Raw genomic sequence first — 139900 nt, 5'->3', positions numbered from 1 at the left:
TAGAAGAGCAGCGCAGGCCAGCTGGAGGGCTCGGCTGGTCCTGCCCGAGAAGTCCCACCCACCCAGGGCCGGCTCCAGACCCCAGCGCGCCAAGCGCGCGCTTGGGGCGGCATTTTGCCGGCAGGGACCAGGGACCAGCGCACCCTCCGCAGGCACGTCTGCAAGAGGTCCCCCGGAGCCGCGGGACCGGCGACCGGCAGCGCGCCCCCCGCGGCGTGCCGGCGTGCTTGGGGCGGCAAAATTCCTAGAGCCGCCCCTGCACCCACCTGCACCTCAGCACCAGGGCTAGGTGCCGTAGCCAGGAGACACGCTGCCCCCCAGCACAGGGAGACAGGGAATGGGGCCCGGGAATGGCTTGCTGCTGCGAGGGGCGAGCACTGAGGAGTCCGTCTAACACACTCCGGGGGGAGAGGAGCAGGGGGGTTCTGGCCTCCCAGACCTTGTTGGGTGACTTTAAACGAGGAGACAGTAACTCTGCCACGCAGCCGTTGCACAGGCAGCAAAGCTGAAGCTGCCCGGAGCCGGCATAGTAGTCACATAATCAATGGTCTGCATGCCAGGGGGATGGGGATGGCGACTCTTCTCATCTAGACTGGGCAAGCAGGAGAGGGAGCCTCTGACAGGCTGCCACCATGTGCCTCTGCTCTGAGCATTCAGCCAAGGCAGCGTAATGGTCCCGGGCAGGGGAAGGTGACCACAGGCAGGGTGGGGTGCAGGCGAGGAGCTAAGGCTCCTCTCCTCCCCCAAGCTGCCCCAGTTTGGTCCCTGAGAGGCACAGCAGGGCTGACGTGGGCTCCTGCCTGTCAGAGCTGAGGGACGCTCTCCAGGGGCCTGGCTGCAGGAGGGATTTTTTTCCTCTTGGTCAGGAATGCCAAGCGCTCCCCAGCTGTCCCCAGCAATCTGCTCTGCCCTGACGCTGCGTCAGGGTGTCATCCAGGTAATAGACACATGCCTCAGACGTGAGCCGGGCTGTCACTGGCCTCACAATCTTTGTGCTGGCCACGGCACCAAAGGCAAAGTGTGTGGAACCAGAGCAGCTGACCCAGGTGAATGGGCAGCACAGAACAGGTCTGGCAGAATGAGCAGCTGGGACATTCAAGGGAAGCAGGACCAGGGCACTGTCCCCTCTGGCACCCAGCACCCCAGAAATCCACCTGCTCCCCAATTTGGCCACATGCTGTAAGAGTGGCTGCTCTGCCCTGGCTTTCCACAGGCTACCTCCAGTTCCCCCTGCCGCTCTCCGCAAATCCTTTGTCTGTCCTTTACAGCCACCTGGGGATTAGCTCGCTACCCACAGGCACTGGATCTATGTTGCTCAGATGCTCGGCTCTGTCCAGTGAACCCAGAGATTATGGGGCTGGGCACCATAAGGAAACAGGAATAAATGTTACAGAAAAGAAGACAAGGAGGATGTGAGGTCAGTTGGTCCAGTAAAAGAGCTGACCTCACTCACCTTGTCTCTCTGATGTCTCTAGTATCCTGGGGCCAACATGGCTACACGAACACTGCAGCCAGGAACCAAGACAATACTTTGCTACGAGCTGCCTTTCCATCCACTGCAAATGCTGCATAAAGCTTCCGCTCGAGCGAATGTGAATTGTGGGTGGGTTTCAATAGCTGCAGAGGCCAAGATGTTCCAATCCAGGTGCCTCAGGTTAGGCTCCTAAGTCCCTATTCATCACCAGCTGTCAGGCACCTAGATATGTGCCATGCAGCCTCATTTTAGTCCCCACTGCTGGAAACCATGGTCCCGTTTCTCTCTGAAGAGTGAAGCTTTGAATTGTGCTGCACTGTTCGGAGTACATATGGGGAGGGAGGCTGTGCACGTATGTGTCTGCACTGTGTGGGGGTGGGTGCATGCACGGAGCCCCCATCAGTCCCTTTCAACCTCAGTGTACTGATTATTTTGAAGACCAGTAGTTTGCAAGCCCCTGTCTCTGGTGGCCCTGTGGCAGAAGGGGAAGGATCCCAGCCCAGCTTCTGACTTCTCCCTGGCTGGCAGGGGCTGGGGTAGCAGCCTCTGTCTGTGGGGGGAAGGACCCCCCAGGTCATTCTCTATTATCCCCTTTGCCTGGCCTTCAGGGCAGCTTTTACTCCAGCCTGTGAATGGCTGCTACAGCAAGAGCAGGAATGTGCCAGGATCAGAAATCCCAACTGCCCCTGCAACCCCATAATCGCCACAGCCAGCTGGAGCTTCCAGACAAATGTGGTGCCATTTAAAGCTCGGTTTCTGGGGCTCCTGTGCTGAGAATAACCCTGCAGTTCCATCCCTGCAGCAGCCGGAGTCGTGGGGGCTCTGCTCCGGGCAGGCTGTTGTATAGCGAGACGCCAGTGGTGGCAATATCCCTACGGAACCAGCCCTTTGGTGCAGCTGCTCTGGGCACTCCGGTGGCGTGGGTGTTAATGAGAGAGGGAGATCGCATTATTTCAGTGTGATCCTCAGGGCTCCTGCTGCTGCGTGACAAGTTCCAGCCTGAGCCCCTGGTCTTTGTAACTCACTAGGGATCAGAAGGGAGCTGCCAGGCCTGGCAGCAACGCAGGTACCTGCCAGAGCTGAGACAGGCTGATGCGTCTGTCCATCCCCATTGCTCCTTGCACTACGCTCCCTGTCTGCTCCAGTTCACTCTCCATCCCCTTCTTAAAACTGGCTCCTCTGCTCACCTGCCCACCCCAATGCTTCTTTCTTTGCAGAGCTCCGGAGGAGACCGCTTCCTCCTTTCGCACAGCAATATCCTGGATCATTTTCCTCACCATCTGACCGTAAACGGGTGGTGTGGCATGAAGCTTCCCTATTTACAACCCGCTCCTCCTGCCTGCTTGCTCTGAACACAGTAACCCGTCAGCCCTGAGTCCGCACTGTGCATGGACCCAGCTCAGGCTTCTTTCACTATCACCCCATCTTCCGTCGCCCTGTACTCCTTCCCCCAACGCATCTCACCTCAGAACGCAGCTTCCTGCTACTTCTGAGGCCCTGGCAGCCAGCCACACCTGCCGTGTGTGTAGCAATGACCTGGGACAGGTGGGGACCCACCACCACAATGCAGTTTATGGATGCTGGTAATCAGGGCTGAGCTGTGACCAGCACTGAGGAGAGAGAGGTGATCCAAAGGGACCTGGCGAGGTGAGAAATGGGGGCAGATCGTCGGGCAACTGCATGCCAGTAAATCAGTCAGGAAAGCAACGTCTCTCTCACCCACCGCTCTCTGTGTGCCTGAGCAGAGGGGACAGCGAATGAGCCAGAAGGCTGCAGCATGATAGCCCCCGGCCATGCAGTTTTGTGATGATTGCCCTGAATACAGCGTTCGGTTCCAGGCTCCTCTGTACCAGGAGCGTGCTAACGCCTGGTGAGGAAATCAGGGACCAGCAACTAACATGATGCTGGGGCTGGAACCAGTCCTGGATTTCCGTCTCTGTGCTGCACCCAAAGGTGTGCCACGTGCCTCCCAACGCACTGAACAAGAGGAGGCCCTGCCCCACAACACGTAGGAACTGGCCGTTAGCCCAAGCAGGGGAGAGCAATCCCCGGGTGGGCTAAGCCGGATGGGCTGCACATCAGCCAGTGCAGTGACTGGAGTGTCTCATGTGCTGCTCAGTGGATAATTTAATTCTAATTCCTTCCCCTGCGGCCCTCGTGGCAGACGTGACTTTTTAGGAGGCATTGGAAGGCGGTAAGGGGTGAAGCCTGGTATGCTGGTTTGGGAGGGCACTCCTTGCATAGGCCATGGGCAGGTAAATGCCGGTAGCTGAGCTAACTGAAGGGACGGAGATGGGGTTACTCCGTAGCAGAGGGGCAGGGACCTTGGGAAGGGTGAGGCACGGTTGGTACAAGGGGTCGTAATGAAATGTCCCTGGCATGTAGGGCCGTGTGGTGCTGTGGAGGGGGCTGTGTGGGGAGCTCAGCCTAGTGACCTGGGCTGGAGGGAGGCAAGGGGTGTGAAGGAGAGAATGAGAAGCTGGGCTCTGAGATTCAGAGGCTGGGATTCAGGAGGGAGCTAGTGAAGGGTGTGAGAAGTGGGCAGCCAGGCTGAAGAGCAGGAGGGGGATGTCCAAAGGGCATGGTCAGGTTCTGCTAGTGGGTTAGAGAAGAACATCATTATGGCAAAAGGCCTCATACAAATTAAAATAAAATAAGAACATAAGAACGACCTGACTGGGTCAGGCCAAAGGTCCATCTAGCCCAGTATTCTGTCTGCTGACTGTGGCCAATGCCAGGTGCCCCAGAGGGAAAGAACAGAACAGGTGATCACCAAGTGATCCATCCCCTGTTGCCCATTCCCAGGATCTGGCTGTCAGAGTTTTGGGGACACCCAAAGCATGGAATTGCAACCCTGAGCATCTTGGCTAATAGTCATCGATGGACCAGAACTGTGCACAGTATTCAAGGTGTGGATATAACATGGATTTAGCTAGTGGCATGATAATTTCTGTCTTATTATCTATCCCTTTCCTAACAGTTCCTAACATTCTGTTAGATTTTTTTGACTGCCATTGCACACTGAGCGGATGTTTTCAGAGAACTGTCCATGACTCCAAGATCTTTCTTGAGTGGTAACAGCTCATTTAGATCCCATCATTGTGTAGGTATGCTTGGGATTATGTTTTCCAATGTGCTTTACTTTGCATTTATCAACATTGAATTTCATCTGCCATTTTCTTGCCCAGTCATGCAGTTTGGGGATGTCGCTTTGTAACTCTTTGCAGCCAGGGTATAAACTGTTCAGGAAGGACAGGTATGGGAGGAAAGATGGAGGAGTTGCATTGTATGTAAGGGAGCAGTATGATTGCTCAGAGCTCCAGTATGAAACTGGAGAACAGCCTGTTGAGAGTCTTTGGGTTAAGTTTAGAGGCGAGAGCAACAAGGGTGATGTTGTGGTGGACGTCTGCTATAGACCACTAGGCCAGGAGGATGAGGTAGACGAGGTTTTCTTCCGGCAACTAGCAGAAGTTTCCAGATCACAGGCCCTGGTTCTAATGGGGGACTTCAATCACCCTGACATCTGCTGGGAGAGCAATACAGCAGTGCATAGACAATCCAGGAAGTTTTTGGAGAGTGTTGGGGACAACTTCCTGGTACAAGTGCTGGAGGAACCAAACAGGGGTCATGCTCCTCTTGACCTGCTGCTTACAAACAGGGAAGAATTGGTAGTGGAAGTAGAAGTGAGTGGCAATCTGGGCAGCCGTGACCATGAGATGGTTGAGTTCAGGATCCTGACAAAAGGAAGAAAGAGTAGCAAAATACAGACCCTGGACTTCAGAAAAGTAGACTTAGATTCCCTTAGGGAACTGATGGGCAGGATCCCCTGGGAGGCTAATATGAGGGGGAAAGGAGTTCAGTAGAGCTGGCTGTATTTTAAAGAAGCCTCATTGATGGCGCAGGAACAAACCATCCATCCCGATGCGCAGAAAAAGTAGCAAATATGGCAGGCGACAAGCGTGGCTTAACAGTGAAATCTTCGGTGAGCTTAAACTCAAAAAGGAAGCTTACAAGAAGTGGAAATTTGTACAGATGACTAAGGAGGAGTATAAAACTATTGCTAGAGCATGCAGGGGTGTAATCAGGAAGGCCAAGGCACAATTGGAGTTGCAGCTAGCAAGGGATGTGAAGGGTTTCTACAGGTATGTTAGCAACAAGAAGAAGGTCAGAGAAAGTGTGGGGACCCTTACTGAATGAGGGAGGCAACCTAGTGACAGGTGATTTGGAAAAAGCTGAAGTACTCGATGCTTTTTTTGCCTCAGTCTTCACAGAAAAAGTTAGTTTCCAGACTGCTGCCCTGGGCAACACAGGTTGGGGAGGAGGTGAGCAGCCCTTAGTGGTGAAAGAGCAGGTCAAGGACTATTCAGAAAAGCTGGACATGCACAAGTCCCCACGGGTCCAGCTCTAATGCATCCAAGGGTGCTGAGGGAGTTGGCTGATGTGATTGCAGAGCCATTGGCCATTATCTTTGAAAATTTGTGAGGATGGAGGGAGGTCCCGGATGATTGGAAAAAGGCAAATATAGTGCCCATATTTAAAAAGGGGAAGAAACAGAACCCGGGGAACTACAGACTGGTCAGCCTCACTTCAGTCTCCAGCAAAATCATGGAGCAGGTCCTCAAGGAATCCATTTTGAAGCACTTGGAGGAGAGGAAGGTGATCAGGAATAGTCAACATGGATTCACCAAGGGCAAGTCATGCCTGACCAACCTGATTGCCTTCTATGATGAGATAACTGGCTCTGTGGATATGGGGAAAGCGGTGGACGTGATGTATCTTGACTTTAGCAAAGCTTTTGATACGGTCTCTCACAGTATTCTTGCCAGCAAGTTAAAGAAATATGGGCTGGATGAATGGACTATAAAGTGGATAGAAAGCTGGCTAGACTGTCAAGCTCAACAGGTGGTGATCAAAGGCTCGATGTGCAGCTGGTATCAAGCGGAGTGCCCCAGGGGTCGGTCCTGGGGCCGGTTTTGTTCAACATCTTCATTAATGATCTGGATGACGGGATGAATTGCACCCTCAGCAAGTTCTCAGATGACACTGAGCTGAGGGGAGAGGTAGATACACTGGAGGGTAGGGATAGGGTCCAGAGTGACCTAGAAAATTGGAGGATTGGACCAAAAGAAATCTGATGAGGTTCATCAAGGACAAGTGCAGAGTTCTGCACTAGGACGGAAGAATCCCATGCACTGCTACAGGCTGGGGACCGACTGGCTAAGCGGCAGTTCTGCAGAAAAGGACCTGGGGATTACAGTGGATAAGAAGCTGGATATGAGTCAGCAGTGTGCCCTTGTTGCCAAAAAGGCCAATGGCATATTGGGCTGCATTAGTAGGCGCATTGCCAGCAGATTGAGGGAAGTTATTATTCCCCTCTATTCAGCACTGGCAAGGCCACACCTGGAGTTTTGGTGCCCCCATTACAGAGAGGATGTGGACAAATTGGAGAGAGTCCAGCCGAGGGCAACAAAAATGGTCAGGGGGCTGGGGCACATGACTTATGAGGAGAGGCTGAGGGAACTGGGCTTGTTTAGTCAGCAGAAAAGAAGAGTGAGGGGGGATTTGATAGCAGCCTTCAACTACCTGAAGGGGGGGGGGGTTCCACAGAGGATGGAGCTAAGCTGGTCTCAGTGGTGGCAGATGACAGAACAAGGAGCAATGGTCTCAAGTTGCAGTGCAGGAGGTCTAGGTTGGATATTAGTAGGGTGACTAGACAGCAAGTGTGAAAAATCAGGATGGGGGTGGGGGTAATAGGAGCCTATATAAGAAAAAGACCCCAAAATCGGGACTGTCCGTATAAAATTGGGACATCTGGTCACCCTAGATATTAGCTAACAATATTTCACTAGGAGGGTGGTGAAGCACTGGAATGGGTTCCCTAGGGAGGGGGTGGAATGGGATGGTGGTGGAATGGGTGGCTTGGATGTTTTAGTTGGTGTTGGTCCTGCTTTGAGCAGGGGGTTGGACTAGATGACCTCCTGAGGTCTCTTCCAACCCTGATATTCTATGATTCTGTGATTTAGCCTTGACTTAACTATCTTGGGTAGTTTTTGTGTCATCTGTAAACTTTGTCACCTCACTGTTTACCCTTTTTTTCAAGACCATTTATGAATATGTTGAATAGGACTGGTCCCAATACAGACCCCTGGGGGACACCACTATTTACCTCTCTCCATTCTGAAACCTGACCATTTACCCTTTGTTTCCTGTCTTAACCAGTTACTGATCCATGAGAGAACCTTCCCTCTTATCCCATGACAGCTTACTTTGCTTAAGAGCCTTTGGTGAGGGACCTTGTCAAAGGCTTTCTGAAGATCTTAAGTACATTATCCACTGGATCCCCCTTGTCCACATGCTTGTTGACCCCCTGAAAGAATTCAAATAGTTTGGCGAGGCATGATTTCCCTTTTCAAAAGCTGTGTTGACACTTCCCCAACAAATCATGCTGATCTCTGTGTCTTAACTATTCTGTTCTTTACTATAGTTTCAAACAATTTGCCCGGTACTGAGGTTAGGGTTACTGGCCTGTAATTACCAGGATCCTCTCTGGAACCTTTTTTAAAAATTGGCATCACATTAGCTATTTTCCAATCATCTGGTACCGAGGCTGATTTAAATGATAAGGTTACATACCACAGTTCTTAGTTCTGCAATTTCATAGTTTAGTTCCTTCAGACCTCTTCCATGAATCCCATCTGGTCCTGGTGATTTATTACTGTTTAATTTATCAATTTGTTCCAAAACCACCTTTACTGACATCTCAATCTGGAACAGTTCCTCAGATTTATCACCTAAAAGTATGGTTCACATCCTTTGCAATGAAGACTAATGCCAAGAATTCATTTAGCTTCTCCACAACAGCCTTGTCTTCCGTGAGTCTCCTTTGGCATCTCCACTGTTCAGTGGCCCCACTGATTGTTTGGCAGCTTCCTGCTCCTGATGTAATTAAAAACATTCTGGTGTTAGTTTTTGTATCTTTTGCTAGTTGCTCTATTTATTGCCTGCCTAATTATACTTTGACACTTCACTTGCCAGTGTTTATGCTCCTTTCTATTTTCCTCAGCAGGATTTGGCTTCCAATTTTTAAAAGTTGCCTTTTTGCCTTTAACTGCCTCTTCTACTCTGTTGTTTAGCCACAGTGGCATTTTATTTATGTGGGGGTTTAAAAGTTTTCAAGCAGCTTCCAGGCATTTCACTCTTGTGACTTTTCCTTTTGATTTGTGTTTAACTAGTTTCCGGTGTATGTGGGCAATGGAAATCTCTGGAGGTCGCAGCGAGAATCTCTGGGGATGGGGGTCTCTGGTGTTTGGGGGTCCCTCTGGAGAGGGCGATTGCGGGTCTCTGGGGAGATCAGTGTGACTCAGTGGGGTTGGGGCTCTCCCTGGGGGAGCAATGGGGTGGGGCTCTCTGGGGGTGCAGTAGGAGTGGGGTCCCTGGGGTAGGGGCGCAGGGGGGTGTCTCCGGTTCCGGGTCCCTGGGGGCGCAGCCGGGCCGGTCCCTCCCGGGGTGCTGCGGCTGTTCGCCGATCCCGCCCCTCCCTGCGGCTCGGCTCGCGAGCCTGTCCCTAAAAGGTGCTCGGCGGCGGCGGGGGAGGGTCCGGGTCCCGCGGCTCCTCCCGTCCCCTCCCCGGCTTTTAGGCGCGGCGGCGGCGCCCGGGACCCAGAGCCCGCTCCAGCCCCGCTCGGCCCCGCTCCCAGCCCGGTCTCCGCCCCGCGCCGCAGCCATGGACGCCATCAAGAAGAAGATGCAGATGCTGAAGCTGGACAAGGAGAACGCGATCGACCGCGCCGAGCAGGCGGAGGCGGACAAGAAGCAGGCGGAGGATCGCTGCAAGCAGGTGGGGTGGTGGTGTCCGGAAGCCCCCCCGCCCAGCGCCCCCCCAGGCCCCAGGCAGTCCCCCCACCCAGCGCCCCCCCAGGCCCCAGGAAGCCCCCCCGCCCAGCGGCCCCCACAAGTTCCCAGGCAGTCCCCCTTGCAACCCCCCCCAAGTCCCCAGGAAGCCCCCCCACCCAGCGGCCCTCCCAGTCCCCAGGCAGACCCAGGACCCCCCCAGAACCCCCAAGTCCCTGGGCATCAACCCCAGCGGGGCCCCTCCCAGCACCCTGGCCGTACCCCCCCCCAAGTCCCCAGGCTCCCAGCCCACCCTACCCCTGGGCACAGCCTCTCTGAGTCCCTAAGCAGCCACCCCCCAGCTCCCCCCCGAGTCCCAGGGAAGCCCCCCATCACACACCCGGACAGCCCCCCTCCAGTGCCCCCACCAGCAGTGCCCCTCTAGTTTCCAGGCAGCCCGCTGCCCAGCCCCCCCCCCCCCAGCTGGGATTAACCCTGCCCAGTATCCCCATCCAGTGACAGATTAAGCAGGGTGAGGACTGATACCCCCATCCCTCAGGGCACCTCCCCCTTAGACCCCCATTGATAGGGTGAGGACCAAGTGGGGGGGATCACTGCACACTGTTGGGGACCACTCCAGAGACCCCCAGTTCCATCCCCTGACCAGGTACCACATTGGCCCCTCCTGGAGCTAGACTTGTAGGGGGCTCATTGCAAACAGGCATCCTGGTCCCCTCTGCACATCCAGGCACTGGGGTAGAGACTGTCTCTGCTCCACCCCCCTTGGACACTGCCTGTCTCAGCAGCTCAGGCCCTTGGGATGGAGCCAGAATCTCGGGCTGAGTCTGGGGTTCTCCCCTCCACGCAGCGGGTTCACCAGAAATGTGGGGCGAGAACATCACCCCCCGCCAGCTGTGCCCAGGACCAGGGAGAGGCTTCTCTGGGCTCCCCTGGTCCTTGGAAGCCCAAGGAGCCATTCCTGGGAGCCACCGTCTCTGGAGACGCTGGCCTCGAGTTCCAGGAACCAAGCTCTGTGTCTGCGCCAGTCCTGGTCCAGCCGCTCTGGGACACCCCACCAAGTTTGCCTTGCCGCTTTCCTGCTACCTAGCATGCTACCTGGCTCCTGCTGAACCTCTGTCCGGGCCGCTAACCCCCCGCTCTGATCTCCCTTCCCAGCTGGAGGAGGAGCAGCAGGCCCTGCAGAAGAAGCTGAAGGGGACTGAGGATGAGGTGGATAAGTACTCCGAGTCCGTCAAAGAGGCCCAGGAGAAGCTGGAGCAGGCGGAGAAGAAGGCAGCAGATGTATGTACCCACTGCCAGCCCCTCTCCCCTTGAGATGGGAGAAGCATCTCATGTGGGAGGGGTGGGGGCCCTGTCACTGGGGGATTAAGGGGTGGGAGCCTCATTGGGAAACCTCTCCTGGTGGAAGCAGTCGAAATCCCATCACTTGGGACACTTACACTAAGATGCACTAAACACTATAAAATGGACAATAGGGTCCTGACCCCTGGAGTGGGAGGTGCAGCCCAATGGGAGGAATGGGGCAAGGGGGTGTAGTCTGCTGAGGGAGGATGCGAGGGTGGGTGCAGTCTGGCAGGTGATGGAGGACAGGGAGACAGGTTGGGGTGCAGTCTGACGGAGGATGGGGAGACAGGTTGGGGTGCAGTCTGGCGGTGATGGAGGATGGGGAGACAGGTTGGGGTGCAGTCCGGCGGCGATGGAGGATGGGGAGACAGTTTGGGGTGCAGTCTGGCGGTGATGGAGGTTGGGGAGACAGGTTGGGGTGCAGTCCGGTGGCGATGGAGGACGGGGAGACAGTTTGGGGTGCAGTCCGGTGGCGATGGAGGATGGGGAAACAGTTTGGGGTGCAGTCTGATGGAGGACAGGGAGACAGGTTGGGGTGCAGTCCGGTGGCGATGGAGGACGGGGAGACAGTTTGGGGTGCAGTCCGGTGGCGATGGAGGATGGGGAAACAGTTTGGGGTGCAGTCTGATGGAGGACAGGGAGACAGGTTGGGGTGCAGTCTGGCAGCGACGGAGGATGGGGAGACAGGTTGGGGTGCAGTCCGGTGGCGACAGAGGATGGGGAGACAGGTTGAGATGCAGTCCAGTGGCGACGGAGGATGGGGAGACAGGTTGGGGTGCAGTCCGGTGGCGATGGACGATGGGGAGACAGTTTGGGGTGCAGTCCGGTGGCGATGGAGGACGGGGAGACAGTTTGGGGTGCAGTCCGGTGGCGATGGAGGACGGGGAGACAGTTTGGGGTGCAGTCCGGTGGCGATGGAGGACGGGGAGACAGTTTGGGGTGCAGTCTGACGGAGGACAGGGAGACAGGTTGGGGTGCAGTCTGGCGGCGACGGAGGATGGGGAGACAGGTTGGGGTGCAGTCCGGTGGCGACGGAGGATGGGGAGACAGGTTGGGGTGCAGTCCGGTGGCGACGGAGGATGGGGAGACAGGTTGGGGTGCAGTCCGGTGGCGATGGAGGATGGGGAGACAGGTTGGGGTGCAGTCCGGTGGCGATGGAGGATGGGGAGACAGGTTGAGGTGCAGTCTGGCGGGCGACGGAGGATGGGGAGACAGGTTGGGGTGCAGTCTGGCGGGCGACGGGGAGACAGTTTGGGGTGCAGTCTGGCGGGTGACGGAGGATGGGGAGACAGGTTGGGGTGCAGTCTGGCAGGTGACGGAGGATGGGGAGACAGGTTGGGGTGCAGTCTGACGGAGGACGGGGAGACAGGTTGGGGTGCAGTCCAGCAGCGACGGAGGATGGGGAGACGGGTTGAGGTTCAGTCCGGCGGTGACGGAGGACGGGGAGACAGGTTGGGGTGCAGTCTGATGGAGTATGGGGAGACAGGTTGGGGTGCAGTCCGGCGGTGACGGAGGACGGGGAGACAGGTTGGGGTGCAGTCCGGCGGCGACGGAGGACGGAGAGACAGGTTGGGGTGCAGTCCGGCGGTGACGGAGGACGGGGAGACAGGTTGGGGTGCAGTCCGGCGGCGACGGAGGACGGAGAGACAGGTTGGGGTGCAGTCTGGCAGGTGACGGAGGATGGGGAGACAGGTTGGGGTGCAGTCTGACGGAGGACGGGGAGACAGGTTGGGGTGCAGTCTGGCAGGTGACAGAGGACGGGGAGACAGGTTGGGGTGCAGTCCGGTGGCGACGGAGGATGGGGAGACAGGTTGAGGTTCAGTCCGGTGGCGACGGAGGACGGGGAGACAGGTTGAGGTTCAGTCCGGCGGCGACGGAGGATGGGGAGACAGGTTGGGGTGCAGTCTGACGGAGGACGGGGAGACAGGTTGGGGTGCAGTCTGGTGGCGACGGAGGATGGGGAGACAGGTTGAGGTTCAGTCCGGTGGCGACGGAGGATGGGGAGACAGGTTGGGGTGCAGTCCGGTGGCGACGGAGGATGGGGAGACAGGTTGGGGTGCAGTCCGGTGGCGATGGAGGATGGGGAGACAGGTTGGGGTGCAGTCCGGCGGCGACGGAGGACGGGGAGACAGGTTGAGGTGCAGTCCGGCGGAGGACGGGGAGACAGGTTGAGGTGCAGTCTGGTGGGCAATGGAGGACGGGGAGACAGGTTGAGGTGCAGTCCGGCGGAGGACGGGGAGACAGGTTGAGGTGCAGTCCAGCGGCGACGGAGGACGGGGAGACAGGTTGAGGTGCAGTCTGGTGGGCAATGAAGGACGGAGAGGCAGGATGAGGTGCAGTCCGGCGGAGGACGGGGAGATAGGTTGAGGTGCAGTCTGGTGGGCAATGAAGGACGGAGAGGCAGGATGAGGTGCAGTCCGGCGGAGGACGGGGAGACAGGTTGGGGTGCAGTCTGGCGGAGGACGGGGAGACAGGTTGGGGTGCAGTCTGGCAGGTGACAGAGGACGGGGAGACAGGTTGGGGTGCAGTCCGGTGGCGACGGAGGATGGGGAGACAGGTTGAGGTTCAGTCCGGTGGCGACGGAGGACGGGGAGACAGGTTGAGGTTCAGTCCGGCGGCGACGGAGGATGGGGAGACAGGTTGGGGTGCAGTCTGACGGAGGACGGGGAGACAGGTTGGGGTGCAGTCTGGTGGCGACGGAGGATGGGGAGACAGGTTGAGGTTCAGTCCGGTGGCGACGGAGGATGGGGAGACAGGTTGGGGTGCAGTCCGGTGGCGACGGAGGATGGGGAGACAGGTTGGGGTGCAGTCCGGTGGCGATGGAGGATGGGGAGACAGGTTGGGGTGCAGTCCGGCGGCGACGGAGGACGGGGAGACAGGTTGAGGTGCAGTCCGGCGGAGGACGGGGAGACAGGTTGAGGTGCAGTCTGGTGGGCAATGGAGGACGGGGAGACAGGTTGAGGTGCAGTCCGGCGGAGGACGGGGAGACAGGTTGAGGTGCAGTCTGGTGGGCAATGGAGGACGGGGAGACAGGTTGAGGTGCAGTCTGGTGGGCAATGGAGGACGGAGAGGCAGGATGAGGTGCAGTCCGGCGGAGGACGGGGAGATAGGTTGAGGTGCAGTCTGGTGGGCAATGGAGGACGGAGAGGCAGGATGAGGTGCAGTCCGGCGGAGGACGGGGAGACAGGTTGGGGTGCAGTCTGGCGGAGGACGGGGAGATAGGTTGAGGTGCAGTCTGGTGGGCAATGGAGGACGGAGAGGCAGGATGAGGTGCAGTCCGGCGGAGGACGGGGAGATAGGTTGAGGTGCAGTCTGGCGGGCAATGGAGGACGGAGAGGCAGGATGAGGTGCAGTCTGGCGGGCGATAGGGAGGTAAGGGCACAGTCGGGGGGGGGGGGGGAAGGGGATGCAGTTTGAGCGGAGGCAGTGAGCTCTGACCTGCGGGAGGTGAGAAGCTGTTTGGAGTTTGCTCTTGGACCGAGGGCTTTGCTGACAACACTAGTCACCCTTGGAGCTCTGCAGGCCCCAGAGCAGCTCGGCTGTTTCAGCGGACTGGACCCACCTCTCTAGTGGTGATAAGGCCCTGCCAGGACTGGAGCTGTCACTGCACCAGCCAATACTGAGTATCTTCAAATGGGCCATTGGTATCTGCTGGGCACAGACCAGCTCATCGGCCTCCCATGACGTTCAGACATCAAGAGAAATTCCAGGGTGCTTGTTAGCCTGTTCTGGGAAAGCCAAGGAGAGCAGGGAGCAGGCACAGCAGGTGTCCGTGCGTCTGAAAGAAACCCTGGGCCAGGGAGGCTGGGGGAGGCAGGAGGGTGGCTGGCTGGAAGGAAGGAGGTTGTAGCTGTGCTTGGGGAAATCCTTTCCCTCCATGAGCTCCAGGGGCCGAGGGCTCCATCTCAGGCCCCTCGGAAGGACAGGCCTGGAGCGGTTTTCTCCTGCCTGGGGGAAGATGTTGTGTCCGGGCAGGGCACAGTGAGGAACAGCTGTGTGCAGCCCCCGGCTGCTCCAGGGAGTGGAATGGGGTGTAGTGACCCGCTGTGCCACCCAGGGTATTTGACACCCTATAAATAAATCCTCCTTTTCATAGCCAGCCCTTCTTTGATGAAACCCCACCCCGGGAAGTGGAGGAGAAGCTGAAGGGAGCCATCTGGAGCACAGCCAGTGGGGGAGGGCCAAGCTTTTTAGGATCAAGAGCAAAAATTCAATCCCAGCTGGTCTGTGGAGCTAAATGGGGGAGATGTGTCAAATCTCCGAGGCAGCCACCAAGGACAGGGGAGTCCGGACAAGGACAAGGCTGTGGGGCTGTGATACGTCCCCTCCCCCACTCCCCAGGGCAGCAAAACGCCCTGGTTGAGTTCAGGATCCTCCCATCCCACAAAAGTATTGATAGTCCAGTAGAGCCCCTAGTCAGGATCAGGGCCACTGTGCGGGGCTCTGCATAAACATACAGGGAGACGGACCTTGCCTCGAGGAGCTTACAATCCCAGCACTCAAGTGCCCTGCACCTACTGCGGTTACTCGAACCAGCACCAGCTGGCACAGTCCGTACAGGCCAGGCACTGGTGCTAGTTCTCCAGGAGGGCTGCAGGGGGGTGGCCTAGTGGCCCCGTTCTCAGTGAGCGCTCCAGGTGTAAAGACGGTGAGGAGCGAGTCTGCTTCCTCCTCCCTGTTTGCTGGCTGCTCTGCTCTGCTCTGGGACATGTCTGCTCCATTTGGAGCGTGAGCCAAACCCTGCATCAGAGTCCAGCATAACTGGGGGCGAAATCTGCAGCCAGGCACTTGAGACAAGGAGAAGCTCCTCTTGGCCTCTGCCTCCCTTTACCCTGAGGCAGCTGCCCTGGGGTTCTGGGGTGAGATCCTGGGCCCATTGAATCCATGGGAGTTTTGCCACTGATTTCCTCAGAGCCTAGAGTTCACCCTGGTGACTCTTGGCAGAGGCTCCCCTGGGCTTTGGGCAGCGCAGGCTGCCAGGCTGTGCAGCATTAAAGGACTGGAAAACCTGCCTGCAGGTGCTCGATCTGCTTAGCGTAAAGGGAAAGTTATGGGGTGACCTGATCCCAGCACGTAACGAATATTTGATAATGGGCTTGTCCGGCTCTAGCAGACAAAGGTCTAACCCGACCCAAAGGCTGGTAGCTGAAACTAGACAGGTTCAGACTAGAACTAATACGGAGATTGCACACAGTGACAGTCGCTAACCATTGGAACAGCTGACCTAGGGTCGGGGCGGCTTCTCCATTCCTGGCCGTTTTAAAATCAAGACACGATGTCGCTCTGCTGTAGTTCCAATGGGAACAAATGCAGGGCAGTTCTCCGGCCTGGGTTCCCCAGGGGGGCAGACTAGGTGATCACAGGGGACCCTTCTGGCCTGAAACTCTAGGAATCTATTAATCAGTTGTTCTTCTGGCGGAGAAGGGGGAGGGGGCCTCCGGGACATGGGGCTGCCTGGGGCCTGGAGCTTCTCTGAATGCTGATTTAGTTAAGCCAGTGAAGAAACAAGTGCACAGACACTCTGGTTCCAAACAGGCTTGTTTCAGTTCGCCTGGCGTAGATTAAGAGCAGTTTTAAAAGTAAGTCTCCCCTACATAAAGCCCTACGACAGCGCGTCTCAAACCCAGACCTACAGACTCAGGCTCCGGGGGCTCGCAGCACGTGTAGCCGTTCCCCCTGAGGCTGGAGCCTGGGCTCTGAGCGCTACCCCCCTCGCCTGGTTTCAGAGCCCACGTCTACGCTGCCATTTTGAGTGCCATAGCATGAGCCCTGTGAGCCAGAGGCTGTGCTCCAGGGCTCTGAGATTTCCCGCTGCAGGGTTTGGGGGCAGGTTTCTGTGTAGATGTGGCCTAAGTGTCCACAGAGGGGATAGCACTGCTTTAACTGAAGGGGTGCAAATTTGCATGTAGATTACCCCGTGGTGTGGACTAGCGTGGAGTGCAAATGGCTGGGGGTGCTACTGAGCTGCAGATGGGTGGCACTGGAAAGGGGATGGCCCTGGGGGATGCCAGAGGCCTGGGTGGATGCGGAGTTCGCAGTGTAGTTGGCAGTGTGATGTGCAGTGCACGCTCCCAGGGGGAGGAATCCCTCATTATGTGGCTCTGATTTGTGTCCACCCCTGGCATATTGTGCTCAGTGCTGGCAAACTGGAGGGAGCTCAGAGAAGAGTAACAGAAAGGCTCGAGGGGGCCTGGACAAACCTACCTAGTTTGACAACGGGGGTGAGGGGGAGTCCTGCGACCTCTCTCCACATATCTGAGAGATGTGACCTCCCAGGAGGGAGGGGAATTGCTTGGGGACCCGGGGGAGAGACCAGGAGGAATGGGATCCCATTCAGAAAAGGAAAAATAGAAAGAAATGTTGGGAAAAACTTGCTGGGAGTGAGCTGAAGAGTGGAGGCCCTGCGGTGATGGGTGCTCGAGATGGACCATCTGCTTAGGACTGGCCAGAACCCTGGACAATGAAGTACAGGGACCAAACCTGCCTGAAAGGATCTCTCTCTGTGAGCCCCTGAGGAGCTGTGTTCTGGGGGAGCCCCATTCCAGGGGAGGACCCTGTTCTGTGGCTGCTGGAGCTTGTTTCCAGGATCTCTCATTGCCTAATCGCCAGCGAGTGAATCCCAGGGCAGGACGGTGCTAGGAGCTGGTGGGTCCAATGCAGCAGGAGCTGGAGGGCACCTGGGAAAGGAGGAGAATAAAACCCCAGGCTGAGAATCCAGGAGCCAGAGGAGCCAGCACCTCCAGAGATGGGGAGATGCTCCATTCCTGTGAGTCTAGCAGGGCAAGACAGGAGCACCTGAGCCATACAGGGCTGCTCCCAGCTCCCTGATAGCCAGAGAGGCAGCTGCTCTCTGTAGAAATATCAACAAATACATTAAAATAACTAACCCTCTCTAGTGCTCGTCTGGGGACAACAGGAACGTGCCCCTGGCCCACAGCCTGAGTTGACAAGCCTGTCTGGAGACAGGAGTGCGGCTTGCTTGCGGATGGGCTGCAACATGCTAATGTAACATGGGTCCATGCTAATGGGTGTTAATGTGAGCCCCATCCCGCACACCCTGCCAAGGGGTGTCAGCTTCCAGCATAAAGCCAAGTGTGGCAGGCTCAGGGATTCACAGGTCCTTGCAATCCCAACAGTGGGGTGCGTCAGAGCTCAGTGTAGGGGTGCTTGCCACGACGGGCGTGGGGACTGACTTCTCCAATCCCAAGAGCAGGGCATGTCAGAGCTCAGTGTAGGGGTGCTCGCCATGCGGGGGGGAGGGCTGCCTGGCTTCTCCAGTGCCAGCCTCTCCCAGCAGGAGGCGCTGTGGGTGCAGGGCGGGATCACTGATTCATAGGTTTTGTAGGCTGACCTCCTGCATAGCATGGGCCAGGGAACCTCACCCAGTGACTCTGGCCGTGGAGGGAATTATTCCTGCCTGCTCTGTAATTAACACTGCGAGCCCAGTAACCTGCAGTGGAACTGGCTGTGTGGGAGGCACCCAGCTGCTGCTCACTTCCCAGTCCCTGGGGCAGGAGCTGGTCTGGGTGCCCATAAGTGGGCTGTGCCAGGAGCCGCAGTAGCAGGGCTGGTGTGCGTCTCTGGGGCATGCAGGGAGAGTGCTGGATTCCAGGACTGTGATCCTGAAAGCTCCCTGTGAGGCTGTGACAGGATCCGCCCCAGCCCACCTCCTAGTCCAGACTTTGCTCTTATTTGGTGATTCCCTGAGCCAGTGGGAGGGAGTTGGCTGGCGGCCCAGGGTGTGGCTAGAGCAGAGGCCACTTAGCAGAGCAACTGCTGAAAGAACTGTCTCTCCGGCCCCTGAACCTGCCCCATTCCTGGCAGCCGGGGCCTGACTCCCTGCCCTGTCCTGTGGCTGGTGTGAAAGTGCTGTGTTGCAGCTGGGCTCTGCACAGGCCTTGCCTTCGATCACTGCTGAGGACCGGGGTGACAATGCGTGAGCTAGCCTGCTGTAAAGCCAGAGTGGAGCCAAGGCTCTGTGGCTGTACCCTGAGGTAAATGAGCCGAGCTCAGCCCCAGGCAGGGGTACAGTGCAGCTGGGACAACTCACCTGCCTTAGTTACCCTGCAGGGAAAACAGACTTCTCAGCGGTGAAGACATGGGCCCTGCCGGGGTCCCTCAAGCACTGCCGTGGGTCAGCGGCTGGGCTCAGCTGTTGCCTGTGGAGCCCAGGAATCCCTGTGCTGGCTGTGCTCTTTAGATGCAGGCGTGAAGTGCAGCCCGCGCTGCCTGCTGTCTGTCACTGCTCATTAAGGAGGGACTGAGGGCTCCCCTTGTAACGGATCAGACCGTGTCCCAGAGCATGGGACACCAGGGCATAGCCCCTGACACCAGATAGCGTCAGTGTTGCATTCCAAGACAAGCAGGGATGAAGATAGCAAGTGTGTCTGAGCACTGGGGAGTTGTGTGTGCGATTCCTTATATCCAGTGCAGAGTAGAGACCGAGGCTGTAGACATGAAATCATCAGGTCTGTCCGAGGGGCTTGTAGATCCCAGGCAATGGGATGGATGGTGTCAGGGCCCTGGGGCTTGGAGACCCCTTCCCATGCAGGTGCGCTCCGAGCACGGGCAGAAGCTCAAGTCGTTCATATCTGGCTGCTGACCCTAAAGGCCCAGCTGTGCTCTAGGATTCATGGCATGCAGCAGGCTGTCGCATGGTTCACACCTGCATGCCCTGTGGTTCCTGCCTGTCGCTGGGTTCTGCCGCCGTTGTTCCCCTGTGCAGAGATGCTGAAATAATGGGATTTAAAACTCCCAGACGCCCTTCCCTTCCACTGGTGTTTGGAGCAGCCATGCATCTTGGCTCTGGCTCTTGGACTGGACACACTGCAGCCTGCCAGCTCCATCCAAGGGGGCACAGCTCCCAGAGAAATGGATGTGAGGTGTCTGTGAGAACCCCAATGGGGCTGCAGTCTCAGCAGCCCCTCTCATGGCTAAGGGCAGAGCCCCTGGTCGGATGGGGAGGCTCTGCAATGATTTCATACATAAAGACCCTCCAGGCCAGAGGTCTGACTGGGTTACTCCTGCATTCAGCCCCTCACTTGTGGGCGAGCTAGAGACCTTTCAGAAAGATACTAGCGATAGCCTCCTGCATGAGGGGAAGGGGGTGCCGCTTCTGCCAGGAGCTCCCTTGTTCTGTGCCTGGGCCTTCATTCCAGCCCCCGCCCGGGCTTCGTTCCTCTCTTACACGTCACAAACCCTGACTCATGAACATATGTTTATGGGAAACTTTGTTCTCGCCACTTCTCTGCTCCCCCTTCCTGCACCCCCCAGGGACTCAGTGTTGTGTGCAGGACCCACCGGGGGCAGGAAGGAGCCCTCCCAATTCCCCAGCCCCCTGGCTCCATGGAGCGCAGAAGTAGGGTCCAGAAGCCATGCCCGTGGCTACAGCAGTGGCAAATGCAAAAAGGGGCATCTCTGCTCAGCCCCACCTGAAAGAGACAGAGCAAACCCCTACAGGCGAGCCCCTGCTGGGGCCCTCCTCTCTGGGCTCTGCAGGCCAGGCAGCTCCTGGGACACACAGGCACCAGAGCACCGCTGCAATGCTCCCTGGGCGTGGGGAGGGTGAGGCTGGTTCCCTGGGGGAGGGAGGGGAGCCCGTAGCTGCAGTGGGAAAAGCAGCTTGGATGCCTGGTGCTGCCTCTTTAAGAGGAGGGAAGTGTGCAGCGCTGACACTCAGTTTCCTGAGGAGGAGATGCAGGAGAGGGGGAGGAGGAGCAGGAAAGGGGATGAAGGCGGGGAGGGGAGAGTTCGCATCCTGAGCTCTTCCTGCTGGCTTGGGAGTGGCAGTCCCACAAAGGGCTGAAGCGGAGCTGTCACCGGCAGAGCCAGTGACTGGCGAGCTGGGGCTGGAGCACAGAGCTGGCTAGGGACAGCCAGCAGGACCCAGTGGGTTGGAACCAGGCTGCATTGGAGCTCGCCACAGACCCTGCCCCAGGCAAGTCCTGCTCAGGTCCCCAAGCAGCACCCTCAGGCCTCGTTCCTTGGGCGCGCCCCGGGGTGGAAGATGGCTGGGAGCACCTCCATTGATGCGGTGAAGAAGAAGATCCAGAGCCTGCAGCAGGTGGCGGACGAGGCAGAGGAGCGCGCGGAGCATCTGCAGAGGGAGGTGGATGCTGAGAGACAGGCCAGGGAGCGGGTAAGGCGGTCCAGGGCTTGAAGGTCCCAGCCAGCTCCTCCCAATGCCCTTCCTGCTTCACTCCCCAGGGGCCTGGGTGCCAGCCTGGGTTTGACGTCCCCTCTGCTTCCTGTGGATGTCAGGGCCTGGCAGGCCCAGTCAGCCCCACCCCAAGCTGGGCTCACCTTGCACCCTCCTGGCCTGATGCTGGACTCCCCGTCCAAGGAGCTTCTCCTTGTACTCACACCCCATCTGGCCCCATCCCAGCCTCCCACCACTGGGGGTCTGGGATGCACCCAGTGAGGGGCCAGGGTGTAGGCTGCTGGGGAAGGCGGGGCGCAGACTGGGTCAGGGATGCAGCCGGGGAAAGGTTGGGATTGGGGGGAGGGGTCTGGTGCTGTGGTTCAGGCCTGGGAGTTACACAAAGGTGGGGGGAGGGGGATTTTCCCCATGGTAACGGGCCAGAGCAGGCTGGTCCCAGGTGTGTGGTGTAGTAGGTGGGTATCTGGTGCCTGTCCCTATGGTGATGCCAGGGCAGGACAACAGCCGAGAACGACCCAAGCACCAGACTCGTGGCACTCTGGAAAGCCCAGCCCCATCCATGTGCCCCCTGACCTGGCTGTGGCTGTCTGTGGGTTCAGCAGGCCCTGTGTGGCTCAGTTTCTCTGTCCACCTACCGGCTGCGCCTGCATCTCGGAAGGACAGTGGCCAGACCCAGCTGGGAAAGTGCCCCCCCAGCAGGGATGAAGCCCTTCTTGCACCCTGGGTGCTTCTGGGGTCCCCATCACCGTGGCGTCAGTTTCAGGCCTACCGCTGGTTGCCCCAACTGACCATCTTGGCGGACTGGGTGCCCATTCCGGCAGCTTTGACTCATCGCCTGGGCCTTGCAGCCACGTGTGCACCTCCGTCAGTTGCAGAGCCCCAAGTCCAGAAGTGGCCGTGCTCTGGGTCTGGCTGGAGGTGCAGTGGGTTCTCTGTGGGGAGGGAGCATTTCCTGCTCCAGGCTGAAGCTGCAGCCTCTGCTGTCCTGGCCCGCAGGAAGCAAAGCTGTGTCCCCATCTATCCCTCCCTCCCTCTGGGCTCACTGTGGCTTCCCCTTGCCCTGGGGCAGAGGAGGTGAGGGGAAGAGCCAGAGGCATTGCTGGCGGGAGTGGGAGATGGATGATTGGCAATGATGTAGGGAGGGTGCAGGAGCAGTGGTACAGCTGAAGGGAGCTGCCTTCTCCCATGCTGTGCAGCATCTGTGCCACCCTGATTAACCCAAGCTGACCCGACTGGGTCTCGGTGTCGACTGCCTCCCCCGAGACGGGCTCCCAGGGTTCAGGACAGCCCAAGGGACAGTCCCACTGTGCTCTCTGGTGGAGTCACAGCGAGTCACTCGAGCAGGGATTCGAGAGGCCCTGTGAGCTGGCTCTGTGGGGTGGGGACAGGCAGCGGGCAGTGCTGGGCTGCCTAAGGGGGGAAAGGGGCAGGCAGCTCTGAAAGCCTGTTGGGTCTGGCCTGGGAAGCTGACTCAGGGCTGGGTCAGGTACCTGACCCAGCCCTGAGTCGGGTGGGAGTTGACCAGCTCCAGCAGCACATGATCCCATCCAGGGCCCTGTGCTCGACCCAGATCAGTTAGGCCTCGTCCCTGGGAATGGCGTTAGGCTTGGTTGCCAGCTCTATCCCTTCACAGCAATGGGCAGATCAGCTGCCCCTGTGGGTTCTCCCAGCAGCCTTCGACTCCACCGCCCCCTCGGTGCTGCAGACTCAGCTGTAGGGACGAGCCCTGGGGGAAGGGGTAGCTTGCGACTGGTTCTGCTCAGAAAGACCTCCCCCCCCCCCAAGGATCCAAAAGCAGCTGGCCTAGGCCCAGTGATCCCAGAGGCCCCCTCTCTGCCATGGGCCACCTGTGTTCAGCAGGAAAATTCACGCTGCCTGTCCCCAGGGTGGGACTTGCAGGAGGGGAGTCGTCCTTGCCTCTGGGATTCTCACCACTGTAAATACGTCTGGCCAAGCCTGGTCGCTTCCAGAGCAGGCTGTGAGACACAGGTGTCCAGGCCTCCGCTGGCCGGAGGCCCCGGGAGCGCTCTCCCTAGCCCCGCCCTGTAAGGGTAGTAGCTGAGTGCTGCAGAGCGTGTGCGGAAAAGGTGCTCCATTTGTAATGCACACCTGGATGCCAGAGCGACAGGTGCCTCAAATACTTTCCATGGTATCCCCACTGCTGGGGAGAGGAGGGCTGCCTGCCAGGAGAGGGGTTAGACTCAGACAGTCAGGGATGCGGGGACCCAAAGAGGCTATTATGAGCATCCAGTTTCACCCCCTTCCTAGCACAGGCCAGAGAACGTCAGCCAGCGATTGCCACCTCCAGCCCGTCCCTTCCAGTGAGCGGGTCTGGGAGAGAGCACCCACCGAGCCCTTACTGTTAAAAACCGCAGCTTAGTTCTAGTCTGAATGTGTCTCATTTCAGCTTCCAGCCGCTGGCTCTCCCTCTGCCTTTGTCTGCCAGGTGAAGGAGCCCTGTGCTACCAGACAGCCCTGCCCCGTCTAGGTAGCTGTAGACCATGATCAAGTCACCTCTTGACTTTCTCTTCGATTTGAGCTTCCTCAGTCTCTCGCTGTCGGGCTAGCTTTCCTGACCTCGCATCATCCTTGCAGCTTGTTCTGAACCCTTCCAGTTTGTCAGCAAAGTGTGACCCCCGAAACTGGCCATGGTCTCGCTAAGGCCATCTCCCCACTCCCTTTGCTAGCCCTCGCTTATACATCCAGGGATTGCCGTAGCCTTTTTTGCCACAGCATCACATGGGGAGCTCGTATTCCCAGAGGAAGTCTGGCTAATCAGGAGTCTGGCCTGCTTCAGGCCCTACCGCAGAGGCCTTCTTCGGGAAAGCTGCTCTGCCATAAGTAGCACGAGGAAGAGAGGAGAAAGCCCTATAGGTGGGTATCTCGGGCAGAGAGAGCCCAATAGGTGGGTTATGGGTATCTCGGGCAGGGGGTCCCATCAGGGAACTTCACATGCAGGACTGGGCCTTGCTGATCCAATCTGACTCTAGGAGGAGTTCAGCCTGGGCAGGGGAGGGCATTCCCTGGCTGGGTGCGGCTGGGCTACAGGCTGTTTGCCTGGGGCGGCACTCGCAGGCCCAAGCGGTACCTGAGGCTGGGTGGAGCAGACTGTGCCAGGAGCTTTCTGGGCAGGGCGCCCTGCAGGGAGCTTTCCTATTGTTCCCACAGCCCCAGTCCCGCTCACTCTTTGGTGCTCATTGGCTGCAGGGGAAGCCGGGCCACCCTGCCCAGTAACCTGATCTCCACGAGAGAGCCTGGCTGGTCACTCCAGCGCTGGGCCTGGCTGAGGTCCAGGAACCAGCGGAAACTCTCCATAGAGCAGTTGCGCTGCGTGGCTTCCTGCCCTGACTCCAGGAGGGATGGGACCTGAGACCTCAGTGTGGAAGGGCCAGGTCCTGGCTTGCATGTCCCAAGGGTTGAACCTGGCCAGGTGGTGGGGGGGCCGGGGGTTGTCTCCTCTGATCTCCCTACTAGTGTGTGCTAAGCCCTGCCCCATTCCCGGCTTCCTCTGCTCTAGTGACCAGGCTGCAGGGAAACCCTGGCCTGCTGGGGAGTGAGCATGGCCGGAGGGGAAGGGGGCCCCAGCCGGGAGAAGGGGGCTCTGCCCACCCCCCGTGTCCCTATAACCAACATAGGCCAAGGACATTATTGCAGGCCCTGTGGGGTCAGGTAGCTTTCTGCAGCCTGGCTAACGCCTTCTGCTGGTGCTGGGGGGACCCCACTGGAATCCCATCACTGCTGTGCCTTGTGCCTGGCAGGGACGGTTCCTTGGGAGCTCTCCCAGCCCTTGTGGCATGATGTGGAGCCAGTGAACCCAGCCCGCACCCCGGCATGGCAGCACAGTGCTCCACGGGGAGAGGGTTGGGGGAGGAGAGCAGCCCAATGTGTGCTTCCTGGGGCCTTCTGCCCAAAGGCCCTTTGAAAGCCAAGCACAGCCCCTTTCCCTGCGCCTTGGTGTCTGGCCTGGGAGGAGATGGCACTGCGGAATTACAGCCAGTGAAGGGCAGGTCTGGGTCTGGCTGTAACAGGGGAGGGGGCAAGGGTCCTGGAGGGTTTGTCCGTCCCTGAGGGCCGGGCTGCTGGAACACTTTGCATCGTGTGGGTGCTGAGAGCCATTGGATCAAACTGTAGTCCTGTACAGATGGCAACCACTTCAAGCCGGGGGGGCAGCCCTCCCAGCACCCCTGCCTGGGGGAGGGGGGTTTCCTGCGGGTGTGGGAGGCCAGGGAAGGGGACGTAGGGCAGGGTCATGATGGCATGAGGGGGTGTCCCTAACTCTGCAGGCTCACCCCTGTTCTGTGTGATCTGCTTTCTGGGGCCTGGTGCACAGATCCCAGCCTCCTGGGCAGCAGGGCACTCAGTAGCCAGACAATGCTGGGGTGAGGGTGCCTGGCTGTGCCCTGCCGGGTGCTGAGTAGGCTCTCAGCACTGAGCCACGCTCTGCTCTCCCCCCGCACCCCGCAGAGAGTTCAGCCCTTGGGGGCTGCTGCACCCGCTGGAGGCATTTCCGGGTGAGAGCAGGAGCAATGCGAGAATTACCAATGGAAAGGCAAGCTGGTCAGATGCTGTGGGGAGGGGAGGGGAGGGTGGTGTGGGGCTGGGGGAGCTGACATGGGGCCGGTGGGGGTCTGTCTCCCAGTCCACAGCTCCGGCTCCCGCTGCATGAAAGCGCCAGCACTCCCCACACCCCCTGCCAAGAGCTCTCTCTGGTGTCTCTTCCTCTCCCCCCCGCCCCCGCCTCTGCTCTCATCCCTCTCCCCGCCCCCCCTTTCCCCAGTGTCCTCTGCCCTGGCTCGCCGACCCCCCTTCCCTTCGCCCCAGGGAACCCAGCCCTGTGGGGAAGGGGTGGTGCTTGGAGCCTGGGAACACACTGGTTTCTGGCACTTGGGGCTCCTTGGCTGCGGGCCAGCCCCATGGAGGCGCTTTGCCGGATTCCTCCCTGGGGACTGTAAATCAGGGAGGGCTCAGGCCTGGCCCAGTCTGTCCCCTCGGGCTGAGGAGGGGCCGGGAGAAGATGCCAGCCAGAGCGGCTCTCTTTCCTTGTAACAGAGTCCAGACACTCGCCGGTCAGCGGTGGCAGAGAGTGACTGGGGCCTCAGGGGTATCCACAGGCCCCCCAGCCTGGCCAGTGCTGCCTCGGCCCTGCCTGGCTGGGTAGGGAGCCGGGGCGGGGGAGGGGACCCCGCGTGGACAGCCTCGCTGGCTTCGGTAAACAGGAAATCCACAAGTTGTTCCAATCTCCTTTTTGGGAGCGAATCTGTGCTGGGCATTCCTGCTCCTTTACTCACCGCTCTGCAAACCCAGATGCTGCCCCGCGCCACCCTCGCCGGTAGGGTGACCAGACAGCAAATGTGAAAAATCAGGATGGGGGTGGGGGGTAATAGGAGCCTATATAAGAAAAAGACCCAAAAATCAGGACTGTCCCTATAAAATTGGGACATCTGGTCATCCTACTCGCCGGGGTCAGCCAGGACTGACCGGGCTGGCTCTGGCTCGGAGGGGAGTGTGCGGGGCTCCTGGGCTGTGTCCGCACTGCAGCGGGGAGCCGGCCTCCGAGCCCGGGGCAGCCCGCGCTGGCAGGGCCTGAGGTAGTGCACTAAAAGGAGCAGTGTGGACAGCCCCCGATCTCAGAGCCCGCTCGTGCCCTGCTCGCACAAGTCTGTCTGCCCAGGCCGGCATGCTCGCTCGCCAGAGTGACTGGGCTTTGGCTTGGGAAGGGGGTATGTGTCTATCTGTCCATCCTGCCGTCTGTCTATCTGTTCTTAGAACTGGGCTGGACTCTGGGAGCACAGGCGCTGACTCCGTGGGTGCTCTGGGGCTGGAGCACCCATGGGAAAAAAAATACTGGGTGCTCAGCACCCACCGGCCACAGCTGTTCAGTGCCGCCAGTGCCAGTCAGCAGTTTGGCAGCACCCCCAATGAGCTAATCAGGAGTGCCGCCAACCAGCTGTTTGATGGCTGGGGAAGAGGCTTTGGGGAGGGCGGGGAGCAGCAGGTGGGTGGGGGCCTTGGGGTGGTGCAAGGTGGGAAGAGACGAAGCGAGGGCAGGACCTCGGGAGGCGGGCTTGAGTGGGGCAGGAAGAGGCAGCGTGAGGGTGAGGCCTTGGGGGAAGGGACAGAATGGGGGCAGAGCCTTGGGTCGGAGTGGGGATGGAGACCCCCCCCCCGAGAGACCTCCCCCGGAAAACTAGAAGTCAGCGCCTATGTCTGGGAGAACAGTGCAGGGTCCGCTGGGGGTGGTTCCTTGGGGCTGAGCTAGATTCAGAGGAGAGGTGCAGGATTCACTGGGGTCAGGCGCTGGCTAGACTGTGTGGTCCAAAACCCAGATGAGATGTGAGGAATTCAGAATAGGATGGAGAGTAAGATGGAGAATTTTGAATGGCTTTGTATAAATAGATGGTCCGGCCTCCCCGCACACCCTGTCTCAGAAAGGATATTGCAGAATTAGAGGGGTTCAGAGAAGGGTGCTGAGAATGATCAGGGGTCTGGGAAAGCTCCTGTGAGGAGAGAGTGAACCGATCAAGATTGTTGGCTTAGAGAGACAAATAAGAGGGGGACATGACAAAAGCATCTAAAACAATCAGTCATCTAGAGCAGGAGTTCTCAAACTGGGGGCGTCACCCCTCAGGGGCTCGCAAAGTTATTATGTGGGGGTCACAAGCTGTCAGCATCCACCAAATCCCGCTTTGCTTCCAGCATTTATAATAGTGTTAAATATAAAAAAAGTGATTTTAATTTATAAGGGGGGTCAGACTCAGAGGCCTGCTGTGTGAAAGGGGGCACCAGTCGAAACGTTTGAGAACCGCTGGTCTAAAGAATGTAGATTTGGAACGTCTGCTGTCCTAGAACCCCAGGACAGTGAAAGAAATTTAAAGATGGCAAATTAAAAAGTAACAGAAGGAAATGCTTTGTCACACAGTTCATAATTATCCTGTGGAACTCACTGCCACAAGACATTTGAGCCAAAATTTAGCCCAGTTCAAAGAAGGATTGGATCCTTATATAGATAAGACCATTCAGGGCTATCCTAGTTACTGCTAGCATAAATTCTGGCAAGGATATTCAACCTCATGCTTCAGGGGCTTGAGCCAATCTCGAAGTATTCTAGACCAGGACGAGACTTCGTGTGGGGGCAGATTATTCCACCTCTCTCTACTATGGGCATCTTGCGTGAACTTTCGAAGCATCTGATGCTGGCCACTGTCAGAGGCCGGCTGGTGTGCAGGACGGACCCCTGGCTGATCCAGGCAGCAATTCCTCTGGCCTTTGCACTGGGTCCCAGTGCTGAGTGGCTCATGCACGTTCAGTGGCTCTCAGCCCTTTTCCAGCTGTGGGGTGGGATTGACTCTGGTGCTGCTTCTCCCTCAGGCTGAGTCTGATGTGGCCTCCTTGAACCGCCGTATCCAGCTGGTGGAAGAGGAGTTGGACCGAGCCCAGGAGCGCCTGGCCACTGCGCTGCAGAAGCTGGAGGAGGCCGAGAAAGCGGCTGATGAGAGCGAGAGGTGTGTGCTTGGTGGGAAGGAAGGAGTGCGGAGGGGAATGGAGCCTGGCAGCTGAGGGCGGGTTGGCCTGCATGTGGCCTCTTGCCCCCATGGGGTTGGGCTCCTCTTCCAGGGCCCTGTGGGATTGCTCCAAGCCCCCATCCCATGGAACTGGGGTCCCCCGGTGTCACAGGCAGCAACGGGCAGCTGGGCCCCATGTCAGGGAGAGATGGGGGCAGGAGCGGTGGAAGCCCCCTAAAGGTGGAGGGCCCACAGGCACTTTTCCCCCGGAGGCCCTGCCCTTCCACTGCCCCTTCCCCTGAGGCCACGCTCCCCACTGGCTCCTCTCCACTCCTTTCGACCCCCTCCTGACTCTCACCCTTCGGGGCAGTGCATAGCCATGGCCCCCATGCCGTTTCGGCACCCCTGGATGGGGGCAGTTTGGGGCAGGAGATAAGATCGCAGCCTGCCCGAGGCCAGCTGTGCTCTAGGTTGCCATGAGCGGTGAGTTGGACTGTTGAAGGTGCCAGTTACTGCTGTCAAACAGGGGCACCTCAGGCCCCTTCTCTCTTGCTCAGCTGGGTCACGCGGCCCCTGGAGCAGGTTCAGCTTGTGCCAGCACTGAGATTTCATGGGGCTTTTCAAAAGCTAGAGTCTAGCTCTCCAGACTTCAAGTGTCACACAGACAGCGACTGAGACAGGAGCTCTGGGAGCTGTGAACGGCCCCGCTCCCCGGGGACCATGCCAAGGTGTTGACTCTAAAGCCTAATGGTAACACTTTTGCAATGTCCTAATTAACTAGTCAGTTGCTAATCGTTTGGCCTTCAGGAGTGGGCAGAAGGGAGGTAATGGGGAGACATGCAGGTAGTGAAAGGGAGCGGATGGCAAACATGGCTGGGGAAGGGAGATGCAGAGGACAGAAATAGCTCCCAGAAATGGTCCTGAGGGGGAGCGTGTTCCTGCTGGGTGATGCTGGTTGTGGCTGTAAGGCGCTGAGCAGATAACAAAGAGAGTTTCCCCCGCACTCAATGTGACTTCCTAGTGACCCCTGAGTGGGCTCCGCCATTCGTGGCAGAATGTCGAGAGTTCAGAATATTTACCCAGCCTTTGGGCCATAATTAAAAGGGGACTTAGGCCTTCCCCATGGGGTAAGTGACAGTCCTGCTGCAGGTGATACTCGTTGTCTCAGGCAGGGCTCATCAGCCCTGAAACTCTTTCTTTCCCCACGCTGATCACTGAGGTCTCTGGGCACCTTCCAGCTGTGGCTAACATCTGTCACACGTGCCTGTCCTCTCCCCAGGTGAGGACCCACGTGTGCAGTGGAGTGGTTGATTTTGGTAGGGCTATTAGGTTTTTTGAACACGTCCACACTGCCCCGGGTCTGTGTCAGCAAAGGATAGCTGGAGAAGCATGCTGGCCCTGGGACTGGAAGGTGGGGAGTTTGTGATGGTACTAGGCCTCTGAGGGAGTTTGTTCCAGTCTCAGCTGACCCTGGAAAGCTCTGTCTCGCGCCCAGATGCGCTGTACCCTCCAGGGGGAGAGTCCCGTTGTGCTGAGGAGCGGAACTGGTGACCAGGGCTTCGTCCTGGAGCTTTAGGACCTTTTAGATGTGCTGGGCCCAGGCCATTGAGCATCTTGGAAATAAGGACCAAGCCGTGACTCACTATTCTATGGGAAACCAGCATGGAAAGCAGGGAACGGGTCAGATGTGCGAATGCAGCACTAGTGTAGCGCAGGGCAGTCTCCTGGAAAGCCCAGTAGTCTGCCCTGTCCTCCAGAAGCCACCGGTCAACCCTGAAGACCTCTCCAGCTTCCCGTTCCAGGGTAAAATAATCAGTGCTCCAGCATGCGCCGTGATCATGGATGCACTGGATTCTGGGTTCAGGCTAGTGCACAACACAGAGACCGCTCTAGTGGCACTGAGAGACGGCCTTGGGCCATGGACGCAGGTAAGGTCTCCATGCTCATGCTGCTGCACCGCAGTGAACCGCAGGTACTAACTCACCTACCTGACAGAGCAGCCGATGGCACAGCACTCCAGTGGGTGAGCGTTCCTCTCCAGCAGAACTTGGGGAGTGATGATGGGTAGTGCTGAAGGGTCTCATCTATGGGGTCCCGCAGGGATCCATGCAACACCTGCTTCTCCTCAATGTCTACATGACTCCACTGGGAGACAGAGGGAGACACCAGGGCTCAGTTGCCAACAACACTCAACTATCTATCTCGTTCACTACCGATGCAGCCACCACCACGACTAAGATGTCACTCGCAGTACGTCCCAGAGATCGGCTCTTGGATGGAGGGCAGTTGGCTTGCAGCTGGAGACCCTAGACAAAGTGACGCTGTTGGAAAGACTTTGTCCCCACCTTCCATTTGCCAGAGTAGTTCAAAGCCTTGGGGTCCAGTTTAACTCCTCGTTAAGCTGGGGGACCAGGGAGTATCTGTCTAAAAATGTCTTATTTCACCTCAGGCTCACTAGGAATCTCTGCCCCTTCCTCCTGGCTGAGGGCCTGGGCCCAACGACCCTTGTGTTTGTCACTCGAGGCTGGGTCACTAGCTCCCTTGGCTGCCTGCCCTCTCCATGATCCAGGCAACTGTCTGCATTGCCCACAGCCACGAGCTGCTGAACCTGGTCGACAGACCTGGGCTGGCGGGGCCCGCGCTGCCTGCTAACACTAGCTGGTCGACGTGGCTCGAGCTGGAGCTCAGGCTCTGAAGCCTAGGGCAGGGCTGGGCTTCGAGCCCACGCTACAGCCCGAGCTGCAAAGTGCAGCAGGGGCCCCGTGAGCCCAGGTGTGTCGACCCAGCTCAGAGGCTTGCAGCCAAGGACTGGAAGCCCCTGCTCCTGTCCCTCCACGGGCTCCCTGCCTGTTTGGGTGATTTGATCCTTTGCTGTAGGCTTTTGCGTACTATGTGGGGGCTATTTGGGCAGACGGGGTGTCAGGCCTGTGAGTATCACTGGTGCGGTGTGGGAGAGGAGGGCGTAAGTGTGTCCTGAAGATGGTCAGACTGAATTTCCCTGATCTCCACTGGGAGGTTTTTCCGTAGCTGGCTCCCCTTGATGGAGAATGCTCTTTACCCAGCTCCCCCAGGTGTTTGGCTGGGCTTCATCATCTGCATTGTCCCAGAGGGGCCCATGCCCACTAGCGTCTTCGCTCTTGCTGCTGCCTCTGCAGGAGGCGCTCAGATGCTGTGGTGGTGGATGGCAGGACAGATACCTGACACAAAGGGTGCAGAACTAGCGTTGAGTGTGAGCTAGGATGGGGCTGAAGGGAGCTGCTAGCTCAACGCCAGGAGCATCTGACTCCACGTGGCAGTGATCTGAGAGAGGGTGAGGGATGTGGCAGGGTGGGCACTGGGATAACAGTGTGAGGCTAATTCCTGACACTGGAAGATGATCTAGAACATGGGGATGGTTTAATTCACTGGGAGGGGAAGGGTGCTCAGGGCTGCAAAAGGAGAGGGAGCAGGTGTGGGGCGCTCCGGCATGGGGCAGAGCCAGGGTGCTCTGGCGTGGGGCAGAGCTGGGGAGCTCTAGCTTGCTGCGAGGCAAGTTGGGTGCTCTAGATCATGGCTGCATTTCGGGGCAGTCTAGATCGCAGCCGTAACACTGTGGTTTGGTTTTTCTTCAGAGGCATGAAAGTCATTGAGAACCGGGCCATGAAGGATGAGGAGAAAATGGAGCTCCAGGAGATGCAGCTGAAAGAGGCCAAGCACATAGCAGAGGAGGCCGACCGCAAATATGAGGAGGTGAGAACCAGCCCTTCCCAACGACCATCATCCCCGGGGCTCCTGCTGACACCACCAGGAGCATCCACGGCTCCGACTGGCTCACCAAGGATGGGCTCGTGCACTGGAGCACTGCCATGGAGTGGGGCACATCCCTCAGGGGGCTGGCAGCTCCTAGCAACACCCCCCTTCGTAGGAGAGGTCCCCGGAGAATGGAGCATGAGATAGTGGGTCCTGCTTCTGAGGCCCCTGCCCTTCCCCCACCCTCTGCTCTCTTGCCTCTGGGGGGCAACCCCTCTCCCACCTGCTGCCACTGTCTCTGGAGGGCACCTCCTCCGCCTGACACCCTGGGGGTGCCCCCCCCAGGCTCTCTGCCTCCTGCCACATTGGGCAGCACCCCACATGCCATGTCCTCTGCCTCCCAGCACCACTACACGTGGGGGCCACCATCCACCTCCCTGCTAATCCTCTGCCTGCTGCCCGCCCCCCCAAGGCCTCTATCCACGACCACTGCTGTGGTGGGGGCGCTGCTGCCGAGCTGTGTCCCCGCAGCTGCCACCCTTCGGGGCCTGCGCCAGGCTGACAGTCTCTCCTCTGCCGGGCCTGCCAGGTTGCCCGTAAGCTGGTGATCATTGAGGGGGAGCTGGAGCGCTCGGAGGAAAGGGCGGAGGTTGCAGAAAGGTGAGTGCTGTCTGTACCCCCCGGGCAGCTGGGCAGGGCACTGGGACGGGGTTACTCAGGCCCCTATGTCCTTCCCCCCCCCCCAATGAGCTGAGCTGGGATCCAGCCCTTGGGGAGCTGAGCCACGTAGGGCACTCAGTGGGCAGCCAGAGTCCGTGGCTGGGGCGAGTCCCTTCCCTTGGTTCTCCAGCAGGAGGCGTCACTGACCCTGTCAGAGGCACAGAATCCAGGTGCAGGTTCCCATGGAGCTGACGGAGCAGGTGGCCTGACCCTAGGTGTCCCTGGCTCTCTGTCTCTGATCAGGCTGAATGGCAGCCGGCTCCTGCCCCTTCGCTGTCCCCACCGGGCCCGACCAGGTGGGTGGGGGTGCAAGGAGTGGGAATGGTTGATCTTGTTCTCTGCTCGGTTTCCCATGGCTGAATGGTCCCCCTGGGATGCTCCCTCTCACTCCCCCCAGCCGAGTGAGACAGCTGGAAGAGGAGCTGCGCACCATGGACCAGACCCTCAAATCCCTGATGGCCTCAGAGGAAGAGGTACTGGGGCAGGGGACTGGGGAAACTCGCAGCTTCCTCTCTGTCCCTCTCCGCCTCTCTGCCCCTCTGGACGTGCTGTCTCCTTTCCATCAATCCTCTGAGCCCTCTCCTTCTTCCCTCGCCATCCTGGGCGGCTTTGGGTCTGGTCCTGCTCTGGGGCTGAGACAGATGGGGCTCGATGCACTGAGGGGCTGGGGTTGGAGGCGAGCTGGGTGGCCCTTGGTGCTGGCTGCTGCCTGGTTCGCCCCACACCTCTCCCTGGCTGCCTGCGTCGCAGGGCCGCTCCTTGTGCCACAGAGGCCCCAGAGTAGCCCTGCAGGCGTGAGGCAGGCCCTGGTGGGGAGTGAGACCTCTCCTGCTCTCGGTCTACCTCTGTCTCTCGGTACCGCAAGAGTCTCTGTCCCGGTTACTTTCCGCTGTGCTGCTGGCAGTAGGAGCTCTCGTGGTCCCGCGCGGGGCCCAGCTGGGGCTGAGCTGGCAGAGGCAAGTTGGGCTGGCTGGTCCTGTCACTCTGGCATCTCTGCTCCAGACTTTGGGCCCTTCTTAGATCCAGTTACCTGCCGAGCCTGCTCAGGCTGGTGATTCTCTCTACCCCTTGGCTGCCTGGGCACCGTCTGGGTGTCTGAGCCTGCCTCTCGCATCCCAGCCATTCAGCCGGACGCTCCCAGGAGCTGTGTGACTACCGCCGGGGTAGGGGAGCGGGGATGGTGGCTTGCCTGAGGTCAAGGGCCATGGGCCAGGCTGGCTGTTGCTTCCTCTCCATCTGAATTGCTGTTTCTCTCTCCTGAGCTTTTTCTCTCTCTCCTTCCTTCATTCCTCCCCCCGCTCCCCCCTTCTCTCCTCCGCGCGCCCTGGCCTGCTGGGAATAGTAAATGCGGGGACCTAGAGGAAGAGCTGAAAATTGTCACCAACAACTTGAAGTCCCTGGAGGCCCAGGCCGATAAGGTAGGAACCAGAGGAGAGCAGCACCGGGGGAGCCCCCAGGGGAGCAGGGCCTGAGACGTGAGCGGAGCCGAGTGCTGCTCTCCCGGGAGATGCCCTGCATCTGGCCAATGGTGGGGCAGGTCGGGGTGGGCCCGCCAGCCTGTCGCTGTGAGAGAGGGACCCCGCGGGTGCCGCAGGGACTGTGCAGTGACTCGGGCCTGTCTTTCTTCACAGTACTCCACCAAGGAAGATAAGTACGAGGAGGAGATCAAGCTGCTAACAGACAAACTGAAGGAGGTGAGAGACGCCCAGAATCAGAGACCCTGACAGGAGGGCAGAGACCTTGTATAATCGCCCCGTCCCCCCAGGGCGCACGGGTTTGCTGCCACCCTTCAGAGTGGGCCTGGCTGTGGGCTGTGCTGACTGTGGGGCATAGGCACCAACTCTGTGGGTGCTCTGGGACTAGAGCACCCACAGGGGGGAAATGGTGGGCCCGGAACACCAAGCGGCAGCCCCCCATCAGCTCCCCCCCCCCAGCGCCTCCCTCCCATTGGCGGGCCCCATGGTTCAGCGCCTCCCCCTCCCTCCCCACACCTCCTCCCGCTGTGAACAGCTGTTTCACTGCATGCAGGAGGCTGGGGGCGGGGGGGAGAGAAGCGAGGATGGAGGGAGCTCGGGGAGTGGGCGGAACTGGGCAGGAAGAGGCGGGGGGTGGAGCAGGGGTGGGACAGAGGCGGAGCAGGGACAGAAACACTGAGTCTACTGCCCGCTCCTCTGAATGGCTAAAACCACCCTCCGCCTGGACAGGATCCCCGGCCTGTGCAGATCCCTGGCCAGCTTCCCCTGACACCCTGCCCCAAAACATGAGCCATCCCCACCGCCCTTCCCTGCCCAGCTCTTTGTTTCTGAGGCACGTAAGGGGCCAAACTCAGCCTGTGAGGGCCCCGGGGTGCTTGGTGGGGGCAGACACAGTCATTCCTGGAGCAGAGCTGAAATTAGCAGCACAAAGGCAGATTCTGCTTTGGCCTCACACATGGCTCTGAATGCTGCTGCTCCTCCAGCCATGGCCTGGCCCCATGTTGTGGGGCTGGAGTCACTGCAGAGCAGCTGACAGGTCGGCTGGATCTGCTGCAACTTCAGATACAACCAAGCAGGCAGCCAAGCCCTGCAGAAGTGCTGGGGGAGTGAGTCCAGCAGGAGGTTTGGCTGCTCGCCATGTCCCAGCTCCAGAAAGGGGCCCCTCCATGGGGCCAAGCGGGGTAGCCTCTGGCCCTCCTTTGCCCGTGGAGAGTCCTGGCCTAGGAGATGCTACCTCCTGGCCAGTTCTCCATCAGACGGTCGGTACCATAGCTAACGCTCCATTTCCTGACCCTAGGCTGAGACCCGAGCGGAGTTTGCTGAGCGATCCGTGGCCAAGCTGGAGAAAACCATTGACGACTTAGAAGGTAAAGAGCCCCTGCCTGCCCTTTGCCCCCCTCCACACAGAGCACAGCCAGCCTAGGAGGCCCAGGACGTGCCTCGGGGTCTGCCCAGCCAAAACCTCTGGCCATGGCACTGTGGCTGAGCACTGGGATGCGGAGAGGAGGGAGGGACAGAGAGCCCGGGTGGGTATCACAGAACGAGCTGCCCCCCAGTCTGAAGGGAGGGGAGGCAGGATCACCGTGCGATGGGCGTGGGCCAGGAAGGGTCCCAGAACGGGGGCTGGCCAGGAGCACAATAGGCAGGGAGGGGATGAAGAGTGGCCAGGGAGCTCAGGCCGGGCCAAGAGAGTCCCTTGGTGAGAAGGGGCCAAGCAAGGCCCTGGAGCAACGAGGTAAGGGCAGGGGTGGGAGGAACCAGCCTGGCCTATCAGAGGCCCATGCACTCGTGTGAGCCTTACCCGGCACCCTCCCATGGCAGCAAGGTTTCTCTCTTTCTCTCTCACATTCACTCTCTCTCTTTCTCCCTCCCCCTCACTGCCCTGCTCCGCTCTCTGCCACGGGCCGCCCCCTGCACTCCCTCCTGCCTGCAGACGAAGTGTATGCTCAGAAGATGAAGTATAAGGCAATCAGCGAGGAGCTGGACAATGCACTTAATGACATCACCTCCCTCTGAGCCCCCCGAGCGGTCCCAGCACCATGGCACTCCACTCCCACTGTCTGCTCGCCCCCTCCCACCCTGCCTGCTTGTCATCTCCGTCGCCATGGCTGCCCCTGCCTGCCTGTCCGTCTATCCCTTGGTCTCTGCTCCTCACTGCCTGTGTGTCTGTCCATCCCTTCTTTGTCCCCACAAGCTCCAGTGCTGCTGGGTGGCTGTGGTTTGCTCAGTGAAAGCTGCAGGAGAGGAGAGTCCCTGAGCAGTGACCAGCCCATAACCCAGAGTGGGGAGCATCCCTGGTCCAGGATCAGCCCGTTTGCAATGTGCCATGCATAGGCCTTGCCCAGGGGCTGCGTGTGGCCAGCTTGCCTGATCTGCCGAGCTGCAGCGAAGTGTCCAGTTAGACAGTGGGGTGAGCCTTCAGGGGCTGACCCCTCGCCTGGGGGTGGGGTCTGAGGATGGAAGGTGCATGGTCCCATCTCACCCCACATGCTGGGTCTCTGTCTGCTGGCCTCAGCTGATCCTTGCTCCGTGGGCACGGGCCGGGGGATGGCTGCAGATTTGGATTTCTCTCTTTCCTTAAGAGCAGTTGGTGCAGAAGGTAAAGTAGAGAAAAACTCCTGTTGCAGCCCAGGAGAAGAGGCCAGGGCTCCCCATGCTACTGGCCGTCTGGCTCCCTTCTGCCTCGCCTGCTCCATGGGGCATGCTTTGTGTCAAAGGGCTGCCGAGTTCTAACAAGCCTGAGGACAATGGCAGCTGTGGGTCCAGGACTCCAAGGCCTCGGGGGAGGAGACGGAGGGACATGCCCTGGTGCAAAGGGAAGCTTTACTTATGTTGGGTCCCAAGAGGCAGGTGCATTTAGCCCAGCTGCTGGGAACAAGAAGGGAGCAGCTAGTGCTGGGATTGGGAGGGGCAGCGTGGGCTTCACGTCCGCTGACCAAATCTGCCTGGGCTCTGCTCCCCATTGACACCCCCCTGGAGAGGATTCCCCGCAGCTGGAAGCAGCCCCTCCAAAGCTGAGGGCAGCAGGAGAGGGGAGGGTCACTCTCATGGCGTGGAAGGAAAAGGTGGGAGGCTTGGCAGCCCTTACTGCGTCCCCCTGTCCCTGTGCTGCATTCTTCCTGTCCTTCGCATGTTACTCTTGAGTTCACATTTCATGACTTACTTTCTTTTCTGTCCTTCTGGGTCAATGCGCTGGTCTCAATAAAACATTTTCTCTCCTTGGTTTCTCCTTTGTTTTCTTCATGCTGCTTTGGTTTTTCACCTTCACTCTCATTTTCATGCCTGTACATGGCCCTTTCTGGGGGGGTTTTCCCGCCAGGTGTGCTCCACAGCGCAGACATCCACAGGTGCTTGGACCCTGCAGGGAAGGGCCTGGCATAAGAACCCGGACAGACCCTTGAGCTCAGCCATGCCTGCCAGGGCGACCTTCCCCCTTTGTGCATCGGGGAGGGAGAGGGACACACGCATTTGAGAGGAAAGTTCACCTGGTCCTTGGGCTCCTTTCGGGCTCCGGGTCCCAGCCTGAGCTGAGCTAGATCCAACCCTGTCTCTCTTTCGTTGCCTGGACTTGCCCCAGCGCACACACCATTTCACAGCCCTGGCCTGGCTTCCTGGCTTGTGTTTAGCTGAGTGGGGCAGCACTTTCCTTCCTGGAGCGGTGATTGGCTTTCCCCTTCAAAGAGCATGATGTTTCCGGGTCAGAACTCACCCCAGTTTGTGATACAAATCTCCCCATCTCCTGGGACCATGTCCTCTTTCCTTCTCGAATGCCTCCATGCTGCTCCATCCCGTAGCCAGGCCTGAGCCTGCTCCCTTCTGCCTGTAGCCGTGAGGTCATTTCTCCTTCCTGCACGGGGCCGACAGGCTGCGGGACGTGCGCCCCCCGGGCTCAGCGTACACCGAGAGCCTCTCTGTGCTCACCTGACTTGCTCTTTGCACTAACTCTCTCCTTTCTCTCTCTCTCTCCCTCTGCTGCCGCTGACGTCTGTTTTCTATAGCGCGCTCCCAGCAGGAGGCGGAGAAAAACCGTATTCTCACTAACGAACTGCGGGTCATCCTTAACGAACTTAACAACTGAGCCAGCCTCAGCCCATGCTTATGTCACGTAGCCTGTGTCTCTTGGGGTGTTCCAGCCCCATCGCTCGCCCCCTGTGTTGCCCAGGACATTCCCTGCAGCCCCGAGCCCTGGTAACAGGTCCCACCAGGCCTGGGGAGTCCCTGCCCTCTCCCTGCTGCTGGGTACTTGGCACATGGACCCCCACCCCCTGGCCTTGCAGTTCAGAGTGACCAGCCTGCTCTGAACGGCTGGAGCCTCCTGAGCTGGTTGATTTGCTCAGGGGCAGAGCCTGCTGCCATCACAACCCAGCGATCGGGAGCCTGCTGTAATACCCAGAGCCCCACCTTCCCCATGGGGGCACTGCCGAGCCGGTGCCAGCTGCCCAGGCTGGGGAGGGAGTGCCCATGTGATGGGCTGAGCCACATGAACCCTCCCTAGAGCGTAGAGCTCCCCAAGCCGGGGAAGGGGACAGTCAGCCTCCCACCGGCTCTACCAGGACCTTCCTAAACCACCCAAGTGCTGCAGGCAAAAGGCTGTCTGGATACTGCTCTCACAGGTCCAGCTTCTCCAGCTCCAGGAACTGTAAGGAACAGGGCAGGAGCCCAGCTACTCTGGCCCCAGCCTCTCCCAGCAGGGTGCGCTGGGCAGCAGCCGCAGGTGACCTCATGGAAACGCCTGTCCCAGCAAGGGCTCTGGTAGGCAGCAGGACAGACGCACTAGAAGGGGGAGCTCCCAGCTACTCCACTCCCAGACCCAGTGTCTCCCAGCTGAGGGTGTCGTGGCGAGTCTCATTCCAGCAGAAATGGTGTAGGGGACAGCGCAGAAGCGCTGGCTGTGAGCAGGTTTCCCGTAGCATGTGCTGTACACGAGGGCTAGAACTGGCTCCTGCAGTTTCGTTAGTGCTGGTCTCTCTTCCCTCTGTGCTGTCCTCTCTCCTCCTGAGCTGCTGCCCTGCTCCTGCTCTCCAGGGATCACTGCGCCCAGCTGAGTCTCGAAGCAGCTGGTCAGTACTATGCACCTTTCATCATGAGTGGCTGGGCAGGACTCGCTGGGGATGGACCTGGCTCTGCTGGAAGCACATGGCTGCGGAAATGGGGCTGTGCCATCTGACAGCCCCATGTGCAGTAGCAACCTGCAGGGAGCACAGGTAGAAGCAGTGGGTGTGAAGTTAGGCTGCAAGGATCTGACTGGTCCAGGCGCCCTACCTGCCTCTGAGCTATTGCTGCTCTGTGAGGTCGGGCCGTGTCCCTGGTAGGGCCTCGGCGTGGAGCTGGGGTACGTTATGGTGCTGTGTGGAAATGCTGTTCCCCAGCGACACCGAAATGTCCATGTGTGTCTGGGTGTGTGGGTGTGTGGGGGTGTGTCTTGGCTCGGTCTGTCCCTCCCTGTGCACGGGCGGGTCTGTCTCCGTGCCTGTGTGATCTGTGTCCGTCTGTCTGGCTGGATGTGTGGCTGGATGTCCCTTGTGTTTACAGAGAATCTGGCCAGTGCCAAAGAGGAGAACGTTGGCATTCACCAAGTTCTAGACCAGACCCTGCTGGAGCTGAACAACCTCTGAGCGGCTTGAAGAGCCCCACTCTATCCGCCTGCCCCTGCACCTCAACCCCATTGGCACCCTCTGGAGGTCACCAAGTGAACTGCGTCATGGCCAAAGCCACACATCCATGAGAAGGGACACCCTGCGGCCCATACCCTGGCCCTGGGGCGTCTTGTCTGTGCACAGCCAGGTCGGCTCTGTCCTGTCTTCATGTCCAAATATTAAAGCAAGTTTAACAAGATGGACAGATGTCTGGTCCTTAGCCAAGGGGCATCAGGGTGGGGAGGAGCTGCCCCCAGCTCATTTCAGTGGGGCTCTTGGCCTGACTGGGTTGTCAGATGTTGCCATAGTATAGGAGCCAGCCCCCTCCGGTCTCTTGCTGAGGGGAGGGGGGGACTTGCCCACATCAGGGCGTTCCCGTCTTTGGGGTTTGATCTCTTGCGTCAATTTGTCATTGCTGCCTGTCCGTGCTCTAGGGCAGGCACCTCCATAGCACGGAGCCATCTCGCTCCATCTCCCAAAGGCAGGGAGTTTTCCCTTCTCGCTCTGAAGAGACATCACGTAGGATTCCTGGTCGTTTGAGGAAATAAATGTATCTTGTTCCGTCACATCTGGGACATTGGGCTAGAATCTCTCTGTCCCCTTGGCTGCCCTGCTCGCTTTTTGTGCTTTGTGTCTCCCCAGCCCACCCCCAGTGCCCGGTCGCTGAGTCTGGATTTGCGGAGAGGCTGCCGTAATTCTGCAGGTCTGTGCTTTCACAATCATTCTGTGCAGGGAGCTGGAGCCAGTGTGACACTTTTCAGGGTTAACGAAGGAGGCCAGGGTGACTTGCTACCCGCTGCTTATGGTGTGAGGGCATCTTGTCTGTGCCCACCAGGGGAAGGTCTCCCAAAGCTACCAGCTGCAGGCAATACAGGCGATCCACTCGGGGATACTGCAAGGCCCACTCTTTCCTGCTGCAGGCTAGCAATTTACCCAGCCCACCTTGTTACAGTCGCATGCCCACTTCCTTGTCTTCTGGACACCTGCAACGTCCACCGATCCACTGCCTCTGTGGAAGCAGGGCAGCCCAGGTCACCAGGGCCGGTGCTACCATTAAGGCGAACTAGGCGGTTGCCAAGGGTCCCAAGATTTGGGGGTGCCAAAAAGCAGTGCCCCCAATTTTTTTTTACAGCGTTTCTCCCTGAGCGCGCGGTTGCTGCTCCACTTCTCCTGCCTCCCAGGCTTGCAGCACCAATCAGCTGTTTGGCACCGCAAGCCTGGGAGGAGAATTAGAGCAGGGGCGGCGTGCTCGGGGAGGAAATGGAGAGGTGAGCTGGGGTGGGGAGGTGCCGCACGGCTCCCTGGGGGCGGGGGAGGTGCCGCGGGGGGGGTCAGGGCAGGGGGGAGAGCTACCACGGGGGGGGTGCCTCAGGGTGGAGGGGGGTGGGCGGGGAGGCGCCGCAGGGCTGGGAGAGTGGGGGCAAGGTGGGAGTTTCACCTAGGGCGCAAAACTTCCTTGCACTGGCCCTGCAGGTCACTAGCTTCACCCAGTTCAGCACATGCCTTAGCACAAAGCACTGGGGCACGGCTCTAGTAAAATCAGATTGAAGTTTATTTAATGGAGCTTGAGATAGATTCAAATACAAGTAAAAGGCTTTGGGAACATAAGGTTACTGGTAAAAGAAAAACAATAAACCCCAGTGTGTGGCCTGTACGTATTAACAAGTGCCTGTCCTGTCTGTTAAAGTATTTCTAACCCCCAATCAGTCCACACAGCGCCTGTCCAGGCCAGAGAATTGGGTCTGCTTTCCATGAGACGCATACTGGGTCCGCATTCCATGAGCATGTTACCTCCTAATGCTAACGCCTTGTTCCCTTGCTTCCTCGCTTGGACAGTCCCAGAGGTTTGGGCTCATTTCCTAACCCGGGTGTTTCATTCACTTCACCGCAGCTCTCAGGGTCTTTTCTTGGGGTTCTTTTGGTTTTGTCACTGTTTAGGCCCATGTCTGGGCCAGATGGAAACTGAGGACCGGGCTGGCTCGACAGATGCTGGGTGTTCTCACTCTTGGTGGAGTTAGCTGAGCCCTAACCCGCCTGTCAAGGCTGATTCTGGAGTGCAGAAGGTGGGGGCCCGCAAGGACTCTAACAATTAACACTGTCCACTCCAGGTGTGTATTAAACTCCCAAGGTTACAGCTTCTCTCTCACCTTGGCTGGGTAGATGCTGCCACCCAAGTGCAAAAACGCTCTTTTGAGACCCCAGGAAGGTGCACTTGGGAATTCCTTCCTGGGGGGTACCCTCAAGCCCTTTCATCCCCCCCCCCCACCTCGGGAAAGAGATGAGAAAGAAAAACAAAGGAAATCAGCTGTTGCCACCAGCTAATTAAACATATGCACAAACCTCTTAGGACAGAAAACCCCAATCCTGTTCCTAAAAAAGGTAAATTTGATTAAAAACAAAAAGAAAGAAAATACATCTGGACTGTACGCTATTGCTGGATTTAAAAAGAGCAAACATAATTGAGCATCAAGAATGGTTTTCTTGAGGTCCAGCTTAAAGGTTACAAGCAAAACAAAAGCTTTTGGGGATTAGCACAGAGGAGGCCACAAGCCAATAAGAAATAAAAGAAATAACCCTAATTGCATCTTCCTAGACATTCCCTGATTTACTTACATAGCTGGGGTTTCAGGTAAATAGTCTCTAGGTATGATCTGATGGTTTTTCAGACCTGGCTTAAAGCTTCCTATAGCATAGCTCAGCCCTATTCCTGCTCAGTGTCTCCTCTTTCCAGAGAACACCAGACACACAAAAGGGGAGTCTTGTTTCAATTTTTAAAAGTTCTAGCCTTCCCACTGGCTCTTTTGGCCAGGTGCCCACTCACTTCCTTTTACCTATGCATTGCAGTCAGACCTTTTTAACCCTTTACAGGTAAAGCAAGTAGAGAACAGCTACCAAGAGGGATTTTAGAGCTAACTGGCTGGCTGGGTGTCCATAAAAGGAAGCTCCCCTTCTCCCTCCTTCATTTATCACACCACCTCAGGTCACCTGCTTCAGCTCCAGTTGTTTGGAACCTCAGAGCCTACATTTTACAGAGCTCATAAAATACTTCCCATGCAAATGTCTGGCAATAACCACAATGATCAGCTAGTGCTTAGCTTTCGGCAGAGACCACGTGATCCTCCCCCACACCTTTGGTCAAGTATTGCAAAGCTGGGCAAGCCAAGATGGGTGAGGTAATATCTTTTATTGGACCAACTTCTGTTGGTGAGAGAGACGAGCTTTCACAGTTACACAGTTTCCTCAGGTCTGGGAAACTCAGCTAAATAGAAGGTGGAAGAAATTGTTTAGCATAAGTAGTAACATATTTCAAGGAACCAATCCTGGAGGGAAAGGAAAGGGGGAGATAAGAAGGAAGTTGTGTGTGTGGTGGGGGTGTTGTTAGTGGGTTACAGATTGTTGTCTTTGATCAGTCCATGATTTTTAGGGGTTAGCAAAGTTATGAATTTAAGCTCTCAGGCTCGTCTTTTGAAAGTATTGTGCAGGTTTCCTTTGAGGCTAAGGCCTGAGTGATCACTTTGTGAAACATGTTCAACCATATCATTTTCCTGTGAGAGTTCATTCGAGAGTGCAGTGATTCTCTGGTTTCACCCACATAGTTGTTATTGGGGCATTCAGTGCACTGGATAAGGTACCCCACATGTTGTGATAGGCTTGTGTAGGACCCATAGAGCTTGAAAGGTGTGTTGGGTGGGTGTTCATCATTGTAGCAGTGGTGATATGTCTGCAGGTTTAGCATCTGTTGTACTGGCAGGGTCTGGTGTGTCCTTGTAGTGCAGCAGAGTGGCCTTCCTCTGGACTTGAAAGTGAGAGCCCACTACACTCCCCCTGTTGGGCGGAGCCAAAACTGCCCCACCCCCTGCGCAGGAAGTACTGGGATGGGACAGGAAGTATAAAGGGAGGGACCTGCAGCTCAGTTGAGTGGGAGCCAGATGTCTCCACTCTGCTGCAGAGTTGAACCTGTGCTGTGCAGCACTCTACCCCTGGAGAAATGGTGACCATATGTCCCTATTTTATAGGGACAGTCCTGATATTTGGGGCATTTTTTTTTATAGGCACCTATTACCCTCCACCCCGTCTTGATTTTTCACACTTGCTGTCTGGTAACCCTACCTGGAGATGAGTTGCTGGGCATGCCATCTGCATTGTACCCTGAGGAGACAGAGGACCCTGAGACTATGGAACACCCCCCCAGACCGTGGTAGGAAGTAGCCCAGGGAAACCAGATGTAGAATTCCCACTGACCCAGTGGTGGAACCATTGGCGACTGTTTGTGACCCACTGGAGTAGGGTGGGCCCAGGCCCCTAGGGTGCTGGCCTATTCACCCCTAAGCCAGAAGGCCTGTGTATTATTCGTGTCTTGCCCCAGCTAGGAGACTGTGGGCCCAGCCTGTGTGTTTGCTGGCTGCCATAGCCAGGTTAGGCTAAAGCCTGGTCCCTGCTCTGTCCCGCCCAGTGGACCAGAGCTTCCTGTATAGATTGTTAATTGCTGTCTGCCCTGCCCCGCAGAAGCTGTAGGCTAAAGACTGTTCATGCCAGAGCCCTAGACTCTTGATTGGCAGCAGCCCTAGCCCAGAGACCCTGGCCTAAAGACTCTGCACTGCCTGAGGGAGCTAGAGCTCCAGACTGTTCATGGTCGTTTGCCTCTGCGAGGAGGCTGCGAGCTATAAACTGCTTACGACTTGGCCCCACCAGCAGGACCTGAGCCCAAGTGCAGCTGCCTGCCGCGGCAAGGCAGGGTGGCCTCCATCCCCCACTTGAGCGCAAGAGACCACTATACTTGGTGGCCAATGTGGGCATCATCCTTCCTCTGAGATAAGGGGACGAGCTTAGGACAGCATTAAATCAGATCCCCTCCCACCTGCTCTGGAAAGGATGGAGGTAAAGAAATTGATCAAATGGCTTGCCGAGAAGCAACAGCAGGCAGCACAGCTCCAGCAGCAGCAGCAACTAATGCAACAGCTCATAAATTGGCAACAGCAATTGATCTGAGAGCTGGGGGCCCAACACCACGATAAGCAACAGCATTGCTTCATCAGCTTGATGCACGCATACCGACACCTGGGGGCTCCAACCCCAGGGGAGCAGTGGCCCCAACTGACCTCACTATGCTGGTGTGCTTGGCAAAAATGGGCCCTGAGGGCCAGAGGACAACCCAGTGGCCTTCCTCAATGCCTTTGAGAGGGTCGCCTCGGCAGCTAAGTGGCCTCTTGAGGAGTGGGCTACCCTTTTGGCCTCTTATTTGATGGGCCTGGCCCAGGATGCCTACTGGAGGGGAAGCCCAAGACTACAGTCAGTTGAAGGCTGCAATTCTTGACGCGCTCGAGATCACACCAGAGACACTCCAGCAGCATCTCCAGGAGAAGACCTACCCGCCCAAGACCTGACTGAGGGCTGTAGCCCAACAGCCGAAGGACGTGAGCTAGCAGTGCCTACAGCCTTGCGAGCATACTGGTGCCAAAGACACTGAATAAGTCATCCTTGAGCAGTTCATACATGTCCTCCCAGTACGAGGCAGAACCTGGGTCCTTCGCCACTGGCTGGTGGCCTTGAGTGCAGCTGTGGCCTTCACAGAGGACTTTTTGGCCATGGAGACTGCTGTTGGCCCCGTGGCCCTGATGATGGCCAACGCCAGGGAAAAGAGGACCCAGAGCCAAAGGAACTAACCCAGGCCTGGTCCAAGACACCCAGAAGGACGCGATGCTGTCAATCCTCAATATCCACCCCATGCATCTCAGGGAATACCTGAGGACCCAGACATGGTGAGGAAGCCCCAGACTGCAGGTGAGCCAGTGCCCTCACCCAACTCTACAGATTGGCCCAGGCACCCTGAAATTGGCCCTTGTTTCACCTGCAGTTGATTTGGCACCTTCGATGTGGGTGCCCTATGATGGACTGTGGTTTCAGCTGAGTCTGCTCTGGGGAGTCTCAGCCCTCTGGGTAAGCTGATAGTCCCCCTTGACATGTACGGAGTGTGAGTGTCCGCCCTCATTGACTTTGGATGCAGGCAGACTCTCGACCACCAGGACCTCATCCAGCCCCCAGATCCACCACTGGGAGTCATTCAGCTGCAGTGCATCCACAGGGAGGTGAAGCCTTACCCCAAGGCCCAGGTCACCATGATGGTGAAAGGGGAGGCACGGACCATGACGGTGGGCTGGCACCAAGGCTAGCATACCCTGTTATCTTGGGCTGTGACTAGAGGGGATTTGTGGAGGTCCTGCATGCTGCAAACCTGGGGTCCCATCAGCCTGAAGTAGCCTTTGAGGGAGAGCCCTTTGAGGAAGTGGACGAGGCACCCGAGAATCCCAACCTGAACGGTCAAGGAAACAGAGACCCTGACTGCGACCCTCCGGAAGAGGCCCTGAGTTTGGGGGCAGACTTCAGCCGGGACCAAAGGGAGGATCCAACACTCAGTCGGGCCTACAAACAGTTGGCTTGCATCAGTGGGACTGTGACGGCATTCCAATTGGGTAACAATGTACCACTCACTTCAAACTGACCAGTGACCACCTTTACCGGATCGACTGTGACCCATGAACACACGAAACCTGAGCTCAGCTCATGGTATCCTCGTGGCACCAACATGCAATCTTGCAACTCATCCATGATGTTCCAGCAGTCATCCACTGGGTCATGAGAAAACAATAGTGAGAGTCGTGGCCTGGTTCTTCTGGCCCGGGGTGCACCAGGAGGTGAAAGATTTCTGTGACTCCTGTCCGGAATGCCATCTTGCAGCCCCATGGGGAGTACAGAGGGCACCCCTCATTCTCTTGCTGGTGATTCGCACCCCATTTGAGAGGATCGCCACGGACCTCTTGGGGGCCCATCACAAAGAGTGTCGTGAAATTCAGGTATATCCAGGTGGTTTTAGATTATGCCACCCACTTCTCAGAAGCAGTCCCTCTCCAAAACATCACAGCACATGAACATTTGCTGCAGAATTCTTGATAATATTTGCCCAGATAGGCCTCCCTCAAGAATTCCTGACTGATCAGGGCACCAACTTTACGTCGAAGCTTCTTCGACAGGTCTGTCACCTACTGGAGATAAAAAAGTTGAAAACATCTACGTACCACCCACCGACAGACAGGCTTGTGGAGCGTTTTAATCAGACCCTTAAGGAGGTGCTGCGGAAGTTCCCTCTGAAAGAACTTCACTACTGAGACCAACTTATCCCACCCCTGTTGCTGGCCATCTAAAAGGTACCCCAGCTGTCGACAAAGTTCTCCCCCTTTGAGCTGTTAAAGGGCCAGCAGCCAAGGGGACTGCTAGACCCTATGGGGGAGAACTGGGAACCAACACTGTCCCCATCACAGGGCCTCCTCCAGTATGTCCTGCAGCTTCGGGGGTGCTTGGCCAGTGCTGGAGACTGCGAAGAAGAACCTCCACTGTGCTCAGAAAGCACAGGAGTGAACTTCTAACAAGGGAGCCCGGGGAAGGGGCTTTTGAGCCTGATGAAAGGGTTCTCCTCCTCCTACCCTCCGAGGAATCGAAACTCCTAGCGCGCTGGCAGGGGCCTTATGAGATCATTTGCCAGGTCGGGCCGGTCACTTATGAAGGTCCCAACCCGACTGGAAGGAAAATGACATGGTAAATCTGTCATATCTGTTAAAGGCATGGCAGGAGCATGAGGGGCTGCAGATCGCCCCATATCCCTTGGAGCCAGACTTAGGGCCCCAGCTTTCTGACCTAATGGACTCTGAAGGGCCACAACTGGCGAATACCCTGACTGAGGAGCAACAGAAGCAAGTCAGGAGCCTGCTGAAGGCATTCCCTAAAACCTTCATGGCCCAGCCAGGACAGACTACGCTTGTACAACATAGAATATTGACAAACTCAGGAGAAGTTGTCCGAGAGACCACAAGACCATTGCTGCGCCAAACACTCGAAGTAGTTGACAAGGAGGTCCAGGCCATGGTGGAACTAGGCATAGTCGAGAGATCCCAGAGTGGCACAGTCCCATCATTCTGGTCCCTAAGCCTGATGAGACCTTAGGTTCTGCATCAATTTCCAAAGAGTCAACACCATCTCTAAATTCAATGCTTACCTGATGACGTGGCTCAATGAGCAGCTAGACCGACTCAGTGATGCCCAGTACATGAACACCCTGGATCTCACCAAAGGGTACTGGCAAATTCCACTGGACCCAAGCTCCAGGGAGAAGACTGCGTTCACCACCCTGACCCGGCTGTACCAATTCACCTGGATGCCTTTCGGTCTCCATGGCACCCCAGCCACCTTCCACCGGCTGATAGACTGGATCCTACAACTCCGTTGTGCCTGCACCGCTGCCTATCTCAATGATGTAGTGATTTACAGCAGCCACTGGGAAGACCACCTCAACAAGGTCAGCACTGTCCTTACAGGCTTGTGCACAGCCAGGCTGACTGCCAACAACCCCAAGAAGTGCAAGATAGGGTGGCAGGAGACCACTTATCTGGGATACACCCTGGGGCAAGGCCAAGCATGGCCCCTAGTGGAAAAGGTCCAAGGGCTGCAGGCCTACTCAGCCCCTACCACAAACAGACAGGTGTGGCCATTTCTGGGGCTAGCGGAATATTACCACCACTTTGTCCCCAATTTTGCCTTGATCGTGGCTCCTGAAAAAAGACAGTCCCCGACGTGTGCATTGGATGGATGAGTGTGGATGGGCCTTCCAGACCCTCAAAGACCAACTGTGCCAAGAGCCAGTGCTATTCAGCCCTGACTTCAACTGGGAGTTCCTTTTACAGACCAATGCCTCAGAGGTGAGACTGGGAGTCATCCTCTCCCAGGAGGTTAACGGGGAAGAGCACCCCATATTATATATCAGCTGAAAGTTGCTCTCCCGAGAGCAGAACTACTCAGTGATTGAGAAAGAAGCTCTGGCAGTCAAGTAGACGCCTTGAGATATACCTCCTGGGCCCCTCTTCGTGCTTCTGACTGCTCCCCTAAAGGGGCTGAACATGGTCAAGAAAACGACCGCCTGACTGATGCATTGGTACCTCCCCCTGCAACCCAACGAGTTCACGGTGTGTCATCGAACTGGTAAGGACCACACCAATGCCAATTTCTTCTCTCGGTTGGGAGAAGGGGACTTTGCCATCTCTTTGCTTTTCCCGGGAGATGGACTTGAGGGGGTGGGGTGTGTAGTGCGGCGTGTAGTGCGGCGGAATGGCCTCCCTCTGGACTTGAGAGCAAGGGACCACTACACTCCCCCTGGTGGGCGGAGCCAAACCCACCCCATTCCCTGCACCAGAAGTACCAGGGCCGGTCAGGAAGTATAAAGGAAGGGCCCTGCAGCTCTGTTACCAGGAGCCAGGGAAGGAGACAGTTGTCTCTAGTCCACTGCCGAACTCTGGAGCTGAACCAGCACCATGCAGCACCCTGCCCCCAGGGAAGACTGACCTGGAGAGGAGGCTCCAGACTGTATTTTTGCTGGCTGCCCTAGCCAGGTTAGGCTAAAGCCTGCTTCCTGCTTTGTCCTGCAAAGGGCCAGAATTCTAGAGCAGGGGTGGCCAAACTCTTTTACAGTTAAAGTGCAGCTTGCAAAGTCCCCACACGCCACCCTCCATTCTCCACCAACCGGGGTGGGGGGTGGGGGGGGGAATCAGGTCTTTTGTCCAGTGGGGAGGAGGGTCTCGAGGCTTCAGCCCCATGGGGCACACATGCCGGGGCTTGGGGCTTGAGTAGGGCTGAAGCCAATGGGATATGCCAACAACAAGGATGTGTCCCCACCCCATCCCTCTCAGGGAGTTTGGTGCCTTGGCCTGGGCTGCAGGGACACACAGCCAGGATCCATTTCCTGGAGTCAGGCCGCTTTGTGACCATGAGCTAGGCAGGGCCTCACGCTACACAACAGCTGGAGGCGGAGGTGATGCTCTCATAGTTTTTAGCCCAATGGTTAGATGTGGGAGCCCAGGCTCTGGCAGAGAGAAGGAAACTGACCCCTAGGTTTCCCACAGCCCAGACAGGTTCTATCACTGGGCTAGAAGGTATAATGGAATGGCTCCACCTTCTCCTCCTGACGAATTGTGAAAGTGCTGCAATCTAGTCAGCAGACTCAGCACCCCTACAGGATCAGGCCCTGCAGGTGAGCTAGAAATGCATTCACCCGTCTCCCCGGTTTGTGAATTGCTCCAGGGCTGAGTGCACATGCTGACAGGCAGGCAACAGTGCAGAGAGAAATTCTACCCAGACCATTTAAGCACATACCAGGTTTGGCAGGAGTTTTGTGAATTGCAATGGAGCCAAACCTGGGACTTGGTGCCTAAATACCTTGGTGAATCTTTCCCAAGGGACAGTCCAGCCCATTCTGCACAAGTGATGTTTGGGGCCCAACTTGAACTGGTTCCATTGATTGGGATAAAACCCCAATAGACACCTCACACGAACGCACCTTGTATGTGAGAGATGCAGCGCTGACAGCTGCTGGGAAGAACTGGGCTCATTCCCCAGCCACTCAACAAATGGAGCTGACTCAGTTCTGGGGCCACCTCTTCTAAAGCAGCAACCCCACTCCCACTCAAAGGGGGTCAGACACTAAACCCAAATAGAAACATGCTCCACTCCTCTACACTATGTCATTGCTCCTGTGCTCAGTAACGCTGAGTCCCTCACCAGCAAACACACAGCAGCCAGCCCAGCGCCCGTAGACAGGTCACTGGGAAGCACATATCAAACCCAGCGACGGGCCAACTGCCTGTGACACAGGCATGTCCCAGCAGGCGCAACACACCCGTGCGTGACCAGCGTCTCACTCAGCTACCACAGCATGTGCTCTGAGGAGAAAGTCCGGGACATGTGCCTTAACACTTGTGAAACCGCCTTCACCAAACCAGGACACTCTACCAGAGCAGCAGATCTCATCGTGGACCAAGCCACCCAAATACTCCGAGAGAACCTGCTTCCACACAGCAATAAAACCCTCTTTTACTGCACACCCCAGCTGTCACCTACCACTCCACGCTGGAACCCATATGGCATGTCATCAGACTACAACCCATACTCGATGGGGACCTGAAAGAAATTTTTTCCTGAACCTCCTCTTCTGGCCTTCAAACTACCCCCAATCCCTGCCGACCTCATCATCTGAATCACGCTCTCCATAGACCAGGACTGTAGTGGTCTCTCACTCTCAAGGGGGGAGGGAGGCCACCCCACCTCGCCGCGTGAGGCAGCAGCACTCGGGCTCTGGTCCTGCTGGTGGGGCCGTTTATAGCTTTTATAGCAGTTTATAGCTCGCAGCCTCCTCACAGAAGCAAATGGCCATGAACAGTCTGGAGCTCTAGCCCCTTGGGCGTGGCAGAGCAGTAAACAGGCTTCAGCCCAGAGTCTCCAGGCCAGGGCAGACAGCAATTAACAGTCTGTAAGGGAAGCCGTGGCCCTCTGGGAGGGGCAGAGCAGGAAGCAGGTTTAGCTTCTGGGCTTAGGCAGACAGTAAACACAGGCTATGTCTACACTACACACCTTTAGCGACACAGCTGTGCCACTACAAGGTGCACAGTGTAGCTGCTGTTTGTTGGCGGGAGAGAGCTCTCCCACCGACAAAGCGCTGTTCACACTGGTGCTTTTCGTCTGTGAAACTTTTGGCATTTGGGGCTGTGGTTTTTTTAGGCTGATGGGGTGGGGTAACTTGAGGGAATGGAGGAGTCAGGGCGATCTCAGGGAAGCTCTCTGCCAGGCATGTGTATCCAGCTGGAAATCATCTCCCCGTAAAAGGGGGAAGGGCAGCCGCGTTGGTTTAAATCATAGAATCTCAGGGTTGGAAGGGACCTCAGGAGGTATCTAGTCCAACCCCCTGCTCAAAGCAGGACCAATCCCCAGATTTTTACCCCAGTTCCCCAAACAGCCCCCTCAAGGATTGAACTCACAATCTGAGCTATCCCTCCCCCTGCTTCCCTCCCTTCTCGGCTGGCCCCCTTGCTGCATTACATCAGATTCGGGTTGTGAGGTCCATGGCAGGGTCGGCCATGAGGTGTTAGAGCAGCGGGGCCTGGCCCAAGGGGCTGATCAGACCCACCCACCTCAGGAAACAGGTGCATCCTCTGTGCTGGGCACATGGTTCAGCCTGGCTGAACTCTGTGCCCTGTGCTTGGAGTCCCGGCTTCCTGGCAGCCCGAGTTCATTCCTGGACCTCCCACCCTGCCCTTCCCCTGAGCTCAGGGTGGGGGCTTCAGCACTCTGCTCCGGGGGGAAGGATCCAAAAGGCCTGACCCAACTCCCTTGCCCCCCTCCCGGCCTCTGTCCCCACGACTGACCCCAGCCTCCCCGGCCTTCAGCCCCATGACTGACCCCGGCCTCCCGCCCCTGGCCTCTGTCCCCAGACCCCTCCCCGGCCTCTGTCCCCACGACTGACCCCAGCCTCCCCCCCCCGGCCCCACGACTGACCCCCCCCACCTGGCCTTCAGCCCCCATGACTGACCCCAGCCTCTGTCCCCAGACTGACCCCAGCCTCCCCCCCTGGCCTTCGGCCCCATGACTGACCCCAGCCTCCCCCCCGCAGCCTCTGTCCCCAGACTGACCCCCCCGGCCTTCGGCCCCATGACTGACCCCAGCCTCCCCGGCCTTCGGCCCCATGACTGACCCCAGCCTCCCCCCTCCCCGGCCTTCGGCCCCATGACTGACCCCAGCCTCCCGCCCCTGGCCTCTCCCCAGACCCCTCCCCGGCCTTCGGCCCCATGACTGACCCCAGCCTCCCCGGCCTTCAGCCCCACGACTGACCCCAGCCTCCCCGGCCCCACGACTGACCCCCCCCCACCTGGCCTTCAGCCCCCATGACTGACCCCAGCCTCTGTCCCCAGACTGACCCCAGCCTCCCCCCCCGGCCTTCGGCCACATGACTGACCCCAGCCTCCCCCCGCAGCCTCTGTCCCCAGCCTCCCCCCCCACGACTGACCCCCCCCCGGCTTTCATCCCCCCCACTGGCCCCAGCCTCCCCCGAGGCTCAGCGCCCTGCTCCGTTACTCAGCACCCAGCAGCGCGCTGGGCAGAGCAGAGGAAGCCCCGGTGCCTCCCCAGGGAGCTAAACCCGCCCTGGCAGGAGTGAGGGGCGGGGGTCCGGTCCCACGGGGGCGGGGGCGGCTCCATCACCCCCAGGGTGCGCGGTTCGGCCCAATGACTCTCAGCGCCGCGCCGCGCAGGCTGGCCCGGGGGCTCCGGGGCTGGGCTCGGGGACCCGGCGGGGCAGGACCGAGGCCGCACCACCCGTCCCGTCCCGGCGCAGCCCATCGGGGGGGCCCCACTCCCAGCCCCGGCGTTGCCCTTTTAAGGCGGCCGGCGGCGGGATGTGATGTCACCGGGCTCCCGGAAGGGCCGGAGCCGGGACCGGGACCGGCGGGGCGGGACAGGCAGCCGGACGGACAGACAGGCCGAGCCCCGCCCGCCCGCCGGACCGGGAGCCCCCGGAGCCCCGCGCCCCGCCCGGCCGCCATGACACTCGCCGTCTTCTTCGGCTGCACCTTCATCGCCTTCGGGCCGGCGCTCGGGCTCTGCCTCTTCACCGTGGTGCGGGACCCGCTGCGCATCATCATCCTCATCGCCGGGTGAGTGCGGGGGCCGGGGCCGGGGGGCGGGTTCCGCTGCCTCGGGGCCGTGCGGGGGGGGGAGCAGCCCGGGGGCGCCTCATCTGCCCGGCCCCGGTCCCAGCCCGGGGGGAGCGGCGCCGCCCGGGTCCCCCCTCGCCCCCAGCCCGCCCCCCCGGGGGCGCCTCATCTGCCCCAGCCCGCCCCCCGGGGGGAGCGGCGCCGCCCGGGTCCCCCTGGCCCCAGCCCGTCCCCCGGGGGGAGCGGCGCCGCCCGGGTCCCCCTGGCCCCAGCCCGTCCCCCGGGGGGAGCGGCGCCGCCCGGGTCCCCCCGCCCCAGGGAGGCGACAGCGCGAGGCCGGAAGGGCTCGTTGTGGAGACCCAGCCTGAGCTCCTGTAGGGCCGGGCCACGGGACTCGTCAGACCGGCCAAAGGCCCATCCAGCCCAGCGTCCTGCCTGCCGACGGGCCGGGGCCGGGTGCCCCCGAGGGCGTGAACAGAGCAGAACAGGGAACCATCGAGTGATCCCCTCCCCTGTCGCCCGCTCCCAGCTCCTGGCAAACAGAGGCCAGGGACCCCATCCCTGCCCAGCCTGGCCAGTCGCCGACCTGGCCTTCTCTGACTGTAACCCTGTTATCCTGGCTTTCACAACCTCCTCTGCAAAGAGTTCCACAGGCTGACTGTGCGCTGTGTGGAAAAACACTTCCTTTTGGTTGTTTTTAAACCTTCTGTCTAGTCGTTTCATTAGGTGACTCCTAGTTCTTGTGCTATGAGAAGGACTGAATAACACTTCCTCATTTACTTTCTCCACACCAGTCATGGTTGTATAGACCTCTATCATAACCCCCCCCCCCCCCAGTCAGTCCCAGTCTTATTACTCTGCCCTCATATGGAAGCTGTTCCATGCCCTCAGTCATTTGTTGCCCTTTTCTGTGCCTTTTCAAATCCCAATACGTCTTTTTTGAGGTGGGGTGACCAGATCTGCATGCAGTATTCAAGATGTGGGTGTACTATGGTTTTATACAGAGGCAATATATTTTCTATCTTATTACGGTAACTATCCCTTCTGTAATAATTCCCAACATTATTTACCAGAACCTGGGAGTGGGCGACAGGGGATGGGTCACTTGATCATTCCCTGTTCTGTTCATTGCCTCTGGGGCACCTGGCATTGTGCACTGTTGGCAGACAGGATACTGGGCTAGATGGGCCTTTGAGCTGACTCAGTAGGGCCCGTTCTTATGTTACCTTTTTTGACGGCTGCTGCACATTGAGCGGATGCTCTCAGAGAACTGCCCATATTGACTCCAAGATCTTTCCCGTGGGACTAGTCTGACCTCCTGTAGGTGCAGAGTAGAGCTTTCCAAAAAACATTTGTTCTTGATTTAAAATTTGTCAGGTTATGGGGTATCCACCATGATCCTTGGTAAATTGTTCTAATGGTTAATTACTCTCACTGTTAAAAAAAACATACACCTTATTTCCAGTTTGAATTTGTCTAGCTTTGATGTTCAGCCATTGGATCGTGTTAGACCTTTCTCTGCTAGATTAAAGAGCCCGTTATTACCCATTTGTTTCCCATATGTGTACTTATACATTGATCAAATCACACCTTAACCTTCTCTTTTTAAGAGTTTATCACTAATTTTTTCTAATTCTAATTCTTTAATCATTCTCATGGCTCCTCTCTGAACCTTCTCCAAATTATCATCAATTACTGACATCAGAACTGGACACAGTATTCCAGCAGTAGTTGCACCATTGCCAAATAAAAAGGTAAAATAATCTCTACTCATACTCAAGATTCTCCTGTTTATACATCCCAGGATCGCATTAGCTCTTTTGGCCACTGTGTTTGGCTGATTATCCTCTTTCCCCCCGCCCCCCCGAGGTGCTGGAACAGTTTGTGTAGTGGGGGTGATGAGAGCCATTGAACCAAACTGTAAACCTTGGCTATAATGGAAACCACTTCCAGCCAGGGGGTGCTGCAGCACCTCCTGCACTCCTAGTTCCAGCACCTATGCCCCCCCCATCTTTTTAGAGTGCCCGCTTCCTAGGATAGAGTCCCCCATCCTGTGAGCATGGCTGACATTCTGTGTTCCTAGATGGCTAACTTTACATTTAGCCATATTAAACGCATATTGTTTGCTTGTGCTCAGTTCACCAAGTGATCCAAATCGCTCTGAATCACTGACCTGTCCTCTTCATTATTTCTCTTGCATCTGACGAAGTGGGCATTCACCCACGAAAGCTCATGCTGCAAAACGTCTGTTTAGTCTATAAGGTGCCACAGGATTCTTTGCTGCTTTCATTATTTACCACTCCCCCAATTTTTGTGTCATCTGCTAACTTTATCTGATGACTTTGTTTTCTTCTAGGTCAGTCATAAAAACATTAAATAGCGTAGGACCAAGAACTGATTCCTGCAGGACCCCACGAGAAACGCCCTGTCTACAAAAACAACAAGGAGTCCTTGTGGCACCTTAGAGACTAACAAATTTATTTGGGCATAAGCTTTCGTGTGGGTTCTAGCCCACAAAAGCTTATGCCCAAATAAATTTGTTAGTCTCTAAGGTGCCACAAAGACTCCTCATTGTTTTTGCTGATACAGACTAATACGGCTACCACTCTGAAACCTCTCACCCTGTCTACAGTTACATTTTGAGACCTGTCAGTTAGCCAGCTTTTAATCCATTTAATGTGCACTAGGTATCATTCTGTTTTTTAATCAAAATGTTGTGCAGTACCAAGCACTTTACAGAAGTCAGCGTTTATTACATACACACTATTACCTTTAGCAACCAAACCTAGGCCATCCCTGACAGGAGTTTGTCCAACCTGTTCTTAATCTCCAGTGATAGGGATTCCACAGCCTCCCTTGGAAGCCTGTTCCAGAGCTTAACTACCCTGATAGTTAGGAAGTTTTTCCTAATATCTAACCTAAATCTCCCTTGCTGCAGTCCCACCTGGACATGGAGAACAATAGAACACAGTTCCCTTTATAGCAGCCCTTAAGGTATTGAAGGCTGTTATCAGGTCCTCTCCCCCAGTCTTCTTTTCTCAAGACTAAACAGACCAGTGTTTTTTAACCTTTCCTCACAGGCCAGGTTTTTCTAAACCTTTTATTTTTGTTACTCTCCTCTGGACTCTCTCCAATTTGTCCACATCTTTCCTGAAAGGTGGTGCCTAGAATTAGAGACAGTTATCCAGCTGAGGCTCACCCAGTGCCAAGTAGAGCAGGACAATTGCATCCCATGCTTTCTGTACAGCATTCCAGTTAATACACCCCAGAATGGTATCTGCCTTTTTGCAACTGCATCATGTGGTTGACCCGTATTCAATTTTGATCCACTCTAACCCCCAAATCCTTTTTAGCAGTACTCCCACCTAGCCAATTATTCCCCATTTTGTAGTTGGGAAGGAAAAAATCAAATGCACAAGTGAAGTACTTTTCACTTGTTTTTATTGAATTTCATCTCCTTGAATTCAGACCAATTCTCCAATTTGTCAGGGTTGTTTTGAATTCTAATCCTGTTCTCCAAAGTGCTTGCAAACCCTCCCAGCTTGGTGTCATCTGCAGATTTTTATAAGCATGTTCTCCACTCCATTATCCCAAGTCATTAATAAAAAAATTGAGCAGTACCAGACCCAGGACTGACTGCTGCAGGACCCCACTAGATACACCCTTGTGGTTTGAAGGCAACCCATTAAAGACTCTTAGAATATGGTCTTTCAACCAGTTGTGCACTCACCTTATTGTAATTTAATCTAGGCCAGTGGTTCTCAAAGCCAGTCCGCTGCTTGTTCAGGGAAAGCCCCTGGCGGGCCGGGCTGGTTTGTTTACCTGCCGCGTCCGCAGGTTCGGCCAATCGCGGCTCCCACTGGCTGCACTTCACCGCTCCAGGACAATGGGAGCTGCGGGAAGGGCGGCCAGCACATCCCTCGGCCTGTGCCGCTTCCCGCAGTCCTCATTGGCCTGGAGCGGCGAACCACGGCCAGTGCAAGCCGTGATAGGCTGAACCTGTGGGTGCGGCAGGTAAACAAACCAGCCAGGCCTGCCAGGGCTTTCCCTAAACAAGTGGCAGACCGGCTTTGAGAACCACTGATCTGGACCACATTTTTCTAGTTTTCTTATGAGACTGTCACATGGGACTGTGTCAAAAGTCTTACTAAAATAAAGATATGTCATATCCACTTTTCCTTCTTTGACAAAGTTAATAGACATGAGATTGGTTTGGCATGATTTGTTCTTGATAAATCCCTGCTGGCTGTTCTTATAACCCTGTTATTCCCTAGGTGCTTATAAATTGATTGTTAAATAACTTGTTCCAGTATTTTTCCAGGTATTGAAGTTAGGTTGACTGGTTTGTAATTCCCTGGTCCTCTTTGCTCCTGTCAAGGTTCCTTCCCCACTCTGGACTTTTAGTGTACAGATATGAGGATCTGCATGTGAACCCCTAAACTGAATTACCAGCTTAGATCTGGTTTTGCTGCCACCACTCCCAAGTACTAACTCCCTTCCCCGGATAGTCTTGAGAGACTTCTTCACCAAGTTCCTGGTGAACACCGATCCAGCCCCTTGGATCTTAACACAAGGAGAACTTAACCATCCCCCTTCTTTCCCCCACCAATTCCTGGTGAGTCTAGATCCAGCCCCTTGGATCTTAACACAAGGAAAAATCAATCAGGTTCTTAAAAAGAAGGCTTTTAATTAAAGAAAGAAAGGGAAAAAAGGTAAAAATCATCTCTGTAAAATCAGGATGGAAAATAACTTTACAGGGTAATCAGATTCATAGAGCCCAGAGGAACTCTCTCTAGCCTTATGTTCAAAGTTGCAGCAAACAGAGGTAAATCCTCTTAGCAAAAAGGAACATTTACAAGTTGAGAAAACAAAGATAAAACTAACACGCCTTGCCTGGCTGTTACTTACAAGTTTGAGATATGAGAGACTGGTTCAGAAAGATTTGGAGAGCCTGGATTGATGTCTGGTCCCTCTTAGTCCCAAGAGCGGTCAACCCCCAAAACAAAGAGCACACAAACAAAAGCCTTCCCCGGCACCAAGATTTGAAAATATCTTGTCCCCTTATTGGTCCTTTGGGTCAGGTGTCAGCCAGGTTACCTGAGCTTTTTAACCCTTTACAGGTAAAAGGATTTTGGTGTCTCTAGCCAGGAGGGATTTTATAGTATTGTACACAGGAGGGCTGTTCCCTTCCCTTTATAGTTATGACGGCTCCTCTTCTTAAAGATAGATACTATGTTTGCCCTTCTCCAATCCTCTACCATCTCACCCATCCTCCAGGAGTTCTCAAAGATTGCTTCAGCTAGTTCCGTAAGTAGGAACTAGTATGAATTTCATTAGGTCCTGCTGACTTGAATACATCTACTTATCTAAATAGTCTTGAATCTAGTCTTTCCCTATTTTGGCTTCCCTTCCTTCCCCCTTATTAATATTAACCGTGATATCAAGTTAAAGCAACAAAGAGTCTTGTGGCACCTTATAGACTAACAGACGTTTGGGAGCATGAGCTTTCGTGGGTGAATACCCACTTTGTCGGATGCATGTATTCACCCACGAAAGCTCATGCTCCCAAACGTCTGTTAGTCTATAAGGTGCCACAAGACTCTTTGCTGCTTTTACAGATCCAGACTAACACGGCTACCCCTCTGATACTTGATATCAAGTTAGTTTGCTGTGGTGGTGTAGCCGTGTTGGTCCCAGGGTATTGGAGACAAGGTGAGTGAGGTAATATCCTATATTGGGCCAGCTTCTGCTGGTGAGAGAGACAAGCATTCGAGTTTATACGAAGTCCTTCTTCAGGTCTGGGAAAGGTGCTGAGAGTGGAGACAGTTCGTCTCTCTCACCAGCTGAAGTTGGTCCAATAAAAGATATTACCTCACCCACCTTGTCTCATCAAGCTAGTTTGACAGGATCTATTTTCCATAAACCCATGCTGATTGGCATTAATTATATTACCCTCCTTTAATTCATCATTAGTCCCATATCAGCTGCTTCATTATCTTGCCCAGGATTGATGTCTGGCTGACAAGCCCATAATTACCCAGTCATGCTGTTTATCCTTTCGAAATATTGGCACAATATTCGCTTTCTTCCAGCCTTCTGCACCTTTGCACAGCGTTTTAGGGCATTTTGAAAATCATCAGTAACGGTCCAACGAGCTCCTCAGCCAGCCCTTCTAAAACTCTTGGGTTCAAGTTATCTGGACGGGCTGTTTTTAAATATCTAATTGTTGTAGCTGCTGTGAGGCATTCTCCTGAGAAAGTAGTGGAATGGAAAGAGTGATATTGTCATATGATGAGCCTACAATGTCTGTCTCCCACATACAGAACTGAAATATTTACTGAACTCCTCTGCCTTCCATCTAGTAATAGACCAATCCATTGTCAGGATTCTTGTTCTTTTAAACATATTTTAAAAACTCTTATTGTCCTTATCTCTGCTAGCCACAGATTTCTCCTTGTGTCCCGTTTCAGTGTTCTACGATTCCTAACTTCTGATTTAAGTCCATTGCCATCCCCTTCTCCTTTCTTCCATTTGTTGTGTATTGTTTAATTTTTGTACGCTAAAGAGTGTGAGGTGTGCACAATGCAGGCCAGGTAGATAGATAAAGCAGGACCTGAGAGAGAGAGTTTTCAGGTCTGGGTATATTTTCTATGGGTCAGACCAGCAGCAGTCCCCTGTGCCCCAAGAGAAGAATCTGGTGCAGTCTGGGTCAGAGAGGATGGGGGAGCTCAGGGAACAGGAACTGAGCACCTCTGCAGATTTCAGGGGCTGAGCCCTGCAGCAGCTCCACCGGACAGCACTGGAGATGCAGACTTCTCCGTCATGGGGCATACTGGTGGGACAATTCACCATTCCCTTGTGCTGTCATTTACAGCAGTGCAATCATGTGCAATGCTGTCCATTGGCATTCACTCTCTTTGCAGCACCAGGCAGGGCAGACCCGGGCAGGAAATAAAATTAAGATTCAGCTTGGACAAGGCAGCTGGGGGCAGTGGGAGGAGAAATAACTCCACTGCCTCCGTCATAGAGTCATAGACTTTAACGTCAGAAGGGACCATTATGATCATCTAGTCTGACCTCCTGCACAAAGCAGGCCACAGAATCTCACCCATCCACTTCTATAACAAACCCCTAACCTATGTCTGAGCTACTGAAGTCCTCAAATTGTGCTTTGAAGACCTCAAGCTGCAGAGAATCCTCCAGCAAGTGACCCATGCCCCATGCTGCAGAGGAAGGCGAAAAACCTGCAGGGCCTCTGCCAATCTGCCTTGGAGGAAAATTCCTTCCCGACCCCAAATATGGTGATCAGTTAAACCCTGAGCATGTGGGCAAGACTCACCAGCCAGCACCCAGGAAAGAATGCTCTGTAGTAACTCAGATCCCACCCCATCTAACATCCCATCACAGACCACTCGGCATATTTACTGGCCGATAATCAAAGATCAGTAGCCTAATTTTGGCAATTAATTTGGCAATCCCATCATACCATCCCCTCCATAAATTTATCAAGCTTAGTCTTAAAGCCAAATATGTCTTTTGCCCCCACTATTCTCCTTGGAAGGCTGTTCCAGAACTTCACTCCTCTGATGGTTAGAAACCTTGGTCTAATTTCAAGTCTAATCTGCCTAGTGTCCAGTTTATATCCATTTGTTCTTGTGTCCACACTGGTACTAGGCTTAAATAATTCCTCTCCCTCCTTAATATTTATCCCTATGATATATTTATAAAGAGCAATCATATCCCCCCTCAACCTTCTTTTGGTTAGGCTAAACAAGCCAAGCTCTTTGAGTCTCCTTTCATAAGACAGGTTTTCCATTCCTCGGATCATCCTAGTAGCCCTTCTCTGTACCTGTTCCAGTTTGAATTCATCCTTCTTAAACATGGGAGACCAGAACTGCACACAGTATTCCAGCTGAGGTCTCACCAGTGCCTTGTATAATGGTACTAACACCTCCTTATCTTTGCTGGAAATACCTCACCTGATGCACTAGTAGCTCTAGTTCCTCCATTTTGTTACCCAGGCTCCTCGCATTATTGTACAGACATCTTAATTTTTGCCGTTTGGCTTCACTGACATTCTTTACCCGGTTAGGCACAGACACTCTACTACCAGTATCAGCAATTAGACTGGTATCTACACTACCCTTCCTCCTTATGTCATGGTGGGCAGGAGAGAACCGCATTCAGTGGGAGACTGCAGGGTGCAGGGCAGACAGGTGACATGGCAGCAAGAGATGCCAGTGCCATTTTGGGCGGTGAAGATAGGAGCTGGGAGAATGAGAATCGCTCTATGCAGCATGGACAGGACGGGGGATGTGACTGTGGAGGGGAGGTGTTGGGAGCCCTTTTGTTTGGCATATTAGACAAAGTGAGACATCCCTGGCCTGGCTGGGCCTGAGGACATGGCCACTGGGACCTAATCCAGCCCTTCCTCTAACTGGTATGGTGCTGTGTGTGTTGGGCTGCAGCCCCCAGCTCTGCGGGCCAGCTGCCTCTAGGCCCTGGCTCCCCTTGCTGCCCCCCGAGTGCCTGAGGCTGTGTGACCTGCGGTGACGGGGGCTGAGCGTCTTTCACTTGCCGCCAGATGTTCCAGGTGTTTGCTGTGTTCTGCTCTGAGTGCCGTGTGTTTCAGGTAGGGCACTAACTGCCCCAGTCTGCTCCCGGGTCAAGGAGCGTAAGCAAGGGCCTCGTTCTGGAGCTGCTGCTAAGGGCCCAGTCCCTGCGCACTCTGCGGTGTGTCTGTCATGGGGTGGGCGTTGGATGTGGGGTCTCTGCAGGGTCTTGAGTTGGGTTAGCAGTAGGTTTTTCTGCTACTTCCCATGTTTCTGGGCCCCCCTTGCTCTGGGCACTGCATCCTGCTGCTCTCAGGGGGCTGCTGCGGATAGTGTCAGGAGAGCACCAGGCTTCTGCCTGGAGGGGCCTAGCACATGATCTGTCATGCTCTCGCAGAGAGATGTCAGCACAGTCGTTCTCTCAGCTGGCGCATGGGAGTCACGCTGCTGGGGTCACTGCTGCCCCCAGAGTAACTATGCCTTGCGCCTCTCGGGTGGTCCTGCTCTTCTCGTGCCCACAGTGGCCCTGCCAGCCCTTGGGGCACTCTCTGGGGAGGAAGAACGCAACATATGCATGGTACGCAGGCCATGCCCTCTGAGGTCAAAGGTCCGTCTCTCTCAGGCCCTGGCAGCAGCTAATGGTCCTGAGGACCAAGCCAGTTCGTCTGAAATAAAATAGCTGTTTTTGGCAGCATCACAGAAACAGGGAAGTGCAGAATAGAGACTGGCCAACCCCAGACGTGCCCCAGGCTGATCCAGCCCTCGTATCACCCAGATGGCAGTGTGGCTTCAGTGCCAGAGGAGGAATCTGTCTCCCATGAAGCTGCCTGTTGGCAACACTTCTGGGAGAATGGCCATCAGCGCTCACCAGACTCCCCATGTATACGGGGCGGGGGGAAATGTTACCTGTTCTCCCTAGACGCACCCAACGGGGATCTCACTGGGTGCTTGCTTGGGTCATTGCACATGGCCTCCAGCCCCGTTGCCCGATTGTAATGCTGCTGAGAGCGCCTGTGTGAGCAGGCTCATGGGGCAGGCCCCAGGCCAGGCACCTATGGCCCCACTCTCAGCAGGTGGGAAGACAATGGAGCTCTGCAGATGTCCACCAGCTGAGATGCCTGCCACAGGCATCCACACCTCTCCCCACCCCTAGCTCTGTCGAGCCTGACCCGGCTGGGAGCTGCACCCCACTGATGTGCAGATAGTGGGGCCCTTTCCACACTGCCCACCTGGGGGGCTGTCTGGAAGCAGGCAAGTAGTATGGTGCTGCACGTTCCAAATTGGCCTGTCTTTCTCTTTCAGGGCCTTTTTCTGGCTGGTCTCCCTGCTCCTGTCATCGTTAGTCTGGTTCATTGCGGTTAAAGCCAGTGACCCAGGGGATGAGCCGCTGCAGAAGGGCCTCCTGATATTCGGGGTCCTGTTCTCCGTGCTCCTACAGGAGGCCTTTCGATTTCTCTACTACAAGTTGCTCAGGTAAGGAGTGGGGTGCGGTGCCTCACACTACCTGCCTTTCTAGACTGTCAATCCAAACTGTAACTGCGCTGCCTATTGCACAAGCCAGGACTTTGACACTCACCCTGCTGCCCCACCTTGCTTGTCTGTTTGATCTGCCTGATGTCTCTTGTTACATATTCAGACTGTGAGGTCTCTGGTGCAGGGACTGTCTTTTGTTTTTGTTATAGGTGTTTAGAGCGCCCAGCACAAAGAGCCCTGATCTCCCGCCTCTAGGTGCTCCAGCAATACTAATAGTAAATAGAATCATCATTGTGATTACATTTATCTAGTTTAAGGCCAGAAGGTCCATTAAATAATCTAGTCTGAGCTCCTGGGTAGCACAGCCCTCTGAATTTCCCCCAGTTCCCTCTGCATGGAGCCCAATAACTTGTGTTTGGCTGAAGCAGCTTCCAGAAAGACATCCAAGCTGGATCTGACTCCAAGAGCTGGAGAATCCACCACTGCCCATAGGAGTTTCTTCCAATGGTGGTTCAGCTTCACTGTTAGACATTTGTGCCTAATTTCTAACCTGAATTTGTCCAGATTCAGCTCCCAGTGTTGGTTCTTGTTCAGCCCGTCTCTGCTAGATTAAAGAGCCCTTTGGTATGTGGCATTGTTGTCCTAGGAGGTTACTGACACACTATAAGCAAGTCACCTCTCCATTGTCTTGTTGATAAGCTGGAGTTGAGGCTGAGACTAGATCCCTGTTAATTTAACGCAACATTCTTACGAGTGCTGCTTTACCCCAAAGGGAAAAAGCCAAGAAATTAGTGTAGTGGAAAAATCCAGCGTGTCTGAAACTCTGGCAATGCTTACGCTGCATCCTGCTGCAAACAACAACCCAATCCCGACCCAGCACTCCTCTGCATCCCACTAGCTTCCCTACTACAGCAGTGCCTGGGTGCTTGTGCATGCCTGAAATTGACCATTATCCAGGTGTCTGCGTGGGAGCGGAACTCTTGAGAACTTCTGGCCCATCTCACCAGGCGCTGCTGACTGTCCCGGTGCAATCAGGACAGACATGGAAGAGCTGGTCTCCACTTTTGCCTTGAGCATGTGATCTCTGTCCAGTACTGGGAGGGTGAACGGTGCAGAGGGAGGTATGCAGCTCTCAGTGGGCTGGTGGAAGAGGTCTGAGTCTGTTGTGAACCGTTTGTGATGGGTAATACGGGATCAGGGATGGATTGGCTGAGCCATAGGCCAGGATGCTACATCCAAGCACTGGCCACAGCGGTCTTGCCTCTTCCCTAATAGCACTGGCCACCACCCTCCTCCCTGGCTACCTGGGGTAGGCAGACTTCCATCTTCAGTACTGGCCTAGGCATGCTGAGGGCAGGTGGGTGAAGGCGGGACTCCACAGGGAGGAAGCGGGTGTCTGTGTTGCAGTAAGGGTGAGAGGACCAGCAGAGAGGGGCAGAACTGTGCAGGTCTTGGTGGCAAGAATGGCTGGATTACTCCATTGCTGGGAGGTGCCAGCACCATTGTATGCACTGCTTTGTGAACATGGTAATGTGTATCGAACATCTGAGAGACTGGGGCTGACTCTGATGTCCTCATGCAGCTGGGGGTGGGGAGTTTTGCTTTTCCCTGTTACAGCACACTCATCCACCTTTGGAATCCATCCATCTAGTAACTGGATGAGAGCAAAGCGCTGCCCTCTGCCAGCTCCCCCCATCCTGCAGAGACCCCCCCCTCAGCTGAGCTCCCCGGGCCTGAAGGGGGGACACCCTGAAGAAAGGGTGGAGGTGCTTGTGAAGAAGCGGCCAAGTGGAGGTGGAGGTTACAGCTTGGGCGAGGACTTCTTCTAAAGGGATTCTTCACGTTCCTACGTAGGGATGCGGCCAGAGCACTCTCCACTTCAGCTATTCCTGACTGCCCCTTTGCATCATGGGCAGTGGGTGTAATTAGAGCAGGCCTCAGGCATCATGAATTTATGCCAGGGACTGGTCTGATCCCTGGTCAGACCCAGTCTCTGGGGACTGCAAAGGCTGTGCACAGCCACCTTCCCCTCCTTTCTAGCCCAGATCTGTACGTAGAACAAAGGCATGGGGGGGATGGCTTGAAGGTGATTTCAGGGCTCTGCCTTAAATCCTGACTGAGCTTGTAAAGGGGACGGGCAATGTGAGAGATGGCATTATGCCCACCTGTTACCATTTGGGCTCATTCTGAGCTAAAAGGCTCAGACCCAGGTAAAGAGCAATGAGGCAGTTTCTTAGAAGTTTGGGATCAGATCTTAGCAGCAGACAGTTTCTGTGTTCTTTGGATTCTGGTCTTGGGTTCAGGATGCTCCTATGACTCCCACTCTGGAGGGGGCGATACCATGGCCTTGGTGGTTCACAACTCCACTTTTATAGAGGGCCTCTGGGGTGAGGATGGGCAACAGCAGCCCCTCTCTTCACCTGGTCTGACACCCGGATCTGCATCAGGACTTGGTTCTCAGGTTCCTGATCTGCATTCCCTACAGTAGCCAGTAGATGGTGATTGTGTGTTACAAAAGGTTCATGTTTCCATCAGGGGAGATGGGGTTCTGACTGCAAACGATTTGATCCTGAATGTTTGCACAAGGCTCTCCTGGCCTTGGCCCAGAAGCACAGAGTCACTCTGCTGGGAATTGTGTCCCTCCCTTTGTTTATAACCCTGAGTCACCGTCAGGGATTGGTAAGGCCAGAATGGGCCATTATGATCATCCAGTCTGACCTCCTGCATAACACAGGCCAGCGAGCCTCGCCCAGTGATTCCTGCATGAAACCTAGAATGTCTGTTCCATGTTGGCAAACTGTTGGGAGCTGGTGCTGCTTCCTGGGCTCTGCAGGGTTGGTTCCCTGTGTGGATGGAGCCGTGAGGCAGGTTGGCCCTGCAGCTCTTCCAGTCACTCTTTCCCTGATTCTAGTACATCGGATTTGGATTATTTCACAAACGCTGTTGAACTCAGCCTTGCGGCCCCTCGGAGCAGGGCAGTATTAACTTCCCATGTTAGCAGATGGGGAACTGTGTGTTGGAGCACAGCCACTAACAGACCCCAGATCTGACTTCCATTCCTGGGCTTTAGCCTGAAGGCATCCTGCCTCCTGTATAGTCTGCTCGGAAAGTCCCTGCATTTGTGCATCTCAAAGCCCCTTGGAGCCTTCAGCTCTGGGCCTCATAAACAGCTTCCAGTCAGTGCAACTCTTACGTGGCTTGCTTGGCCTCATCCTCTCCAGACACTCCCTGACAGGAGAATCCAGGGGGTGCTTCAGGCAAATTGACATTGATTTGCAGGAGGGAGAAGGCGCAAGTGCCCTATTTTAAAGAGACCCCTTCCCCCCCCCCCCCATCCCAGATGCAAGGGGCTGCTGTTTTCTTATGCATGTTCACAGGCATGTGCAACCTGCTCTGAAAATCAGATATAACCCTCAGACCTCTGGCCAGCTGCCAGCACTGCCCTGATCTGGGTAAAGTCTGGGCCCCACCCTCAATGAATCACCAAATAATTAAGAAATCAATTTGCAAACACCTAGAAGATAATGAGATAAGTAACAGTCAGCATGGATTTGTCAAGAACAAATCGTGTCAAACCAACCTGATAGCTTTTTTTGACAGGGTAGCCAGCCTTGTGGATAGGGAGGAGGTGATAGACGTGGTATATCTTGACTTTAGTAAGGCTTTTGATACTGTCTCGCATGACCTCCTCATAAACAAACTAGGGAAATACAGCCTAGATGGAGCTACTATAAAGTGGGTGCATAACTGGTTGGAAAATCGTTCCCAGGGAGTAGTTATCAGTGGTTCAGTCATGCTGGAAGGGCATAACGAATGGGGTCCCGCATGGATCACTTATTGAACAGAACCAGTCCCAGATCTTCATCAGTGATTTAGATAATGGCATAGAGAGTACACTTATAAAGTTTGTGGATGATACCAAGCTGGGAGAGGTTGCAAGTGTTTTGGAGGATAGGATGAAAATTCAAAATGATCTGAACAAACTGGAGAAATGGTCAGAAGTAAATAGGATGAAATTCAAGAAGGACAAATGCAAAGTGCTTCACTTAGGAAGGACCAATCAGTTGCACACGTACAAAATGGGCAATGACTGCCTAGGTAGGAATACTGCGGAAAGGGATCTGGGGGTCAGAGCGGACCACAAGCTATATATATGTCAACAGTGTAACATTGTTGCAAAAAAAGCGAACATCATTCTGGGATGTATTAGCAGAATTGTTGTAAGCAAGCCAGTCAGCCTCACCTCAATCCCTGGAAAAATCATGGAGCAGGTCCTCAAGGAATCAATTCTGAAGCACTTTGAGGAAAGGAAAGTGATCAGGAACAGTCAGCATGGATTCACCAAGGGCAAGTCATGCCTGACCAACCTGATTGCCTTCTATGATGAAATAACTGGCTCTGTGGATATGGGGAAAGCAGTGGATGTGCTATTTCTGGACTTTAGCAAAGCTTTTGATATGGTCTCCCACAGTATTCTTGCCAGCAAGTTAAAGAAATATGGATTGGATGAATGGACTATAAGGTAGATAGAAAACTGGCTAGATCGTCGAGCTCAACAAGTAGTGATCAACAGCTCCATGTCTAGTTGGCAGCCGGTATCAAGTGGAGTGCCCCAGGGGTCTGTCCTGGGGCCGGTTTTGTTCAATATTTTCATTTAATGATCTGGAGGTTGGTGTGGACTGCACCCTCAGCAAGTTTGCAGATGATGCTAAACTAGGGGGAGTGGTAGATACGCTGGAGGGTAGGGATAGGATACAGAGGGACCTAGACAAATTAGAGGATTGGACCAAAAGAAATCTGATGAGGTTCAACAAGGACAAGTGCAGAGTCCTGCACTTAGGATGGAAGAATCCCATTCACTGCTACAGACTAGGGACTGAGTGGCTAGGCAGCAGTTCTGCAGAAAAGGACCTAGGGGTTACAGTGGACAGGAAGCTGGATATTAGTTGACAGTGTGCCCTTGTTGCCAAGAAGGCTAATGGCATTTAGGGCTGTATAAGTAGGGGCATTGCCAGCAGATCGAGGGACGGGATCTTTCCCCTCTATTCAGCACTGGTGAGGCCTCATCTGTAGTACTGTATCCAGTTTTGGGCCCCACACTACAAGAAGGATGTGGAAAAATTGGAGTGTGTCCAGTGGAGGGCAACAAAAATGATTAGGGGGCTGGAGCACATGACTTACGAGAAGAGGCTGAGGGAACTGGGATTGTTTAGTCTGCAGAAGAGAAAAATGAGGGGGGATTTGATAGCTGCTTTCAACTACCTGGAAGGGGGTTCCAAAGAGGATGGATCTAGACTGTTCTCAGTGGTGGCAGATGACAGAACAAGGAGTAATGGTCTCAAGTTGCAGAGGGGGAGGTTTAGGTTGGATATTAGGAAAAACTTTTTCACTAGGAGGGTGGTGAAGCACTGGAATGGGTTACCTAGGGAGGTAGTGGAATCTCCTTCCTTAGAGGTTTTTAAGGTCAGGCTTGACAAAGCCATGGTGTGACATTATTGACATAGTCTGGGACCATATAGAACATGGTTGCAACCAAAGTCCTGTAGTGGCACCAAATCTTGTATAAAGGGGGTCAAATGAGGTGTCTAAGACCAGGTTATAGGTTGCTGGTTATGATTGTGCTGTCTGTATGCATGTTTCATTTTTGTAGTTGAAGTTATGAATATTAGCTCTATACTGTCTGTACTTCAAACTTATGCTGTGCTTCTGGGTGACATCCCAGACAAGTTGGTGGTAGCTCTGCCTAGCCTGCTTGATGGCCTTTTAAGGACCATCAGCTATACCAGGGGTAGGCAACCTATGGCACGTGTGCCAAGGGCGGCATGCAAGCTGATTTTCAGTGGCACTCACACTGCCTGGGTCCTGGCCACCGGTCCGGGGGGCTCTGCATTTTCTTTAATTTTAAATGAAGCTTCTTAAACATTTTAAAAACCTTATTTACTTTACTTACAACAATAGTTTAGTTATATATTATAGACTTATAGAAAGAGACCTTCTAAAAAAGTTAAAATGTATTACTGGCACGCAAAACCTTAAATCAGAGTAAATAAATGAAGACTCGGCACATCACTTCTGAAAGGTTGCCGACCCCTGAGCTATGCAATTGACCCATTGAGAGAAGGCAGATACGTCTTGTAACTCAGCAAAGTATGCAGGAACTTGGCCATGTGACTCCAGACTCCATTTTGCTGTAATTTTCCACAGTAAGAACAAAGAGGTGTTCTTACACCTGGAAAAGCCTGTATAAGGCTGATGCCTCATCTCCATCTTGTCTTCAATCCTGCTTCTGACCTCTGGAGGGACTTTGCTACAAACTGAAGCTCTGAACAAAGGACTGAATGACCCATCCCAGCTGGGGATGTACTCCAGAGATTTGATTTAAACCTGCAGTTTATTCTATCACTGCTACAAGCCTGAACCAAGAACTTTGCCATTACTGTATGTAAATGATTCCATTTAGCCAATTCTAGCTCTCATCTATATCTTTTTTCCTTTTTATGAATAAACCTTTAGATTTTAGATTCTAAAGGATTGGGAACAGCGTGATTTGTGGGTAAGATCTGATTTGTATATTGACCTGGGTCTGGGGCTTGATTCTTTGGGATCGGGAGAACCTTTTTTTTTTCTTTATTGGGGTGTCTGGTTTTCATAACCATTTGTCCCCATGAGTGGCACTGGTGGTGATACTGGGAAACTAAGGGAATTGCTTGTATGACTTGTGGTTAGCCAGTAGGGTGAGACCAAAGTCTTCTTTGTCTGTCTGGTTTGATTTACCTTAGAGGTGGAAAAACCCCAGCCTTGGGCCATAACTGCCCTGTTTAAGCAATTTGTCCTGAATTGGCACTCCTCAGTTGGGTCCCGGCAGAACCGCATTGTTACACCTGGCTGGGATGATTTAGTTGGGGATTGGTCCTGCTTTGAGCAGGGGGTTGGACTAGATGACCTCCTGAGGCCCCTTCCAACCTTGATAGTCTATGAAGACACGAGAAGTAATTCTTCCACTCTACTCTGCGTTGATGAGGCCTCAGCTGGAGTATTGTGTCCGGTTCTGGGTGCTACATTTCAGGAAAGATGTGGACAAATTGGAGAAAGTCCAGAGAAGAGCAACAAACATGATTAAAGGTCTAGAAAACATGACCTATAAGGGAAGATTGGGGGCGGGGGGAAAGGGTTTGTTTAGTCTGGAGAAGAGAGGACTGAGAGGGGACATAACCTTTCATGTCCATAAAAGGTTATTATGGACCTCCTCTAAAGGAGGAGGGAGAAAAAATGTTCTTAACCTCTGAGGATAGGACAAGAAGCAATGGGCTTAAATTGCAGCAAGGGAGGTTTAGGTTGGACATTAGGAAAAACTTCCTAACTGTCAGGGTGGTTAAACACTGGAATAATTTGCCAGGGAGGTGGTGGAATCTCCATCTTTGGGGATTTTTAAGAGCAGGTTGGACAAACACCTGTCAGGGATGGTCTAGATAATACTTAGTCCTGCCTTGAGTGCAGAGGACAGGACTAGAAGACCTCTCAAGGTCATCTAGTCTATGATTCTCTATGATTCTATTTCCCATCTACCTTCAGGACGTCAGAGGGCACCAGGAATTGATGCCACCTGCTGGACAAAGGTTGCTTCTCAGGCTGCAAATACTCCTCCTTTGCATTATGAGAATGGAGCTACACACAGCATGAGAGACAGTCCCTGCCCCAAGAAGTTGATAGTCTAAGCAGACAGAGGGGCACCGTGAAAGGAAGTGACTTGCTCGTGGTCGATATACATCTGTACCAGCTAAACATAGGCAGGGATGGGGTCCAAACGAGCTGTGACCACTCACAAAAGAGAGCTTGAAGTGACCCTGAAATCTTCAGCTCAATGCACAGCAGAGGCCAAAAGGGCAAACAGAACGTCAGGAAGCATTAGGAAAGGGATAGAAAATAAGACAGTAAATAGCATAATACCATGGTTATTAGATAAATCCATGGTTTGCCCACACCTTGAATACTGCATGTAGTTCTCGTGGCCCCATCTCAAAAAGGGTATAGTGGAACTGGAAAAGCTTCAGAGAAGGGCAACAAAGATGATCAGGGGTATGGAACAGCTTCTGTACAAGGAGAGTTTAAAAATACTGGGACTGTTCAGCTTAGAAAAGAGGCAACTAAGGGAGGATATGAGGGAAGTCTATCAAATCCTGACTGGTGTGGAGAAAATTAATAGGGAAGTGTTATTTACTTTGTTGTGTAACACAAGAACCAGGGGTCACCCAATTAAATTAACAGGCAACAGGTTCAGGACAGACATATGGAAGTACTTCTTCACACAGTGCCAGGGGATGTTGTGAAGGCCAACACTATAACTGGGTTCAAAAAGAACTGAAAAAGTAGGGTAGGTCCATCAATGGCTATTAGCCAATATGGTCAGGGATGCAACCCCATGGGTCACCCTAAGCCTCCGACTGCCAGAAGCTGGGGGCGGAACGGGGGATGGATCACTCCAGAATTTCCCTGTTCTGTACATTCCCCTGAAGGTCTGGGATAGGCCACTGTCAGAGAGAGGGCACTGGGCTAGATGGATCGTTGGTCCGATCCAGCATAGCAGCGCTTATGTCACAGAGAGGCCAGAGGCAGAGCTGGGAATAGAGCTCAGGTGCCTGAAGTCCAGCCCAGTCTCAATCCCTCCAGCTTTCCCGCCAACGACACTCCTGCAGCTCCCTTACTAGCCATCCCTGAGCTCACTGGGGCAGGCTGGAATGTGGGGGCAGCAGCTTAACTGCAAACAATATAGCACGGAGAATGTGGGTTGGTCAGGACTGTCTGGGAGAGGCATCCAGGTTGGTGGAACCTCAGGAAAGCTGTGAGGAGGGTGGGGGGAAGCTGGGGTGGAGCGGGGCTCAGGGATGATGATGATTCCAGGGCACACTGCATGATTTAAGTCTGACATGGTACCCAGGACACGGAATCTTGCTAAATGTGGCCAAGTTCATAAGCCTAAACCAGGTGGCAGTGAGGGGCCCGGGCTGGCTCTAACCACAGCAACCCTGTACCACAGCATCTCCCTGTTTGGTATCAAACACCCTTTCATGCCTGGGCTCAGACTGCGTGGCCCAGCGAGGCAGTGTCAGAGCCAGGCCTAGAACCCAGGATTCACAGCGTTTGAGCCAGAAGGGATCATTAGTCTGACCCCCTGAAGAGTGCAGGCCAATGTCCAGCCACTCCTGTGCTGAGCGATTTACTGTCAGGCATTGGTTCTTTTCTGCCTTTCTCGGCTCGATTAAAGAGCCCTTTAGTACCCGGTATTTTCGCCCCATGAGGGTCCTTAGTTGCCTCTCAGTCTTTTAAACAGATTGAGCTCTTTGTCTCTCGCTGTATGGCATTTTTCTGGCTCTTGGATTATTTTTGTGGCTCTTCTCTGCACCCTTTTTAGTTTTTCAACATCCTTCTAAAAATGTGAACCCCACATCTGGATGCAATAGCGGCCTCACCAATGCAGTATAAAGAGGTAAAATCACTTCCTCCTCACTAATCACTTGTTATACATAGATGACCACAGTGGTCCCCTCTTCCCTTAGAATCTATGAATCTATCTGACCTTCTGCAGAGCGCAGGCCAGAGAACTGCCCTGGAATAATTCTAGAGCAGAGCTTTGAGGGGAAACATCCCATCTTGATTTAAAAATGGTCAGTGATGGAGAATCCACCAGCCCTTGGTGAACTGTTCCAATGGTTGTTTAACATCACTGTTAAAAAATGTATACCTTATTTCCAGTCTGACTTTGTCTAGCTTATACTTCTACCCACTGGATCGAGTTAGACCTTCCTCTGATAAATAGAAGAGCCCATTATTAAATATCTGTTCCCTATGTAGACACTTGTAGACTGGAATCGAGTCACCACTTAACCTTCTCCTTGTTAAGCTAAATCGATTGAGCTTCTTGAGTTGATCACTATAAGGCAGGTTTTCTGAGGCTTTAATCATTCTCCTGGCTCATCTCTGAACCCTCTGCCATTTATCCACATTTTTCTTGAATTGAGGACACCAGAACTGGACACAGGATTCCAGCAGTGGTTCCAATAGTGCCAAAGACAGAAGTAAAATAACTTCTCTACCCATACTCGAGATTCCCATTCTTGCCTCCCAGGATCGCATTAGCCCTTTTGATCACAACGTCACACTGGTAGCGCATGTTCACCTGATTATCCACCACACCCCCCAAATATTTTCCAGGGTCACTGCTTCCCAGGATAGAGTCCCCCATTCTGTAAGTGTGGCCTGCATTCCTTGTTCCTAGATGGATACATTTACGTTTAGCCATATTAAAATGAGTATATTGTTTGCTTGCACCCAGTTTACCAAGTGATCTACATCGCTTTGTATCCATGACCTGTCCTCTTCATTATTTACCACTGTCCCAATTCTTTTTTGTCATCTGCAAAATTTATCAGTGATGATTTTGTTTTCTTCCAGGTCGTTGATAAATGGTTAAATAGCATAGTGCCAAGAACCAATCCTGGTGGGACCTCACTGGAAACAGTCCCGTTCAGAGATGATTCCCTATCAGTTAGCCAGTTTTTAGTTCGTTTAATGTGGGTCATGGTAATTTTCTATTTTCTAGGTTTGTACTGGGAGCTCGGTTCAGTTGCTTATCCCCTATGACCCCTAATCCTTTAGATTTACTACTTTCCAGGATACAGTCCCCAATTCTGTAGGTATGGTGTGCATTCCTACATGACTGTATTAAAATGCATTTTGTTTGAATGGGCCCAGATTGCCCTGTGTGACTGCCCTGTCCTCCTCATTATTTACCATTCTGCCAGTCTTTGTTATCAGCAGATTTTATAAGCAGTGATATTTATATTTACTTCTAGATCCTTTGATTAAAAAAATGGAGTGGCATCGGGCTTAGAACCATACCAGAAATGCCCCATTCAGTTATGATTCCCTCTTGACAGCTGTCATAGAGCCACAGAGCTTTGGAACAGTCCCTAGGATGAGCCCATCAGTGGGACGGACCTCCTGGGCGGGGGTCTCACTCTGAGACTGGACCTCTGGGCCTGCAGCCTTCCTGCTTCACCTTGTGAGCTCCGTTCAGCGAGTCCCACAGAGACAGACCCTGATGGAGACTTGTCCACTCTGCAGGGATTAATGCACCTTGCCCAGCATCTGCAGTGACACTCACACAGCGCTGCCAGAACAGTCGGGTCTGTCTGTCACCTGGACACAGCACAGGGAGCCCTTAGGGTAGCCCAGAGAACTGACGGTTGGAGCATCCTCCAGTCTGGCCAGCCCAGAGCCCAGCCACGCTGTAGGGAGCCCCTTGGGGCAAGCTCTGTCTGATCTCATAGATCAGACTCCAAGTGAGAGCCCAATTCCTCCCAGCTGCCAGCTCTGATCCCCCATTTCGCACTCCCAGTCCTTTGATCTCCAGCTGGGAATGTTGCTCAGCCTCCCTGCCGAGAGATGGGGAAATCCCGATCCCTCTGGGGCCTTGGTCACTGGGTGTCAACGTCTGAGGGATTGGATTTGCCATTGTTTTTCTCAGATGCTCCATTGATGTGGGGCCTAAAGCCCAGACAGTTCGATGACACCCACCCCTGTGTTCCTTAGTCTGCCCTGAGAGCAGACAGCCCTTTTCCACCCACTTGGCAACCATGCAGCACACAGGGGAAATGGGCTCGCAGGACTCCTAAAAATATTACAAAATATTCCCAATTTCTCAAAACTCCCTTCTGAGATCTGTCAGCCAGCTCTAAATCTGTTTAATTTACGCGTCATTGGTATTGGGTCGAAGTAATTTTTTAATTAGACTATTGTGCGGTGCTAAATCAAACATCTTGCAAAGATCCAAGTACAGTACGTCTACACAGTTACCGTTGTCAACCAGCCTCGTAATCCCATAAGAGAATGAAAGTCCTGGCTCCCAGCACCATGGTCTGTACGCACCCATGATGCCGCTTTGCAGCCCCATGGGCAGCCGTACACTGGGGTGTGACTGGGGCTTTCTTCTATCTCTGTCCAGGAAGGCAATCGAAGGGCTGGTGGCCCTCAGTGAAGATGGCTGCTCCCCAATTTCCATCCAGCAGATGGCATATGGTATGTTCCTCAGTGGGGCAGGGCTGACTCCAGCCTGAGTGGTGGGGACATGGGATGAGTCAGTGGTCCCCAACGCGGTGCCTGTGGGTGTCATGGCGCCCGCCAGGGTATCTAAGTGCGCCCGTATACTGCCCGGTGGACAAGCATCCGCTGAAATGCAGCGTCACCAAGAGGTGTCACTGCCGAAATGCCGCTGATTTTCGGTAGCATTTCGGTGGCGATGCCTCTTGACGTTGCCGCTTCTCTGCAGCATTTTGGCGGATGCTTGTCCACCGGCCACGGTCCTCAGTGGCTTGTCGTCCGGCGCCCATCACCCGGAAAAGGTTGGGCACCACTGGGATGAGTGGAGGTAGCATCTCCTAGAGAAGGGGAGTGGGTCTTGGGGAAAGGAGGTTTCTCACCAAGGATCCCTCAGAGTGGAGGCAAGTGTTATGGGGTCCCTATGCAGGGCTGTGGGGGAGGCCTCTGGGGTTGGAGACAGGTCAGGGAGCCTCTCTGAGAGTCTCTGGCTCTAACGTCCCTGGGCTCAGCAACATGTGTTTTCTCTGTCCCACAGTAGCTGGCTTGGGCTTCGGGCTCATGAGCGGCGCCTTCTCCATGATTAACCTCCTGGCAGATGCGCTGGGGCCTGGCACTGTGGGGATCCATGGAGACTCGCAGCTCTACTTCCTGACCTCGGGTGAGCAATGGGCCTACAACCCTCTGCACCATCTCCCCACCAAACTGTGCCATAGAATCTCTATGGACAGTAATTCCATGCTCTAATAATAAGAATGTAGCACTAGCGATATACTACTGACCAGGATGGTGATAGTGACTGTGAAATGCTCAGGGAGATTAGAGAAGCTATTAAAATAAAAAACTAAATAATAGAGATTTTCACTTTCCCCATATTGACTGGGTACATGTCACCTCAGGACGGGATGCAGAGATAAAGTTTCTGACACCTTAAATGACTACTTCTTGGAGCAGCTAGTGCTGGAACCCACCAGAGGAGAGGCAATTCTTGATTTAGTCCTAAGTCGAGCATGGGATCTGGTCCAAGAGGTGAATATAGCTGGACCACTCAGTAATAGTGACCATCATATATTAAATTTAACATCCGTGTGGCAGGGAAAACACCACAGCAGCCTAACACTGTAGCATTTAATTTCAGAAAGGGGGACTACACAAAAATGAGGAAGTTAAACAAACAGAAATTAAAAGGTTCAGTGCCAAAAGTGAAATCTCTGCAAGCTGCATGGAAACATTTTAAAGGCATCATAATAGAGGCTCAACTTAAATGTATACCCCAAATTAAAAAACATAGAGAACCAAAAAAGTGCCACCGTGGCTAAACAACAAAGTAAAAGAAGCTGAGAGAGGCAAAAAGGCATCCTTTAAAAAATGGAAGTTAAATCCTAGTAAGGAAAATAGAAAGGAGCATAAACTCTGGCAAGTGAAGTGTAAAAATAGAATTAGGAAGGCCAAAACAGAATGTGAAGAACAGCTAGCCAAAGACTCAAGAAGTAATAAAAAAATTCTTTAAGTACATCAGAAGCAGGAAGCCTGCTAAACAACCAGTGGGGCCACTGGATGATCGAGGTGCTAAAGGAGCACTCAAGGATGATAAAGCAATTGCGGAGAAACTAAATGAACTCTTTGCATCAGTCTTCACAGCTGAGGGTGTGAGGGAGATTCTCAAACCTGAGCCTTTCTTTTTAGGTGAGAAATCTGAGGAACTGTCCCAGATTGAGGTGTCATTAGAGGAGGTTTTGGAACAAATTGAAAAACTAAATAGTAATAAGTCACCAGGACCAGATGGTATCACCCAAGAGTTCTGAAGGAACTCCAATGTGAAATTGCACAAGTACTAACTGTGGTTTGTAACCTATCATTTAAATCAGCTTCTGTACCAGATGACTGGAGGTTAGCTAATATGATGCAAATTTTTTAAAAGGGCTCTGGAGGGGATCCTGGCAATTACAGGCCAGTAAGCCTGAGTTCTGTACTGGGCAAATCAGACATGTAGATGAACACGATTTGTTGGAGAAGAATCAACATGGTTTTTGTAAAGGGAAATCATGCCTCACCAGTCTGCTAGAATTCTTTGAGGGGGTCAACAAGCATGTGGACAAGGAAGATCCAGTGGATATAGTGTATTCAGATTTTCAGAAAGCCTTTGACTAGGTTCCTCACCAAAGGCTCTTAAGCAAAGTAATCTGCCATGGGATAAGAGGGAAGGTCCTCTCAGGAATCAGTAACTGGTTAAAAGATGGGAAAGGGCAGGAATAAATGGTCAGTTTTCAGAATGGAGAGAGGTAAATAGTGGTGTCCCTCAGGGGTCTGTACTGGGACCAGTCCTATTCAACATATTCATAAATGATCTGGAAAAAAGGGGGTAAACAGAGAGGTGGCAAAATTTGCAGATGATACAAAACTACTCAAGATAGTTAAATCCCAGGCAGACTGCGAAGAGCTACCAAAGGATCTCTCAAACCTGAGTGACTGGGCAACAAACTGGCAGATGAAATTCAATGTTAATAAATGCAAAGTAATGCACATTGGAAAACATCATCCCAGCTATATGTATAAAATGTTGGGGTCTAAATTAACTGTTCCCACTCAAGAAAGATCTTGGAGTCCTTGTGGGTAGTTCTCTGAAAACATCCACTCAATGTGCAGCGGCAGTCAAAAAAGTGAACAGAATGTTGGGCATCATTAAGAAAGGGAAGGGAGATAAGAGAAAATATCATATTGCCGCTCTATAAATCCATGGTATGACCACATCTGCACCCATTATTCAAGATGTGGCCACCCCTGTCTCAAAAAAGATATATTGGAATTGGAACACACACAAGAGCGGGTTGCAGCTCTGCTTCCCGATCTCTGTGAAGCAATGGGTGTAGCAGCCCCTCCCCCCCTCCCCCCCCACCTGCACTGCACCCAACCCATTCCCTCCTCACCCGTGTCTGCTCCCCACTTCTGCCACGTCTCCACTAATACCACCACCGACCCTTTTCTCACCCACACTGCCCCCCACCACTGCCGCCTCCTCAAGGCACCCCACTCCCACAGCCCCTTGAACTACCTGCTAACTGTCCCCCCACACCTTCATCACCCACGGACATCCTGCTCACACCTCACCCATCCCCTCACCACCACTGCTCCCCACATCAGTGCCCTACGCTGCCCCTCAGGTAAAGCCAGTTCTCACCCTCTGTTGATGGTGCCCCACCCTGCCATGGCCCTGACTCTGCCCGGGGCAGCCTCGCCATCCTGGCCGTGACTGCCTCTGCTCCTCCTCACAGCCTTCATGACCATGGTGATGATTTTCCTTCACACCTTTTGGGGAATCCTCTTCTTCCACGGCTGTGAGACCCAGCGCTGGTGGGAGATGGTGGCCGTCATCTTCACTCACCTCATCGTGTCAGGATCGGTGAGTGTGGGCAAGGCAAACCGGAGACATGGGCAGCTGGGTAGACTGCTCCCACACCACCGTGTCTCCGCTGCCTGAGTGCAGCAGGGGATGGGGTGGGCAGTTCTGGGCCAGGAATTACTATTTGGTAGGTGTGGGGGGGGGCCCTCAGGATCTGGGCCCTGTCAGGATGGGTGCTGCATGCACAGACAGTCAGTCCCTGCTCCCAGGAGAAACTTGGTGTTTCCCCATGACCGTTGCTCCAGGGAATCACCTGTGGGACCCTGCACGAGTGCGAACGGCCAGAGGCAGCCTCCAGGTACTGACGCCTGCGAGTGAGAGACACTAGCACTCTTGAACCTGAAACTGTAAATGCTCCAGAGGAGCCTGCAGGACCCCCTAGCTCTGTGGGGCAGTGCTGTCCTGCTGCAGACCAGCGAGGCACCCTGGGCATGCCAGCCCCACAGCCCTCAAAGCACCGTGCCCCAGCCAGGTGCAGAGCCAGGAGTGTCAGGGAAGGAGATTAGAGCATCAAGGGAGCCTGAGCCAAGCAGGCCAGGGCTCAGGGGGAGGCCAGCTCTGGCATAACTGCCTCTGGGGCTCGTCCCCTCCTCTCACTCTGTTTGCTGCTCTCCTCCCAGACGTTCTGGAACCCCCTGTACGTGGGCAGCCTCGTCCCCTCCTACCTGCTGATGTTTGCCACAGCTGCATGGGCCTACGTCCTGTCAGGAGGCTGCACTCGGAACCTGCTCCGGTCCCTGCAGGGTGAGTATCTGGTTCAGCCCCCCATCCAGAGGAGGAGCCCTGCCGAGGCCCTGCCTCTGAGGGGTAGGAAAGGGAATGCCGGGAGGGGCTACTCCAGTGTTAAGGAGGATGTGGGCTGCTTTGATCTGAGCCCCTTCAGCAGAGATGTGAACCTTTTCCTGGCACTAGCAGGTGGGGAAACACCCCAATCTGGGGCTGTTCATCAGGGTGATCAGGGTGCTGCCCCTTTTCTGTGAGACTAGGACGGGAAATGACCTGCTCTGGAACCCTGTGAGCTGGGTGCCTGAACTCACCCCCTCGCCTTTGCTTCTCCATAGGGCAGCAGAGTGAGACAAGCCCCCAGCCAGGATCCTGAGGGTCCATCAGGAGCTCTCCCCCTCAGCGCCTCCCTGCCTGCCCTGCCCACCCTCTGGTGCTGTCAGCTGGGACCTACAGTTGCCTTCTCTGCAATATCATTTCTCTCTTCTGGAATGGGGGTCCCCCGATCAGTCCCTGCTGGAGGCAGGTGTCCGGGGGCTCCTGCAGCCAGGGAGTAGCCAGCAGACTGTCTGATAGCTGGGGGCTGCTCACCCTGTCCTACCAACCCCTCTCCCTCCATGCTGTGGACATGAACTGGTTTAGCCCACCCTTGAAAGACACATGGTGTGAGGGGTTCTCCAGAACTCACTGTGCCTGCCCCACAACCAATGTGTGTGGGGTGGGTGCTCTCTGCCCCATACAGGGAGAGTCCTTCTCAGCCCCAGAAGTCTGTGATCTGGCCAGCAGTGGGCTGGGCTGAGGGGAAGTGAGCAGCACTGGCCTGTGGCTGTTTGCCAGCATACATCAAAGGGCCAAGCTGGGGATGCCAGGCATTAAGGAGCTGCAACGTCCTTTCCCCTTGCCCGGGAGTGGCTGTATCACGGGACTGAATTCCCAGCCCTGGCCCCGAGCGCCTGGCTGCTGGTAGGGGACAGACTGCCAGGTACTGGCCTGGCAAGGTGGGTGGCATTCGTGTGGGAAGTGCAGGACAGGTGGGTGGCAAAGGATGAGGCTGACTGGATGCCCAGCACTGGCATGGGGAGGGAGGAGGGGATGAGTAGTGACAAAGAACTGTTGCTAAGATGCTGGTATGGGAAGGGGGTGGGCAGGTGGTGCTGGCACAGCATAGCTGGTACCTGCATGACTCGTGCAGAAATGCTGGGAGGAGGGGCGGTCACAGAGGTTTATCAGTGACCCTGCCCATCTCTCTGGTGGGGTGGATATGAGGCGCCTGAGCTGGCACCAGCCCTGGGGATGTGGGGTGGAATTGGGAGCAGGGAGCCTGGTAGCCGTGCAGAGGCGCCAGGGCCGAGAGCCAAGACTGGCTGAGTTTGTAATGGGCTTTTATATCAATAAAGAGAAATACCAGCCTCAAAGAGAATTTGTGTGTGGCTGTGGGGATGGGTCCTGCGCATGCAGTGCACCTGCCATGCTGGGCGTGGAAAGTTGGGGTAATACCCAGCTCATCTGCAGTGTTTCACAGGTAGGTGCAGAATTGACTTGTCTAAGGTCACCCAACAGGCCATTGGGGGAGACTGGCTGTTCTGAGCCCTGGTCCAGTGCTGTATCCACTCAACCACACTGCCACTGTCACTGGGAGGGGAGGTTTGTAGATAGGGGGAGGGGAGAGGGGCTGTGTCGCTGCAGGGAGGGGGAGGTCTGGCTTATTTCCCTTGGGTCCTTGTTCATTACAGAAATGCTGCAGGGACTCCACGTGGCCATTAGGTGTCAGTCAGTACCACGGCCCGTGGCGCTGGCATCGAGCGGGTGAGTGGGGCTCTGGTTGGATGTTGCCAGGAGGACCCGGGGCTCCAGGCTGGCACATTAACGAGCCCCGCTGGAGGGTCACAGGAAGCTGGGCACTGGCTTCCCCCCTCTGGCTGGGCAGTGGCTGTCTAGGCTCTGCTGCTGCATGCAGGGTGTCTGGTTGCTGAGCCCCGGGGGGCAGGCCGGTGGCCATGGGAATCCCCCTCCCCCCTGTGACAGGCCTCATGGCAATTACGTCTCCTGGCTGAGCTGCACTTGCCCCTGCAATGCAGCTGTGGGCAGGGGGCAGAGCAGCTGCATGAGAGCTCAGGGCGGGACAGGAAGGCAAAGCCCAGCTGCAGCGTCCCCCATGTTGGGATTGGCCCAGGTCGCTAGAGCCTGTACCCTGACAGTTGGGGAATGTCCCACTGGTTCTTCACTAACCTCAGGCAATGGGACCGTCAATCTGGTTCCTGCACCCCCAGCCCGGCGGGGGGGAGACATCCCCTGCTAGCCTGTAACAATCACCCCTTGCTAACTCCCATACCTGGGGCTTCCTGGCTGCTCTAGCTGGAGCCATCCACTGTGCTGCTGCGGGCAGCTGGTCCTGCACAGGGCTGCTTCCTCGCCCTGGCCTGGGGTATCTGCATGGGGCAATCCCACAGCAGAGGCAGGGCTGTCACTGCAATGGCAGGAGGGCCCTGGCCCCCATGGGCAATAGCTCCTGCAGCAGAGGCAGGGCTGGCATAGCAACAGGTTTTTATTTCATTTATTTTATTGTATTTTTTAAAAAGTATCTGTGAAAGGGGCAGAGTTTTTCCCCTCAGTCTCTGCTGAGCCTCAGTGCAGGTAACCGGGCCTCAAGGAGTGAAAGCCCCAGAGGAGGGGCCCCTGCTGCTCAGGCCCCCCAGTGGGGAGGGAGGGCGTGCTGGGCTGGCCGCGAGTGGCAGGGTCCGGCTGGCTGAGCCTGAGGATGCGTGGACTGGTCTACGTTCCATGTGCCTCGCAGGGCAGCAGGGGCAGCGTCTACGCCATGTTCTCGTCTGTGGTGGCTGCTGTGTAGATGACGTTGGGCTTGGGGTGAGAGTCCGGCCTGCAGGGAAGGGAGAACACTAGGGCATCGCCTGCAGCTCCCTGGCAGCCCCCCTTCTGCATCATGGGGAAGGTGCTCCCCACTCACCCCCCACCCCACTCCCTGGCCGCTGGGCGGGGCTGAGCACTCTCTGCCTACACACAGGAGTGGCTGCTGCCAGGGGGCTGCGACTCTCCCAGCCTTTGCAGGGTAGGGCACTGGGGGGGCAGCGTTGGAGAACCATAGACTGAATGGGGTTGCAGGAGGGAGGGAGAAGGGTGGGGGAGTGGTTCCTGCATACAGGGACAGGGGACTGGAGTACGTCTGGGGCTCCCAGCTCTCACCTCCTGTTCTGGCTCCGCTGCTTGTGGATGTAGATGAGGAAGGCCAGAGCCGTGACTGCGAAGAGAGCCCCGAAGAGACCAGCCAGCACATGCGCTGCAGACACAGGCAAGTGAGGGGGGTTAGGCACCAGACACAGACAGGGAGGGAGAGCGCTAGCCCTGGGAGAGTGGGACCAGGCCAAGCGATGCTCCCAGGAAGCTAGAGGCTCTGAGCAGGGCTGGGGTGCCACAGCACAGGGGCAGGGAGAGGCCAGGAGGGCCAGGGCAAGGGGGGGAGTTGACAGAAGCTGGGTAGCCCCAGGCTAGGGGAGGCTGTGTGGCCTGGGGCAGGAGGTAGAATAGCAGAAGCTGGGTGGCCCCAGGCCAGGGAATTGGGGGGGAGGCCAGGGCAGCCCAGCCGGGAGCACTCACCAGTCTGTAGGGCGAAGCCCAGCTGTTTTTCTGAATCTAAACATGAAACATTGGTGGGGGAGAGGAGAGAAACAGACAGCAGGTGAGGCTGGGCGGGGACAGGTGCCAATATCGCAGGTACCACCGTGACCCCCCACCCCATGTACAACCCCCACCGCGCCCCAGCCCACCGTCCAGCCATCATGTGCCCACCAAGCCTGCCCCCCCTCCATCCCAGCATGTGGTCACTGAAATCTGCGCACACCCAATCTCTGTGCACCCCCCCCATGTGCAGTGCCAGGCTCTTTCCTAGCACCCAGCCAACCCCCCCAGCATGGTGTGCCTTAGGGAAGCAGGTACCACCACCCCCCGCCACTGCCCTGGCCTAGCGGCTAACCCAGGTGCCCTCCCCCTGCAAGCTGGTGTTAAGGCAGCAGTTCTCAAACTTTTGTACTGGTGCCCCCTTTCACACAGCAAGCCTCTGAGTGCGACCCCCCCCCCAATAAATTAAAAACCCCTTTTAATATATTTAACACCATTACAAATGCTGGAGGCAAAGTGGGGTTTGGGGTGGAGGCTGACAACTTGTGACCCCCCATGTAATAAGCTCCTAACCCCCGAGGGGTCCCAACCCCTGTATTAAGGGGATGCCTGCCAATTCTTTCGCCTCTGCCCCATCCTGGGGGTGTGGGGCCTGGGCCCAGCCTTACCTGCGCATGGTGGGCAGCCAGCACCTGCAAGAGAGGCCACACGGTGAGCAGGCTGTCGGAGGGGGTGGGGGGCTGACTGCAGCAATGAGCAGGCGTGTCCTATCACAGCCCCCTGCCCCTCTTATTTCGTCTTTGGTAAAACAACTTTGAAGAGTAACTGCCTCCAGCAGAGCTGCGCTTGCCCCCTCCCCCCGCCCCATGGCTGCCCCTCTCCTTCCAGCAGGGACATTCTCCCCCTCTGCACACAACCAGCCCCAGCAGTGCCGCTGCTTTAAGCCCAGCTAATTGGTCCTTCGGCATGGCTCAGCTGCTCCCTGGGGCTTGGCCTCTGCTCATTTCTTCCTCCTACTCAGGTGAATAGGGAATAGGTCAGGGAATCCCAGAGCCCAACCTGGAGCATCTCACGCCCACAGCGATGCCTCCATCACACACAGAATGGCACTGGGAGACCGTCACACACACCCTCCCGTGGGGGGGGGGGGTTTCGACAGTCCTTTGGCTCTGACCATCACCAATCTAGCCTCTGACAGAGCCCAGAGTCTCCTTCCCGAGAGACACCCCCGCCCCCCTGCCCACACAGGATTCTGGAAATCTATACAGGAACTGCCAAAACCCAGCCAGCAACACAGCTTGGGAAATGCTGGTTCCCCTGAGCCAGGCATGACAAAGAAAGAAGCCCAAATCTCCAGCAATGTTCCCAAATATGCCTAGCATGTGAGGTGACCCCCCCCCACCTTCCCTCCAGCAGCTGTGCTGGCTGCAGGGAGATGGAAAGGACAGACATGGGAGTCTCAGTGTCAACCAGCATCGCTGGTGCTTGCCCCTGCAGCATCTTTGGGGGCAGGAGTCATGGGGGGAGCCCCACCACATGTGGAGCGATTACAGAGACTTCAAACAACCCACAATTCAGGGGCCTCATAGAAATGCCTGGGCCCGGCCCTCATGGAAACCTCTACCCAGTGTCGGCCCAGCTTCAACATGCACCCTCTAGATCGTGTTATACCTTTGTCTGCTAGACCGACAGGCCATCTATCAGCAATTTTCTGTTCCCTCTGCCGGTACTGATGGACTGTGATCGTTACCCTTCAACTTCATCTTTGTTAAGCTAAATATGACTTCGCTCGGGTTTATCACTATAGGACAGGTTTTCATCATTCTCATGTTCCTGTCAACCCTCTCCAACTTTCATCCATCCTTCAGGTGTGGGCACCGGCCCTGGACACACTATTCCAGCAGCGGCTGCACCAGTGCCAAATACAGAGATAAAATAAACTCTCTGCCCCTTCTCACGATTCCCCTGGTTATGCATCCCAGGGTCACATTCACGCTTTGGGGACACGCTATTGTACTAGCCCCTCATGTGCAGCTGATTCCCCACCACAGCCACCCCCAAGGCTTTTCCAGAGTCACGGCTTCCCAGGACTGAGTTCCCTGTGCAGTACATGCAGGCTGCAGCCTGTGATTCTGCATTGTTCTGTTCCTAGACGTACATATACTGTGTGCTTGCGCCCAGATTCCAAGCGATCCCCCTCCCAGTGTCAGTGGCCTGTGCTCTTCATTATTTACCACTGCCCCACCAATTTTTGTGTCAAACTTTATCAGTGATGATGTTACATTTTCTTCTAGGTAATTGATAAAAATGTTAAATAACATAAGGCCAGGAACTGATGACTGTAGGATCCCACTGAAAACCCACCCGTTTGATGATTCCCAGTTACATTTTGAGATCTATAAGTTAATCAGTTTTTAATCCAGCTGTGTGCCATATTCACTGTATATCATTCTAGTTCAGGGGTCTGCAATCTTTCAGAAGTGCTGTGCCGAGTCTTCATTTATTCACTCTGATTTAAGGTTTTGCGTGCTGGTAATACATTTTAACATTTTTAGAAGGTCTCTTTCTATTAGTATAAATATATAACTAATCTATTGTTGTATGTAAAGTAAATAAGGTTTTTAAAATGTTTAAGAAGCTTCATTTAAAATTAAATTAAAATGCAGAGCCCCCCGGACCGGTGGTCAGGACCTGGGCAGTGTGAGTGCCATTGAAAATCAGCTTGCGTGCCGCGTTTGGCACACATGCCATAGGTTGCCTACCCCTGTTCTAGTTTCTTAATCTAAATGTCCTGTGGTATCAAGTCAAATCCCATACAGAAGTCTGGCTGTTGTCATCAGTATTTACCACAGTCATTTGACAAGATCCATTTTCCATAAACCCGTTTTGATTGGCATTAATTATATTACACACACCCCCTTTAATTCTTTATGAATCGAGTTCCATATCAGCTGCCCCATTATTTTGCCCAGGAACAACGTCAGCCTGATAAGCCAGTAATTGCCTGGGTCATTCTGTTTAACCTTTTCAAATAGTCACACACCATTAAATATTGGCACAATCACTCTCACGGCTAAATATTTGTGCCTTAGTGCTAGTCTGGATTTGTCTGGCTGCAGCTGATAGCTATTGGAGCTCGTTCTGCCTTGGTCTGGTAGAATTAAGAGCCCTTTGTTCCTTGTGTAGGTAATTGTAAAATGTGATCAGTCACCTCTTAGCCTTCTTTTGGCTGAGTTTATTTAGTCTCTCTCCAAAGCAGATTTTCCAGATCTTGAACACTCACAACTCTTCCCTGAACCTTTTCCTATTTTCCAACATCCCCTTGGCCTCCGGAGCAGGACACAGTGTTCAGCGATGCCATAGGCAGAGGTAATAGCACCCCGGCAGGCAAGGATCAGGTTTTGTTACCATCATGCTGGGCACTCCTGTGCCAGTGGTCATCTGCCATTATCACTGAGTCCTTCAAGTGATAAAGGGCGTCAAAGGCCAAGACCAGGAGTTCAAGTGTGTGGCACTGGGCACTGGCAAGCATGGCAAGAACTCGGGGTGTGTGCAGAGGAGTGCCCAGGGCCCAGAAACCCAAACAGCCTGAAAGTGTCTCATGGACAAAGTGTGAATGTTGTTTATTATTCTAGTGCCCATGGACCTAGAGCCCCTCCCACTCCAGAGAAACCGTCCACCCACATGGCCCATCACCCCCCAGCCACCACCAGAGCTGAGGCTAGGACAGTCCTCAAGCCAAACCCCAACACGAGACAATCCCAGCACCAAAGCCCAGACGCCCAGCAGAGGCTCTGACGCCGACTGGCCCTAGGAGAGCCCTTCCCAGCAGCTGTGCTGGCTGCAGGCCGGTGGGAAGCACAGAGATGGGAGAACCACGTCCAGCTACCAAGGGGAGCGATACCTTCTTCAGGCGCTTTGTCGGTGCTTCCCCCTGCAGCATATTCAGGGGCAGGAGTCACAGGGGGATTGCTGCCCTCTGGGTGAGATTCCAGGGGCTCAAACATGCACAAACTGGGGGGAGGGGCTTTTCCAGCCAAGGGCCACCCACAACCCTCACTCTGAATCAAGGAATAGCCTAAAACTCCATCACGAACCCCTGGAAATCCAGAAATATCCTGAGCATCCCAGCGAGGCAAGCCATTACAAATCTGTTCACGCCTCTTTCAACGCTGCCAGCAGCCTTGCTAAACATCGCTACGTCTCCACCTCACCTGAGTTGCACCCCCCACGGTCCCAGCCCTCTTTTTGCCACGTTTGAGTCACTCCTCAAACCCTCCCCTCCTCCTGCCGCCACTGCTTTCTCCCCAAAGGGGCGCGGCCATTCCTTCCAAGAGCAGATTGACAAATTATAACAGGACCTTCCCCCTCTCGCCTTGCCTTCCCTTCGCCTCCTACACCTCTCGCTGCCTTCTCCCCGAGAACAGAGGCAGAAATTTCTCATCTGCTCACCTCCTCGAGCCTCAGGACCAGCTGCTCCCTTGTGCCACTTTCATTCCTTCTTTTACCCTTCTCTGTAATCTCACTGGCCTCTGGTGCAGCCCCCTCTGTGACAACATCTTCCCACGGCTGGCAAGCATGCTTTAGTCTCTCCCATCGTAACAAATGAGCCCAGTTCCCTTTCAGTTCTAAGGCCACCGAACACAAGGTTTGCGCTCGCTGGCTGGAGTTCCACTCCACCCTGGCTCTTGTTCCTTGCACTTCACACTCACCCAAGTCTGTAATGACCTCTTAGCCGAGGCTCAGACCCATCCGCCTTTACCTGTCAGCGGCCTGCCCTGCAGTCACCCATGCTCTCCTTGAAGCCTTGTCCTGCCTGGGCTTCTGTGACTCTGCCCTCCCCGAGTCTCCTCCCACCTCTCCAACTGCTCCTACAGTGAGTCCTTCCGAACTTCCTCCTCAGTCCCACTTCAGCTGTCTGAGGGGTTCCTCAGGGCTCTGGCCTTGGGCGCCTTCGCTTCTCCCGCTACACCTCGCTCAGAGTAATTTCATCTGCAAACACCATACCAGCTCTATGATTGTGATTCACGGACCAGTCTCCTTCTGTACACACTAACATCTCAGCCTGTCTTGCTGACAGCGCTTCCTGGCTCTCTCACCGTCAGCTCAAGTGCAACATGGCTAAACCAGAGCTCTTAATCTCCCCCCAACACACAAGTCCGCTACCTCCTTTCCTGACCACAATGGACAACACCACAACCCTGCCTGTCACGCAGGCCTGTCACCGGGATGTCATCATTGACTCGGACCGCTCTCTAGTTCCTCACATCCAGACTGAGTCTAAGTCTCGCAGCTTTTTTTGCCAAACATCACTAAGATACAACCTTTCTTATCCATCCACAAGCTAAAACACATCAGCTCATGTCTCAATTACTGCGCCAGTCTTGACACGTCTCACCCTGCCATCTCATACGCATTGGGAATGCTGTTACAAAGCTAATTTCCTAGCCTGTCGCTCTGACCACAGATCCCTGCACTGCCGCCTTCTTCTCTAGCACAGAGGGTCTCACCCTTTTTGTTTCTGCCCCTCCGCTCAATGCATGGCCCACCTCTGCCACCACAACTGGTTTTCTGCATATAAAAGCCAGGACCGAGGTTTGGGATAGCAAGCTGGGCAATTGCCTGGGGCCCCGTGCCACAGGGGCCCCTGCAAAGCTACATTGCTGAGGTTTCAGCTTCAGCCCCGAGTGGCGGGGCTCAGGGCCGGGGGCTTCAGCCCCATGCAGCTTTCTGCCCTGGGCCCTAGCAAGTCTAATGCTGGCCCTGCTTGGTGGCCCCCCAGGGGGCCCCAGACCACTGCTTGAGAACCACTGCTCTAGCACATCCAACATTTGCTTCCTTGCTTCCCTTTCAAGGCCCTTCACGGCCTATCTCCCCCAGACGGCGTTAAAAGAAACAAAGCACCCCAGCTAGCAAGAGTCTGAGATACAGGGGACAAACTAGCTACTGACACTCCCATCCCCCCACCCCCCAAAGAGACCCCTGGGAATAGTATAGCAGAGCCCATCCCCTCACAGCCAGCCATTGAGACAGCCCCGAGCCCCTCCCTCCAGCGAGCACCCCCCCCCCAGGAGCAGAGCCCATCCCCCACTACCAGCCTCTGAGACAGCCCTGAGCCCCTGCCTCCCCCCCCCACCCCCGGAGCAGGGCCATCCATCCCCCACAGCCACTCACTGTCACTGCCCTGAGCCCCTGCCTCCAGCGAGCATCCCGCCCCCACCAGGAGCAGAGCCATCCATCCCCCCCAGCCAGCCACGGAGAAGCCCCGAGCCCCTGCCTCCAGCGAGCACCCCCCCCCAGGAGCAGAGCCCATCCCCCACTACCAGCCTCTGAGACAGCCCTGAGCCCCTGCCTCCCCCCCCACCCCCGGAGCAGGGCCATCCATCCCCCCCAGCCACTCACTGTCACTGCCCCGAGCCCCTGCCTCCAGCGAGCACCCCCCACCCCCCAAAGAGACCCCTGGGAATAGTATAGCAGAGCCCATCCCCTCACAGCCAGCCATTGAGACAGCCCCGAGCCCCTCCCTCCAGCGAGCACCACCCCCCAGGAGCAGAGCCCATCCCCCCCAGCCAGCCACTGAGACAGCCCCGAGCCCCTGCCCCTCAGGAGCACCCAACCCACACAGAGCCACAGCCACACCCAGCCACCAGCAGAGTCAGGCCACGCTGCCCCTCAGAGCCCAGACGCCTCTGGCCCAGAGCCCCAGCAGAAGCTCTGACTCTGCCCAGACAAGCTAGAGCCCCCTCCGCCCCAACCACTACAGCTGTGCTGGCTGCAGGGAGCCAGGCAGGACAGACGGGGGAGCCCGATCCAGCCCCCGAGGAGATAACAAAAGCCGCTAGGAGGAGAGCGGTACCTGTTCCGGGAGTTTTGTCCATGCTTCTCTCTGTGGCACTGTCAGGGGCGGGCGTCAGGGGGGGAACGCCGCCGTCTGTGGTGAGATACAGGGACTCAAACACACATGATCCAGGGGTCTCCCAGCACCCCCTGTGATCACCCCTCCCTCCCCCCGCCCCGGTATACCCAGCAGCTCCCCTGGAGTGCCTGCACCGAAGCCAGGAACAGCCCAAACCTGGTCCCAGCAACTCTCACCGTCTCCTCCTCCCCCGTCATCCCGTAAGCAGCCCAGAGACTCACGGAGTTCAACCTCCTGCGGCAAGGACGCGCCAAATCCTGTGCCCAGGCCATCCCTGCCCCTCATACCACCATGCAGGCAACTCTGGGCTCTTACCAGAACGCTCCCCTCTGCCCCGCCCCAAGCCCTGACATTAGCGGCCAGGCAGGAAACGTCAGTGCTCTGACTGCTGCGCCCTGTGTGTTTGGCACAAGCCTCTGTTAGGCTCGGCTTTGCCTGATTCCCTGCCGGGGACGCGGCCTCCTTTGAGACTGCATGCCCGTAGGCCAGGGGTGGGCAAACTTTGGTCCAAGGGCCACATCTGGGTATGGAAATTGTATGGTGGGCCATGAATGCTCACAAAATTGGGGGTTGGGGTGCAGGAGGGCGTGAGTGAGGGCTCCAGCTGGGGCTGTGGGCTCTGAGGTGGGGACAGAAATGAGAAGTTCAGGGTGTGGGAGGGGGCTCTGGGCTGGGGCAGGGGGTTGGGGTGCGAGAGGGGGTTAGTGGAGCAGGCTCTGAGCGGCGCATACCTCAAGCAGCTCCCAGAAGCAGCGGCATGTCCCCTCTCCGGCTCCTACGTGGAAGCACAGCCAGGCGGCTCTGCGCACTGCCCCATCTGCAGGTGCCACCCCTACAGCTTCCATTGGCCCCATTTGCTGGCCAATGGGAGCTGCGGGGGCGCCACTTGGGGCGGGGGTAGCGTGTGAAGCCCCCTGGCTGTCCCTATGTGTAGGAGCCGGAGGGGGGGATGTGCCGCTGCTTCCAGGAGCTGTGTGGAGTAAGCCCCCGACCCCGCTTCCCAGCAAGAACTCAAGGGCCGGATTAAAATGTCTGAAGGGCCAGATGTAGCCCCTAGGCCATAGTTTGCCCACCCCTGCCCTAGGCACTGCCCACAGCACCTGGGTGACAGAGACAGGGGTCTGGCTCAGACTGGGGACCTGGGCCCAGCCTGGCTGGAAGAGTCATGCTGAGCCTCAGGCTGCCATGAAGAAAGCCCTGAACCCTGCAGCAAAAGGCACCTTCCTCCCTCCCACATTCACAACCCCGAGCCAAGTTCCACACCCTGCTACAGCCTGACAGAGATGCGCAGGGCCAGGCTGGAGCCAGAGGGCACTTCTCTGGGAGGGCCTCCTCTCCCTGAGCCTGGGGAACTCTCCACCCAGCAACCAGTGGGCCAGGAACTTGCCAGAGGGAATCTGTCCCTCTGAGCTGCGGCACCTGCCCCAAAGACAACAGAGATGCATTATCTGGGCCTAGCCACCTCCCTCCCCAACCTCCAGGGCCCTTTAACATCTGAGAGCCATAGAGGCCCAAGAGTGGGTGAGTGGCTCTGAGCTGTTCCAGCAGAGCCCTGGCCCATGGATGCATGATGCACCAGGGTCCCAGCTCGTGAGCACCATCCCAGGGGGGCCGGAAGCCCGGATGCCCAGCCAGCAGAAATTAAAGAGGCACACAGGAAATGAGCCCTCAGCCATGTTACCAACGGCGTCAGCTCTCGCTGCAGTTCAGCACCTACAGCAAAGCGAGCAGAGCAAGCCCAGCCAGGCGGGCGGTGAGGGCCCAATGGCACCCACACGGCCCTGTGCTAACCATCACCACCCCCCAAGACACCATCACAAGGGGGCCTTCGTACCCCCTCAGCCAGGGCACTTGCAGAGGGAGCTGGTGCGGCCGCGAGAGACAGCCCCCCCCCACAGGGACAGAGCTGCAGGGATGCTACTCATCATCCTCTGCCATTCCCCGAGGCAGCAGCCAAGCTCTGACCGGGGTGTAGCAGACGAATCACTCGCACTGTGCCCCCAGGTGCTCAAAGCCTGGCTGGGAAAGGGGCGGGCAGACCCTAGGAGCCATGGCTGGGGCAGCTCCTGCCCTCACAATGTGCAGCGCTGGGGCCTCCTGGTATGGCCAACACGCTCAGTGCCACCACAGAGTTGCCTGGTCTCATGTGCGGCTGGAGGCAGCTCAGCCCTGGCCTGGCCATGTTCTCGGAGGCACAGGGAGTCTGGCTCCACAGTGCCTGCAGCCCATTCCCATTCCCACGTCTGCCCAAAGCCAGCGGCTCTGTCCAGACCATGGTCACTGCAGTCAAGGAGGCACTGTGGCCCATCATAGCGCCAGCCCCTTCACAGCCCCGCTCCCTGTGAGGCTGAGAGTCCCAGCTGCCATTCCCTCCAGAGCCGGTTTTAACCGGTAATGTTTGGGACGTCAGAGGAAGAGCCGGTTAGCGCGTCACCCCCACCTCCTCCTGCTGTCTCCCTGGGGCACCGGGGCTGCTGAGTGGGAGGCACTGGGAGAGCAGCCCCAGCTAAGGGGTTGCAGATGGGCTCAGCTTGGCCTGGTTTGGGGCAGCAGGACTGGCCAGAGCCCACTGGTGGTTTCGTGCTGCCCCTGTGGAGGTGGGGCACCCAGACCTTCCCCTCCTCACTGCTTCAGGGATCCGTGTTACGTCTGTGCAGATACAGATGGGACCTTATTGCTCCCAGCAGGCCCCATCAAGGCGCCTGTGGGGCAGAGTCAGGGACACGTTCTTCTCCAGTGAGTCTGCTGCCTCCTTCACGCTGGGCAGCAGCAGGATTGGCATCCCCGGGGCTTACTGAGCCCACAGCGTGTGACCCCTCTTTCTAGGGCGCCTGCACTGTCTCTCCTTGAAACCCACCCTCACCTGCACGACGTATACTGGAAGGGCGATCTCAGTGACTGCGCTTTCCAAGGCCTCCGCCGCCCTCCCTGTGCCAGGGCTCCGGCACATCCACCAGCACATGTGGTTGGTGGTGGGTCAATCGTCCGCTCTACAGGCAGTAACTGAAACTGGGCCCAAAACACTAGGACTTTGTGACACACCATGGGGCTCCGCCAGGCAAATATTTACCCAATGCAGTATCACAGGCCGTTAATGGTTCTGTTATCGCCTGGTACACACCTGCTGTATCATGCATAGGGTGGCTTTGTCTGTGGGTGAGACACTTGCTTGGCCCAGCCTCAGTTGTTGAGTGCTCCAGGAGTGGGGCAGGGAGACTGCAGCTTTCCTAGACCACTGATGGGTCAGGAAGATCAACAAGCACCTGAGCTGGGGCAGGGGTGTTCCAGGGAAGGGTTCAAAGAAGCTGAACTGACCAAGCCCTTTCCGAGGTGGGGCAGAGGATATGTCCCTGCACTGCTGGGCATAGCCAGGCCCAGAAGTGGGAGCCACAAATTACCCCTGGCCTGGAGGGTGTGTTCTGGGGTTGCAAAGAGTCCTGCTCTCCTGCAGTTCAGGCCTGGCTTTGGCTAGCAGGGCTGGGGACATGCAGAGAAGCACCCGAACGCCTGGTCCCGAAGGGAGCTGGCAAAAACTGCAAACAACTTGCTGTGACTATTTGTTCAGACACATTCCTTTTGTGCCCTGCTGGCACGTCAGCTGTGAGGCCAGGACAGAGCAGGCCATGGAGACCAAGCTGCCTCTCCCCACAGGTCAGGTTAGCAGTGAGGCCCATTGCATTGTTGTGGCCCCACCGCTTGCTGGCACTTGCTTACAGGAGCTATTCCTTCCTGAAACACCAGTGTCCTGGTTCTGCTCTGCCAGGCGTGTCTGTGTCAGTGTGGCATGCAGCAGAGAATCGCCCAGCCCCATCCCACAGCTCCTTACCAGGTAGCGGGACCTGCCTTGGGCTGAGGGATGCCTGGAAACTCGCTAGGACTTTCCGTCCGTGCAGGCGCTGGGTTAGCCGGAAGTTGTTCTGCAGGTCCGTGTCATCGTCTCCCTGCAGCGTGGTCTCCAGCAGCGAGATCTGAAGAGGGAGGGTTGAACGGAGTCACTAAGCTGCCCCTGGGATCCTCATGAACGCAGCCATCCTCGATGCCCTGGTGCGAGGGGGGCTGGCTTCAGGAAGTCTCTGGGGGCCTACGGGATGCCCCCACCCATTGCTGGTGCTGGCACGCAGCTCCTAGCATGACAGGAGTGGCAGAGCCACCTGCAGACAGTCCCACCCACTCCCAAGAGGAGAAAAGGAGGCCCTCACCCCCCGGACGGACCTGCTCCTTGGACAGCAGCACCGTCTGGCTGAAGACAGTCCAGTTCACCGTCTGGTAGCAGGGAGGGGTGGTCAGAGAGCCGCTGTAGCGGTAATAGCGGCCTAGGTTGGCGGGCAGCAACCCTTCAATATTGAATCCAGCCACAGTCGTTTCCTTGCCTGGAAGATAAAAAACACTGCCTGTGCTCTAGAGCACCGTGTCTCCATGCTCTAGAACACAGAGACAGCACAATCTAGAGCAGCACCGCTCCGTGGACTAGAGCACAGCAACAATCGAGAGCTCCACAGGCCCCTGGGGATCCGAATTTGGGCAGCATGATCCTGGGCAGCACGTCCCCAGGAGCCAACACCCAGAGAGGGTGAGCTGTCACTGCAGGAACTGACCCTTGGTTTCACTGGAGAAGCACAGTGCCCTGGCCAGGCACAGCCAGTCTGTACAAGCCCTGGATGGACGAGCCTAAGGTGCTAGGGAAGCCATGTCATTGGGACAGGTGCAGAGTGGGAGTCCGGGGAATCCGGAGGGATGAGGCAGGAATCCCTGAAAGGCCTCTGCTGAGCTGGCCACTCATTGCCTGGCTGTCTCACAGGAGCTGCCTGCCTCTGTCTGTCTGGCATGCACCGGCCTCTCCATGCAGCAGGCAGCTCACTGCTGCCCCTGGCTGGCCCCATGGTGGGCATTAGGCGCACAAGGGCTTTACCTTCCTCTTGGACCTCGTGAAGTTGCTCAAGCAGAGGCTGATAGTGCACGTTGTCCTCTGGCCCAACCTGTAACACAGAGACTCAGCAGGTGTGAGAGCACAGGGCCAGGAAGGGCAAGTCTCCTGCCTATTGAGCCTGAGTCACAGCAGGGGCGCTCTGAAAATGGGACTAATCTCACTGTCACAGGCAGAGGAGTGACCCGTGACCTCCCTGACTGACCTGGCTGGGGTCAGGGCATCCCCCAGCACGGCCCTGACACCCCCTGACCAGGATCAAAGCATGAACCCTACCACTGACCAGCGATTAGAGCATCCCCTAACCTCACCTGGACCAGTGCACAGAGCACTCTCTGCCTCCCACCACAAGCATGGCCCTGCAATTGGGGCATGTCCCGTCTCCGCGCTGGGATGGCCCAATTGTCAGGGCATTCCTCCCTCCCAGACAGCCCCTGCCCTCCACTGCCCCTATTCTCCTCCACCCCAGAACTGCCTATGCCCTCTCAGTCCTCGCCTACCCTGCCACACCCAGCCCAGTGATCAGAGCATCCCTGCCTGGCACTGCCCCCACCCCACCTTCCCAGGGACTGCCCCATTGGCATCACCTGCAGGAAAGCTGCCAGCACTGCTAGGCCACCGGGTTTTTTCATTGCCTCTTTGATGCTGCCACAGCTGGGGTTGTAATAAACCATATGGATCTGGAATCAAAGCACAGAACCCCCTGAGGCTCCATTGTGCCATGGGCGAGTGCTGGACCTCCCAGCCCTGCACCGGTCCCAGTGTGACTCCAGCCCCAGCACTAGGACCTCTCCATTAGCAGTGCCTGGGTCTTGGTCACATGGCCAGAGCCCCCCACTCAGCACCAGGCAAGCTCCCCAAACCATTTTATGGTGGCCCGAGAGTGCTGCTGCTGCCAGCCCCTGCTGCCCCAAGAGCCCTGCCACCAGCCTCCCCCTGGTTTCTGCACATGGGTCAGGGCTGAAGGTCGTCTCCCTGGTGCCCATCTAGCTGGGGCAGCAGCAATCTGGCAGCCAGCTCCAACTCCTGTCCTCCCTGATGTACTGGGCCCTGGCGGCTGCGTGCGAACAGCAACACGGGGAGGGTGGGTAGAACCAGCTAGGAACCAGACCCAGGCAGCAAACACCTCTGCGTATGAGACAACAGTCCCAGGAGCTCTCTGACCACACAGCTCTGGGCTGGTGCCAAGGACGAGGGCACAGCGAGCTGTCCCCACTCCCAAGCCCTCACATGCCAGGGAGCGGGCCAGAGTGCTGGGGAAAAGCTGAATCATCCTCCAGCACAAGGCAGCCTGCACTGGGGAGCTCTGCGTTGCCCCCTCCTTAGGGCCTAGGTCCCCTGGGGTAGCTTGTGCCCCCACCCCCGGGCACATCCTAGGGCAATTTTAAAGGGGGCTGTGATGGGCCCTGGACTTGGGGGGCGGGTGGGCTCCCTGTGCCCCAGCACCTGGTTAGCGCCAGGGCAGTCTGGCTGCAGAGCAGGATGGATTGTTTATCCTGTACACAGAGTGTGTGGGTCCGTCCCCGTGCTGTGCACTGGGTGCCTGGCTCCAGGCCATTCTCTCCCCACCCCCGCCCTGCTGGCACAATGTCCCTTCCATGGGGGAATTTTGCCTCATTTACCCTCTGCTTCCATGTTTCAGGCTGTGTCATAAACTCTGCTTTTATTTCAGTTGCTCAGCCCTAGGCACATGATGCCTCCCTCTGGGTTCCTGGGCACTGGGCACTTGACCTGTGCCCTCAGAGGGTCTGAGCCAAGAGCAGAGACTGGCCGGAGCACTCCGCTGAGGGCAAAGGGGTGGCAGCCTCCCGGCCAATGGAGCTGCAGCGTGCACAAAGGGCAGCCAGTGACCTGGGGGTGCCACATCCGCCTCAGGGCACCAGCCCTTCACGCTGTGCAGACAGCTGGAGCAGGTGGGACTGATGTGATCACAGCCAATAACTGAGGCACACCTGGGGAGCAGCAGGCAAGAGGGGAAGGCCCACGACGAATCTTTACCTCCCCATCATAGCGGCGTCCATCCACGGTGTGTTCTGAGCCAGGCCCTTCCGGGGAGCCCCAGTGCAGGTGCAGCTGCATAGCTCTGTACTCCTGTGGGTAGCCGCTGGCAATAGTCAGAGAGCCAGGCAGCCGAAGGACAACTGCAGGGGTGAGGGAGTGAAGGGGTAGAGAAGTCAGAGGGGGGCTCTGAACCAGGCGGAGTCAGAGTGGGGCTCTGGCACCAGGCGGAGACGTGTGTTATGGAAAATAGTCCATGTGGTTTAATGGAAAACAGGTCCTAACAAACAAACTGATTTCATTCTTTGGTGCAATTAGGAGTTTGGTTAATAGAGGGAACGGTAGAGATGTAACATACGGAGACACTGGAACTTAAAAACAGCACTATACAGTAGCAATAGAGCACATTAAATGGATTATGCTCCGGCTAACCAACAGCTCTCAAAAAACAGCTTCCAATGGGGAATCCGCACTGATCAGGGGAGTCTAGAGTGAGGTTCTGCAGGGATCAGTTCAAGGCCTGACACTATTCAAGAGTTTCACTAACGCTCTGGCAGCAAGTCACGGCTGATGGCACAAAGATCGGCAAAACGATAAGGATGAGAACAGGGCAGCCACACAGACCAATCTGGATCACTTGGTAAGCTGGGTCCATTCGAACAAAATGTGCTTTAATGCAGCCAAATGTCAAGGTATACATCTAAGAACAAGGAATCCAGACTATATGTCCTGGGAAGCAGCGACTCTGAAAAGGATTTAGGGATTACAGTGCACCAGCAACTCAACAGGAGCTGCCACTGCAACACTGTGGGACAAGGGGCTAATGAGGGTATTAGCAAAGAGCAGGGAGGTGCCTTTATCCCTGTATATGGCATTGGTGATACTGCTACTGGAACTTGGGTCCAGTTCTGGGGTCCAAATTTAAAAATTAGAGAGGGTGAAGAAAAGATCTATAAAAATGAGTTGAGTGCTACAGAAAATGTCTCCTAGTGAGAGACCTCCATCTGTTTAATCAAAAAGGAGATTGAGCGGTGAATCGATTATGCTGTAGGGTTTGTCTACAGCACAGGAACACTCAGGAAACTAATGCTTAAAGTGGATTAGTTAAACCCCTGTGTGGACACTCTGAATCAGAATTAAAGTGAACTAAACAAAACTGAAAAAAGGCCACGCTAATTCTGAATAAGAGCATCCACACAGGAGTTCAAGGCAGTTTAACTAATCCACTTTAAATTCATACCTTTGGCTAATTCAGATTAATTTTCCTGCATGTTCCCATGTACACAAACCCTTATTTACCGAAGTACCTTAGCCCTAAGTACCTTCCTGGGAAGAAAATAACAGGTTCTAAGGGCTCTTTACTCTAGCAGAGAAAGGCAGAACAAGAACCGATGGCTAGGAGCTGAAAACACATGAATTCAAATTAGAAATTAGGCACAAATTTGGAAGAATTTTTTTAACGTGATTAAGACCTGGCACACACTGCCAGAGACAATGCTGGACTCCCTGTCTCTGACATCTTCAAGCCTGGCTGCCTTTCTGGAAGCTGCTTTAGCCAAACACAAGTTCTGGGGCTCAGAGCAGGGGACTGTGGTGGGATTCAAGGGCATATGCCACAGAGCAGGTCAGACTAGGGATCTGATTGTCCCTTCTGGCCTTGGAATCCAGGAATCTATGAAACTCTAGGACAGTCAGGGAACCTTCACTGGGAGGGGCAGAAGCAGAACAGTGAGCCCAGAGCTTACCCAGACCTGGCACCCCAGTGGGGCCTGCTGGGGGAGACTGGAACTGTAAAACCAGGAGTTTCCCCCACAGCCAGCGCTCCTGCTGGGAGAGACCAGGATGGAGTGGCTGGGAGCTCCCCCCACAGCCAGCGCTCCTGCCCCCTCCTCACAGCGCCCCCTGCTGGGAGAGGCTGGGACTGGAGTGGCCAGGAGCTCCCCCCACAGCCAGCGCTCCTGCCCCCTCCTCACAGTGCCCCCTGCTGGGAGAGGCTGGGACTGGAGTAGCTGGAAGCTCCCCTAGGGTTGCCATCTTTCTAATCCAGGGATGGCCAACCTGTGGCTCCGGAGCCACATGCAGCTCTTCAGAAGTTAATATGCGGCTCCTTGTATAGACACCGACTCTGGGGCCGGAGCTACAGGCGCCAACTTTCCAATGTGCCGGGGGAGGGGGAGACGGGGGGCTCACTGCTCAACCCCTGGCTCTGCCACAGGCCCGGCCCCCACTCCACCCCTTCCTGCCCCTTCCCCTGAGCCTGCCGCGCACTCGCTCCTCCCCCTCGCCCCCAGAGCCTCCTGCCACCATGAAACAGCTGATCGGGAGGTGCGGGGAGGGAGGGAGGGGGAGGCGCTGATCGGTGGGGCTGCTGGTGGTGGGAGGATCTGGAAGCAGGCTGTGGGGAGCTGATGGGGGGCTGCTGACGTATTACTGTGGCTCTTTGGCAATGTACATTGGTAAATTCTGGCTCCTTCTCAGGCTCAGGTTGGCCACCCCTGTTCTAATTACACAAAACTGAACACCCTAGCTCTGCCCCTGTCCTTGCCCTGAGGCCCTGCCCCCATCCCGCCCCTTCCCCAAGGCCCTGCCCCTCCACTTACTACAGTCCCCCGCCCTCAGTGGCTCGCTCTCCCGCACCCTCACTCACTGGGCTGGGGCAGGGGGTTGGGGTGCAGGAGCGGGTAAGGGCTCTAACTGGGGGTGCGGCTCCAAGGTGGGGCCAGAAATTAGGGGTTCAGGGTTCAGGAGGGGGCTCTGGGCTGGGGCACGGAATTAGGGTGCAGGAAGGGGTGACAGGCTCTGGCTGGGGGTGCAGGCTCTGGGGTGGGTTCAGAAATGAGAGGTTTGGGGTGCAGGAGAGGGGCAGAGGGTGGGGTGTGGGGGGGACATGAGGGGCTCTCACTTGTGGTGCGGGCTCTGGGGTGGAGCCGGGGATGAGAGGTTTGGGGTGCAGGAGGGGGCTGTGGGTTTGGGAGGGCTCAGGGCCGGGGCAGGGGGGTTGGGGCTCATGGCTGAGACTCAGGGCTTACCTCCCGTGGCTTCTGGGGGTCAGCAGTCTCCCTGCCTGTCCTGGCACTGTGCTGTGCCCCAGAAGCGGCCAGCAGGTCCAGCTCCTAGGTGGAGGGGGGACCAGGAGGCTCCACGCGCTGCTCTCGCCCCCAGGCACTGCTCCCCCAGCTCCCATTGGCCGTGGTTCCCAGCCAATGGGGGTGGGGACCCAGTGCTCGGGGTAGGGGCAGCACGCGGAGCCCCATGCCACCCCCCCCCACTAGAAGCCGGATCTGCTGGCCACTCCCGGGGCCCAGCGTGGTGCCAGGACAGGAAGGGACTAGCCTGCCTTAGCCCAGCAGCCCAGTCAGTGGTGCTGACTGGAGCCACCAAGGTCCCTTTTCGACTGGGCGTTCCGGTCGACAACCGGACACCTGGCAACCCTAAGCTCCCCCAACAGCCAGCACCCTGCCCCACTCCCGAGAGTGCCCCCTGCTGGCAGAGGCCAGGGCTGGAGTAGCTGGGAGCCGCCCCCAGCCAGCGCCCTGCCCCACTCCCGAGAGCACCCCCTGCTGGCAGAGGCCAGGGCTGGAGTAGCTGGGAGTCCCCCCCCCGCCAAGCCAGCTCCCTGCCTCACTCCTTAGTGCGCCCCCTGCTGGCAGAGGCTGGGACTGGAGTAACTGGGAGCCCCGCCCCCAGCCAGCGCCCTGCCCCACTCCTTAGAGCACCCCCCCCCCGCTGGCAGAGGCCAGGGCTGGAGTAGCTGAGAACCCCCCAGCGAGTGCTCCTGCCCCACTCCCCACAGCACCCCCTGCTGGAAGAGGCCGGGACTAATCTATGAGAAATGTCTCAAAATATCCTGCCTCATCTGAGCATCCTGTGACGCGAGTGCCACGCCCTGTGAGCCCAGCACACACAGCTCAGCCCCTGGCACTGACCTGTGTGGCCGTTGTTCATTAGGCTGAGCTGCTCACTGGGGTCCAGGTTGTAACCCGCCAGCACAACAGGCTGCAGTTCACGGCTGAAGATTGTGGAATTGGTGTCAATATTGATGGGAGACTGCATCTGCCCACCGCAGAATGGGAACTCCAACTGCCACTCGTCCTTATCTGTGCGGGGAAGAGAGAGACACGTGGGAGAGCCTGTGGGGTGAGGGAGCCTGCCGGGGAAGAGGAGGGTGCCGAAGGACTCCGGGCCCACCAGCAGAGGCTGAAGCACTCACGGGATGGTGATGTTAGAGGTCTGAGCGAACCAGGGGCCTGTGGGGAGCTCAGCTGCAAACACTGATCCTTCCTGACAAGCGTGTGCCACTGGGATTGTGCTGGCCACTCAGTGGCCTGGGTGCAGCACTGTGTGTTTATTCCCACTCAGTCTGTCTCGCTGACGGCCACTTACCCCTGAATTTTACCCTGGAGTGGTGGGGGAGGGGGAATGGATAGTACAACCATCCTCTCGCCCCGCCTTGTGGTACCTGCCCTGAGCATAGTGCATTGGGATGCTGCTCCCCTGCGCTAGCTCCCTCCAGATTTGCTCAGAAGCCTTTGCAGGCGCAGCACTGCGCTGCTGCTTCCTGCCCAGACAGAAGCTGATGGCCAGGGCCTGCTCTGCCAGCAGACTGTGCTGGGCTCAGAAGCTGCTGGAATCTCTGTGCAGCTGTCACATGACAGGGCTCTGCGCACGGTGCACTGCCAGGAGCATCTATTTTAAGGAGCAGCTGTGAGAAGACGATTTACAGCCTGATCCTGGCAGAGAGAGAGACACGCTCCTGGCGCAGCTGTGCTGCTCCCTCCCTGTCGCTAAGCGTGCACTTGGCTGCCGTGCCCTTCATGGCCCTTTCAGAGGCAGCCTGGCTGGCCAGGTCAGAGACATGAGGCAAAACTGCTAATGCAAGTCACATGTGGACTTAGGAGGAGAAGGACCTAGGAGTCCTGGTTGATCGTAGGATGACTATGAGTAGGCAATGTGATGTGGCCGTTAAAAAAGCTAATGCGGTCTTGGGATGCATTATGCGAGGTATTTCTAGTAGAGATAAGGAGGTGCTAGTCCCGTTATATAAGGCGTTGGTGAGACCTCATTTGGAGTATTGTGTGCAATTTTGGTCTCCCATGTTTAAGAAGGATGAATTCAAACTGGAACGGGTACAAAGAAGGGCCACTAGAATGATCCAAGGAATGGAAAGCCTGTCGTATGAAAGGAGACTTGAGGAGCTCGGTTTGTTTTCCTTAACCAAAAGAAGGATAAGAGGAGATATGATTGCACTCTTTAAATATATCAGAGGGATAAATACCAGGGAAGGAGAGGAATTATTTCAGCTCAGTGCTAATGTGGACACGAGGACAAACGGATATAAATTGTCAGTCAGGAAATTTAGGCTTGAAATTAGACGAAGGTTTCTAACCATCAGGGGAGTGCAATACTGGAACAGCCTACCGAGGGAAATAGTGGGGGCGAAGGACCTCCATGACTTTAAGATTAAGCTAGATAAGTTTATGGAGGAGATGGTATGATAGGATAACGGGCTTAGTCAATAGGTCAATTAAGTGCCACACTGGTAAATAGTACAATGGGTCAATAATATGATATTCTTAACCTTTTTCCAGAGGGTATGGCTGGAGAGTCTTGCCCGCATGCTCGGGGTTCAGCTGACCGCCATATTTGGGGTCGGGAAGGAATTTTCCTCCAGGGTAGATTGGCAGTGGCCCTGGAGGTTTTTCGCCTTCCTCCGAAGCATGGGGCAGGGGTCGCTTGCTAAAGGAGTGGGTGGATCGGCTTATGTGGCCTGCATCTTGCAGGAGGTCAGACTAGATGATCATAATGGTCCCTTCTGATCTTGAATTCTATGATTCTATGATGTGGGGGAGAAACATGCAGCAGCAGAGCTATGGCCATGAATGGAAACATGCTGGTGGCTCTGTGGGCAACAGGACTTCACTGCACAGTGAGTAGCACCAGGAACTCAAAGGTGGCACCAGAGAGCAAGCCCCATCTCTTCCACGTGCACACAGCCGGGCAACACAGGGACCTGCATCCATGGCCAAACATGTTCATGTACACATGAAGCCCTTGTGTGTGCATGAGAGCGAGACAGACAGAGCCATGTCTCTGTGTGCGTCTACAGGGGCTGTGCCCAAAGACACATAAGAACATAAGAACATAAGAACATAAGAAAGGCCGTACCGGGTCACATTTTAGTTGCGTCTACAGGAGCTGTGCCCGAAGACACCCGTGTCCATGTGCGTCTACAGGAGCTGTGCCCAAAGACACACGTGTCCGTGTGCGTCTACAGGAGCTGTGCCCAAAGACACACATGTCCGTGTGCATCTACAGGAGCTGTGCCCAAAGACACCCGTGTCCATGTGCATCTACAGGAGCTGTGCCCGAAGACACCCGTGTCCGTGTGCGTCTGCAGGGGCTATGCCCGAAGACACCCGTTTCCGTGTGCGTCTACAGGGGCTGTGCCCAAAGACACACATGTCCGTGTGTGTCTACAGGGGCTGTGCCCGAAGACACCCGTTTCCGTGTGCGTCTACAGGGGCTGTGCCCAAAGACACCTATATCCGTGCGCGTCTACAGGGGCTGTGCCCGAAGACACCCGTTTCCGTGTGCGTCTACAGGTGTTGTGCCCGAAGACACCACTTCTGGGGGACCCTTGGCCAGCATAGCCCTGCCTAGGCACATGTCTGCTTTAAGACCTGTTAGGCTGCGCATGTTGGATTTGACCCAATATTATTTTTGGCTGGGTTACTTTTGCTATTCCTTATTCTTGGATTTTGAATGCCTATAAAGGTTTCTGGGTTTCCCTGCTGGGGCTCAGTAAATGGGATCTTTCTTTTATTGGTAGAGCCCTGCATGGGAGTAGGGTAGAGCCCTGCAGAGGGACACAGGTCCCGCAGGACATGCTGCCATGCTAGCGGGAGCAGCATGTTTAAAAGTCCTGTGCAGGGCTCTAGCTGGAAGCAGAGGTACTGGTGTCACAGGTTGCTCCTAGTTACCCCAGTACAAGGTTTAGCTGGAGCTCCTAAGGAGGAACAGGTTAGGCTGAGCACCTGGGGGACATTTTGGGTGAGCGCTGGGGGAGGAGTAGAGAAGGGTGGCTCCCACAGAGCACAATTCATGGTGCGTATTGCTAGGCAGAGTGGCTCAGAGTGAGTGCCCGGGGAACTGTTCAGGGCACACACCTGGGAAGAAGATTTATGGTGAATGCCAATGGCTTGGTTTAGGGTGAACACCCCAGGAGGAGCAATTAAGGGGAAACACCCAGGGAATGATTCAGCGTGAGCACGTGGGGAGCAGTACTTTAGGGTGAATGCTGGACGAATGTTTTTTGAGTGAATCCCAGAGATGGAGCAATTGAGAGTGAACCCTCACTGAACGGTTTAGGGCAGGGACCAAGGGAGGAGCGGTGTAGGCAAACAGTCAATGAACAGGTGTAAGCATCCAGAGAGGAACAATGTCAGGTGAAACCATTGGGGAATCATTTAGGGGCGCACCTGAGAAGAGAGCTTTACAATGGACACCCAGGGACGAGTATTAAGGGCAGAGAAGTTTGGGGTGGACACTTAGGGAGCTGTTTAGCAGGAGCACCCAGGGAACAGGGTAGGATGAGCATGTAGGGAAGAGCCTGGGGATTGTGTTAGGAGAATTTGAGAGTGAGTAGCCAGGGAGGAAGTATTTAGGGGGGCGTGAGAGGCGACCGGCTTAGGCAGACCACTTGGAGAGGTGCAGTTAGCGTGAGCACAGCGAAGAGCGGTAGGGCGGCCTCATGGGACAGCATTTACATGTTCCTTCCCTAATGGAGTGAAGTAGAGTAAGCAGACCAGCGGCCTGGTTTAGGATGAATACCCAGGAACTGGTTTAAAGTGAGCACAGAGGAGACTTACTCTGGTTCTCCATGGGTGTCTACCCTGAACATTTCCACCCCCGGTGCTTATCCTGATCGACTGCTTCACCCATGTGCTCAGCCTTCACTGTTCCCTTTCTGGGCACGTACCCTGGACTGTTCCCCCATGGAGCTCACCCTCCCTTGAACCCCTGCCCCAGTGGTCCCACTGGTGCTCACTTAATAGACATGCTCCCTGGGCAGGGCTGTCCCTGTGGGGGTGCGGGGCCCGGGTCATAGGGCAGAGTTTCTATCTGCCAGGTGGTGCCCCCACCGGCTCTACCCAGGCCCATCCCCTACTCCACCTCTTCCCCCAAGGCCCCACTTCTGACCTGCCTCTTCCCACCCCGCCCCACCCTTCCCCACCCATTTCTGCCCCTCCCCAATTTCTGCCCCTCCCCCATTCTGCCAGGGGCGAAACATCTGATCCACGGTAGGCACTGGGAGGGAGGGGGAGGCGCTGATCAGCAGGGCCCGCTGGCAAGCAGGAGGCACTGCAGGGAGGGGGAGGTTGGTGGGGGTGGCTCCTCCTCACGAAGCACGGGGGCCCCCAAAGCGTAGGGCCTGGAGCAGTTGCCCGATTTGCCATACCCTAGGGAGGGCTCTGTCTCTGGGTGCTTCCCCAGCCCCCTTCGCGCCAAGTGCTCACCTTCAATAATTATTGCCCATGTGCTAATCCTAAACGGTTGCTCTGAAGGAGACTCCCCAGTGTGCTCATGCTAAACTATTGCCTTGCAGGAGATAATTTAAACTCTCGTCCCCTGGAGCTCACTCTAAACCCTTCGCCCCACCCCACTCCTCGCCACGTTTCCCCCACCCCACTCTCCACAGCTATTCCCCTTTGGCAGCTCCCGTGCTTTATCCCCACAAGCTGCCCACACTCCCACTTAGTATCATGCTGCCCTCGCACACAGGCAAACCCCATGAGCTGGGATGCGGCAGCACGTCGCAGGCTGTCACCGTTTGCAAATAGCTCAGTACAACCTGGTGCTGTGAAGCATGAGTAAAGCCACTGTGAGCTCACGCACCCGGGTGTTGGCCAACACGGCTCAGCGCCGCACCCAACGCCCCCCTTAGCGCTAACAGGCCTTTGGCCAACATGGCTCGGCGCCGCACCCAACGCCCCCCTTAGCGCTAACAGGCCTTTGGCCAACATGGCTCGGCGCCACACCCAACGCCCCCCCCCCCTTAGTGCTAACGGGCCTTTGGCCAACACGGCTCGGCACCGCACCGAACACCCTTCTTACCACTAACGGGCCTTTGGCCAACACGGCTCTGCGCTGCACCAAACGCCCCCCGTAGCGCTAACGGGCCTTTGGCCAACACAGCTCGGCGCCACTCCGAACAGCCCCTTAGTGCTAACGGACCTTTGGCCAACACAGTTCGGCACTGCACCGAACAGCCCCTTAGCGCTAACGGGCCTTTGACCAACACAGCTCGGCGCCACTCCGAACAGCCCCTTAGTGCTAACGGACCTTTGGCCAACACAGTTCGGCACTGCACCGAACACCCCTCTTACCACTAATGGGCCTTTGGCCAACACGGCTCTGCGCCGCACCGAACGCCCCCTTAGCGCTAACGGTCCTTTGGCCAACACAGCTCAGCGCTGCACAGATCACACCCCCTTAGCGCTAACGGGCCTTTGGCCAACACAGCTCGGCACCACACCGAACACCCCCCTTAGCACTAACGGTCCTTTGGCCAACATGGCTCAGCACTGCACTGAACACCCCCTTAGCGCTAATGGGCCTTTGGCCAACACAGATCGGCTCTGCTCTGAACACCCCCTTAGCACTAATGGGCCTTTGGCCAACATGGCTCAGCGCCGCACTGAACACCCCCTTAGCGCTAATGGGCCTTAGGCCAACACGGCTTGGCGCTGCACCCAACGCCCCCCCTTAGCGCTAACACGCTAACTGAATGGGTGGAGACACAGGGATGCATTTAGCCTTCTTTGGGCTAGTGCACAATCCTGACATAAGAGGTCCTGGACCCGCACCTCCAGCCCATCCCTGGGCCTCAGGAGCGGCAGATCTGACCATTGGCAAGTCTGAGTGAGACATTTCTATAGGGCCCAATTCACATTTTGGGTCCTAATTCACCAATCCCCTGCACCTTGTGTTGTCACTGACACCAGTGCAAAGTGAGTGTAAGGTGTCCTCACTCTGATTTACAGGGCAAATGAGACACAAGGCTCAGGATAATAGTGACCTGGGCCTTGGTGTGAATGTGGGGAGGATTGCGGCTTGCATGGGATGGGTGGAGAGAGGAGCAGGGAAACCCAGCATAGAAGGAAGCAGAGGAGCCCAGCATGGTGGAGTCAGGGGAGCCAGGAAGCCCAAAGAGCAAAGCAAAGGTCCTGTAAGCACAGCTGAGATTTCCAGCCCCAGCCCTGGTTAAAGGCCTCAGAGGTGTGGGATGCCAGAGATGTGAGGAACTCTCTATCCAGCTGGGCTGTCCCTGCAGGCAGCAGAACAGTCAGTTCACCAGGCAGGCACAGGGTCAGGAGCCTGGCTTGGGCCCTGGGCCACCTCCCTATGGGCAGGGAGCTGCACAGCCAGCCTCGCTGCAAAGCGGGGTGCATATGGCAGGGGGACACAGGACTGGTAAGTCAACACCCCATAAGAGAGGAGGTGCTTCTAAGCCGGGGTCGACGTTCCAGCAGAGGGAGCAACCCTAGGTCTGCATGAACATGGAACCTGCCTCTCCCAGTGACCCCAGGGGTGAGTGAAGTCCAGCTCAGTGAGTGAATGAACCTTTTAGCCTGTGGGAACACAGAGCAGATGGGCAGGGTGGGGCCCACGGCTCCCGACAGGTCACTCTCTCTTACCTGAATCTGAGCAGTTCCCACCTGTCCCTGGGCCTGTCAGGCCCCAGAAATACTTGCGAGCCCCTTTGGGGTTGGTACCAGACCCCACCCCTGCTGCTGAACAGGGGCAGAGCACGGCAGAGTTTGGGCATGAGCAAGGCAGCCCTGTAATAATTAACCCTGGCTGGCACGGGCCCAGGGCCTGCTGTGTGATATGAAAGGGTACGAGTAACCACAGTGTATTTACCTGCATAGCTCCAGTGACCGTGGCCAGGACCTTGAAAAGAAAAGAGAGAGAGAGAGAGAATGAGTGGAAGCCAGGAGCTGGCAGCAAACAAACTAGTTCCAGGCAGCCCTCCAATCCCCGCCCAGCTGGACTGCCCACACTTGATCCCAGCTCCCTCCCAGTTTCTCACCCTTCCCCTTCCTCTCACTCAGGCAGAGGCAGATTTACCATGAAACAAACAGTGCAGTGGCACGGGGCCCCCAATGAGTGGGAACCCCACAAAATGTAGGACAAATCTCACCTGACAACCAGCCCCTGAGTCCCAGCCGGCGGCACTGCAGGGCTCAAGCAGGCAGGCTGCCTGCATTCTGTGGCTGGTAGCCCCACACTGCTCCTGGAAGCGGCTGGCATGTCCCTGCAGAGTGTGTGTCTCTGGGCGTTGCCTCATAGAATCATAGAATCTCAGGGTTGGAAGGGACCTCAGGAGGTCATCTAGTCCAACCCCCTGCTCAAAGCAGGACCAAACCCAACTAAGTCATCCCAGCCAGGGCTTTGTCAAGCCTGATCTTAAAAACCTCTAAGGAAGGAGATTCCACCACCTCCCTAGGTAACCCATTCCAGTTCTTCACCACACTACTAGTGAAAAAGTTTTTCCTAATATCCAACCTAAATCTCCCCCTCTGCAACTTGAGACCATTACTCCTTGTTCTGTCATCTTCTACCACTGAGAACAGTCTAGATCCATCCTCTTTGGAACCCCCTTTCAGGTAGTTGAAAGCAGCTAGGACGGAAGAACCCCATGCACTGCTACAGGCCTGGAACCGAATGGCTAGGCAGCAGTTCTGCAGAAAAGGACCTGGGGATTACAGTGGATGAGAAGCTGGATATGAGTCAGCAGTGTGCCCTTGTTGCCAAGAAGGCCAGCGGCATATTGGGCTGTATAAGTAGGAGCATTGCCAGCAGATTGAGGGAAGTGATTATTCCCCTCTATTCGACATTGGTGAGGCCACACCTGGAGTATAGCATCCAGTTTTTGTTCCCCCCAACCCCCAACAGAAGGGATGTGGACAAATTGGAGAGAGTCCAGCGGAGGGCAACAAAAATGATTAGGGGGCTGGGGCACATGACTTACGAGGAGAGGCTGAGGGAACGAACTGGGGGTATTTAGTCTGCAGACGAGTGAGGTGGAATTTGATAGCAGCCTTCAATTACCTGAAGGGGGGTTCCAAAGAGGATAGAGCTAGGCTGTTCTTAGTGGTGACAGATGACAGAACAAGGAGCAATGTCTCAAGTTGCAGGTGGGTAGGTCTAGGTTGGATATTAGGAAACACTATTTCACTAGGAGGGTGGTGAAGCACTGGAATGGGTTACCTGGGGAGGTGGTGGAATCTCCTTCCTTAGGCCACGTTTACACTTACCTGCTGGGTCGACGCGGCGAGTTCGACTGCTCGGAGTTCGAACTATCGCGTCTGATCTAGACGCGATAGTTCGAACCCCGGAAGCGCTAGTTCGAACTCCGGTACTCCACCGCGGCAGAAGGAGTTGCCGGAGTCGACCTTGGAGCCGCGGAGTTCGCTTCCGCGGCGTCTGGACGGGTAAGTAAGTCGAACTAGGGTAGTTCAAATTCAGCTACGTTATTCACGTAGCTGAATTCGCGTACCCTAGTTCGACCCCCGACCTTAGTGTAGACCAGGGCTTAGAGATTTTTAAGGCCCGGCTTGACAAAGCCCTGGCTGGGCTGTTGATTTTTTTAAGGCCCGGCTTGACAAAGCCCTGGCTGGGCTGATGATTTAGTTGCTGTTGGGTCTGCTTTAAGCTGGGGGTTGGACTAGATGACCTCCTGCGGTCTCTTCCAGCCCTGATATTCTATGATTCTATGAAAAAAATGAATGAAAAACTTGGGGGAGATAAGAGAGAATGTTCTTTTTCGTGGCTGGGTCCCAAAGGGGGTGTGTGCGAAAATGAAGCTGTGCACAGGGCCCCACTAACTCTAAAGCCGCCACTGCACTCAGGTGAGAGCTGGCAGACTCCCTGTAGCATCAGGGACAGCTCCTCTCTCAGACACATGCTGAGAAAGGCCCCTTCAGAGAGTCGCTCTCCTGCTCACTCAGCCCAATCTGATGCATCTGGAACAATCCAGAAATTTGGGCCATTTTTAAGTGATCTGAGTCTGATGAAATGGCAGCGTTTCCCATGCACTGAGAAATTGTATAAACACTCTGCCATGTGCCCAGCTATCTCCAAAGCCGCTCCTTCTCCACCCTCAACCTCTTCTGGGTCAGTGCTCTCGAAGAGTGAGGCCTGAAGATGTTTAGCTTAGCAGGAAGGCTACACTTTTCCCTACATTCCTAATGAGATGCAGAAACTCCAGATCATGTGCTCCTGGGGCATATAAACGGGAGTAGGGAGGAGGCCAGGCAGGTGATTTTACTCCCTGGGCGGCGGGGGCAGTCCGTGTGCCATTAGGGCAGCAGGTGCATTTCTGCGGTGAGGGCAATTTAGCAGCAGCTTCTATGTTTAGCTGTCCGGGGCGGCTTCAGCTAAACATAGAAGCTGCCGCCGAATTGCCGCCGCCACGGAAACGTGCCTGCCGCCCTAAGGGCACACAGACTGCCCCTGCCATCCGCGGCTGCAATTCGGTGCGCTGCTTGGGGCGGCGAAAACTGTAGAGGCGGCCCTGCCAGTTCCCTCAGCCTCTCCTCATAAGTCATGTGCTCCAGCCCCCTAATCATTTTTGTTGCCCTCTGCTGGACTTTTTCCAATTTTTCCACATCCTTCTTGTAGTGTGGGGCCCAAACTGGACACAGTACTCCAGATGAGGCCTCACCAATGTCGAAGAGGGGAATGATCAGGTCCCTCGATCTGCTGGCAATGCCCCTACTTATACAGCCCAAAATGCCGTTAGCCTTCTTGGCAACAAGAACACACTGTTGACTTATATCCAGCTTCTCATCCACTGTAACCCCTAGGTCCTTTTCTGCAGAATTGCTTCCTAGCCATTCGGTCCCTAGTCTGTAACAGTGAATGGGATTCTTCCATCCTAAATGCAGGACTCTGCACTTGTCCTTGTTGAACCTCATCAGGTTTCTTTTGGCCCAATCCTCTAATTTGTCTAGGTCCCTCTGTATCCTATCCCTACCCTCCAGCGTATCTACCACTCCTACCAGTTTAGTGTCATCTGCAAACTTGCTAAGGGTGCAGTCCATGCCATCCTCCAGATCATTAATGAAGATATTGAACAAAACCAGCCCCAGGACCGACCCTTGGAGCACTCCACTTGAAACCGGCTGCCAACTAGACATGGAGCTGTTGATCACTACCCGTTGAGCCCAACGATCTAGCCAGCTTTCTATCCACCTTATAGTCCAATCATCCAGCTCATACTTCTTTAACTTGCTGGCAAGAATACTGTGGGAGACCGTATCAAAAGCTTTGCTAAAGTCAAGGAATAACATATCCACTGCTTTCCCCTCATCCACAGAGCTGGTTATCTCCTCTTAGAAGGCAATTAAGTTAGTCAGGCATGACTTGCCCTTGGTGAATCCATGCTGACTGTTCCTGATCACTTTCCTCTCCTCTAAGTGCTTCAGAAGTACTCCTGTTTTTTTTGCGGATACAGAGTAACACGGCTACTACTCTAAGGGCTAGTCTACACTTACCAGCCGGGTCGATGCGGTGAGTTCGACTTCTCGGAGTTCGAACTATCGCATCTAATCTGGACGCGATAGTTCGAACTCCGGAAGCGCCAAGGTCGACTCCGGTACTCCACCACTGCAAAAGGCGGTGGCAGAGTCGACCTTGGAGCCGTGGACTTCGATTCTGCGGCGTCTGGACGGGTGAGTAGTTCGAACTATGGTAGTTCGAATTCTGAATTTGCGTATCCTAGTTCGACCCCGCTTCTTAGTGTGGACCAGCCCTGAGAGGTTCTAGAGTCTCTCCAGCTGCCAGTCACTGCTCTCCACACTGACCCTGTGGCAAGGAGTTCCACAGGCTGGCTGTGCATTGTGTGAAGAAATACTTGTGTGAAGGGGTAAAGAACACTTCCCTGTTCATTTTCTCCACACCACTCATGATTTTACAGACCTCCCCCTTAGCCATCTCTTTTCTAAGCTGAACAGTCCCTGTCTTTTTAATCTCTCCTCATACAGAATCTGTTCCATCCCCCTAATAATTTTTGTTGCCCTTTTCTGTACTTTTTTCCAATTGCAATTTATCTTTTTTGAGATGGAGTAAACAGATCCACATGCTGTATTCAAGGTGTGGGGGCACCATGGATTTATATAGTAGCATGATGATATTTTCTGTCTTATTATCTCTCTCTTTCCTGTTTCTCGCAGTCTGTTAATCTTTTTGACTGCCGCTGCACATTGAGCAGATGTTTTTAGAGAACTCTTCCAATGCTGCCTTCTCCTGCCCCCCGTCCTCTCTCCAAGCCCCTCCTTCGCTCCTTCCCCCCAGACCCCAGCCTGGCCCATACACAAAGAGAGGAATCAGGTCTCCCTGCTCTGGTTGCCTTGGCAATGAGCACTGGGCCCTGCAGTCACTCAGGGATGTGATGGAGGCAGAGGCCAGGAGGCTGCATTCCCATTGTTCCCAGAAGAGTCTACTCCACACACACTCACTCAGCTTTGCCCCACAATCTCCTGCCTCACCTCACGGAAAGGCTGCACCCCAAAGGGGAGTACACAGGGCTCCACACTGGAGGTAGGCATGACAAAGGGGAGTGCACGGGAGGAGACCCCGACACTTGTATTTACCTATGGCCAGACTGTCCCTCTCCCTCACACCCAGGGGGTAGAGCAGCAGCAGCAGGATCCCTGTTCCTCAGCTGGTATCAGACGCTGGGTGGGGAGCACAGCGCTGCAGCATGACGAGCTCCAGGAATCAGACAACGCCAGCAGCAGCAGCACAAGGGAGTAGCTGGGAGCTGGCCTTGTCCTCACCCCTCACAATGGGATCCAACTAGGGCAGAGGTGGGCAAACTACGGCCTGCGGGACCGTCCTGCCCAGCCCTTGAGCTCCCAGCTGGGGAGGCTGTCCCCCCCCCCTCCCCTGCTGTCCCCCATTCCCCGCAGCCTCAGCTTGCCGTGCCGCCAGCGCTCTGGGCCCCCGGCGGGCTGTGAGCTCCTGCCAGGCAGCGTGGCTGTGAGAGCCACCGGCCTGCCCCGGCCTGCCCCTACACGAGGGCCTCCCAGTAACATCACAGCCTCTGGCCAGGCCACTTTGTGCTGTGATCCCGTCAGCTCTCACAAGCTTCTGTAGTGCTGGGCCTGATCAGCGCCTGCATGAGGCACCTCAACGGCACACCTAGGTACTGCCCATCATGGCATGGGTGACTGGGTGCCTCTCTGCCTCCGCACTGACCCAATGCCCCGGTGTGGGGCAAAGAGGCACTGCTGGAGAGGCTGTAATACCAAGAGCCTGACCACTTGTGGAATTTAACAATCCCCCAGCACTTTGCACAAGGGATGGTAACACTGGGGCCCTGGCTCAATTCCTGTGCAGGTAATTATAGCCTGCCACCTAAATTCCCCCTGTACTTGCAGTCGGGTACAGTTTTCTTCCAGTCAGAAATTGCTGAGAAGCATTGTTATTCACTGTTGAACAGCTGCCACACACCACACCAGAGGTGGACGCATTTCAGTGGTGGGTCACATGATCACTGACTATCCATTACCTATTTCTCAGGAGGAGTGAGGCTTCAGTCATTGGTTATAACTTCAAAAGCCATGAGTGAAAGTTCATCTGGTCCCCCACCGGTTAGGTCACCACCTTCACAGGGTAACTGGCAGGGCCAAGATTTGCTTTGGTGAGAATCCCAGCCAGGGAACTCAGCAGAAAGAGCTGCACACAAGGCATGTTCAGCTGCCACTGGGCTCAAAGAATCAGAGAAGCAAGACAGCCTGTCACCCTGTCCCAGCCCATCCCCAGAGTCAAGGCAGGCATCAGCCACCAGCACATTCTCTAGGCTTCTCTCAAGTCCAGCGAGAAATGCTGCAGATGACAGAGCCCTGCTCAGGGAGACCCTCCTCTGGCTGCCTGAGATTCAGCCTAAAGCTCCTCTGTGTTAATTTCAGCCACTTTCTCCTCGTCACTGCACACACCCAAGTGCCACCAGAAATCGCTCTCTCTATCAGGCATTTTGAGGATGCTCATCATGGCAGCGCCTGAGAAAGTGCCAGATCTGTTCTTTCCTTACTGCCAAGTTAGGGCAGGAGCTGCCATTAAAGGCAGGCAGCTTTGCATGTCCACCTGCTCCAGCAAGGAAGGCAGTGAAAGCAGAGCCAGTTTGCTGTCAGGGGGAGGTGCTGAAAAGGCTGTGGGCTGGAACCAGTCCTGTGCAGAAAAGAAGCTGCTGACCATGGGACAGCTGAAGCCCCCAGTTCCCAGGAGCTCCTGGCAAACAGCCAGCCTGGTTGTGCTGGAAACCAGGCCTTGGTGGCTGGTGTGGTGCATGCGTCCTGAGGTCAGTGACTAGCTCGTACCTGCTCTGTTGCCCTCCCACCCTCACAGAGCCCTGTCCCCCTCTACTCCACTTGCCCTCTGCTCCCAGGCACAGCACTGGAACCTGGGCTACCCTGGCACAAGACCCCCCCAGACCTCGGCTAGACCCAGCGACCTCTCACCCAGTAAATGAGGGGGATCCCCGTATCCCCTCCATTGGTGACAGACAATGCCAGGGATCCCCAAATCCCACCCTGAGGGTGCCTGGCCCTCATGCCAGGGCACATTCCTGGACAGTCGCTCCCCGAAGATGAAGAGCTCTGACCTCCCAGATTCTCCCCCTCCCCCTCCTTGTGGGCATGCTGCCCTCCACCTCTCTGTCCTGGCACATGCCCCACAGACACTGTTCATCTGATGCTCCTTGGCCCCTCCCTGCATATGCCCCATGTCTGGTGCTACTTCTCCACTGCTTATTGGCCCCTCCACCTTCACATGGCTCAGATTCAGCTTCTCCAGGATCTCCTGTCCTCCCACACAGGCACAACCCATGGGCACGGCTCTCCAGGGATCTCCGGTGCACACCCTGGGCACCACCCATGCAGGCCTCGCTCCTTCCCAGCCTGAGCTCTGACTGTGCAATAACCTCAGCCGTGTTTAGAAATCTTGCTCTAGTGCAAACCTTTGTGACAGTCTCTAATCCGCAGCTGGCAGCTCGTGTTGCTGCAGGGAACATTCCTTGTGTTCCTGGGCGGTGGAGGGCGCAGGTCCTGGTGCCTGGGAATTGAGCCAATTCCCTACAGCGGCCTCTGTGCTTCTCTGGAGGAAGGTGACAGGGGGCTGGCAAGCCCCTATATACCTTTCCCATCCCCTGACAGCCATGGAGCCCCCTACTCCTGCAGGTGTGATGATGAGGGAGATTGTCCCAGCAGGGAAATGGGAGAGGGCCCCAAGGCAAGGCTGGGATGGAAGGTGACCAGGAATGGCGCTGGGAATGGACAGAGACAGGAATGGGGAGGGGAATGGACTAGGATGGCTGCAGTGGGACTAGGGTGACCAGATGTCCTAATTTTATAGGGACAGTCCCAATTTTGGGGGCTTTTTCTTATATAGGCACCTGTTACCCCCCCACCCCCGTCCCGATTTTTTACACTTGCTATCTGGTCACCCTAAGTGGGACTGACATGGGGCTGGAGGGACTAGGGGAGGTGCAGGATGAGAAGGAGAGTGGGTAACAGAGGGAGACAGGGACAGAGGTCGTGGGGAGCCTCTCTGGGGTGGGAGGGGTCAAGCCCTGGATGGAGTCTCGCTCTCCTTCTCCTTCCCCCAGGGAGATGCTATTTCTCCCCATCACTCTTGATAACAACCCTGCCCATTTTATCAGGGCCACGGTCTCTGTGCCAGGCACAGGCTGGGTGGCTGCATGCCTGAGAGGTGAGGGGTTGGCAGCAGGGGCGGCTCCAGACCCCAGCATGCCAAGCACGTGCTTGGGGCGGCACGCCGCGGGGGGCGCTCTGCCGGTCGCCGGGAGGGCGGCAGGCAGCTCCGGTGGACCTCCTGCAGGCGTGCCTGCAGAAGGTTCGGTGGAGCCGCGGGACCAGCGATCGGCAGAGCCCCCCCGCAGCGTGCCGCCTTGCTTGGGGCGGCGAAATGTCTAGAGCCGCCCCTGGTTGGCAGGGAGGGCCCAAGGGCTGGGGAGCTGCACAGGAGCCTCTGGCCAGACACAGGGTGATCCTGGCTGAGGAGCCCGCACTGGGGGGGGGGGGGGGGGGAGCAGAGGAAAGCCCTGGCAGAGCTCATGCTGCCGGCACAGTCTGCTACAGTAACCACTGCTCAGCTGTGGGTACAGCCATCCCCTCTCCCCACAGCCAGGGGCCCTGCTCTGCAGCTTCTCAGCCCTGCTGCCTGGGGCCCATCCATTCTGCAGGGCATTTCTCGCACTCCAGCACTGAACTCTCAGACCAGCTGGCAGAGGCTCCAGGGAGGCAGGTCAGAGCTGACTCTCCCAAGCCATACCTCAGACAGGACCCTTTCGAGGAGGGCACCCCATCCTCCCCCAAGATTGCTGCACTGTGTAACACAGAGCCCTGAGCCAACCCCCGTCCCAGAGACAGGCAGGGCACCTGGCAGTGCTTTCTCCTTTGCTGCAGCAAAATCCAGTCCTGCCCCATGGAGCAAGCGCTGAGATGGGGGAGCCCAGCTGACACCCTCTGGTTCCAGAGGCCCCAGGTAGGATCGGGTCTCTGCCCCGACACACATTCTGCCCCCAAGATCTTAGCAGCAGATTTACAAGCGCCCAGCCTGAAGCTCCCCCTGGTGCTGGCCATTGGAGCACACACTGTACCCAGAGCCCCAGACCTGCCCCTCTGGCACCAACGGGCAGGCTCTTCCCACCATCATGTCCACAAACCACATTGCTTCAGTGCATCTCCTGGCACAGTAGGAGGAAATGATGCAACCTGCGGAGAGTAATCACTCCCCAGGACACTGCCTGTGCAGATCCCTCGAGTGCTAGTGCAACCCTATAAAACTAAACCACATGCCACAGCTTCCCCTGAGTCACCTCAGCCCTGATGCAAGTAGCATTTCCAACCACCAGCATGTGCTAGGAGGCAAGAGGCAGGATGCAGAGACCTTGGAGCTGAAGCCTAGTCCAGCCACAGAGCTGGGTCCATGTGGGCATGGTGCTCCCATCTCAGCACATGTCTAACAGGGTGATGGAGGGCAACACAGGGACCAGCTGGGAGAAGGGGGGTGCAATGGAGGGTCGGCAGGGGGCTGAGATGAGGTAGGGGTGACGAAGAGGTGAGACAGTGACAAGGACAATGCCGGGAGTAATAGATTCTGACTGCAGGCACTGACTGCTCTGTGCCCATTGCTCAGTCTGTCTCGGCTCTCCAACTGCACTCACTGCTGTGTTCTCAATGCCCACCTGGCTCTGACTCCTCTAGAGCTGCTGCACTCTCTGAGCTCCCAGGAACCCCCTGAACATGGACAACACAACTGCAGCCTCACTCCTGTATCGACATCCCTGGGAACTTCCAGCATGGAAACATGACAGCACCCCCCCCAGCTATATGACAACACCGTGCCCCCTGCAGCACTGACACCTCTGCATCCCCACTCCCTGGGCTCAGCAGCAGCCCTCTCAGCACCTGACCGGCACAGCAAAGACCCTTACCCAGAGCCAGAAAACATGCAAGACACAAGCCCAGCACCTAGAATGCAAACACACACTGGGCAGCAAGGGAGAACGAAGCCAAAACTGCCCCAGTCCCCTGCACAGAACAATCACACTGGTACAGATATCACTGCAGCTACATGTGCAGAAACAGACAAACCCTCACCAAATACAGACTCAGAGACCATAACCAGGGGTGGGGACCAGGTGGCACAAAGCATAGGCCAAACTCACAGAGCAGTGACTGTCCAGCCAGTGGACAGAGAGAAAGAGAAACATTCTAGTCCAATGTCCCACAGCAACGGAACAAATGGAAGTTAGACTGTAACTATCAGGAATCCTAAGCAATATCCTACCAGAGTGAAGAACTGCTGGACCCTGGAGATGGAAAGAAACAGCCCCACACTATGGAACCACCTGCCCTGGGGCAGGGATGGGCAGGAACAATAAATGGACCCAGGGACTCGAACCCCAAAGACATGAAGCCCTGACCTGGGAGAATCATATCCCCACCTCTGACAGAGACTGCAGGGGGCTGTTTCTTTCTTGCACTTTGCAGCACTTGTCTAGCCAGTCATGACAATCAAGTCTTACTGAACTGATGTGTGTGACAGTCCCTGAAAGCCTCCTGCACTGAGACATGACCACAGCCCTTCCGCTCTATCACACCCTCCAGGCCTTGCACCGAGATGTGGCTGAATTTATTCCTCCATCAGAACAGAGTGAGACTGATGCTGTTTGGAAAAAAAACATCACTGCACTTTTCTTTCCTGTCCCCAGGTGCCTCATCGATTTCTCAGGTGATTCAGGCAGGTTCTGTGATAGCCCAGCACTGCACTAAGGGGCCTTAGACGCGAGTGTGAAATGGCACCTGGCGGTAGCACTGCTCTGATCCTACTAGAGCGGTGTGTCTGAGCAAGCTCACAGCCAACAGACCAATGCTACAGATGAAAAGCACCATAAACCAGCTCAGCACTGGAATATCCATGCAGCTGTTTCAGGTCCATCCCCATATGCCTCCCCTCCCCCCAGCACCTTATTGCCCATCTGGCTGTGTCATCAATCTTGACAGCCTCGCTGTCCAGGCAGCTGTGCCTGGCCACCCCGTCTGAGTTGCTGACTGTACCAGTCACATGCCATCGCTTTCCCCTGAGTGTTAGAACTGTAACTGCCAAGTTGACATTAATCCCTTTGATCTGATGGAAAAAGGAATTCATGTGTGGAAAGGGCTTTGGGGCCCAGCGAGGAGAAAGGGGGGCGGCAGGAGATGGCTCAGGAGCGTATGCAGAATGCGGGCAAGGTGAGCAGGAGAGGTGAGGGGTGTGTACATGGTGGGACCACGTGCTATGCAGGATGTCAGCCTGTATGACTATCATGGTCCCTTGTGGCTTTAAGATCTATAAGTCTGTGCACATAAGGAGGGGACTAAGGTGAGCGAAAGGGGGCACAGGATCTACACATGGTGGGTGAGCGAAAGGGGGCACAGGATCTACACATGGTGGGTGAGTGAAAGGGGGTGCAGGATCTACACATGGTGGGTGAGCGAAAGGGGGCACAGGATCTACACATGGTGGGTGAGCGAAAGGGGGCACAGAATCTACACATGGTGGGTGAGCGAAAGGGGGCGCAGGATCTACACATTGTGGGTGAGCGAAAGGGGGCACAGGATCTACACATGGTGGGTGAGCGAAAGGGGGCGCAGGATCTACACATGGTGGGTGAGCGAAAGGGGGCGCAGGATCTACACATGGTGGGTGAGCGAAAGGGGGCACAGAATCTACACATGGTGGATGAGCGAAAGGGGGCACAGGATCTACACATGGTGGGTGAGCGAAGGGGGCACAGGATCTGCACATGGTGGGTGAGCGAAAGGGGGCACAGGATCTGCACATGGTGGGTGAGCGAAAGGGGGCACAGGATCTGCACATGGTGGGTGAGCGAAAGGGGGCACAGGATCTACACATGGTGGGTGAGCGAAGGGGGCACAGGATCTATACATGGTGGGTGAGCGAAAGGGGGCGCAGGATCTACACATGGTGGGTGAGCGAAAGGGGGCACAGGATCTACACATGGTGGGTGAGCGAAGGGGGCACAGGATCTACACATGGTGGGTGAGCGAAAGGGGGCACAGGATCTACACATGGTGGGTGAGCGAAAGGGGGCGCAGGATCTACACATGGTGGGTGAGCGAAAGGGGGCGCAGGATCTACACATGGTGGGTGAGCGAAGGGGGTGCAGGATCTACACATGGTGGGTGAGCGACAGGGGGCACAGCATCTACACATGGTGGATGAGCGAAAGGGGGCACAGGATCTACACATGGTGGGTGAGCGAAGGGGGCACAGGATCTTCACATGGTGGGTGAGCGAAAGGGGGCACAGGGGTGGGTGAGCGAAAGGGGGCACAGGATCTACACATGGTGGGTGAGCGAAAGGGGGCACAGGATCTATACATGGTGGGTGAGCGAAGGGGGCGCAGGATCTACACATGGTGGATGAGCGAAAGGGGGCGCAGGATCTACACATGGTGGGTGAGCGAAAGGGGGCACAGGATCTATACATGGTGGGTGAGCGAAGGGGGCACAGGATCTACACATGGTGGGTGAGCGAAAGGGGGCGCAGGATCTACACATGGTGGATGAGCGAAAGGGGGCGCAGGATCTACACATGGTGGGTGAGCGAAGGGGGTGCAGGATCTACACATGGTGGGTGAGCAAAGGGGGCACAGGATCTACACATGGTGGGTGAGCGAAGGGGGCACAGGATCTACACATGGTGGGTGAGCGAAAGGGGGCACAGGATCTACACATGGTGGGTGAGCAAAGGGGGCACAGGATCTACACATGGTGGGTGAGCGAAAGGGGGCACAGGATCTACACATGGTGGGTGAGCGAAAGGGGGCACAGGATCTACACATGGGGGGTGAGCGAAAGGGGGCACAGGATCTACACATGGTGGGTGAGCGAAAGGGGGCACAGGATCTGCACATGGTGGGTGAGCGAAAGGGGGCACAGGATCTACACATGGTGGGTGAGCGAAGGGGGCACAGGATCTATACATGGTGGGTGAGCGAAGGGGGCACAGGATCTACACATGGGGGGGAGGCCATGGGGGGTGAGCCAAAGGGGGTGGAAGGTCTGTATGGCTGTGTACACAAATGCTTGTTTAATTGGCAGACTGGGAGAGTGCCTGGCGGGGAGATGTTGCTGTGGTTACACCTGACCAAGCGATTCCAGTTTGTAGGTGTGCTGGGTTCTCCAGGGTCAATACAGCTGGCAACCTTCTCTGCATTGTGGTGCCATTTGTGGGTCATGTCCTCTTTGCAAGGTGAAGCTGGGATAAATTCCATCCCCACTGACTGAACTTTTGGTGGGAGTCCCCAGGGGCTTAGCTGCTGCTGTGATAGGTGCCCTGGCTGTGTGCGCTGGTCCAGCCGGTGCTGAGAGACAGGAAGCGGATCCAGGATTTGGGCTGGGGGACTGGAGGCAGAAACTGAAGCACTGTCTGTGCAGGGGCATTCCTGCCCTCTCCAGCAGCCTAGCAGACAATTGCCCCATGACACAAACAGGACATGCTTCATTCAGCCCTCCTGGGATGTGTTAGAGAACCAGCAGGGAGACACCAGCCAGCCCAGCGCCAAGTACCCTGTGCCCCATCTCTCCCTAGAGTGAGCAGCCAGACACCAGCGAGCCAAGGGAACCAGAGACAGAGTCTGGGATTTACTCACCTTTCTTTTTGGAGTGAGAAGAGTCCTCTGAGCCATGTTCGTCCTCAGTCCAGCCCAGGGCAGCCAGCAGCAGGAGAGAGAGACCCAGCCTGGTGCAGCTCATCTTCCAACAAGTACCAGTTCAGTGGGACGGCCCCACTTCTCCACTACAGAGCCTGCCTCTGGCTGCCAGAGTAGCAGCGAGCTGTGCTGGGCGGTCGGAGCTGAACTGTGTCTACGTGAGAGGGAGAGAGAGAGGGCAGGAGCGGGAGGGGGCAGTGACTCACACAGCCTTTACCTTTTATAGAGACTGCAGGCAAAGTCTGCGGGGCAGGTGAAGGGTGAAATACATCCTGCATTGGGAGCTTGCCTGAAGTTCAATGTCATTGCCAGCTGGGGGTCTGGGCTGGGACCAGGGTGTGCGTACGCGGAGCCTTAACATGGACTAGAGCCAAGGGACGCTCCCGGAGCTTGAATAGGGTTTCCTTTTCAGACAACCTACCAGCAATGCAGCTCAAACACAGCTACAGCTCTTCTCCCATAGCAACAGGGCCTGGGACCGACCCTCCATTATCCCCATAACCACAGCTCCCCTCCCATACATAGGGGGCCTGGACCTGACCCTCCATTATCCCCATAACCACAGCTCCTCTCCCATAACAATGGGGCCTGGGACCAACCCCTCTGTGAGCCCCATAACCACTGCTCCTCTCCCATAGCAAGTGGGCCTGGGACCAACCCTCTGTGAGCCCCATTACCATGGCTCCTCTCTCATAGCAAGGGGGCCTGGGACCAACCCTCTGTGAGCCCCATAACCACAGCTCCTTTCCCTTAGCAAGGGGGCCTGGGACTGACCCCTCTGTGAGCCCCATAACCATAGCTTCTCTGCCATAGCAACAGGGCCTGGGACCGACCCTCCACTATCCCCATAACCACAGCTCCTCTCCCATAACAATGGGGCCTGGGACCAACCCCTCTGTGAGCCCCATAACCACTGCTCCTCTCCCATAGCAAGTGGGCCTGGGACCAACCCTCTGTGAGCCCCATTACCATGGCTCCTCTCTCATAGCAAGGGGGCCTGGGACCAACCCTCTGTGAGCCCCATAACCACAGCTCCTTTCCCTTAGCAAGGGGGCCTGGGACTGACCCCTCTGTGAGCCCCATAACCACAGCTTCTCTGCCATAGCAACAGGGCCTGGGACCGACCCTCCATTATCCCCATAACCACAGCTCCCCTCCCCTAGCTAGGGGGGCCTAGACCTGACCCTCCATGAGCCCCATAACCACTGCTCCTCTCCCATAACATCGGGGCCTGGGACCAACCCCTCTGTGAGCCCCATAACCACAGCTCCCCTCCCCTGACAATGGGACCTGAGAACTGACCCCTCCATGAGCCCCAGAAGCACAGTGTCCTTCTCACAGCAGTGGGGACTGGGGACAGATTCCTCCATGAGCCCCATAAATACAGAACCAGTGACCCATCCACATCATTGTAGCTACAACCCCCACCCTTCCTAAAACACAGAGGGCTCAGGAGCCCATGCCCCAAGGGGATAACCTTTGATGGGAGAGGGAGGCCTGAGGCAGATATTGCCCTCATTCCACTGCTCATCAGAGCGAAGAACAATACACAGGAGTTTACGTATCTAGAGAACAAAAGGAATCCTAACAGTGATCATGGTCCATAGCTAGATGGGCATGGTAGACCAGTCAGTAATAATACAGAAAAGGCAGAAGTGTTTGGTAAATATTTCTGCTCTGTATTTGGGAAATAAACAGATGATGTGTTCATATCCTATTATATGATGATGAAATATATTCCATTCCAATAGCAATCCAGGAGGATGTCAAACAGCAGCTACTACTGTTGGACATTTCTAAATCAGCAGGTCCAGATAACTTGCATTCAAGAGTATTAAAGGAGTTGGCTGAGGGTTAATGTTGATGACCATTAATGTTGATTTTTAATAAGTCTTGGAACACGGGAAAGTTCCAGAGGAGTGGGAAAAGCCTCTTGTTGTGTCAACATTTAAAAAGGTAAATGGGGCGACCCAGGTTACTTTAACCTGTCATCCTGACACTGATTTCAAGCAAAATCATGGAATGGTTGATATAAGACTTGATTAATAAGTAATTAAAGCAATGTAATATAATTAATGCCAATCAACAGCTATTTTTGAGAACAGGTCTCATCAAAGTAACATAGCGTTTTTTGATGAGATCAGACGTTTGGTTGACAAAGCTCACAGTAATATTTAGATATCTGTGAGGTATTTGACTTGGCACTGCAGGCCATATTGATTAATAAACTACAGTGATATAAACTCAATATGGCATACATCTAATGGATTACAGACTGATTACACTGTAGGTCTCAGAATTTAATTATAAATGGGGCGTCATCATCAGAGTGGCTGTGTTTCTAATGGAGTCCTGCAAGGATCAGTTTTTGGCCTTACACTATTAAACATTTTTATCAATGACTTGGAAAAAAAACCAAAATTGTTACTGCTAGTGTTTGCAGGTGACAAAGATTGGGGAAGTGGTAAATACTGAAGAAGATAGGTCACTGATTATACAGAGGAATCTTGATCACTTAGCAAATGGGACACAGGCAACAATATGCATTTAAATACGTCCAAATACAAGGGCATATATATAGGAACAAAGAATGTGCGACATACTTACAGGCAGGGGGACTTCATCCAGGGAAGCAGTGACTCTGAAAAAGAGTTGGGGGTTCTGGGGGATAATCAGCAGATCATGAGCTCCCAATGGCGACCAAAAAGGCTACTGTGACCTCTGGATGTATAGAGAGGGGAATAGTGAGTAGGAGTAGAGAGGTTATAGCACATCTGTATTTGGCACTGGTTCGACCACTGCTGTAATCCAGCGTCCAGTTTTGGTGTCCACACTTCAAGGAGGATGTGGGTACATTGGAAAGACCGTTGAGAGAAGAGCCATGAGAATGACTGACTCGTGGGAAAACATGCTGTGATAAATGAAGGGGGTGGGGGGTAAACTCCCTTTTATGGACACCCAGCCAGTTAGCTATAAGATCTCTCTTAGTATCATAGATTATTAGGGTTGGAAGGGACCTCAAGAGATCATCTAGTCCAACCCCCTGCTCAAAGCAGGACCAATCCCCAAATCCCTAAATGGCCCCCTCCAGGATCGAACTCACAACCCTGGGTTTAGCAGGCCAATGCTCAAACCACTGAGCTGTCCCTCCCCCTGCTTAGCTGTTCTCTACTTGCACTACCTGTAAAGGGTTAAAAAGTCTCACTGCTATGCCTAGGTAAAAAGATGGGCGTGGGCACCTGACCAAAAGAGCCAGTGGGAAGGCTAGAACATTTTAAAATTGAGAAAAACTTCCCCTTTGTCTGTCTGTGGTTGTTCTCCCAGGGAGAGGGACAGAACAGAAACTATGCTGTACAAAGCTTGGGCTGCAGGGCCGGCTCCAGACCCCAGCGCGGCAAGCACGTGCGTGGGGCGGCCCTTTCCCGGGGGGGCGGCAGGCTGGGCCGGCGGACCTGCCGCAGTCATGCCTGCGGACGGTCCGCTGGTTGTGCGGCTCAGCTGGACCTCCCGCAGGCATGCCTGTGGCAGCTCAAGCAGAGCCGCCGGACCTGCGAACCGTCCGCAGCTGCGGGAGGTCCAGCCGAGCCGCGCGACCAGCGGACCCTCCGCAGTCATGCCCGCGGGAGGTCCGCTGCTCCCGGGGCTCCGGGGCACCTCCCGCGCATGACTGCTTGGGGCGGCCAAATAGGTAGAGCCGCCCCTGTTGGGCCGGGTATGAAAAATCATCAGATCATACCTAGAAACTACTCATTTGAAACCCCCGATATGTAAGTAGATCAGGAAATGTCTAGGAAGACGCAATTAGGTCTATCTCTTATTTCTTTATGGCTTGTAGATTCCTCTGTGCTAACTCCGGGTGCTTTTGTTTTGCTCGTAACCTTTAAGTTGGACCTCAAGAAAACTATTTTTGGGGCTTAATCCTTGTATTTGCTCTTTTAAAATCTAGCAATAGCCTGAGTTTTCAGATTTTTTTAAATAAAATTTACCTTTTTAAAGAACAGGATTGAAGTTCTGTGTCTTAAGAGGTTTGTGCACATGGTTTGTTTTTTTTATTAGCTTGTGGCAACAGATGATTTCTTTTTCAACTCTTCCCTGGGAGTGGGGGTGAAAGGGCTTGAGGGTACCCCACAGGAAGGAATTCCCAAGTAAGCCTTCCTGGTCTTTCAAAGGGATTCTGCACTTGGGTGGTGGCAGCATCTACCAATCCAAGGTCAGAGAGAAGCTGTAACCTTGGGAATTTAATACCAGCCTGGAGCTGCCAGTGTTAATTTTTAGAATCCTCGCGACCCCCCACCTTCTGCACTCGAAGTGCCAGAGTGGGGAATCAGCCTTGACACATGCCATGTAGTGACATTCTTAAGGAGCTCAATGTATTTAACGTCTCAAAGAGATGAAGGGGTGATGATCACAACATATAACTACGTACATGCACATTAGCAGACAAGGGTATAACTCGACACAACAGCGGGACGTTAAATGTAGATGAATTCAGACTAGAAATAAGGTGCAAATTTTTAACAGTGATAGTAATTAACTATTGGAACAATTTACCAAGGAATGTGGTGGATCATCCATCACTGGAGATTTTTAAATCAAGATGGGATGTTTTCCTAAAAAATATGCTCAAACTCCAGCACAGCTCTTGGCCTTACTGCAGGTTTTAATACAGAGAAGTTTTATGACCTGTGTTATGCAGGAGGTCAGGCTAGATGATCACAGTCTTAAAAGCCATGAATTCCCTAGCTAACCTCAGAGGCCATTCACTCGCATTTGCAACAAGGCCTTGGAGCTGTTACTCAGTTCCCCAGACATGAATGGAGTTAGCATCATATGCTTGGGAGGCAGGGCATGTTACTAGCCCCACTGTACAGATGGGGAAACAGGCACAGATTTCAGAAGGGACTTGCCCAAGGTCACAGAGTGGGTCAGTGGCAGAGCTGGAAATAGACTCCAGGTCTCCAGAGTCCCAGTTCTATGCCATAACCACAAGTTCCCCTGCCAGGATGCTAGTCTGCTAAGCTCTGCTTGTGGCAGTCGCACCCTTCAACCCATAGGGAATGGTTGCTCAAAGAGCATGCAGAGTACCTCCCATCTCCTGCAAGCCATGCTCACATGGGCCCTGCTACCTCCTCTGCAGTTTAACATACAGGCCCGAGACAGCTTGCCCTGCTGCTATGCCTGCCCTTAATGCAATGGGCTCTTTCTACCTTTGGGCACCCCTGTGCTGGGACTGCTTCTTCAGCCTGGCTCACTGTGCCAAGGGCTCCTGCTAAATAGGTCACATACTTGGCAGGATCAGTGTATCCCTCAGGTGACTGGCCCCATTCTGCAGCCATGTTCCTGGGCTGAACTCAGTCATCTGCTCCAGATCGCCGCAGAACTGCAGACTGTCATTTCGACCCTCAGAACATGATACACCACCTGCCACCCTGTGACGTTATTGATATAAATTGGGACCATATAGAACATGGGTTGCAACCAAGGTCCTGTAGTGGCACCAAATCTTAAGTAAAGGGGGTCATATAAGGTGTCTAAGACCAGGTTCTGGGTTGCTGGTTATGATTATGCTGTCTGTATGTCTGTGTATCATTTTGTAGTTGAAGTTATAAGTATTGGCTCTATACTGTCTGTATTTTGTATTATGCTCTGCTTCTGGGAAATATCCCAGACAAGCTGGTGTTAGCCCTGCCTAGCTGGCTTGATGGCCCATTAAGGACCATCAGCTACACAATTGACCCATGGAGAGAAGGCAGACACGCCTTGTGACTCAGCAAGGTATGCAAAGACTTGTCCATGTGACTGCAGACTCCATTTTGCTGTGATTTTCCACAGTGAGAACAAAGAGATTCTTATACCTGGAAAAGTCTATATAAGGCTGATGCATCATCTCCATCTTGTCTTCAATCCAGCTTCTGACCTCTGGAGGGACTTTGCTACAAACTGAAGCTCTACACAAGGGACTGAACGACCCATCCCAGCGGGGGATGTATTCCAGAGACTTAATTTGAACCTGCAGTTTACTCCATCACTGCTGCAAGCCTGAACTAAGAACTTTGCCATTACTGTATGTAGTTGGTTCCATTTAACCAGTTCTACCTCTCATCTCTACCTTTTTCCCTTTGTAAATAAACCTTTAGATTTTAGATTCTAAAGGATTGGCAACAGCGTGATTTGTGGGTAAGATCTGATGTGTATATTGACCTGGGTCTGGGGCTTGGTCCTTTGGGATCGAGGGAACCTTTTTCTTTTATTGGGGTGTTGGTTTTCATAACCATTCATCCCCAGGACGAGTGCACTGGTGGTGATGCTGGGAGACTGGAGTGTCTAAGGAAATTGCTTGTGTGACTTGTGGTTAGCCAGTGGGGTGAGACCAAAGTCCTTTTTGTCTGGCTGGTTTGGTTTGCCTTAGAGGTAGAAAAACCCCAGCCTAGGGCTGTGACTGCCCAGTTTAAGCAATTGGTCCTGATTTGGCACTCTCAGTTGGGTCCCGCCAGAATCGCTCTGTCACACACCCCCACCAACATGATACAGTTCTGCGGCGATCTGGAAGCCTACTTTCGCCGTCTCCGACTCAAAGAATACTTTCAGGACAACACTGAACAGCGCACTGATACAGTTACCCTCCCACCAACAGCACAAAAAGAAGAACTCCACATGGACTCCTCCTGAGGGTCGAAATGACAGTCTGGACCTATACATTGAATGCTTCCGCCGAAGTGCACAGGCAGAAATTGTGGAAAAACAACATCGCTTGCCTCATAACCTAAGTCGTGCAGAACGCAATGCCATCCACAGCCTCAGAAACCATCCTGACATTATAATCAAAGAGGCTGATAAAGGAGGTGCTGTTGTCATCATGAACAAGTCTGACTACCAAAAGGAGGCCGCCAGACAACTCTCCAACACCAAATTCTACAGGCCACTTCCCTCAGATCCCACTGAGGAATACACTAAGAAACTGAACCATCTACTCAGGACACTCCCTACACTAACACTGGAACAAATCAACATATCCTTAGAGCCCCGACCAGGGCTATTCTATCTACTGCCCAAAATCCACAAACCTGGAAATCCTGGACGCCCCATCATCTCGGGCATTGGAACTCTCACTGAAGGACTGTCTGGATATGTGGACTCTCTACTCAGACCCTATGCCACCAGCACTCCCAGCTATCTCCGTGACACCACTGATTTCCTGAGGAAACTACAATGCATTGGTGACCTTCCAGAAAACACCATCCTGGCCACCATGGATGTAGAGGCTCTCTACACAAACATCCCGCACACTGATGGAATACAAGCTGTCAGGAACAGTATCCCTGATGATGCCACAGCACAACTGGTTGCTGAGCTCTGTGCCTTTATCCTCAGACACAACTATTTCAAATTTGATGACAATATATATCTCCAGATCAGTGGCACCGCTATGGGCACCCGCATGGCCCCACAATATGCCAATATTTTTATGGCTGACCTGGAACAACGCTTCCTCAGCTCCCGTCCACTCACGCCCCTTCTCTACCTACGCTACATTGATGACATCTTCATCATCTGGACCCATGGGAAGGAGACTCTGGAAAAATTCCACCACGATTTCAACAGCTTCCACCCCACCATCAACCTCAGCCTGTACCAATCTACACAGGAGGTCCACTTCCTAGACACTACGGTGCAAATAATTGATGGTCACATTAACACCACCCTATACCGAAAACCTACCGACCGCTATGCCTACCTTCATGCCTCCAGCTTCCATCCCGGGCACACCACAAGATCCATTGTCTACAGCCAAGCACTGAGGTACAACCGCATCTGCTCTAACCCCACAGACAGAGACCAACACCTACAAAATCTCCACCAAGCATTCTCAAAACTACAGTACCCGCACGAGGAAATAAAGAGACAGATCAACAGAGCCAGACGTGTACCCAGAAGCCTCCTACTGCAAGACAAACCCAAGAAAGAAACCAACAGGACTCCACTGGCCATCACATACAGTCCCCAGCTAAAACCCCTCCAGCACATCATCAGGGATCTACAACCCATCCTGGAGAACGATCCCACACTTTCACAGGCCTTGGGTGGCAGGCCAGTCCTCGCCCACAGACAACCTGCCAACCTGAAGCATATTCTCACCAGTAACTGCACACCGCACCATAGTAACTCTAGCTCAGGAACCAATCCATGCAACAAACCTCGATGCCAACTCTGCCCACATATCTACACCAGTGACACCATCACAGGACCTAACCAGATCAGCCACACCATCACCGGTTCATTCACCTGCACGTCCACCAATGTAATATATGCCATCATATGCCAGCAATGCCCCTCTGCTATGTACATCGGCCAAACTGGACAGTCTCTAAGGAAAAGGATAAATGGACACAAATCAGATATTAGGAATGGCAATATACAAAAACCTGTAGGAGAACACTTCAACCTCCCTGGCCACACAATAGCAGATCTTAAGGTGGCCATCCTGCAGCAAAAAAAACTTCAGGACCAGACTTCAAAGAGAAACTGCTGAGCTCCAGTTCATCTGCAAATTTGACACCATCAGCTCAGGATTAAACAAAGACTGTGAATGGCTTGCCAATTACAGAACCAGTTTCTCCTCTCTTGGTTTTCACTCAGCTGCTAGAACAGGGCCTCATCCTCCCTGATTGAACTAACCTCGTTATCTCTAGCTTGCTTCTTGCTTGCATATATAAACCTGCCCCTGGAAATTTCCACCACTTGCATCCGAAGAAGTGGGTATTCACCCACGAAAGCTCATGCTGCAAAACGTCTGTTAGTCTATAAGGTGGCACAGGATTCTTTGCTGCTTTTACAGATCCAGACTAACACGGCTACCCCTCTGATAAATGCAAAGTAATGCACATTGGAAAACATAATCCCAGCTAGCCATATAAAATGATGGAGTCTAAATTAGCTGTTACCACTCAAGAAAGATCTTGGAGTCCTTGTGGATAGTTCTCTGGAAACATCCACTCAATGTGCAGTGGCAGTCAAAAAAGCGAACAAAATGTTGGGACTCATTAAGAAAGGGAGAGATACCGTATATACTCGATCATAAGCCAGTTTGTTTATAAGCAGACTCCCCACCTCAATATGGATAAGTAAAAATGGAAAATTTTTATGACCCATTCATAAACCAACCCTATAATTCAGGGCTCAGTAAACTTTGGCTCCCAGGCTGTCAGGAGAAGCCGCTAGTGGGCCAAGGTGGTTTGTTTACCTTGAGCATCCACAGGCACAGAGGTAAACCTAAGTAAACAAAGTGTCCCGGCACGCCAGCTGCTTACTCTGATGGGCCGGGACAGCAACTGGTGGGGAAATTTTTTGTGGGGGAGAAGTTGGGAGTCAGGAGAGTAACCCCTGTGACCACCCCCCCACATGACCCCACCACTAGCCCGGGACCCCCACACTCTCCCCATCCCAGCCCTTCCCACCTTATCTGGGGATGGCCAGGGGAGGATGTCTCTGGCCTGGCTGGAGCTGCTCCGACAGGCCGAGTGGCGCGACCGCAGCATGTTCCAGCGGGCTGGGCCGGGCGACGCAGCCACAGCCTACTCTGGGGGGCGGGGCCAAGCGGCATGGCTGCAGCCTGCCAGCCCTGGAGCTGCAGCTGCTTTGGAGGCTGGGGGGAGAGCAGCGTGGCCAGAACTGGAGAGACTCTGGCCCCCCACTCTTTCCTTCTGGCTCTGCTGGCTGTGCTGCCGCTCCTTGCTCCCTCTGTTGGGGGGAAGGGCTGTGTCCCACCTCTCCCTCTCTGTACCCGTTCATAAGCCGACCCCCTTCTGTGGTACTTCCCTTTTTTACTAAAGAATTTCGGCTTATGAATGAGTATATACAGTAATAAGACAGAAAATATCACATTGCTTCTATATCAATCCATGGTATTCCCACATCTTGAATACCATGTGCAGATGTGGTCGTATGATGAACTGAGAAGGTTCATAATGTTTTCTCTGAATACTGTGTGGGTGCCTCAGTTTCCCCTATGCAGTTCTTAAGTATCTAGGTGGTGGGAGATTGTTGCAGAGACCTAGAGGGCAGATGTGATGCTGTGTGGACAGAAAATGGCTGACACTCTGTCTCCTGGCAACTAATGACCTTGGCCCCTCCTCTAGAAAGGTGCCAGCTGAAGGTGTTGGAGAACAAAGAGGTGAGGTGACCTCCTGGCCCCGGAAAGGGACAAAGCCCAGAGGAGGAGGGGCTGGAGAGTTTCAGTTTGGGGCTGGCTGGGGACATGGAGTGAAGTGCAGACCTGGGTGTCTGGCTCACTGCCCCCCAAAATGGACCCGGCCGAGGGGTCCTGTTCTCTGTACCTACAAGCTCTGTTTTAGACCCTGTTCCTGTCATCTAATAAACCCCTGTTTTACTGGCTGGCTGAGAGTCACGTCTGACTGCGAAGTGGGGGTGCAGGACCCTGTGGCTTCCCCAGGACCTCACCTGGGCAGACTCACTGTGGAAAGCGCATGGAGGAGCAGAGGATGCTGAATGCTCCAAGGTCAGACCCAGGAAGGTGAAATTGTGTGAGCTTCTTGCCCTGAAGACAATCTGATCGCAGAGAGGAGACTTCACCAGAGTCCTGACTGGCTTTATAGGGAGTAGTTCCAGAGCATCGCCCAGGGACTCCGTGACAAGTCATCCCATCTCAAAAAAAGATATATTGGAATTGGAAAAGATTCAAAAAAGGGCAACAAAAATTATTAGGGATATGGAACAGCTTCCATATGAGGAGAGATTAATAAGATTGGGACTTTTCAGCTTGGAAAAGAAATGACTAAGGGGGGATATGATAGAGGTCTAAATATGTTATTTTGTTGCTCTCTTCTGGACTCTCTTCAATTGATATAGAAGTCTATAAAATTATGATGCTGAGAAAGTAAATGAGGAAGTGTTATTTACTCCTTCTCAAAACACAAAAACTAGAGGTCTCCAATTGAAATGAATAGGCAGCAGTTTAAAACCAAACAAAAGGAAGTATTACTTCACACAACACAGAGTCAACTTGTTGAACTCTTTGCCAGAGGATGTTGTAAAGGCCAAGACTATAACAGGGTTAAAAAAAGAACTAGGTAAGTTCATGGAGGACAGGTCCATCAAAGGCTATTAGCCAGGATGGGCAGGGATGGTGTCCCGAGCCTCTGTTTGCCAGAAGCTGGGAATGGGCAACAGGGGATGGATCACTCGATGATTCCCTGTTCTGTTCATTCCCTCTGGGGCACCTGGCATTGGCCACTGTCAGAAGGCAGGATACGGGGCTGGATGGACCTTTGGTGTGACCCAGTCTGGACATTCTTATGTTCTCTGCAGAGGTCACATCATATGGCCCAGGCTTTACCCCGTGTACAAGCAAGGCCTCTCCTTGCAGCTGTAATGTCAGAGGAGAGCTAAACAAGCTACAACCAGGCTTCTGTGAGTAGACCAGCCCTGTGCCCTTCCCAAGCACATTCACAGGGATAGCTGATGCCTCTGGGCAAGGGGCATGTTGCAGATGACCAGAGCTGGGTGAATAATAGATTTTTCGGTTCATTGGCAATTTAAAAAACAAAATGTTTTATTCAACTTTTTGATTTGCTGAAAATTTCAAAAATAAAATTGTTTCAGTTCAAACAGAAAACATTTTGTTTCAGTTTTATGTATTTAAAAGTTTATAATTTAAGAAAAATAAAATTAAGAAAATTTTGAGACAAAAAGTCATTTTAAACGAAAAAAATTGAAGCATCCCATTTTGAAAATGTTGAAATGTTTCATTTTGACTTTTTCAGTGTTTCCCCCCCTTTTTATGTTTTTTTAAAAATGAAAACAGTTCAGTGAAATCGACAGGATTCATTAAATGTTTTGGTATTGGCAAATTCTCAGAATTATTTTGGAAAAAAATGCCAGAAAAATTTCTCCCAGCTCTACAGACAACCCAGAAACAAGCTGTAGCCAGGTCTCTGTTCAAGCAAGCAGCCCAGGGCACAAATATGCAAACCGAGGCATCTGGAACCTACAGAAAGACAAATGTGCCAACCTACCAGAGACTCTGTGCTGATCCAGTGTACAGGAACCACTGTCCTCTGTTGAAAACAGCAGGAGCCAACCAAGGGGGCATTCTGGGTAGAATCATAGAAGATTAGGGTTGGAAGAGACCTCAGGAGGTCATCTAGTCCAATCACCTGCTCAAAGCAGAACCAACACCAACTAAATCATCCCAGCCAAGGCTTTGTCAAGCTGGGCCTTAAAAACCTCCCTAGGTATCCCATTCCAGTGCTTCACCACCCTCCTAGTGAAATAATGTTTCCTAATATTCAACCTAGACCTCCCCCACTGCAACTTGAGACCATTATTCCTTGTTCTGTCATCTGCCACCACTGAGAACAGCCGAGCTCCATTCTCTTTGGAACCCCACTTCAGGTAGTTGAAGGCTGCTATCAAATCCTCCCTCACTCTTTTCTGCAGACTAAACAAGCCCAGTTCCCTCATCCTCTCCTCATAAGTCATGTGCCCCAGCCCCCTGAGCATTTTCGTTGCCTTCCGCTGCACTTTCTCCAATTTGTCCACATCTCTTTTGTAGTGGGGGCCCCAAAACTAGATGCAGTACTCCAGATGTGGCCTCACCTGTGCCGAATAGAGGAGAATAATCACTTCCCTCGATCTGCTGGCTATGCTCCTACTAATGAAGCCCAAAATGCTGTTAGCCTTTTTGGCATCAAGGGCACACTGCTGACTCATATCCAGCTTCTCATCCATCATAACCCCAGGTCCTTTTCTGCAGAACTGCTGTTTAGTCAGTTGGTCCCCAGCCTATAGCAGTGCATGGGATTCTTTTATCCTAAGTGCAGGACTCTACACTTGTCCTTGTTGAACCGCACCAGATTTCTTTTGGACCAATACTCCAATTTGTCTAGGTCACTCTGGACCCTATCCCTACCCTCCAGCATATCTACCTCTCCCCCCAGCTCAGTGTCATCTGCCAATTTGCTGAGGGTGCAATCCATCCCATCATCCAGATCATTAATGAAGATTTTGAACAAAACCAGCCCCATGACCGACCCTTGGGGCACTCCACTTGATACCGGCTGTCAGCTAGACACTGAACTGTTGATCACTACCCATTGAGCCTGACGATCTAGCCAGCTTTCTATCCACCTTATAGTCCATTCATCCAATCCATACTTCTTTAACTTGCTGGCAAGAATGCTGTGGGAGATCATATCAAAAGCTTTGCTAAAGTCAAGATATATCACATCCACCGCTTTCCCCATATCCACAGAGCCAGTTATTTCATCATAGAAGGCAATCAGGTTGGTCAGGCATGACTTGCCCTTGGTGAATCCATGCGGACTGTTCCTGATCACCTTCCTCTCCTCTAAATGCTTCAAAATGGATTCCTTGAGGACCTGCTCCATGATTTTTCCAGGGAGGTGAGGCTGACTGATTTGTAGTTCCCTGGGTTCTCCTTCTTCCCCTTTTTAAGGATGGGCACTATATTTTCCTTTTTCCAGTCGTCTGGGACCTCCCCTGATCATCACGGGTTTTCAAAGATAATGGCCAATGGCTCTGCAATCACATCAGCCAACTCCCTCAGCACCCTCGGATGCATTAGATCTGGACCCATGGACTTGTGCATGTCCAGCTTTTCTAAATAGTCCTTAATCTGTTCTTTCACCACTGAGGGCTGCTCACCTCCTCCCCATACTGTGTTGCCCAGTGCAGCAGTGTGGGAGCTGACTTTGTGTGTGAAGACCAAGGCAAAAAAAGCATTGAGTACTTCAGCTTTTTCCACATCCTCTGTCACTAGGTTGCCTCCCCCATTCAGTAACGGTCCCACACTTTCCTTGACCTTCTTGTTGCTAACATACCTGAAGAAACCCTTCTTGTTACCCTTCACATCCCTTGCTAGCTGCAACTCCAGTTGTGTTTTGGCCTTCCTGATTACACCCCTGCATGCTTGAGCAATATTTTTATACTCCTCCCTAGTCATCTGTCCAATTTTCCACTTCTTTTAAGCTTCCATTTTGTGTTTAAGATCATCCTGCACTCTTACACACAGGATAGGAGAACCCAGTCTCCGGAATTTGCTCCCACTGGGAATACATCTGTTTGTCTACATCAGGCGTGGCGCCACTGAACACAAATCTGTCTGCCCTAAGAAAGGTGCATGATGCCTCTCCCTGCTGAGGCTGTTGGATGATGGTCAAATCCTGGGCACTCAGCCAGCTAGTCATGTCTCTCCCTGCGCCGATGTGCTTTTTGGAAATGCTAACTGGCCCAATGTAACTGCTGCCCAGATGCCGTGGTGATGGGCTCTCTCTCAATGCTTGTAATAGTTAGGCTATGAGAAGTGCCAGTTTGGAGGAGGCCCTCTAGAGCTCCAGCACCTTGGGTCTGTTGCAGAGTCCTTTCCCCACTGGCTCCAACATAGGTACCGACTTCATGGGAAAAAAATAGTGAGTGCTCAGCACTCACCAGTGGGTGCTGCTGATCAGCTCCTCCTCCTCCCTCCCAAGTGCCTCCCACCCCCCAGTGAGCCCTGCTGTCATAGGTTTATTCCCCACTTTGAACTTTAGTGTTCACAAGATGGGGACCTGCATGGACTCCTCTAAACAAATCCTAGTTTAGATCTGGTCTTTGCTGCCACCAGCCAAGTTTTTAGTGTCTGGCACACTCCCTGTTCCCCAAAACTTTCCCTGGGGAACCCAGATCCAAACTCCTTGAATCTCAACACAAAGGGAAATAAAGCATTCCCCCCTCCCCTCTCCTAGCCCTTAGGAGAGATACCTGGATTCAAACTCCTTGAATCAAACAAAGAGGGATTCCCTATCCCCCTTCCCTTCCCCTGAAAATCCAAACAAGGGAAGAAATCAATCAAGCTCTAAAAAGAAAAGGATTTATTAAAAGAAAGAAAGAAGGTACACTATCTCTGTAATACCAGGATGGAAAAATTTACAGGGTCTAACTTATAAGAACTGGAGAGACTTCCCCTCCCTCCTCCTCAGAATAATCAAAGTAACAGCAAACAGAAATAAAGATATTTCTTCAGCAAACACACAATTACAAATGCTGAAATTAAATTAGAAGACTAGTCCGCCTTTCTAATACTCACTAGACTGAATAGAAGAAAATACTTCAGGAAAACTTGGAGAACTTGAAGATATGTCTGGCCTCTCTTAGATCCAAAAAGAGAACGAACTCAAAACAAAGAACACAGACAAAGACTTCCCTCCACAGAGATTTGAAATTATCTTGTCCCTTGATTGGTCCTCTGGTCAGGTGTTCATCAGGTTACTGCTTGTTAACCCTTTACAGGTAAAAGAGACCTTAACCCTTAACTAACTGTTTTATGACACCTGCCAATCAGCTCCTCCTCCCTCTCAGCATCTCCTGCCCGCTGTGGATCAGCTGTTCAGCGGCATGCAGGAGGGGCAGAGCGAGGGCGGGGTGCGCTCTGGGAAGGGGGCAGAAAGAGGCAGGATGGGGGTGTGGTTTAGGGGGAAGGAGTGGAGTGGGGGCAGGGCCTGGGGCAAAGCGTGGGTCGAGCACCCCCCCGGAAAGTTAGAAAGTTGGCGCCTATGGCTCCCACTGCTTGGAGTTGCAGGAGCAGTAACTGACGGCAGGGCTTGCAGCTTTTAGGGTTTTGAACAAAGAACCTGGCTGCCCAGGCATTGGGTTGCAGAACAGTGGAGGTCTCCAAAGGGCACTGAGGACTCCTGGGCTCAGCACTGGGCAGGGGCACACAGCCAAGACAGGACGGATGGGTTGCAGAACTTCAGCCCAGCACACTATATGAAGCCTCTCAGGGCATATCTACACTGCACCCGAAACTCGTGGCTCTGGGCTCATGTTTGTGGACTCAGTGTTTTCAAGCCCACACTGCATTGTAAAGCTGGGTTTCCAATTGCTGGACCCATATCGCACAACTGTGTTAATGCATCCACACTGCACTACACAGACTTTCTGACTCAGGTTTGCAGCTTGAACTGCATTCACACTGCAAGATGGCAGTGCTTGGACCTGAGGCCCAGTGGGACTTGGCTTAGTCCATGGGCTTGGGGCCTGAGGGCTTAATGACCCAAGTCAGAAAGATTTGTGTGTGGATAATAAAGGGGTTTGGGCTTAAACCTGAATCTGAGCTTGGGTTTACAATGCAGTGATGTCAGAGCACATGGAGCAGTTACACATTCAGGCAAACTAAACAGTTAAAAATCAAAATAAATAATAAAACATTCCCCCACCACATCCTTTGGCCTTGCTACAGGATCTCCTTGTCTGTGCAGCCACTTCATCCCACAGGGAGGGAAGGGAACAGGCAGGGCTAGAACCTGCAGAACAGACTCAGGGTGCCCATATGCCTGGGGGCAGGACTGCTACTCCCAGAGAGGGGGAGTGGAAAAGGGGAAAGGCTGAGGCAGGGATCCTGAGGCATCTTATCTTTCTACTATAGTGTTAGAACGTTCAGAGACAGACAGACAGGAGCAGCCAGCATCACAAACAGAGAGAAGCCTGACAGACCATACTCAAGGAGTAGTTATCAATGGTTCGCTGTCAATCTGGAAGGGCATATCCAGCAGGGTCTCACAGGGGTCTGTCCTGGGGTCAGTACTGTTCAGTATTTTCATTAATAACTTGGATGACTGAATGGAAAATATGCTTATAACATTTACTGTTGAAGGGATTAAGTTGGGAGGGCTTGCAAACACTTTGGAGGACAGGATTATAATTCAGAAGGATTTGAAATCATGGTGCAATCAGAGGTGAAAGTAAGCCAGCATGCCCCAGTAAGGCACAGCGGCAAGAGCCAGTGCGCCGTATCAGGGTGGATCAGCTTCCCCTGGCGGCAATTTAAAGGGCCTGGGGCTTGGTGGCTGCTACCGCCTCAGGCCCTTTAACTTCCCGTTGCAGCCCCGCCACTGCTACCCCAGGGCTTCAGGGACACTTTAAAGGGCCTGGGGCAGTAGCGACAGCCAGAGCCCTGGGCCGTTTAAATCACCACCGGCGCCCCCGGCTGCCACTGCTACCCCAGGGCTCCGGCAGCGGGGCTCGGGTGGCGATTTAAGGGGTCCAGGGCTCCCACTGCCGCTATCCTCTGGGGCCCTTTAAATTGCCACCCGAACCCCACTGCTGGAGCTCTGGGGTAGCGGCAGCGGTGCTCCGGCGGTGATTTAAAGGGCCAGGGGCTCCCAGCTGCTGCTACTGCAGTGGAGCCCCAGGCCCTTTAAGCTCCGCCAGAGGCCAGAGTCTTGGGGTAGTGGCGGCAGCCAGGAGCCTCCTCCCAGGGTGATGTAAAGTGCCTGGGGCTCCGCTGCAATAGTGGCAGCTGGAGCCCTGGGCTCTTTAAATCACCCACAGAGCTCCCAGCAGCCTCTGCAGCTGGTAGCTCTTGGGGTGATTTAAAAGGCCTGGGGCTCCCAGACGCTGCTACCACAGCCCCAGCCCCCAGCCCCAGCCCTTTAAATCCTGATTTTAAGCGTCCAGAGATTTAAAGGCCCTGCCTCTTCCGGTTGAGGCCCTGCCCCTCCTAAGGACTCCGGAGTGCCGGTAAGTCCTTTAAGTTACTTTCACCCCTAGGTACAATTCAATAAAGACAAGTGCAAAGTACTAAGGAAGGAAAAAATGTACTGCACAAATACAAAACAGGAACTAACTGGTAGGCAACAGAGCTGCTGAAAAGGATGTGGGGTCGATAGTGGATCACAAACTGAATATGAGTCAATAATGTGATGCAGTTGTGAAAAAAGCTAATATCATTCCAGGGTGTATTAACAGGAGTGTTGTTTGTAAGACATGAGAGGTAATTCTCCTGCTCTACTCAGCATTGGTGAGGCCTCAGCTGGAGTACTGTGTCCAGTTCTGGGCTCCCCACTTTAACAAAGATGTGCACAAATTGAACGTAAGAACAGCCACACTGGGTCAGACCAAAGGTCCATCCAGCCCAGTATCCTGTCTACCAACAGTGGCCAATGCCAGGTGCCCCAGAGGGAATGAACGGAACAGGTAATTGTCAAGTGATCCATTCCCTGTTGCCCATTCCCAGCTCCTGGCAAACAGAGGCTACGGACACCATCCCTGCCCATCCTGGCTAATAGCCATTGATGGACCCACCCTCCATGAACTTCTCTAGTTCTTTTTTGAACCCTGTTATAGTCTTGCCCTTCACAACATCCTCTGGCAAAGAGTTCAACAGGTTGACTGTAGATTGAGTGAAGAAATACTTCCTTTTGTTTGTGTTAAACCTTCCGCCTATTCATTTCATTTGGTAACCCTTAGTTCTTGTGTTATGAGGAGGAGTAAATAATACTTCCTTATTTACTTTCTCAACACTAGTCATGGTTTTATAGACTTCTTTATCAATTGGAGAGAGTCCAGAAGAGAGCAACAACATGATAACAGGTTTATTGATGAAGAATGGTTGAAAACCTGGATATGTTTAGTCTTGAGAGAAGAAGACTGAGGGGGCACCTAATGGCC

The 139900-nt window shown here is 54.9% G+C and overlaps 3 protein-coding genes and 1 long non-coding RNA gene across 9 annotated transcripts; 3 read left to right on the top strand and 1 right to left on the bottom strand.

Annotated features, from left to right (window-relative positions):
• Positions 1-9124: 9124 nt before the first annotated feature.
• Positions 9125-40089, top strand: TPM2 (tropomyosin 2). 5 transcript variants are annotated; one of them, XM_045021411.1, is made up of 9 exons: positions 9125-9311; positions 10481-10606; positions 28197-28330; positions 31942-32059; positions 32649-32719; positions 33177-33252; positions 34411-34473; positions 35552-35621; positions 36188-36717. In XM_045021411.1, the coding sequence occupies exons 1-9, from the start codon at positions 9198-9200 to the stop codon at positions 36268-36270; spliced, it is 855 nt and encodes a 284-aa protein (XP_044877346.1). In that variant the 5' UTR covers positions 9125-9197; the 3' UTR covers positions 36271-36717. The 5 variants fall into 5 exon arrangements, with proteins under 5 accessions (XP_044877346.1, XP_044877344.1, XP_044877349.1 ...); XM_045021409.1 differs by lacking the exon at positions 36188-36717 and adding an exon at positions 39787-40089 and having other exon boundaries at positions 9126-9311; XM_045021414.1 differs by lacking the exons at positions 9125-9311; positions 10481-10606; positions 36188-36717 and adding exons at positions 20415-20807; positions 38253-39755.
• A 13141-nt stretch (positions 40090-53230) lies between these two features.
• LOC123372861 (gamma-secretase subunit Aph-1b-like) lies at positions 53231-81069 on the top strand. Its single transcript, XM_045021415.1, has 7 exons — positions 53231-53413; positions 63268-63438; positions 75440-75513; positions 76070-76192; positions 78804-78931; positions 79552-79675; positions 79993-81069. Exons 1-7 carry the CDS (start codon positions 53301-53303, stop codon positions 80028-80030), a joined length of 771 nt encoding a protein of 256 aa, XP_044877350.1. The 5' UTR covers positions 53231-53300; the 3' UTR covers positions 80031-81069.
• Positions 81070-82202: 1133 nt separating this feature from the next.
• On the bottom strand, positions 82203-121736 carry CA9 (carbonic anhydrase 9). Of its 2 annotated transcripts, none has more exons than XM_045022387.1 (13): positions 121376-121736; positions 108049-108078; positions 101052-101222; positions 97126-97268; positions 95715-95807; positions 95113-95179; positions 94416-94573; positions 94030-94171; positions 90144-90218; positions 83956-83979; positions 83267-83302; positions 82856-82949; positions 82203-82532 (listed from the first exon to the last, which is right to left on the bottom strand). In XM_045022387.1, the coding sequence occupies exons 1-13, from the start codon at positions 121476-121478 to the stop codon at positions 82466-82468; spliced, it is 1203 nt and encodes a 400-aa protein (XP_044878322.1). In that variant the 5' UTR covers positions 121479-121736; the 3' UTR covers positions 82203-82465. The 2 variants fall into 2 exon arrangements, with proteins under 2 accessions (XP_044878322.1, XP_044878324.1); XM_045022389.1 differs by lacking the exon at positions 121376-121736 and adding an exon at positions 108329-108422.
• Positions 94655-103641, top strand: LOC123373373. Its single transcript, XR_006580692.1, has 3 exons — positions 94655-94773; positions 97578-97765; positions 103318-103641. It is a non-coding gene; the product is annotated as an uncharacterized LOC123373373 (long non-coding RNA).
• Positions 121737-139900: the final 18164 nt, after the last annotated feature.

The sequence above is a fragment of the Mauremys mutica genome, chromosome 6, assembly GCF_020497125.1.
Source record: "Mauremys mutica isolate MM-2020 ecotype Southern chromosome 6, ASM2049712v1, whole genome shotgun sequence".
Classification (NCBI taxonomy): Eukaryota; Metazoa; Chordata; order Testudines; family Geoemydidae; genus Mauremys; species Mauremys mutica.
The sequence above is the reverse complement of the archived record's forward strand: the minus strand, read 5'-3'. Positions and strand labels throughout refer to the sequence as shown.

What these genes read in the sequence shown, in the direction of transcription:
- TPM2 (XM_045021409.1), top strand. Translation starts at nt 9,198, where the DNA reads ATGGACGCCATCAAGAAGAAGATGCAGATGCTGAAGCTGGACAAGGAG. An exon ending in TGATGGCCTCAGAGGAAGAG is followed by an intron (nt 33,253 to 34,410) that starts GTACTGGGGCAG and finishes CTTTCTTCACAG; the next exon opens with TACTCCACCAAGGAAGATAA. An exon ending in AACCATTGACGACTTAGAAG is followed by an intron (nt 35,622 to 39,786) that starts GTAAAGAGCCCC and finishes TTGTGTTTACAG; the next exon opens with AGAATCTGGCCAGTGCCAAA.
- LOC123372861 (XM_045021415.1), top strand. Translation starts at nt 53,301, where the DNA reads ATGACACTCGCCGTCTTCTTCGGCTGCACCTTCATCGCCTTCGGGCCG. An exon ending in GCTCTACTTCCTGACCTCGG is followed by an intron (nt 76,193 to 78,803) that starts GTGAGCAATGGG and finishes TCCTCCTCACAG; the next exon opens with CCTTCATGACCATGGTGATG. An exon ending in ACCTCATCGTGTCAGGATCG is followed by an intron (nt 78,932 to 79,551) that starts GTGAGTGTGGGC and finishes CTCTCCTCCCAG; the next exon opens with ACGTTCTGGAACCCCCTGTA.
- CA9 (XM_045022387.1), bottom strand. Translation starts at nt 121,478, where the DNA reads ATGAGCTGCACCAGGCTGGGTCTCTCTCTCCTGCTGCTGGCTGCCCTG. An exon ending in GACGCCGCTATGATGGGGAG is followed by an intron (nt 95,808 to 97,125) that starts GTAAAGATTCGT and finishes CTTTGATTCCAG; the next exon opens with ATCCATATGGTTTATTACAA. An exon ending in AAGGCAGGTCCCGCTACCTG is followed by an intron (nt 90,219 to 94,029) that starts GTAAGGAGCTGT and finishes ATCTCACCACAG; the next exon opens with ACGGCGGCGTTCCCCCCCTG.